The sequence below is a fragment of the Hordeum vulgare genome, chromosome 2H (genome assembly GCF_904849725.1).
Source record: "Hordeum vulgare subsp. vulgare chromosome 2H, MorexV3_pseudomolecules_assembly, whole genome shotgun sequence".
In the NCBI taxonomy this organism is placed as follows: Eukaryota; Viridiplantae; Streptophyta; class Magnoliopsida; order Poales; family Poaceae; genus Hordeum; species Hordeum vulgare.
In genome coordinates, this window is record NC_058519.1 from 522,468,842 (window position 1) to 522,613,020 (window position 144,179).

Consider the following 144,179-nt stretch of genomic DNA (forward strand, 5'->3'; position numbering starts at 1 on the left):
CTCCTCCTACACCACCCGCGCTGCCTGCATCTGCTCCGTATGAAGACGTCGGGCCTGTGCAGCTCCTCCCGAGCGGGTGGAGTTGAGGATCACCACTTGGTCGGGCCACACATAGTAGACCGGCGGCGCCTCCACTTCCGGCTCTTGCAGCGGTGCCTCCACGTCTGGCTCCTGCGGAGGCGCCTCCACCTATGGCTCTTGTGGTGGTGCCTCCACCTCTGGCTCCTCCTCCGGTGAATCCTCCACCTCCGGCTCCTCCTTCGGCGCCTCCTCCTCCGGCTCCCCGAAATCCTCTAGAGGTAGCCCCGCTTCCCTCCGGAATTGGGCCTGCCGAAGGAGGTAGAGACGTTCTTCGATCGTGTAGTATTGGCGGCGTGGTGGCATGGCTGATGGGCTAGGAGAAGGGATTGCTCGGACCAGCGGGAAAACGGAGCAGGCAAAGAGCTACGACTGGGGGAGGGGAGTGTCCGTCCGGCTTAAATAGCCATTGTAACCTAAACCCTAAACCGCCCCGTTTTCACACCCACCGCGGCATCAGGAGTGTACACACGTGGGAAATTGTGGTTGGTTTGATGAGTGGACTCCGATCAAATGTACACGCGTGGGAAACTGTGGTCAAATGTGAAAGAGACAACACGTTCACACATGATGCAAAAAATGATGCGAAAAAACGATGCCAAAAAAACGACACAAAAAATGATGCAAAAAAAACAACGCAAAAAACGGTGCAAAAAAATGATGCAAAAAACGACGCAAAAAAAGATGCGAAAAACGATGCAAAAAAATGACGCGGAGTCAGTGGTGGACGAGTAGCCTAGCACAACCAAGGGATCACCTCTCGCGGATCGCCCCACGATAAAAAGATGCGGAGCCGTCCTTGCGATCCAACGGCCGAGAGCCTGCACGCAGCCATCCCATCGAATTCCTTCTAGAAGACCACATCCGAGGGTTGTCGCTTGGCACCAGGGTGTGATCGGACGGCTGACGATGGGAGCTAGGGTTAGGCGAAACCCCACGGGGTTTAGAGGGGATTTGAGCTGGTCAACGGGGTTATGAAAGCTTTGACTGAGCATAACTAATTTAAGAAAAATCGAAAAAATATGAAACCTTCGTCGTTCGTTGTTTTATAAGACACACTAACGAGGAAAAATACTAAACTTGGTCTATGGTCATTTTCATGAAAAAACCCTAGCTGGCACGATCGAGGTCAAATGAGCACCATTAATTTAAAAAAAACAAAAAAATATGAAACCTATGCACAATGTTGTTTTATGTGACATGTTACCAACCAAAAATCATAAACTTGGTCTATGGTCATTTTCATGAGAAAACCTTGACACATATGAGCTATCACCTACAAGATTTCATATAGTTCAAGGAGATGAGGTAGGGTTACCTTCTGTTTTTGAAAAAATTTAAAAAAAATCAAAAATCTCACCAAAGCTTTATTTCAAAGTAAATAAGAAGGATCTGAACTTAATTTTACATTTTCATATTTTGAACGTGTTTATAATAGTTTTTATATTAAAGAATATTTTTCAAAAGAAAATGTAAAATATGAAGATTAATTCAAAAAATAGTGAGACTTCGATTACAAATGTAAAATATGAAAATGTAAAATATGAAGATTAATATAAAACATTTGGCTCATTTAGAGTAGGTCCAGAAAAACTTGATTACAAATGGGGCTGTTTACCCTAGCGTGGGAGCACATTTCTCAAATTGAAATTTCTTTGACATCCTCTAAATCACCTCAAATTTTGCACACATGATCTCCTGTACAAACATAGATAGTTACCCTAGATAGTTTGCCAAGGTTTTTTTTGCAGCATGTCTAATCAATGAAGCAACACTGAAACAACATGTGTGATCATTGCAACACCTAAACTCATAGCTCACAACATCTAAACAAAAGTCACCATACAGCACAAGCAAATTTAAGGACACAACATCTATGGTCATTTTCATGAGAAAACCTTCACACAAATTTAAGGACACAACATCTAGGGTTACCTTCTGTTTTTGAAAAAAATAAAAAAATAAAAAAAATCACCAAAGCTTTATTTCAAAGTGAATAAGAAGGATCTGAACTTAGTTTTACATTTTCATATTTTAAACGTGTTTTAATAGTTTTTATATTAAAGCATATTTTCAAAAGAAAATGTAAAAATATGAAGATTAATTCAAAAAATCTAAACAGAAGTAACCATACACCACAGGCAAATTTAAGGACAGAGAGATAGCATAATACATGGGTTCCTATAATACATTGGGTACCCTAATACATTACTACCATAGATTCAGTTCATCACATCATAAACAACCACATTCAGTTTATGAAAAGTAACGCAAAAGATAAAGATAAAACATGCTTCCACATTCAGTTCATCACATCATCACATCACACCGGAGTCAGTGCCTTCGCGAGGGCAGGATGCTGCCCCCTGCTCATGTAGTCCTCCCCGCGATTCGCTACATCCTCTACATGAGACACAAGGTCATCTAAGTGGCCATCCTTTGGCTTTGGCTTGTGGTGCAGTAGGGGCAGCGCCACTTCTTCATCTTGCGGTCGAAGAAGGAAGCAACTCCCTTGGCCTTGATCTTCTCCACCTCCTTCGCTTTGAAGGACTTAAAGTTGCCCTTGTACACATATTCTCCAGAATCATACTGCACACATGAATGAATTGCATTAATACATTATAGATTCATATACACCATGTGGAAGGAACTAAATGAACAATCTAAATTTCAAGTAGGCTTACCTTATATTCTTCGTCGTCACTATACCATGGATCGTACGGGTCGAACCCAGTAAAGGCCAGCTTCCTCTTTTTCCCCCATCCATCATCCTCCTGAATATACAATTACATCCATCACTAGTAAATACAGAAGCCAATTGAAAATTTAAAGATGTCCACATGACACATTGATCATAGGGCTAATATACTAGGGTTATTTGCGTTTTCCATTGTCATGCACAACCATTGAACAACAGAGCTAATATAACAACATATTGTGGACAAATTTATATACTAATGAATCAAATAACTTCTTAATCAATGGATTCCATTTGGGCATATGACATTCAAAACCCCAATATGCGTAGCATTCAAAAACAAATCTAATAGGGACCCAATCTAATAAGCATACATGTCTGTAGCATTAAAAACTCAATTTATGTAGCATTAAAAACAAATCTAATAAGCATACATATATGTAGCATTGAAGCATAGAGATCCCTATCTCTCATACAAATCTATCTAGCATTTTTGAAACAAAAAAACCCCCATCCCCCCATATACAAAACCCCGACCCATCCGTCAAACCAACTAATCTAACCATCTGTACTATCGTATGAATCACAATCTAACCAATGCAAATAACTCTACAAATACCTCCTGCTCCTCGCCAGGTTGCGCATCAGGGGTATCGGGATGGACTATGCCGCTCGACGCCGTCAGATTCTGCTCCGGCAGCACTGAGGCGGAGACCGCCACCTACTTCTCCACATCCGCAGTGGTTGCGAGTTTCCTCGCACCACCGTGGACGCCACCAACACCCTTCACTTCATCTGCGGTCACCACGCCCTGCAACTCCACTACATCTCTAGCCGCCGCGCCGACGTCGCCATGAGCTTCCGCCATCGGATAGATGGAGTTGATGAAGGTGAGGAAGAGGATGCGGTGGGAGACAGCGAGATGGCAGTTGGAGGAGAGCGAGATGATGTCGGTTGGGGAGAGGAAGACGATGCGGCAGGGAGGGGAAGGGGAAATGGCAGGGGCGATGCACTCAGAGGTGGTTCCCCCTCTTTTACGATGGGATGTTTCTGGCATGTCCCATCGACTACCCGCATCGACACGTGCTACCCCACGACCATGGTCAGTTGCACGCGCCCTACGCGGCCCCACTCGTCAGAGTTAACGGTCAAAGCACTGACCCGACGGCAACGTCCGTTGTAACCTGTTCTGAGGGTTTCAAGCAAGGGAGTGGGGAAAAGTGAGCAAAAGTTAAGAGCGTGGGGATGAAAGAGCAGAACTAACGAACGAGGGGCACAGAAATAAAAATCCCTAAAATAAATAGCAAGCTACAGACGGACGTCTTAGCGACACTGCAGAAGGGGCATAAAAATAATTAACAAGCCACAATCGGGCGTGTTAGCGGCACCACAGAAAGTTCATATAAATTAATAATAAGCCACAGTCAGGCGTCTTAGCGACACCACAGAAAGGGCATATAAATAAATAACAAGCCGCAGTCGGGCGTCTTAGCAACACCACAGAAAGGGCATATAAATAAATAACAAGCTGCAGTCGGGCGTCTTACCGACACCACAAAAAGGGCATATAAATAATAAGAAGTATTCGGGTGGTACAACCAACCTTCAGGATAATTCTTCAACCAAAAGATAATCATATCATATTCCACATTATCTTTAGATAGCCATAATTTAATCCACCACTTGAACTCCAAGGACCGACTCTAAGACCAATACTTGACTTGTCAAATGACCATCCTTAACCTTGGACATGACTATTCGAATAGTTTTAACTCTGCACAGGGTGTACTCTTTACCCATAGCTGACGGGTTCCGATAGATAGCAAGACTAATCCCGCATACGGTATTTTAGAAGCAGACACTCAGAACCAGCACACACCCATTTTACCCCTACGAAGCCCAGCTTAAACCAGACTACGGTGCCAGGGCAAATCCATATGACTGAGTGGCTCCAACCTCGACTAGCGTGGGATCAAATTTATACCACGCGCTAAAAGGGAGTGCCCTCCCTCTCTGTCCCAGACCGGAAACACCCATGCCTCCTGACCGGATGACTGGATTTAGTCCAGGGCCATGGATACCTTCATACCGCACCTCTACTTGGTGTGTACCTGGTAATAGGCCTACGACCGACTATACCGAATCCTTACTCGGGAAACTGTGGTAGCACGATAAAGAAAGTAAGACACTAAAAAGAATCGATCTAGGTTGATACTGGAGTCACCAATTTCGATACCATTATGCTTTGTCATGACCAGGCCATAACTTATCACGTTCCGCGTGACTCAGTTATCTACGACCTCTCATGACAATCACTTGCCATTGTCATGTTTTATCATAGTCTATAAGATAAGCAACATGTATGAATAATGCGAATGGATGAATATTAAATACTTGGTAGTGAGCAAACAATCACATCAAAAGTTCAAACATGCTTTCCTGGTTCCACGTAGTCGGGATCAAGCTCGGTGAAGTTAACGTCGGTGTTTCCTTTGTCGGAATCTACGTTATATAACATGTAACGTCGTAAGAGATGAGGCCTAGCTAATTTTTATAAAATAATTTTATATAAATCTTAAAATAAACTAGACCCTTAGAGGAAGCCTTTGGAAAAAGAATCAATGAAAAAGCTATTGTAGAATAAAAGTTATTTGCAAAACAAAATCAGGGATTAATATGTAATAAGACAGAGTTAATCTAGGGGCTAGCCTAAGAAAACTCAAAGCGCCCGAGTCTGAATATGCTAGCCTGCAGCGAAGGCAGTTTCTGGCAAACACGCTTTCACCGAAAATGTTTCAGAGGGAGAGAGAGACACTTACGAGGGGCTCCCCCTTGTCAGGTTTGAAAACCTCACCCGGCGCCAAAGGCTCGCGGTGGTCGCCGACGACGATAGAGAAGAGGAGGGGCCTGGCTGAGGGTGCCGATGCACTCACCATGGACACGCACGTCGGTGACAAGAAGCTTCGAACGAAGAGGGGGCTCCACGTCGATGGCAGCCTGGCTCCGGCGAACGGCGGCTTCGAACAACTCCGAAACTTCACCTAGGAGCTTCCTGCGATCCATTCGACGAGGGTTTAGGAGGAGGGGATCACTAGAGGGCTACTAAGATGATCCAGAGCTCATTTCACTACCTACCTAGCTCGAACGCAGTCGAGGTCACGGCTGATCGGAGCGGTCGGAGTCGGAGAAGAAGGCCTCTCCGAGGCCCTTCTCTAGTTTGGGCAGAGTTTCGGGGAAAGGTGTGATGGTGGAGGGGTGGATGAGGGTCGCTGGAGCAGGGGAGGGGGCCTATTTATAGGGTCCCAAGAGGTGGTGCCGCGGAACTCATCTGGGCGACAAATTCTAGCGATCTCGGAGCTTAGCTAGGAGAGTTAGTGGTCGGGTTAGCATCTACGGTGCATGGGGGTTCCATTTTTACCCTAAAACCTCGCGGTCATCGACGGATTCCTCGGGTCGACGATGGCGGAGCTTGCTGTGCACTGCGGCAACAGAGCTTGCGCTTTGTTCTGTCTAGTGCGTGGCGATGGCATCCGCGGCGAGCAGGGGCGACCAGGGACATGCTCAAGCTGTTGGAGCTTCCCGCGGTGCCTAACTACAAGTAGCTACACCAGGGAAGGCTGAGGTGGTCGTGGCAGCGCTGCTGTTGCCGCTGCCGAAGCTTGACTGGTTCGGCCAGCTCCAGCACCGACGCGCGCATGCAGCCAATGGACAACGCGGTGCATGGATTAGAACTGGGGCACAGGGAGGAAAGAATCTAGCCGAAGGTACTACAGAGATTGATGAGGCTGGAGCTCTGATTCGACTAGGCACCGAAGTCTGAATTAACTGAAGATGATTCAGAGTTGGTTGCTAGTGCACACCAAGTGCTCGAGCAAATGAAACAGGCACTTGCAGAAAAGGTTTTGAGCTGAATTTTTTTGGGTGGGCTCTCTTTGGGTGCAGAGGCAGTGTGAAAATTTTAGAATTTTTGGAAAAGGTTTAAGTCAGGTTTTTAATGAAAACGGAAATATGTGGTCAAACTTGAGTCAAACCAAATTTGAAATTTTCAAACTTGTCAACCCAAGGTTTTTGCTGAAAGAGGTTGAGGGTACTAAGGTCTACTAAGAGCAAGAGTTTGGGTCAAAAACTCCAAAGGAATCACTAGGTTCCTTTGTAAATTTACTAGGGTCAAATCTGATTACAGAAATTGCTTTTATTAAAATAAAATATGAAAGGTGGTCTAACCTTTCTAATTTTTTAGTAAACAAATAATAAGGAAGACCTAGATGATGTAGAATTGAAAAAGGGTCTAAAACAGGATGGAGGAAAAAGAAAGTCTCCGATAGAAATAATTGAACTCATAGGAATAATATTCAAGTTTTGTAAAGGAAAGAATATTCCCTCAAACCAATTCATTTTTAGAAAGGGCTAAGGAATATTCTTAAAACCAGGTAGGTTGAGAAAAGAAGCTCGAAAAGTTTTCTCAAAGAGGTTGTCAAAGAATTCCAAAACTTTTTATCAAACCCAAAATTTTAAAACTCCTATTTTTTTCAAGAAATCCAAATAAAAACTTGGGTGTTACATGATGTCCAAAGATGGATTAATTACCTTGTTCCTTGCTTACCTTTGAGAGAATGTGTGAGTCCTTGAGATAATGCATATGGTTGAGGTTGATTGCATATAGTTCTAAAATGAATAAGTGTGAATTTCATTGGCGGAGTCACTCCTCAAGAACTTTCTAGTTCTTCCTCTTGGGGATCCACATCAACTTCATGGGAATCCTTGGAGTTGTGGTACTACTGGATGAGGTAGAGCTAGTAGTGTCCTTGGGAATCCACTTGACCTTGACTTGGGGTTCTTCTGCAAATGGGTCAATGTCATCTTCAAGCTTTTCCTTGCCCTTGTGGTCTTGTGGTAGAAGGCCATCCTATGAGCTTGTTCCTTCGGGAGGAGTAGGATCATACTTGGCTAAGAGAATCATTAGTGGAATCAAGAGAGCTACTAGCAACAACATTATTGGATTTAGCTTTAGCGTTGTTGTTACTAGATGAAGAAACTTTCTTTCCTTTGTCACTAGTGTGTCTACGTTTAACTTGTGGAACAAAGTTAGACAAGAGTAATCGTTTGGCTAAATGAAAAGAACTATTCTTCCAAAGATCATCATTGATCACTTTTAGGAACTCATATTCTTGCTCCAAATTGAGCTTCTCGAAGCGTAGTGATGCCAACTATTCTTCCCCTTTGCAACGGCACCAGAAGAATGCTGCTAGCAATCTCACGCGATCGAAACTAGAAGAATGTTGTTGACGGCCCACAAGCGCATGGGATCGCAACAGTTTTCGACGGTAGAGTATTCAACCCAAATTTGTTGGTACGCCTATAGGAGGTGAGAGGATACTCTCAAGTATTAGCAGCTGAATATGCCAGATTCAACCACACCTGAAAGATTAGTATCTGCAAGCAAAGTAGTAACAGCAAAGTAGTATGATAACAACGGTGTCAGAAACGATCTGTTAACAGCAGACTATTCCTAACGATTGTATCAATGGCGCCAAGTTGCCTCGTTGACGGAAATTGTCAGTTCCCGTCAACGACCAGCGAACCAAAATTATAGCAGGTAGCAGCAGTGTAGCGAGCAATAGAAGCGGCAAGGAAAAGCAGTAGTGACAGCAGTAGCAAGTAGCAACAGTAGCAAGCGACAGTAGTAGCAACAGTAGCAGCAGAGCAAGACAAGTAACAGCAGTAGCAACAGTAGTAGCAGGAGCAGAGCAAAACAAGTGACAGCAGTAGCAACAGTAGTAGCAGCAGCAGAGCAAGACAAGTAACAGCAGTAGCAACAGTAGTAGCAGCAGTAGGACAAACTCGTTGGCAATGGGTCGGTGATTTGTTTGGATGATATTCATCATGCAACAACTATAACACGAAAAGATATGTGGCTAGCTCCCGTTCGTCAATGTGATGTAGGCATGCATTCCGTGTGTCGTCATACGTGCGTAGGGAAAAGAACTTGCATCACATCTGTTGTCCATCCCTCCCGTGACAGCAGGGTCCAAAAGGAAACTACGGGATATTAAGGTTCTCCTTTTAATAAAGAACCGGACCAACACATTAGCACTTGGTGAACACATGAACTCCTCAAACTATGGTCATCACCAGGAGTGGTTCCGGTTATTGTTACTCCAGAGTTGCCGGATCACAACACATAGTAGGTAACTACAACTTGCAAGATCGGATCTAAAACACACATATATTGGTGACAACATAATAATTTCAGATCTGAAATCATGGCACTCGGGCCCTAGTGACAAGCATTAAGCATGGCAAAGTAGTAGCAACATCAATCTCAGAACATAGTGGATACTAGGGATCAATCCCCATCAAAACTAACTAGATTACATGATCGATCTCATCCTACTCATTGACGCCCAGCGAGCCTACAAATAGATTACTCACGAAATACGATGAGCTTCATGGAATTGGAGAGGGAAGAAGGTTGATGATGACGATGGCGACGATTCCCCCTCTCCGGAGCCCAAGACGGACTCGAGATCTGCCCTCCAAATGAAGAACAGGTGGCGGCGGCGCCTCCGTATCGCAAACGCGGCAAAAACTTCTCTTTTTTATTTCTTCTGGGACGAAAGGGGACTTATAGACCTGAGGTTGGGGGCGGCAGAGCCGTGTGTGCCCCACAAGGCTGCCCACCTCCACCAGGGGGGTGGTGGCGGAGCCAGGTCTTGTGGCCCACTGGCCCACCCCCTCAGGTGGAACTTGGCGCAAATATTTTTTATATTTTCCAAAACTGCTCCCCGTAAATTTTCAGGAAGTTTGAAGAACTTTGATTTCTGCACAAAAATAACACCAAGGCAATTCTGCTGAAAACAGCGTTAGTCCAGGTTACTTCCATTCAAATCATGCAAATTAGAGTCCAAAATAAGGGCAAAAGAGTTTCGAAAAGTAGATATGATGGAGACGTATCAACTCCCCCAAGCTTAAAACCTTGCTTGTCCTCAAGCAACTCAGTAGACAAACTGAGAGAGAAATAAATACTTTGACAAACTCTGTTTGATCTTGTTGTTGCAACTATGTCTAACTCATAACCAGAATTTCAGCAAGATCACAAGTTAACCACATAAGCAAATGACACAAAGGTCTCACGGTAAACTAATATCAATGTCATAATAAGCTAACGAGCAAATAATAATAAGTTTAAAATACCAACACTTCAATCAAAACAAGCATGAAGCAATATGAATAGGTGGTATCTCGCTAGCTCTTTCTGAGACCGCAAAACATAAATGCAGGCCACTTTCAAAGATCAAGGGTTGACTAAATATTGTAATTCATAGCAACGAAGATCCATTCATAGTCATATTCAATATCAATCAAAAGCAAAGCATTAAAATGACATAGGTGCTCTCTAATTGGTGCTTGTATAAGAGGAGGATGACTCAACAGGAAAATAAATAGACAGGCCCTTCGCAGAGGGAAGCATTGATTTGCGAACGTGCCAGAGCTCAAGCTTTGAAAACAGAGATAATAATTTTGGGTGGCATGCTTTCATTGTCAATGAAATGACCAAGAGTTCTCAATATCTTCCATGCTACTCATGCTATAGGCGGTTCCCATACAGAAAAGTAAAGTTTTAACTCCCCCACCACCAATCAATCACACTCCACGGCCAACCGAATCCTCGGGTACCGTCCATACTAACATCGATCCGGGGGGAGTCTTTTTTTACAGTTATGTTTTTGATTTAAGCGTGGAACTGGGCATTCCAATTACCGGCCCCTTTCTCGTGAATGACTGTGAATAAACATATGTCGAGGATAACACTCCTAGAATGGAAGATATCAATAGCCTCCTGTCACCACATGAGCGGTTCGGGTATGCAAAACAGATTATTTCTTGAAGGTTTAGAGAATGGCACATGCAAATTTACTTGGAACGGCAGGTAGATACCGCAAATAGGTAGGTATGGTTGACTCTCATGGAAAAACTTTTGGGTTTATGGAAGTGGATGCACAAGCAGCATTCCGCTTAGTACAAGTGAAGGCTAGCAAAAGACTGGGAAGAGACCAACTAGAGAGCAACAACAGTCATCAAGATGCAATCAGTTTGACTAACATTGAATGCAAGCATGAACAGGATATAAATCACCATGAACACGAACATCATAGAGGCTATGTTGATTTTGTTTCAACTACATGCATGAACATGCGCCAAGTCAAGCCACTTGAAACATTCAAAGGAGAATACCATCCTATCATACTACATCATAGTCATCTCAAAATCTATGTTGGCATTCAAGACAAACCATTATAAGCTCTCAGCTAAATAAGCATGGCATCAGAAACTATGATCTCTAAATTTTCATTGCAAACATGGTTCTCTCACAAAAAAGCTAAATATGGGTTGACAAGCTAGTCATATTTACAAAAACAAAATAGATAGAGTTCATACCAGCTTTTCAGTCTCAGTCACTTCATCATATATCATCATTGTTGCCTTTCATTTGCACGATCGAACAATGTGAACGATAATAAGAGCATTGGACTAAGCTGAATCTGTAGGCAAACACAAAGGAGAAGACAAAGTAATATGGATCTTTTGAAAGCTAAACAGGTAAGCATGCAAGAACCACTAAGCATTGTAACCAATATCTTCTGCCTTGACACAAAGAAAAAGAAAATTATTTACATGGGAAAGCTCCCAACAAGCAAAAGAAGAAAGAAAAATCTTTTTGGGTTTTCTCAAAGGGACACAAAACAAGAAAACAAGAAAACGGAAATAAACTAGCATGGATAATACAGTGGCAAAGTGTAAACATCGGCTAACAAAGTGAAAGCATAAGCATGAATGTAAAGTCGGTGAGAACACGTACTCCCCCAAGCTTAGGCTTTTGGCCTAGCTTGGTCTACTCCCGTGGATGATCCTAGCGAAACCAAAAGGCATAATGGGTGTTATACGGGAGTGCTGCAGCCACTGCCTGAATAGCTGCCTCACGAAGTCGAGCAGCCGTCGCCTCCCTCTCATACTCCTCTACCACTCCTATGGTTATGTAGTATCTTCGTTTCACCTAAATGTCAAAGAAAGCAGGAGCAGGAAGGGTAATATGGAAAACACGCTGCCGGTTAAATATCAAGTGGTATAGGAGGGATCCATGATCTCTCTCAAGGAACTGGTAGCGTATTAGAGCGACACGATCAAGGTAGGCTGTACGGAGAGGAGGGTCTTCTTGACAGATGGATACTCCATGAAAATTTGCTAAGCGTGTAGCATAAACTCCACCAAAGAAATCCCCCTCACTGGCATTTTTATTCAGCCTCATTGCTATTATAGCTCCCATATTGAAGCTCCTGTCACCTGTTACTACGCTCCTAAGGATACTAAGGTCGGAAGCGCATAGGTTGAAACCTGCTTCGATCATGAACTCATCGGAAGGCCATTCACATGGTTGTACCGGTGCGTCCCTTAGTTGAAAAGGTTCGGGCTCCCGAAAAGAAAGACAAGGACCCTTCTTACTTGAGGAACCACCATGAAACTTCCTCCTGAACATAATTTCCTTTTGCTGAAAATGTTGAAGTTCAAGAGAAAAGTGAATAAAGACCCACCACACCTTGTAGCAACTACTCCTACTAGTGCCTAGAGACCGTATCACGCGCTAAAACTACTTGGGACCAGCTAAAATCAACATTTCTAGCTCAAGAACAGGGTCACCAAGGTAGCAAGAATACGCAAAGGATAAAGCACTAGAGCAAAAACTAATTGGACCAATGGAGGAGTCACTTACCAAGGACTAATTTCCCCAAAACGATTCGGAGAATGGTGCTTTGAGCAAGGAGATCGAAAATCACAGCCAAATGAGCAAGAACATGGGTTTGAGCTACGAAACAATTTTTTCTGGATGTGGAAGAAGAGGTTGAGAGCTGGAATGAGTGGAGGGGGTGCCTGTGGGCCCCACAAGCTTGCACCCCGCCACCAGGGGGGTAGGTGGCGGTGGCAGGGCTTGTGGCCCACTGGTCAGGCCCCCAGGCCAGCTCTCAGGCCCAGAAATTTTCAAAAATTCCAGAAAAAATCATACTAAATTTTCAGGACTATCGGAGAACTTTTATTTTCGAGGTATTTTTCTCCGGGATGCTAAAACAGAAAATAGGAAAAACTAAACTAATTCTATCATTTTTCTTCTAAGCAACAGAAAAGGAAAGCTCCAAACAGAGGTATGTGACTCTTTGATTCATCCGTTTCATGGTCATCGAAAGAAATCCGTCAATGGGGTTGATCAAATCCTTATGACAAAACCTTCTCGAATAGCAAGAGAGAACGGAGAATTTTTGAATAGCCACTAAGTCACCTCAATGGGGATATGTATCTCCCCAACAAGCAAATCATACTTCATCTTGACACGAGGAATAGGGCATTCAAAGGTCCCAATGAGAATCGATGAAGTCTTTTCGATAGCGTTCATGCAATGTACTTGATATCGTTTCTTCGAAAAGTGCACTGTGTGCTCATTACCGTTGACGTGGAAAGTGACATTGCCTTTGTTGCAATCTATAACAGCCCCTGCCGTGTTTAAAAAGGGTTTTCCGAGGATGACAGCCATGGCATCGTCCTCAGGAATATCCAAGATAACAAAGTCTATTAAGATAGTGGTGTTAGCAACCACAACAGGCACATCCTCGCAAATGCCGATAGGGAAAGCAGTTGATTTGTCGGCCATTTGCAGAGAAATTTCAGTGGGTATCAACTTATCCAATTCAAGTCTATGATAAAGAGAGAGTAGCATAACACTAACACCGGCTCCAAGGTCACATAAGGCAGTTCCTACGTAGTTTCCTTTAATAGAGCAAGGTATAGTGGGCACTCCGGGATCACCAAGTTTCTTAGGAGTTCCACCTTTAAAAGTGTAATTGGCAAGCATGGTGGAGATCTCAAGATCTGGTATCTTCCATTTATTAGTCACGATATCTTTCATGTACTTGGCATACAGAGACATCTGTACCATATTAGTTAACCGCATTTGCAGAAAGACGGGTCTTATCATCTCAACGAAGCGCTCAAAATCCTCATCATCCTTTTTCTTGGATGGCTTAGGAGGAAAGGGCATAGGTCTCTGAACCCATGGCTCCCTTTCTTTACCATGCTTCCTAGCAATGAAGTCATTCTTATCATATCTCTAAGGTTGTGGGTTATCAGGATTAACCGTAGGTTCAATCTCCAATTCCTCATCATTGCTAGGTTGAGCATTATTATGAACATCACTATCCATATTGTCACCAGGTTCATGTTCATCACCAGATTGTGTTTCTGCATCAGACGTAGAAATATCATTAGGTTCTTCAGGTGTGACAGTATTTGGTGAACTGGCATTTAGGTTTCTATCATCCTTCTTCTTCTCATCAGGATGACTCTGTGTATCAGCATTGATTCCTTGAGAATCTTTATCAATTCTCTTAGGATGACCTTCAGGATACAAAGGTTCCTGAGTCATTTTGCCTCCTCTAGTAATGAATCTGACAGAGTTGTCATTTAGTTCATTGAGCAGGTCATTCTGAGCTTTAAGTACTTGTTCTACCTGAGTAGTAATCATAGAGGCATGTTTACGCAGAAGCTTCGGATCATTGACATTTCTGTCTACACAAGCACTTAAATGGCTAAGCATACGAGTACTTTGTTCCAAATGTAAGCTAACATAATCATTGAAACTCTGTTGTTTGGCAACAAAGTTGTAAAATTCATCAAAGCATAGGCTAGCAGGTTTATCAAAAGGAATATCACTCTCATCAAACCTACGCAGAGAATTCACTTCTACTACCTGTATCGGGTTATCGAGACCATGGATCTCTTCGATAGGTGGTAGCTTTTTGACATCTTCAGATCTAATGCCTTTCTCTTGCATAGATTTCTTGGCTTCTTGCATATCTTCGGGACTGAGGAATAGAATACCTCTTTTCTTCGGAGTTGGCTTGGGAGGTGGTTCGGGAATAGTCCAAGCATTATCGTTGATCAAGATGTTATTCAGTAGGGTCTCAGCTTGTTCTACTGTTCGTTCCCTAAAAACACAACTGGCACAACTATCTAGGTGGTCTCTAGAGGCATCGGTAAGTCCGTTATAGAGGATATCAAGTATCTCATTCTTCTTAAGAGGGTGATCAGGCAAAGCATTATGTAGCTGGACGAGCCTCCCCCAAGCTTGTGGAAGACTCTCTTCTTGGAGTTGAGCAAAGTTGTATATTTCCTACAAGGCAGGTTGCTTCTTATGGGCAGGGAAATATTTCTCACAGAAGTAATAGACCATCTCCTGGGGACTACGCACACATCCAGGAGCAAGAGAGGTGAACCAGACTTTAGCGTCATCCTTTAGAGAGAAAGGAAACAACTTAAGGATATAGTAGTGGCGGATCTTCTCCTCATTAGTGAAAAGGTTGGCTATTTCGTGTAGTTTGGTAAGATGGGCTATGACCGTCTCAGACTCATAACCGTGAAAAGGATCAGATTCGACTAGAGAGATTATCTTAGGATCGACAGAGAATTCATAATCCTTATCTGTGATAAAGATAGGTAAAGTGGCAAACTTCGGGTCATATTTCATCCTAGCTTCCCGAGATAGTTCCTTCCACTTGAGAAGTAATTTCTCAGCGTCATAGGCATCCTTACACGCAAGAAAATCCTCAGCTATCTCTCCCTCCATAACATAACTCTCAGGTATATTAGGCAATTCATATCTAGGAGAGCTAGATCTAGCAGGAGCAAAAGCAGGTTCTATCTCAATAGTATCGGCAATATCAGAAGCATCACGAGCATTGGTAGTAACTCTAACAATATGAGCATCAAGGAACACTCCTAGTGGAACATCAGGCAAAGTAGCATCTCTAGCAGTAACAAGCATAGCATCATTAGGCAAAATAGCATCTCTAGCACCATCAGGCAAAGCAGTATCAGGCATAGCATCTCTAGCAGTATCAAGCATAGCATCAGGCATAGTATCAAGTGTAGTATCATCAGGCATAGTATCAAGCATAACATCTCTAGTAATAGTATCACAAGCATCATCAAGCACAGGCGACATATCAAGATTTCTAGCAGGAGGTGATGTCGCAAACTTACTCATAACTGAAGGTGAATCAAGTGCAGAGCTAGATGGTAGTTCCTTACCTCCCCTCGTAGTTGAGGGCAAGACTTTGGTCTTCGGATCCTTCAGATTCTTCATAGTGATCAGCAGATATAAATCCCAAGTGAATCAGAGAATATAGCCATACCTCCCTGGCAAGGGCGCCAGAAAAATGCTTGATGCCAACTGTTCTTCCCCTTTGCAACGGCACCACAAGAATGTTGCTAGCACTCTCCGGCAATCGAAACTAGAAGAATGTTGTTGACGGCCCACAAGCGCATGGGATCGCAACAGTTTTCGAGGGTAGAGTATTCAACCCAAACTTGTTGGTACGCCTATAGGAGATGAGAGGATACTCTCAAGTATTAGCAGCTGAATATGTCAAATTCAACCACACCTGAAAGATTAGTATCTGCATGCAAAGTAGTAACAACAAAGCAGTATGATAACAACGGTGTCAGAAACGATCTGTTGACAGCAGACTATTCCTAACGATTGTATCAATGGCGCTTGCCTCGTTGACGGAAATTGTCAGTTCCCGTCAACGACCAGCGAACCAAAATTGTAGCAGGTAGCAGCAGTGTAACGAGCAATATCAGCGGCAAGGAAAAGCAGTAGTGACAGCAGTAGCTAGTAGCAATAGTAGCAAGCGACAGTAGTAGCAACAGTAGCAGCAGAGCAAGACAAGTAATAGTAGTAGCAACAGTAGTAGCAGCAGTAGAGCAAAACAAGTGACAGCAGTAGCAACAGTAGTAGCAGCAGCAGAGCAAGACAACTAACAACAGTAGCAACAGTAGTAGAAGCAGTAGGACAAACTCGTAGGCAATGGGTCGGTGATTTGTTTGGATGATATTCATCATGCAACAGCTATAACACGGACATATATGTGGCTAGCTCCCGTTCGTCAATGTGATGTAGACATGCATTCCGTGTGTCGTCATACGTGCTTAGGGAAAAGAACTTGCATGACATCTATTGTCCATCCCTCCTGTGGCAGCGGGGTCCAAAAGGAAACTACGGGATATTAAGGTTCTCCTTTTAATAAAGAACCGTACCAACGCATTAGCACTTGGTGAACACATGAACTCCTCAAACTATGGTCATCACTGGTTGTCGGTTATTGTCACTCCGGGGTTGCCGGATCATAACTCAATAGGTAACTACAACTTGCAAGATCGGATCTAAAATACACATATATTGGTGACAACATAATAATTTCAGATCTGAAATCATGGCACTCGGGCCCTAGTGACAAGCATTAAGCATGGCAAAGTAGTAGCAACATCAATCTCAGAACATAGTGGATACTAGGGATCAATCCCCATCAAAACTAACTAGATTACATGATCGATCTCATCCTACTCATTGACGCCCAGCGAGCCTACGAATAGATTACTCACGAAATACGATGAGCTTCATGGAATTGGAGAGGGAAGAAGGTTGATGATGACGATGGCGATGATTTCCCCTCTCCGGAGCCCAAGACGGACTCCAGATCTGCCCTCCAGATGAAGAGCAGGTGGCGGCGGCGCCTCCGTATCGTAAACGCGGCAAAAACTTCTCTTTTTTATTTTTTCTGGGACGAAAGGGGACTTATAGACCGGAGGTTGGGGGCGGTAGAGCCGTGTGGTCCCCACAAGCCTGCCCACCGCCACCATGGGGGTGGTGGCGGAGCCAAGGCTTGTGGCCCACTGGCCCACCCCCTCAGGTAGAACTTGGCGCAGATATTTTTTATATTTTCCAAAACTGCTACCCGTAAATTTTCAGGACGTTTGGAGAACTTCGATTTCTGCACAAAAATAACACCAAGGCAATTCTGCTGAAAACAGCGTCAGTCCTGGTTAGTTCCGTTCAAATCATGCAAATTAGAGTCCAAAACAAGGGCAAAAGAGTTTGGAAAAGTAGATACGATGGAGACGTATCAACTTCCCCAAGCTTAAAACCTTGCTTGTCCTCAAGCAACTCAGTTGACAAACTGAGAGAGAAAGAAAAACATTGACAAACTCTGTTTGATCTTGTTGTTGCAACTATGTCTAACTCATAACCAGAATTTCAGCAAGATCATAAGTTAACCACATAAGCAAATGACACAAAGGTCTCACGCTAAACTAATATCATTGGCATAATCAGCTAACGAGCAAATAATAATAAGTTTCAAATACCAACACTTCAATCAAAACAAGCATGAAGCAATATGAATAGGTGGTATCTCGCTAGCTCTTTCTGAGGCCGCAAAAACATAAATGCAGGGCACTTTGAAAGATGAGGGGTTGACTAAACATTGTAATTCATAACAACGAAGATCCAGTCATAGTCATACTCAATATTAATCAAAAGCAAAGACTAAGAATGATAGAGGTGCTCTCTAATTGGTGCTTGTATAAGAGGAGGATGACTCAACAGGAAAATAAATAGACAGGCCCTTCGCAGAGGGAAGCATTGATTTGCAGAGGTGCTAGAGCTCAAGCTTTGAAAACAGAGATAATAATTTTGGGTGGCATGCTTTCATTGTCAACGCAATGACCAAGAGTTCTCAATATCTTCCATGCTACTCATGCTATAGGCGGTTCCCAAACAGAAAAGTAAAGTTTTAACTCCCCCACCACCAATCAATCACACTCCGCGGCTAGCCGAATCCTCGGGTACCGTCCATACTAATATCAATCCGTGGGGAGTCTTGTTTTACAGTTATGTTTTCGATTTAAGCGTGGAACTGGGCATTCCAATTACCGGCCCCTTTCTCGTGAATGACTGTGAATAAACACATGTCGAGGATAACACTCCTAGCATGGAAGATATCAATAGAAGTTATGGTAACTCATGTACACCCTACACATGCAGTTCTAAGAGTGTAGCAACAGAATGTAAAACATGCAAATGTAAAGTAAAGGAGTAAGGTAGGGATATCAAACGCATGAGGTTGACATGACAATTTTTTGCATGGTTCCGATAGGTGATGCTATCGTACGTCCTTGTTAGTGGAGACTTCAACCCACGGACGGTAACAGCTGCGAGAGTCCACAGAGAGCTCCACCCACAAGGGGTCCACGAAGAAGCGGCCTTGTCTATTCCACCATGGCTTCCACCCACGAAGGACTAGCTTTACTCACGGTAGATCTTCACAAAGTAGGCGATCTACTTGCCCTTACAAACATCTTTGTTCAACTCCATAACACAAAGTAGGAGGCTACCAACCAACACCTAACCAATCTATGAGGCACTACCCTCTAAAAGGTAATAGATGTAGTAGATCAATGAACTCATTGCTCTTGTGCTTCTAAAGATAGTCTCCTCAACACAAAATCCCTTTCTCACAGAATAGGCATGGGTAGGAGAGGTTGATTTGGTGGAAAGCAGTTTGGGAAGGCTAGAGATCAACTTTCAAATGGTTGGATTGGAATGTCTTGGTCTCAACACATGAGTAGGTGGTTCTCTCTCAGAAAATGAATCTGGCAATGAAATGTGTGTTCTGAGTGCTTCTCCCATGAGTGAGAGGTGCGTGAAGTGGTATATATAGGCAGCACACAAAATCCAAGTGTTTCACCTAAAGTGGCAAACTCTGTGACACTGAAGTCCTAAACTCGGTGGTACCGATTAGCACAAAAGGTGGTAACTTTTCAATCTCGGTGGGACTGAAAATATACACAACTCGGTGGCACTGAAAAGGTGGCTAACGGTGAGATGACCAAACTCGGTGGCACCGATACTCAAACTTGGAAATTCCGATTTTGTGTACCGAGGCAAAAGAAAGTTGGTCACCCTAAACTCGGTAGCACCGATATAGATTCGGTTGCATAGATTTGGTGGGAATGGCTAGGGTTTCTGTCTTAGGTCAAGCTCAATGGGTCCAAAATATTAAAGTTGGTGACACCGAATTTGAGTATGTGGAATTGGACAGAATGGTTATGTGGGAAAAATGACTGAGTATTTTGGTGTCTAATTTTGAGCACTTGAGTAACTAGTTCATTTTAGTACCTCACCCCTTTTAATAGTATTGGCTTTCCTATGGACTCAAAAGTGATTTATCAAAAATATAAAATGAAGAGTCTTCTAGCTTGAAGCTTGAGCCAATCTTATTCCTTTCTTGCATCAAGGGGCATCTCCACATAAGCCTTTAGTCAAATCTTGTTTTGAACTTTTGTGAAAAATACTTGGAAAAACGTATTAGTCCAATGATGCATATGTTGTCATCAATTATGAAAACCACCATAGGGAGGAATTGTGCTTTAAAATAATTTGAACATAAACCCACAATTCATTGGATCCCAACAAATAGACCATACAAAAAATTTACATCGCATAGATCAGAGCGAAGATGTGATGATCATTGTATCGAAGATCATGAGAGAGAGATATAGCCATCTAGATACTAACTACAGACCTCTAGGTCTATGGTGAACTACTCACACATCATCACGAGGGCACCAAGGTTGATGAAGATTCCCTCCGTGATCGATCCCCCTCCGGTAGGGTGCCCGAACGAAGCTCTAGATGGGATCACCATGGAGCAGAGACTTGCGGTGGCGTAAAACATGTTTCGTGGATGCGTTTAGGGTTTATGGAATATTTGTGAATTTATATGCCAGTGAACGAGGCAAGAGGGGCCACAGGGGAGCGACAAGGCATCAGGGCGCATCCACCCCCCTAGTCGCGCCTTGTTGCATTGTGCCCCCTTGTGTGGCTTGAGGTCTCCTCCCGAAGCTTCCAGGTCTTCTTTTGATCCACAAAAGACATAAAAAAGTTTCGTGGCAATTGGAATTTGTTTGGTACTGAAAACCTAAAAAAAACACACAGAAGACATCAACTAGCACTAGGCACTTGGTTAATAGGTTAGTGCTAAAAAATAATGTAAATTGGTGAATTGTGACTCAAAAAGTATCCTAGGATGATAATATAACAACATGGAACAATCTAAAATTATAGATATGTTGGTGACATATCAATAAGCAGTGTCAGCAAGGTATTCTCTACAAGTGCTGTAAGTAACACTGATAGATAGTTTTGTAGTTGGACAATAAGTGGCAAGTGACAAGTAACAATAGTATCTAGTGTGCAGCAAGATATCACAATCCTTCCTAAAACAAAGGATATGCCTGAAAGTACTCTTATGTGAAGCAAGTGCTCCCGAGGACATATGTGAATTTCTGTCTAGTCATGTTCATCATGTATGAGTTGATTCACATTTGTTACTTTTATAATTTGATATGTAGGTGGACCAGTGCTAAGGTGTTGTTCTTACTTGATCAAGCGACCCACTTATGATTACCTCCTCTCACAAGCATCCACAACTACGAACGAAGAATTAAGATAAATCTAACCATATCATGAAATGTGTGGATCCAAATCAGCCCCTCATGAAGCAACACATAAACTGGGCTTAAGCTTCTCTCACTCTCGCAACCCATCATCTACTTGTTACTCCACAATGCCTTCCCTTAGACCCATAACATGGTGAAGTGTTGTGTAGTCGACGTTCACACAACACCACTAACAGAAGCAACAACATACACATCGTCAATATATCGAATGAATACCAACTTTACATGATTACTTATACAAAGATTTCTCCCATGTCCCCAGGAACAATAATAAGTACTCACACCTCATCAACATGTTCTAGATCAGAGGTACAATAATGGTGATTAATGATATGAATATAATATCTTCCACCAAGTAAACCAACAAGCATCAACTACGAGATGTAATCAACACTACTAGTAACCCAGAGGAACCAATCTAAGGTTCTGAGACAAAGATTGAATACAAGAGATGAACTATGGTTTGAGATGAGATGGTGCTGCTAAACATGTTGATCAATATAGGTCCTACCATGAAGGAGCAAGCATTGGTGATGATGATGGCTTCTATGTCCCCCTCTCAGAGGGAAGTTTCCGTGATGGAATCTCTCTGCTGGAGAGCAAAAAGGCCTCTACCCCGGTTTTCGCCTCGAGATGGTGGCACTTTGTTCCAAAAGTATACATACGATTTTTTCTAGGGTAAAACACACCATGTAGGAGAAGAGGGGGGGGGTCGGGAGACCTGCTAGGGCCTCACAAGCTATGAGGGTGCGCCTAGTTTGGTGGGCACACCCTGTTGGCTTGTGGCTAGCAGGTGCCCCCCGGTATATTTTTGGCCCAATAATTCTTACATATTCCATAAAATTATCCAAAAGTTTCAGGTTATTTGGAGTCCAGTGATTTATTAGCCTTTTCTTGATTTTCAGGTCCAAAAGTCCAGTTTCCAGTAATTTCCCTCTTTGTGATGTACCTTGCATGTTCAGAGAGGAAAGACATAAGAATTGTACCACAATGAAGAATAATGGACAAGAATAAAGTAAATATGAAGAAGATTCATGATGCAAATTGGACGTTTCACATGTTTAGTGGAGGTTTAGACAGTTCTTCAATCAATATTGAGTCGTTGTTAGCCGAGCCAACAACCTCAAGTTATGTGAACTGGATACCCATAGTTCGTGTAGAAACTTGCATGTGAACATTGTGATGATCATTCCTCATACCAAACCCATTGCTACAAGGTCCCATAGTGGCTAGAAGATGCCTCAACACTTAGAAAATGAAGTTCTTGAGTTGCTGTAGAGGGATTGGATCAGAGAGCAATAGAGACATGAGAGTGTCACCCTATGCTGAGAGTCCAAATTGTATGCCTTGTGCACTAAGATCCACACAGATAACCATTGATTATGCATGCAAATTATGTCCAACAGAAGTGCGCTCTTGTTGCTGGAGATAACTCATGTCAATTGGAGAGTGCTCTTAGTTGTTATCATGAGAAACAATGATGGAGTCATTCCAAGCCCGAGTGGCACTGTTAGACAGGTTATCTTCGTGCACAATGCCATCTTGAAAAGTCAAACTATGAGCAGGTGGGTATAGGAGGTGTGGGTGGTTATGGCCATGCCATAACCCATATTTGGATGATTCTTGCCAGTAGCTTGACCAACAGGAGCACCAGTAGGAGGAGCATCATTCTGCACACGACAATTGTGCACTTGTTGTTGATATAGTTGTCCCGTCATGAGACCAGGGGAAAAAGAGGGTGGGGGTTGTCATGAGGGGGTGGGGTTTTTTTCGTCGGTTGGTGGAACTTCGAGGAGCACTGCATTCTAGTCGTTGCTCCTGAGAATGGTAACTTGAACAATCCAATAATCCCTTGCTCCTCCCAACTGTGAGACAAGAACGATCGTGGGTACTAAGCTCACATGAATTACACAAGCTCGGAGCAGAATAAAGCACATATCCTGTCTCAGGTTATACCAAGAAACCAGGGCCCCAAAACCCCCTAAATATTTGTAGATGTAGTGGTCCACCTAGTATTCATATGGAAACCCAAAATACATCAACCAGAATTCTGGCCCAAATGGGGTGGTCTATTGGTTCAAAGCTGCATGGTGCAGCACAAAGGTCGTGAGAAAATCCTCAACTTCGAGCTCTAATGGTGTGGCAATAGAAGTTTCCTGAATAAAAGAACCCACAAATCCAGAAACGTCAACTCCAAAAGGGTGATCGTTTGATTCCGTGGTAAAAAGTTGATCTTCATGAAGCAAACCTTCATTATGAGTGTGGATGGTCGCGCGGAAATGTAGAGGGACATAGTAGCTTGCCTCCGCAATGGCGAGGAAGTCGTGGTTCAGCGGGGGAACAAGTCGACCATGATGTCTACTACACAACTTGTGCTTGTAGACTCGTGTTGGGCCTCCAAGCACAAAGTTTTGTAGGAAAGTAGCCAATTTCCCTCAAGTGGATGACCTAAGGTTTATCAACCCATGGGAGGTGTAGGATGAAGATGGTCTCTCTCAAACAACCCTGAGCAAAATAATAAAAAGTCTCTTGTGTCCCCAACACACCAAACACAATGGTAAATTGTATAGGTGCACTAGTTTGGCAAAGAGATGGTGATATAAGTGTAGTAATGATAGTAGATATAGTTTTTTGTCGTCTGAAAAATATAAAAATAGCAAGGTAGCAAGTGTAAAACAGCGAGCAAAACATTGTATAAATGATTCGTAATGAGGCCTATGGTCCATACTTTCGCTAGTCCAATCTCTCAAAAATGCTAACATAGTTAGATCATATAAAAATCCCTCAACGTGCGACAAAGAATCACTCCAAAGTTCCTATCTAGCGGGAGAACATAAGAACAAATTGTTTGTAGGGTATGAAACCACCTCAAAGTTATTCTTTTCGATCAATATTTCCAAGAGTTCGTACTAAGATAACAAGTTATCCTATCTGATCGATCTATCAAGAGTTCATACTAAAATAACACCATAACAAATTCAGATTCATAATACTCAATCCGACACAAGGAACTTCAAGGATCACGCCGGGATTTTTATCAGAGAACATAGTATGAGAACGTGAAATCAAACCCTATGCCCGGATTACCCCATTGTCACCTCGGGAAACCGCAAGTTGATGCCACAACATATATCAAATGAATGACTTGAATACCCCCAATGTCACTATAGTATCAGCATGCAAGACATATATTATGTGCTCTCAAACCTGAATGTTCAGTCCAACATAACGAGATCTTAAAGTGAAAGATTCAATTCATCACAATAATAGCATGGGACAAACTCCTTATGATCCAACTATATCAAATAGGCCCGTGATATATCAAGATCATGACATCTCAAGAAGAGGAGAGAGAGAAAGAGATTAAACACGTAGCTACTGGTACAAACCCTCACCCCCGAGGATGTACTACTCCCTCCTCATCATGGCCTCCACCGGGATGATAAAGATGTCCACGAGAGATGATTTCCCCTCTCCGATAGGGTACTTGAGCGTCTCTAGATTGTTTTTTTGTGGCTACAGAGGCCTTCAGCGGCAGAATTTCTCATCTAGGGTTGTTTCTGGAAGTTTATATATTTATAGGATTTTGGAGCATTGGAATCACGCCAAGATGGTCCACGCGTGGCCCACTAGACAGCACCCCATGTAGGGGGCTGGCGTGCCGTGGTGTCTAGTGGGCACCAGGGACCCCCATCTAGTGGTTCTTTGATCCAATATTTCTCTTTTCCTACAAAAAAATCATCAAAAAGTTTTGTCCAATTCTGAGAACTTCTATTTCTGCACAAAAATCAACACCACGATAGTTCTGTTGAAACCAGCGTCAGTCCGGGTTAGTTCTAAATAAATCGTATTAAGTGGAGCAAAACCATATAAAAGTATTGTAAACATAGGCAAACATGGCATGAATACTTCATAAATTATCGATACATTGGAGACATATCAGCATCCCCAAGCTTAATTCCTATTCGTCCTCGAGTAGATAAATGATGAAAGAAATAATTGATGAAGTGTGAATGCTAGCGTAGTGCATAAGTTTGAGCTATGATAATTTCAACCACTTTTCCTAGCATCATAAAAGCAACTCTTTCTCATAAAACTCATCATGATAGAGTGGCAATTAAAAACTATCATATTCATCACATTGTTATCTTTATAGCATGGACATGTATACTTGTAGATGATTCAAAGCAATAGTCTATAATCTGACATGAAAACTTGATTACTCAAGCATATCAACAAGCAACCATGTATTTCAAAATAGCAACACTAAAGAAAGTTATCCCTAGCCCATCATGCTGCATGATTGATCCATTCATGCAACACACTCAGATATTAGCTACATCCAATGCTCAAGTATGATCATGGTGTTCCGTAGTTGGTTCTTTATAAGAGAAGATGGAGACTCAAATACAAATTCATAAAGTAAATAGATAGGCCCTTCACAAAGGGAACTAGGTATTTGTAGAGGCGCAAGAGCTCAATGCTGAAATTGAGAGATCAAATTATTTCGGGTGGCATGCTTTTCCTTTCAACATAAACGACTAAGAGTTTCCAATATTCTCCATGCTAAACAAATTATGGGTGGTTCCCAAACTGAAAATAAAGTTTATTCCTTTTTCCACCATTCTTTCACATTCCATGGCTAGCCGCATCCATGGGTACCGTCCATACCAATACTTTCCAAGGAATTTATTATTTGACAAACTAAAATAAATTTTTCTTTGCATTTTGGGACTGGGCATCCCTCTTACCGCCATACTCTCGTGCAATGACAAGTGAGTAAACCCTCATCATGAGAATAATCTATTTAAGATGGAAGATACTCGCCACCCCTCGCCTCTTCATGAGCGGTACGGGCACACAAAAACAGAAGTTTATTTTGAACAATAGAGTTGGGACATACAAATTAACTTGGAACAACACTGAAATACCACATATAGATAGGTATGGTGGACTCATTTGGCACAACTTTGGGTTTAGGATTTGGATGCACAAGCAATATTCCCGCTTAGTACAAGTGAGATCTAGCAAATAGATTGAGAAGCGCCCAACTAAGGAACGAAAACCATCATAAGCGAACATTAAACATAACTAATGCCGAATAATGCAACACAAGTAGGATGTAATTTCATAGCATAATTATTGACTTCATGTGCATGCTTAGGGAGTCACAAACCTTAACACAAATATTCTTACTAAAGCACAATTACTAGTCAACATAACTCACATATCACTATCTACATATCGCAAAAACTATTGCAAAAAATCAAGCTTAACATCCAATGATCTTCTTGAATTTTTTTATTATATCTCGCCTAGGTATCCATCACTTTGGGGCCAATTTCATTAAAATCAAATTGCCATCGCAAATAGCAAGCTCCCAAACAAATATAAGTGAAGAACGAGAGCACAAGTTTATTTAAAATTTTCAACTCTCAAAATAATATAAGTGAAGCAAGAGAGGATTTCTTCAAAGTTTTACTATGTCTCAATAGATATAAGTGAAGATCAATAAGTAGTCAAGCAATTAAGTAGCTATGTGAGGACTCTCTCTTAATAAAGATTTTAAGATTTGAAATTTTATTTAAAACCGCAAATAAAACAAAAGGCACTCCAAGAATAGCACATATCATGTGCACAAATAAAAACTTAGGCTAAACATAGGCTAATTGGTATTTGTTGATAAAGAAAGGTGGGATGCGTAGCTTACCCAAGCTCAGATGCTTGAGACTTCTTGAAAATTTACTTGGGGTGCCTTGGGCATCTCCAATCCTGAGCTTTTGTATCTCCTTATTTCCTCTCATATCATGGTTTCACCTAAGTCTCGAAAAGTTCATCCACACAAAACCTAAAAAGAACTCGTGAGATAGGTTAGTACACAGAAGAATAAATGAATACTTCATGTAATGACAAGACAAGTTGCATAATAATTTTAAATTATTAGGTATTGTATACTATCACTTTCACAATTTATATCTACCAATATAATCTATGGAAAAATTTATATCTACCAATATAATCTATGGAAACTATAGGATAAGTAGATAAGAAAACTATGACACCAATCCGTCCAAACAGAAGAGTCTGTAGCAATCTATGTAAAAAGTGTAGTTATGTATCTCCAAAAATTCTCAAAATTTATGAAGTGATAAATTTTTTGTATGACATTACTTTGTAAGAATGTCACAAACTTTCAACGTTCCTGTAAAATATGATAATTCAAATCCTATTGGAAAAGTTTCTGTTTTTGTACAACACACATCATACATGCAATTCAAGCATTCTAAAGGCAATTCATGGAAGTTTTTCTTGAAAAAAAAGATTATAAATGACATCTAACAGAGAGAAAAAAATGACGCTCCAAATAAAACACATATCATGCTGAATAAAAATATACCTCAAAGTAAGATATACTAATAATGTTGGAGACGAAAGAGGGGATGCCTTCCGGGGCATCCCCAAGCTTAGACGCTTGAGTCTTCCTTGGATATTACCTTGGGGGTGCCTTTGGCATCCCCAAGCTTAGGTTCTATATGGTACTTATTCTCCTCATATTTGCATCTCACCCAAAACTTGAAAACTTCAATCACACAAAACTTGACGGAACTTCGTGAGATGGGTAAGTATATAAATATAGATCATTCACTTAGGTACTGCCAAGAAAAAATAATAATTGTTATTACTTAATACCTACCGTATTGTATCATTAACATAATTTATATCACTGAATATAAGCTATGGAAACACTAAAACAAGCAAACTATGCACGCAAAACGAAATCTGTCAAAAACAGAACACTCTTCGATGATCTGCATTCAAACCGTACTTCCCTCATTCTAAAAATTCTAAAAAATAAGTAAAATTCAGGGAATGTTCATAAAAAAGATTTGTAAAAAATTCAGAATGTTTTGATACTCCAGTAAAATCAGACAAATTCTACACTGGACGTAAAAGTTTCTGTTTTTGCACATAATCAAACAAGTAAGTATCCACACTATCCCAAAGGCTTTACTTGCAACTTTATTGAAATAAAAGATATAAAAATGATTAATACGCTAGATTAATAATGTGAAAGCTCAGAAATAGAAAGGGTAAATATTGGGTTATCTCCCAACAAGCGCTTTTCTTTAATGCCTTTTAGCTAGGCATGATGATTTCAATGATGCTCGAACAGGAATAATAGTTGAAACATGCAAGAGAGCATCATGAATCATATGGCAAGAACAATTAAGTTTAAAGCACTTCCTTTTCATAGGGATTTTGCAAGAAAATAATTTATTGTAGCAATAATCAACTTGTATAGGAAGGCAAAACAAGCATTATTCAAAACTTTGAAAACATAGGGAGGAAACTTGATATTATTACAATTCCTACAAGCATATGTCCCGACCCCAAAATAATTTTAGTAGCATCATGAAGGAATTCAACAATATAACTATCACATACAGTATTCACCTCATGATCCACAAGCATAGAAATTTTATTACTACCGTGTCACATCATTGATCCCTAATAGAGTATAGCAAGTTTGTGCTCATGTCTTCTTCATTGCATCCAAGAAAATGAAATAAAATAAAAGCAAAGAAAAGAAAACAAAAGCAAACCCTAGAAATCTATATTCAAAAGCAATTCAAATTTGGTGGCAAATTAAAAATTCCAAAATGGCCATTAGAAAAGTTCATCATTTCTGATAAATGTTGAAAACAAAATATCAGGGGTGAAATATATTTTCAACGTGCTTTTGGCATTTTAAATTAAAATTAAAAGCTACTGAAATCAACTATATAATTGATTTCAAATAATCCAAAGTTTTCAAAATTGCTGAAACTTTTAAATATGTTGGGAAATATTTCCAAATAACACTTCAGCATCTTTCAAACTATTTTAGGAATAGTTTGGAGCCAAAAATAAAACAAAACGATATCAGAAATATTTTAACAGAAACAGAAAAGTGAAAAAAAATGAAAATACCTTACCTGTCGCTTACCTGGCCCAGGCCCAACTCCTCCCCTGCCGTCTACCTTCTGCCAGTCGGCAGCTGGAGGTGGCCGCCGCTCCCTCCGGCGCGACCATGCACATGCGTGCTGCGTGGCTGCCACTTCGCGCTGGCGAGGAAGGATAAGCCTCCTGCGACCTCCTCCCATGCTTTCCCCCTCCTCATTCGCCCCCTGTTCTCCCTTCTCTCGGTCGCCATTAGAGCCTGAGCTGAACTCGAGCTCGCCATCACTCCAGCCCCTCTCCCTCTCACCTGAGCTGTGCAATAGCTTCGCCTTGGTCTCCTGAAGCTCTCCAACCAGATGCTTGATGCCGAGAACCCCTGAGACGCCGTGACACCATCGTCTTCAACCTTGGATCCCCGGAGCTCACTGCCGTCGTTCTTCCTCCTCAGACCGTCCCCGAGCCCGATGTCGTCGCCTCTGCACTCCCTGTGAGCTCAGGGTGCTTTCCCCCTCATTTTCCCTTTCGATCCTGAGCTCTAGGCCCCGATTCCACTGGAGCCCGACGAGATCCGCCGTGGGACCTCGTCGCCGGTAGCTCTCCAGTGATCGGCTGTTCATTCTGAGGCCACCAGCAGCATCAGTGTGCCGCGTAGATGCCATAGGAGCTAAGCCTTGACCCTCCTAGCCTCTGGATCAATGATCCCGATGGTGCCCGAACTCCGGCAGCCGCTGAGCTCGTCGTCGGCGTCATCTCCGGTGGTTTTAGCCCCTGTTGTTTGCGAACCTGGATCTGTGATCGAGCGGCCGATCGTCTGGTGCCCTCCGGCATGCGTTTGGTCACCGAAATAGTAAACCCGAGGCCCTCCGCTGTTCTGGTGGTTGCCGGAGCCTCGCCGCCGGTGGGATTGACCCCATCGCCGGTTGGGTTAACTCCCATGAGTCTCTGGGAAGTGGGGCCAGCCCCCTGACTAATTAAGTTTAGTCAAAATAAGAAAATAATTATATTAAAAGTTAATAGTCACTCACATGTGGATCCAACTCTGTTAATTAGCTAATTAAGTGTAACTTAATCTAAAAACTAGCGAGAGTCACTCACGAGTGGCTCCCACCGGTCAGGTTTGACTTTCAATGGCCAGCTGTCCGGCTGATGTCATGCTGATGCAATAAATCTAATTCTGTTTTTACTATAATTCCAGAATATTTCCAAAACTTTGGAAATTCATAGAAATTTGAATATAACTCCAAATCAGACAAATAATATATGCAAATTGATCAGCAAAATTCAATGAACACAATGGTGCTACTTTCATGCATGAAAAACAAAGTTATGAAACAGTATCAGGTCAAATCAATTAAATGCTTAAGATAAATATGCCATTTCAAATAATATTTGAATTTGGATTTCAAACCAGATGCAAACTAAGGTTTCACCAACTACATTGAAACATATCACCTTCATTTCATGTCATGTTCATACATCCTGACTGTTGCATATGATTGTTAATACTTCTATGTTGTTATTCGGTAGGCCCCGCCCCTTCGCATACAATTGATTATTCGACTGATGGATATCACCCCTCTGCTGAGCAACAAAGCAAGCAACCATTTTGATCATCCCGGTAAATCCCATGTTCTTGCTCCTGCTCTTATTTATTGCATGAGGTCAAAATGCTTTCAATGCTTTTACCACGTTAATTGAACCCATTCCTTTGCATGACCTGTCTTTGTCACAATATTTAGCTAAACCTTGCAACCTAGCATACCTCGTAGATGCTTGATCCATGATGTGTCTTATCCTGCTATGCATGCTATGCTTAGAGTTGTGTATGGTCTGTCATCTGGGCGATGAACATGATCGTGAGAATGTGTTCTCTTAATAAAGGTTGTGTGTTGAACCTATTTTGGTAAAGGTACCTGTGAAAGGCTATGTAGGAGTACATGGCGGGTTGTTTCAGTGGAACCGTCCTTAGGAACTGAGTTCCGTGTATGTAATCCAAGACAAGATACTACCACATGCTGGGCCCTGAAATATGACCCGCTCGATTTAATAATTGCCTAGTACTCGGTCCAGGAGTTGCAAGTAGTTTCTGGTGATTATAGTCATGCTAGAGACCGTGCATAGTGCTGACCTTAGAGGTGGGCTATGATGTGGTAGGCAGTGGCACGGTGTACCAAGTGGCACCTGGATGGTGGGCTTGGGAACCCTGCGCACGTCGTTTGGGGCCGTGGTGGAAATCTCGGCTGGAAATCCATGCGGGTTACCCTCAGATAGGTGATAAACCTAGACTAGCTATTAGCGTGGTTAACGGTCGTGGCCGACTCCCTCGCCGGGCTTCCCTTTGAAGGTTGCCGAGGTGCATGACGTGCACATACGATAAGTGGCGAGAGCGTGTGTGAAGAAATACACCCCTGCAGGGTTATGATCTATTCGAATAGCCGCGTCCGCGGATATGGACTACTTGGAAACATATGTTGTTCATAGACAACTATAATGGCTACTCATAAAAATGTCAAGATAAGTGTGAGTGTCGTGGATGGCATTTCCGTAGGGAGACGAAATGATTCCACGATGGAGTATTATTGTGGTGTTAGTGGACTCGTGTGCGAGAAAACAAAGTTGTCAAAACTATTTGAAAATGTAGTTTGTCTAGCCAAGAGTCAAATGCTGATTTTCTGCATGAAGCCCCACAACTCCTTGTTGATACATTGCATGGGTAGATAGATTATTCTATAGTCTTGCTGAGTACTTTTGTACACACGTTTGCCTAATAAATTGTTGCAGAGGTTGTTAATGACCCTAATGGTCGGTTATATCTAGATGTTGACGACGACGAGTAGCTAGTGTCCGAGCTACTATCTGGCCCTAGGTTGGGTCTGTAGATAGTTAGGTCATGTGCCTTTTACCTTTCCATCTGTCTGTACTCGGATAGTTTTAATCTTCCACTCGCTTGTAAGACTTGTTTGAATGACTTGTGATGATGGGTCGTGAGACCCCTATCTTTGTAATATTATGTGTGAGGCTCTTTCGAGCCTTCTAAATAAAGTTTGTATGTTTATGGTTATGTTGTGATGCCATCGATGTATCTATGCATATCGGTATGCCATGCGTACGTGTGTTGTACTTTATATGCATGGGGTTCGAACACCTAGTTGTATGCCTTAGTAGCACTCCTTATGGGGAAATGCCCCTTTGTGATTCCACCAAGCCATCGTAGTTCACTACTGCTCCGGACACATTGGTTGACCGGCATGTGTCCTTCTTAGCTGTTGTGTCTGTCCCTTTTGGGAAATGTCACGCGGTGTAATGGAGTCCTTGTAGCTTGCTACGACTCGTCTACACTCGCTGATGACCGACACTTGCTTTGCTGGGTCATGTATGCCTGTCCCTGTACGGAACTGCCACTTGAGTTTATGACTAGACATGTTGATCCGGGTTCTTTGACATCGAAAAGCTAGCGACACAATTGCATACGCGAGTCAAAAGGCCCAAACGGTCCCGACTAAGGTAAGGCTGCAGCCGTGGGGATAACCGTGCATGAGACCACAAAGAGATGTGATGTGTTACAGGTTGGATTCCTATGGCTTAGAATCAGGGTCCCGACAGCGTTGGTATCAGAGCCTGACTGACTGTAGGATTACCACGCCAATCAGGATGAAGTTGATTCTAGAATTGCTTAGTTATATATAAGGGAATTGTTTGTGGAAGGGAACGTAAGATTCTTTCTTCTCTTCTCAGGTCATTCTATTCTGGTCATCCTCGTCTTTTCTGCGGGGATTAAGAACTAGGTTACTTATCTTTCTCTCAGGATCGTGTATTGCTGATCGGTAGATTATAGGACAACGAGTCGATAGTTACCCCGTGTTTCTTTTATTCCAAGGGAAATAAAGTAAGTTTTGATGACCATGGAATTGAACTTGATAGTTGAGTGGTTATGCTATTCTATCTTTTGTGGGTTGTCTCAAAATTGTTTTTGAGCATTTACATCTGTTATGCTGCCCAATTTTGTCTTCAGAGCTCTAATGCCTTTGCGTTACTCTCTATTTTCAGATGCCTGGTCATCCTTCTCGTCAGGTGATCCGTCTGACTAGGTGCATTGATGTGCCGGGTCACACGGTTATGCTAGTCAGGATGATGTCAGTAGCCGGTTACCGCTGGTACCCAGAGTATACAGTGGAGGAGCAATACCGGGATTTTAATCAGAGTCAGTATCTGTGCACTGCTAGGGTTTTCCCAGATTACCGTGGAGCCTAGGAGCCGATCCATTGGTCTTATGGATTGGGGGTTACTGTTGACATGGCAGTACAAGATGCTGCCTATTCAATGTTGACCATTATGAGGGCCAGACATGCACTGCTGCAGAATTCATGGTTCTGCTATGTTCCTGCCTCTCAGCCAGGAGAAGAAGGATACCTCAGTGGGGTCTACTTTGATTCCTCTATGGATGTTCCACTGCTGCAGTCGACCGCTGAGATGCTAGAGAATAGAGACATGGATGCTCGTGCGCTTCGTATGGAGCTCTATGCTACACGTGCCCGCCTGTGGATGGCTTTGACACAGCTGGCACTAGTAGTCCAGACAAGGTATGGAGATACGGAGATGCTGAACCCTGTTAGAACCTATCTTCCGGCTCATGTTGACTGGCCTGATATAGGAGGAGTCACCCCTCTTCGGGGACCTCTACTACCACCAGTCAGGGGACCAAGGCCACACCCATGTCCTTACGGTTCCCAGGGGTCTCAGGCTCGAGTATTTCCTGATCCACAGGTTGAGCTCCCAGGCCATGGAGGCAACCTTTATGAGATGTTCTATGCGGATGCCTGAACCTGTGAGTGGAAGAGTAGTATGGTAGTTGTTGTACTTCCATAGTCTTGTGTGTCTTGTGGAGTATGCTTATGTCGTGAGATGAGTTCCGGAGGCATAGATAAATAATGTATAGGAAGCCTGGAAGGCCTCTAATGGGTAGTATCATCTTTTCAGTAGTTTGCTCTTCGGTTAAGGTTGTACTGAACTATGTAATGGTGTGTATGAACCATGGTGTATATATAGCAGTTACTTGTTACCATGTTGTTCGGATGTTCATTTCCCCATTCCATGTGTTCAGTGCATTCTTAGTCCATAGTTAGTATTGATGTTGATATTGGTCTAAGCTGTGAGTTTGTTTGTCAGGATGGTGTTCACCAGGTTGAACCGTGCCCCTGCCCATGAGCAGGGAGAGGGTAGTCAAGCACCGCAGGAGGAACTGCCTCACCCGCCTTCTCTGGCAGAAGTTATGCTTGAGGTGGAAAGAAATAAAAGGGAGACCAACCGTCTGCTAGAGCATATTGAGAAAAATACGGCTTGTCAGCCGAGGAATGATGCAGTGTCCCTCAATGACTTGGTGAAGCTGAATCCTCCGAAGTTCCATCACTTCGTCGATCCCCTTGATGCTCGTGACTGGTTGTGCAGTATGACGCGCAAGATTCAATCTGCAAATGTTTCTGAGACCAACAACGTGACCTTTGCGGCGTACTTTCTGGAAGGACCCGCCAATCTAGGGTGGGAGAACTTTGAAGCTATGCATCCTGCCGGACCAGCAGCCACATGGGCAGACTTTAGTGCAGCCTTCCGTCTGCACCATATTCCAGAGGGTCTGATGGACCGTAAGCGACAGGAATTCCGTGCCTTCACCTAGGGAAAATTGACCGTGGATGCTTATAGCCGCGAGTTTGGTAACCTCGCTCGCTATGCAACTGAAGATGTGTCAACTGATGCCAAGAAGCAAGCAAGATTTTGCAAGGGTCTGAGCCCTGAAGTTCGTCGTGACCTGCGCCTCCACGAATGTACAAGCTTTCAAGCTCTTGTCAAAAAGGCGATCAGTGCCGAGACTGGTCATACCAATTATGAAGCCACGAAGAAGCACTCCCGTGACTCTGGCTCCTCATCTGGCTCCGCGTTCCCAAAACGCAGGCTATGGGTTCCAAATAGCTCTCTACCGCCAAGATATACCCTGAGGCCATCCTATGTGGCGTCTCAGGCGAATCAGACCAACCCTCCGGCAAAAACCTATGGTGGTCCAGCTAGCAATGCTGCACCACGCGCCAATCAGGTGATCTGTTGCAAGTGCGGAGAACCAAGGGACTACTCACGAGAGTGTCCTCAGAATATGGGTGCCAAGCAACCTGGAAAGTCTGTTGGGCAAGGCAAGTCAGGCAAAGCTTACTATGTGAAGCCAACTCCTGCACGTGGCCGCGTGAACTATGTTTCAGCAGAAGAAGCTTCAGAGGATCCCGACGTCATATTGGGTGCGCTCCTTGTCAATCATCACCCAGCATATGTTCTTTTTGACACTGGGTCATCTCATTCCTTCATTTCAGAAAGTTATGCACAGTTGCATAACATGTCCTTTTGTGATATGCCAATCCCATTGGTTGTCCAAACCCCTGGTAGTAAGTGGCGAACCTCCAAGATAACCTATGACAATGAAATTCTAGTAGACATGCTAGTTTTTCTAGCATCTTTGATAGCCCTTAAATCTTCGGATATCAATATCATCTTGGGTATGGACTAGATGTCAGCTCATTATGCCAAGATTGATACTCATTCTAGAAATGTTCAGCTTACCCATCCCTCGGGTGAGATAGTAAATGTCTCTACTCGAGTTGCCAAATGCCAACTCTATTCCCTCAATGCCAACCCTCTTCCAAAACTTGAAGACATTCCGGTAGTCCGTGACTTTCTCGATGTTTTTCCAGAAGAACTGCCAGGAATTCCACCTGACTGGGATGTAGAGTTTGTGATAGACCTTGTTCCCGGAACTGTTCCAATATCCAGAAGACCTTATAAGATGGCACCCCTGGAGCTAGCCAAACTTAAGAAGCAACTAGATGAGGCCTTGAATAAAGGTTTCATTTGTCCTAGATCTTCTCCTTGGGCTTTCCCCGTCCTTTTCGTCAAGAAGAAAGACGGGACGGATCAGATGGTTGTATATTATCGACCAGTTAACCTAGTCACCATAAAGAACAAGTATCCGCTCCCCAGGATCAACGATCTGTATGATCAGCTCGCTGGATCCTAAGTCTTCTCCAAAATGGATTTGAGGTTGGGTTACCATCAAATCAAGATAAAAAACGGGGACATTTCGAAAACGGCTTTTGTCACTCGTTATGGGCAATACGAGTACACCGTCATGTCCTTTGGTTTAACCAATGCCCGAGCCACCTTCTCTCGCTTGATGAATTCAATCTTCATGGAGTATTTGGATACATTCGTCGTAGTATACCTCGATGATATTCTCATCTACTCGAAGAACGAACAAGAACATGCCGAGCATCTAAGGCTGGTATTGATGAAACTTTGAGAGCACCGCCTTTATGCCAAGTTTTCAAAATGTGAATTTTGGTTACCAGAAGTGACCTATTTAGGCCACGTAATCTCTGGTAAGGGTATTGCTATCAATCCCAAGAGAGTTCAAGCCGTCCTTGATTGGACTCAACCTGAATCGGTTAAGCAAGTCAGGAGTTTTCTTGGTCTAGCGAGCTATTGTCGCTGCTTTGTCGAGAATTTCTCCAAGGTTGCAAAGCCTCTAACTGAACTCCTTAAGAAAGATAAAAAGTTCGAGTGGACACCACAGTGTGAGCATAGTTTTCTGGAACTGAATTAACGCCTGACTTCCGCACATGTGTTGCTACCACCAGATTTTTCGAAGGACTTTGTTATCTATTGCGATGCCTCGCGACAAGGATTAGGTTGCATCCTCATGCACGATCGTCATGTGATTGCATACGCATCTCGATAGTTCGTCCACATGAGGATAATTATCCCACACATGATCTTCAGCTTGCAGCTGTAGTCCATGCACCTAAAACCTGGCGACATTACCTTCTTGGTAATCGTTGCAAAATATTCACTGATCACCAAAGTGTGAAATATATCTTCATCCAGCCGGATTTGAATCTCAGGCAAAGACGGTGGGTTGAGTTGATCACAGATTACGACTTAGGGATAACTTACACCCCGGGGAAGGCCAATGTTATGGCTGATGCACTAAGTCGTAAGTCTTATTGTAACAACCTGATGCTACAACGAGGTCAACCACATCTCTATGAGGAATTTCGGAAGTTAAATCTTCACATTGTTCCTCGAGGATTCTGTTCTAACCTGGTGGCGAAGCCTACTCTTAGGGATCAAATCATAGCTAGCCAGAAGCGTGATAAGGGTATATCACGAATCAAGGAGAATATCTTTAGCGGAAATGCTAAGGAATTCTCCATGAATGATCAAGATGTTGTGTTCTTCCAGAATCTTATAGTGGTTCCTAAGAATCCACATCTAAGGCAGTTGATCCGTAAGGAGGCTCATGATTCTCCTCTCACCATTCATCCTGGTAGTACTAAGATGTATCAGGACCTACGCCAGAGATTTTGGTGGACTAGGATGAAGAGAGAAATTGCTGAGTTCGTTGCTAACTGTGACGTTTATCGTCGAGTTAAGGCAGAACATCAAAGGTCTGCTGGCACCCTTCAACCTTTAGCTATTCCTGAATGGAAATGGGATAAAGTCAGTATGGATTTCATTATTGGATTTCCCAAGATCATGAAAGGAAATAATGCTATCTTTGTGGTCACCGACCGTCTTTCCAAAGTAGCTCATTTTCTTCCAGTTCGTGAGAGTATAACAGCTAGCCAGCTAGCAGAGTTATATATCTCTCGAATAGTGTCTCTTCATGGTGTTCCTCTGGAGATTAACTCAGACCGTGGAAGTATTTTTACTTCTAGCTTCTGGGAAAGTTTTCAGAATGCCATGGGGACTCACTTATCTTTTAGCACTGTTTTCCATCCTCAATCAAGTGGTCAAGTGGAAAGAGTGAATCAAATCCTAGAAGATATGCTCCGAGCTTGTGTTATATCATTCGGTATGAATTGGGAGAAGTGCCTTCCATTCGCCGAATTTGCTTATAACAATAGTTATCAACCAAGCTTGGGCAAAGCCCCTTTTGAAGTTCTCTATGGATGAAGATGTCGAACACCTCTTAATTGGTCAGAAACCGGAGAGAGGCAACTCTTTGGTCCGGATATGATCCAGGATGCAGAAGAGCAAGTTCGCATTATTCGTGAAAAGTTGAAAACAGCCCAGTCTCGTCAAAAGAGCTAATATGATCGTCATCATAAGGTTGTGACCTTTGAAAGTTGACAAGAAGGCTTACCTTCGGGTTACACCTTTGAAGGGTACCCATCGTTTCGGTATCAAAGGCAAGTTGGCTCCTCGTTATATCGGTCCTTTTCGCATTCTTGCCAAACGAGGAGAAGTTACCTACCAACTGGAACTTCCTCCACATCTTTCCAAGGTTCATGATGTATTCCACGTCTCGCAACTCAGGCGGTGCTTTTCGGATCCTATCCGTGAAGTGGACCACGAAACGCTTGATCTCCAAGATAACCTTTCATGCCGAGAATACCCTGTTCGTATTCTTGATCAAGCTGAGCGTACCACTCAACGTCGAAACCTCAAGTTTCTTCAAGTTCAATGGTTAAATCATCATGAAAAAGAGGCAACATGGGAAAGAGAGGATCGTCTATGACTTGAGTATCCCGCGCTATTCCTGACGACTTCCAAATCTCGGGACGAGATTCTTTTGAGTGGGGGTGAGTTGTCACATCCCTGATCCCTAATAGAGTATAGAAAGTTTGTGCTCATGTCTTCTTCATTGCATCCAAGAAAATGAAATGAAATCAAAAGCAAAGCAAAAATAACAAAAGCAAACCCTAGCAACTCTATATTCAAAAGCAATTCAAATTTGGTGGCAAATTAAAAATTCCAAAATGGCCATTAGAAAAGTTCATCGTTTTTGCTAAATGTTGAAAACAAAATATCACGGGTGAAATAAATTTCCAAAGTGCTTTTGGCATTTTAAATTAAAGTTAAAAGCTATTGAAATCAACTATATAATTGATTTCAAATAATCCAAAGTTTTCAAAATTTCTGAAACTTTTATATATGTTCGGAAATATTCCAAATAACACTTCAGCATGTTTCAAACTATTTTAGGAATAGTTTGGAGGCAAAAATAAAACAAAACCGTATCAGAAATGTTTTAACAGAAACATAAAAGAGAAAAAAATGAAAATACCTTACCTGTCGCTTACCTGGCCCAGGCCCAGCTCCTCCCTTGTCTTCTACCTTCTGCCAGTTGGCAGCACGAGGTGGCCGCCGCTCCATCTGGCGCGGCCACGCACCTGCGTGCCTGCCTGGCTGCCGCTTCGCGCTGGCGAGGAAGGATAAGCCTCCCGCGACCTCCTCCCATGCTTTCCCCCTCCTCATTCTCCCCCTGTTCTCCCTTGTCTCGGTCGCCATTAGAGCCCGAGCTGAGCTCAAGCTCGCCGTCGCTCCAGCCCCTCTCCCTCTCACCTCAGCTGCGCAATAGCTTCGCCTTGGTCTCCTGAAGCGCTCCAACCAGATGCTCGACCCCGAGAACCCCTGAGACGCCGTGACGCCATCGTCTTCAACCTCGGATCCCCGGAGCTCGCTGCCGTCGTTCTTCCTACTCAGACCGTCCCCGAGCCCGCTCTCGTCACCTATGCACTCCCTGTGAGCTCAGGGTGCTTTCCCCCTCATTTTCCCCTTCGATCCCAAGCTCTAGGCCCCGATTCCACTAGAGGCTAACGAGATCCGCCATGGGACCTCGCCACCGGTAGCTCTCCAACGATCGGCTGGTCATTCTGAGGCCACCAGCAGCATCAGTGCGCCGCGTAGATGCCGTAGGAGCTAAGCCCTGACCCTCCTAGCCTCTGGATCAATGATCCCGATGGTGCCCGAACTCCGGTAGCCGCTGAGCTCGTCGTTGGCGTCATCTTCGGTGGTTTCAGCCCCTCTTCTTTGCAAAAATGGATCCGCGATCGAGCGGCCGATCATCTGGTGCCCTTCGCCATGCGTTTGGTCTCCGAAATAGAAAACCCGAGGCCCTCCGCCGTTCTGGTGGTCGTTGGAGCCTCACCGCCGGTGGATTTGTCCCCATCACCAGTGGGGTTGACTCCCTGAGTCTTTGGCAAGTGGGGCCAGCCCCCTGACTAATTAATTTTGGTCAAAATAAAAATAAAAATTATATTAAAAGTTAAATAGTCACTGACATGTGGGTCCAGCTCTGTTTAAACTTAATCTAAAAACTGGCCAAAGTCACTGACCAGTGGGTCCCACTGGTCAGGTTTGACTTTCAATAGCCAACTGACCTGCTGATGTCATGCTGATGCAATAAATCTAATTCTGGTTTTAATATAATTCCAGAATATTTGCAAAACTTTGGAAATTCATAGAAATTTGAATATAACTCCAAATCACACAAATAATATATGCAAATTGATCGAAAAATTCAATGAACACAATGGTGTTACTTTCATGCATGAAAAACAAAGTTATGAAACAACATGAGGTCAAATCAATTAAATGATTAAGATAATTATGACATTTCAAATAATATTTGAATTTGGATTTCAAACCAGATGCAAACTAAGGTTTCACCAACTACATTGAAACATATCACCTTCATTTCTTGTCATGTTCAAACATCCTCACTGTTGCATATGATTGTTAATACTTGTATCCTGTTATTCGGTAGGCCCCACCCCTTTGGATAAGACTGATTATCCGACTGACGGATATCACCCCTCTGCTGAGCAACAAGGCAAGCAACCATTTTCTTCATCCCGATAAATCCCATGTTCTCGCTCCTGCTCTTATTTATTGCATTACGTCAAAATGCCTTCAATGCTTTTACCACGTTAATTGAACCCATTCCTTTGCATGACCTGTCTTTGTCACCGTATTTAGCTAAACCTTGCAACCTAGCATACTTGGTAGATGATTGAGCCATGATGTGTCTATTGGAAATATGCCCTAGAGGCAATAATAATATGCTTATTATCATATTTCCTTGTTCATGATAATCGTCTATCGTTCATGCTATAATTGTATTAACAGGAAACAGTAATACATGTGTGAATAAATAGATCACAATGTGTCCCTAGCAAGCCTCTAGTTGGACGGACAAGACCCAATCCTAAGCCTAGCACTAGATCGTATTGTTCGTATGCTAATGCTTTTCTAATGTCAAGTATCTTTTCCTTCGACCGTGAGATTGTGCAACTCCCGGATACCGTAGGAGTGCTTTGGGTGTATCAAACGTCACAACATAACTCGGTGACTATAAAGGTGCACTACGGGTACCTCCGAAAGTGTCTGTTGGGTTGGTACGAATCGAGATCGGGATTTGTCACTCCGTGTGACGGAGAGGTATCTCTGGGCCCACTCGGTAGAACATCATCATGAGCTCAATGTGACTAAGGAGTTAGTCACACGATGACGTGCTACGGAACGAGTAAAGAGACTTACCGGTAACGAGATTGAACAAGGTATAGGTATACCGATGATCGAATCTCGGGCAAGTTCTATACCGACACACAAAGGGAATCGTATACGGGATTGATTGAATCCTTGACATCGTGGTTCATCCGATGAGATCATCGTGGAGCAAGTGCTAGCCACCATGGGTATCCAGACCCCGCTGATGGTTATTGGCCAGAGAGGTGTCTCGGTCATGTCTGCTTGTCTCCCGAACCCGTAGGGTCTACACACTTAAGGTTCGATGACGCTAGGGTTATAGGGAATTATTATACGAGGTTATCGAAAGTTGTTCGGAGTCCCGGATGAGATCCCGGACGTCACGAGGAGCTCCGGAGGTAAAGATTGATATATAGGATGGATGGTTTCGGATACCGGAAGTGTTTCGGGCATCACCGATAACGTACCGGGACCACCGGGACCACCGGAGGTGGCCCCGGCGGACCACCGAAGGGGGGCAACAACCCCGGGAGGTAAGGTGGACCAAGTGGGGGTGGGAACCAGCCCCTAGGTGGGCTGGTGCGCCTCCCCACTCAGCCCAATGCGCAGGGGAGAGAAAAGGGGGGGCAAACCCTAAGCCAGGTGGGCCTAAGGCCCACTAGTTGGTGCGCCACCCCTCCTCCCCCCTTTGGCCGCTGCACCTCCCATCTGGGGGGCTGCCGCACTCCCTAGGGTGGGAACCCTAGGGGTGGCACCCCCTCTCCCCTCCCCCTATATATAGTGGGCACTTTTGGCCATTGGAGATCAGACTTTTCCCTCTCCCTCGGCGCAGCCCTGCTCTTCTTTCTCCTCCTCTCTGCCGGTGCTTGGCGAAGCCCTGCCGGGAGACCTTGTCTCTCCATCGACACCACGCCGTCGTGCTGCTGGAGTTCTTCCCCAACCTCTCCCTCCTCCTTGCTGGATCAAGGTGCGCGAGACGTCACCGGGCTGCACGTGTGTTGAACGCGGAGGTGCCGTAGTTCGGCACTAGATCGGAATCGCTGCGAGTACGACTCCATCAACCGCGTTCTAGCAACACTTCCGCTTAGCGATCTTCAAAGGTATGAAGATGCTCTTACCCCTCTCTCGTTGCTGGTGTCTCCATAGGAAGATCTGAATATGCGTAGGAAAATTTTGAATTTATGCTACATTACCCCAACAGTGTCTTATCCTGCTATGCATGCTATGCTTAGAGTTGTGTATGGTCTGTCATCTGGGCGATGAACAGGATCGTGAGAATGTGTTCTGTTAATAAAGGTTGTGTGTTGAACCTGTTTTGGTAAAGGTACCGGTGAAAGGCTATGTAGGAGTACATGGCGGGTTGTTTCATTGGAACCGTCCTTAGGAACTTAGTTCCGTGTATGTAATCGAAGACAAGATACTACCACATGCTGGGCCCTGAAATATGACCCCGCTCGACTTATTAATTGCCTAGTACTCGGTCCAGGAGTTGCAAGTAGTTTCTGGTGTTTATAGTCATGCTAGAGGCCGTGCATAGTGCTGACCTTAGAGGTGGGCTATGATGCGGTAGACAGTGGCACGGTGTACCAAGTGGCACCCGGATGGTGGGCTTCGGAACCCTGCGCACATCGTTTGGGGCCGTGGTGGAAACCTCGGCCAAAAATCCGTGCGAGTTACCCTCAAATAGGCGATAAACCTGGACTAGGTATTAGCGTGGTTAACGGCTGTGGCCGACTCCCTCGCTGGGCTTCCGTTTTAAGGTTGCCGAGGTGCATGACGTGCACATAGCGAAAATTGGAGAGAGCATGTGTCGTGACAAAACCAACACTAAGTCCTTTCACTAGGACATCTGCCGTGACAAAACCACGACAGTTGGCGCCCACCGTGGGGCCTGCGCACGGTGGAGTTGAGTTCTCAAAGGGAGCCCTACCAGGGTCAGGGAGCTACGTAGCGGGGCTCATGACTCGGAGCCGCCGTGGAAAGTACTACATCAATAACTTGCTGTGGGGGCCCGAGGCCGATTCAATCGAATCCGGTTACAGAATCTCCTTCGGCAAGATCAACATCTTTGTCGGCATGGTTGGATCTCCTATGCCCGAGCCGTACATCTTCACCGACATCGTCGAGCCGGCCAGGTATGTCCCTCGTGTAGCGACGCCAAATCTACCCCGTCCGGTCTTTGTTGGTTTCACACATGGATCTGAGGAACCAGAATGATCGGCGACTCAGGAGACCACGCTGGTCAACACTGATGACGAATCATGCATGGGCGACTCAGATTCAATTCAGTCTCTACATGGGGGCTGCCTCGGAGGCCTGTCATTGGCAATGGACCCCGAGGTTCTCGACCGGACCAGCCGTCAGATCGCCGTTTACATGGCAGGGGCGACTCAGCCCCCGCAAAACCCGGCAGGCAACGACGGGACTGGCGAATCATCCAGAAGCCCAGCTGCGATTTTGGTGGATTTGGCGGTAGAGATAACAAGGCTCATGGCGACCCCTGTAACAGCAGAAAACCAGGACACAATAAATGCCGAGTTGACAAAGCTAAGAGATGGGGTGCCAAGGCTCCGCGAGACGTTGAAATAGAAGCCGCCACGATCGAGACCCGGCAAGCTCAAATCACCGCTGAGGCAGCCCGCTTGAACACCGAAAACTGGCAGCTCGAGAGGCATCAACGCGCGTCTGACACTGTCCATTAGCGGAGGCACCAGGGGCGTTTACCCCCTGATCTCAACCCTACCCGCCTATTCGACACTCCACACACTCCCGGGGTAGGAGACGCTCCGGGAGGAGGGCCAGGCCAGCCGTCAAACCCGCCGCTTCAGCCAGCGGTTGATCGCGTCCCTCGATTCAAGACACCTCGGGGTCACTTTTCCAACCTGGAGCACAACGTGCTCGTCGCGACTCGCCATTTAGAGTCCCTTCCGATTCATGGCAACACCCCGGCTGAAATAGAAGCAAGGAACGGCATTGAGATGTTGAAGACGGCGGTGGTTCAAAACGCCGAGTTCTCGCACAACCTCGATCGGCTGCACTCCACCCCCAGGCAAGCCGCACCAGGAGTCGGCCAGAGGACCAGCCCGCCATAACTAGCGGACCGCGACCCCTTCCCTAGGTTAACCCGCCTGACCATCGGGACCCACCGGGTCGGGATCACCCGGACATCCAAACCGGCCCAGCACCGGTTGTTGGAGGCGGCAGGCAGGTAGGGGTGCCATGCTTGGGCCCCGCCCTTTGCAATGAGCGAATGCTGAAGGATTTTAAGGGACCAAGAAAGGTGCCTAACTACACCCCAGACCTTGAGCCGGCGTCATGGGTTGAGAGTTACGAAATTGCCATGGACATGCTCGATGTAAATGAAGCAATCTGTGCCAGGTACTTCACAATGATGCTCGAGGGAACGACGCGTACTTGGTTGAAAAACCTGCCCCCAACTCCATCCAAACTTGGGCTGAATTGAAAGAGCATTTCATCAAAAACTTTCGGGGAACTTGCAAGCGCCCAATGACAATAGTCTATTTACAGCACTACCTTCACCGCCCTGATGAGTCGGCTCACCACTGGACGCGGCGGGTCGCGGAAATCATTCACTCGTCGGACGGCATCACGGTGGCTCAGGCTGTGCTGATCTTGGAGCAAAACTGCCACTATGAGCCCTTGGTACAGAAGTTGGGGCGACTCAAGCGAAAGGTCCAGGATATGGGGGAACTAATGGACACGCTCACTAGGTACGCCGAGGCGGACGATACTAAAGATCCAGGAGAAGATGGCAGCAAGGCCAACTCGCCGAGGAAAGGCGAGTCATCCAAAAATCATACCCAGCTTCATGGACGCGCCCACCATAATGGGGAAACGGCAAGAGAAGGCAGCAGGAAGGATCCACGGACTTCGTCGCCAACACCAATGCCAACAACGGCAACCAGCACCAGAAGAAGAGGGGTTACTGTGGCAAGAAGCCAGGCAATTATAATGAGATACTCAAGGGCCCCTGCCGCACCACGCCATGGCAGACGGACCAGCGACTCACTCCTGGGAGGACTGTTATGTGATGCGGGAATTTCGGGCGGAGGCGATCAAAAAGGGCCAAAACAGTGACCCGGACCAACGGCAAGAACAGTTCGGTGCACCTAATCAACGCCAGAACCCGTTCGGCGGCTTCCCCGAACCGGGGGCTCAGGGCGGCTCGCAGCCAAGCAGCAGCCAGTATGCAGTGCATAACCAACAGCAGTATAACCCGCCCGGGGTTTTTCAGCAGCCACCCCCACAGGGGGCTCCATAGGGGCAAGATGATCATGGCGGTTTCCGCAACAATCCTAAACAATTAAGCAACGGGCAATACCACGTCTTCACCACCAATGCCTGCAAGCGTGATAAAAAGGTGAATCACCGAGCGTACAGTGTATCTGAGCCGGCACTCCCTAGGTACCTCCACTGGTCCGAGGAGATTATATCATGGAGTAGGGAGGATCACCCGCCTAGAGTTGATAACCCCGGTAACTTAGCGTTGGTCGTAGCTCCTCAAGTCGCGGGATATACCTTATCAAAGGTACTGATGGATGGTGGTAGCAGCATCAACATACTATACTTCGACTCTTTTCTAAGGATGAACCTGCTGGAGAAAGACTTAATGCCGTCAACCACGGTATTCCATGGAATTGTCCCAGGTAAATCGGCATACCCCATAGGCCGGGTTAAACTCACACTTGCGTTTGGAATAGCATCCAATTACAGGAGTGAGTCGCTTATTTTTGAGGTGGTCAAGTTAAAGAGCCCTTATCATGCGTTGATTGGACGACCGGCTTACGCCCGTTTCATGGCTCGCCCCTGCTATTTCTACCTTAAACTCAAGATGCCCGATCCTAAGGGACCCATCACGGTCGATGGCGAGAGGAGGATAGCAAGAGAGTGTGAGGAAGGGGATGCGGCTTACGCAGAAGTCGCTTGCACTGCGGAAGAGCTCAAATATCACCAGGCCAATGTTGATCCAGTAGATATGTCACCTCTAAAGAAACCAACAACAGACATTGAGCCGCCCCTCAAGTTCAAACCAACAGATGACACTAAGATTGTGGATTTCGTCCCTGGCGACTCAACCAAGCAGTTTACTATCGGGGCGGGTCTGGACCCCAAATAGGAAAGCGCGCTCATCGAATTCATCCGTGAGAATCGAGACATCTTTGCGTGGAAACCTTCTGACATGCCTGGTGTACCGAGTGAATTCGCTGAGCACCATCTTAATGTTAACCCAAAAGCAAAGCCGATTCAGCAATATCTTCGCAGGTTCAATGAGGAACGACGCAAGGCAAAAGAAGTCGCCCGTATTTTGGCTGCCGGATTCATCGTAGAGGTCTTCCACCCCAAGTGGTTGGCTAACCCGGTCCTGGTGCTCAAGAAGAATGGCACCTTCCGCATGTGCATTGATTACACAGATCTTAACAGAGCCTGTCCAAAGGACCCTTTCGCCCTTCCCCGCATTGATCAAATCATTCATTCAGTGGAGGGCTGCGAGCGTTTGTGTTTCCTGGACGCTTATTCCGGATCACCAAACCAAGATGGCTGTGGAAGATCAGGAGAAGACATCTTTTATAACCCCCTTCGGGGCCTTTTGTTATGTGTCCATGCTGTTTGGGCTCAAAAGCGCTCGGGCGACTTACCAACGCTGCATCCAAAATTGTCTCCGTGGCCAAATCGGACGCAACGTCCATGCTTACGTTGATGACATTGTGGTTAAAACTCATAGGAAGGAGACGCTCTTGGAAGATTTAAGGGAAACTTTTGACAACCTGCGGGTATACCAGATGAAGCTTAATCCCACCAAGTGTGTCTTTGGCGTTCCCGCAGGAAAGCTATTGGGTTTCCTGGTGTCCGAGCGCGGCATTGCGGCCAACCCGGACAAAATCGAGGCGATTACTTCGCTTGGGAAACTAGCGAATATCAATCAAGTTCAACGGATGGCGGGTCGTATCGCGGCTTTAAGTCGCTTCATAAGCCGCCTGGGAGAGAAAGCTATTCCCCTCTATTAGTTGCTTAAGAAATCTGACCGTTTTGTTTGGACAGACGAGGCCAATGAAGCTTTTGAAGCCTTTAAGCAGCAGCTGGTCAACCCGCCAGTTTTGGCCGCCCCGACTGAAGAAGAGCCTATGCTTCTGTACATTGCGGCAAACTCCAAGGCGGTGAGCGTGGCAGTGGACGTCGAAAGGAAGGAAGAAGGGAAGGAATATCTGGTGCAACGCCCGGTGTATTTCATTAGTGAGGTGCTAACTCTCTCCAAACAACGATACCCGCACTAGCAGAAGCTGGTCTATGGGGTCTTTATGGCGATTCGAAAGCTCAAACACTATTTCCAAGAGCATCCCATCACGGTGGTTAGCTCCGCTCCTCTCGGGGACATCATCCAAAATCGAGAAGCACCAGGGCGAATCGCCAAATGGGCGATCGAACTTGGGTCACACCACGTGCGATACACCCCTCGCACGGCGATCAAGTCTCAGGCCTTGGTTGACTTCGTCAACGATTGGACCGAATTACAGATTCCGGAAGACAGGCCCGACCTCATGTACTGGACTATTTACTTTGACTGGTCTAGGAAATTAGAAGGCTCGGGGGCTGGCATGGTGTTGATTTCGCCCCAGGGACAAATTCGGTTATGTTCTCCGACTCATGTTTCCATGCACCAACAACGCTGCGGAGTACGAAGCCTTGCTTCATGGTCTGCGACTCGCCAAGGAGATGAACCTCACGCGTGTCAGATGTCTCGGCGATTCTGGTCTGGTGGCTCGGCAAGTTTCAGGTACTTGGGACTCTCGGGACCCCCTGATGGCGGCTTATAGAAGGGCTGTGTCCGATGTGGCGGGTCATTTCCATGGTTATCAAGTCGACCATATCGACCGACGCCTTAATGAAGCAGCTGACGCCTTTCACGTCTCGGATCACAATGTAAGTCGGTTCCTCCCAATATCTTTTTGGATATTTTGCATAATCCTTCCGTAAGTTTGCCCTCAGAAGAGGAGTTGGCAATACCAGACCCGGAGTCCCAGTTTGTGGCGGCTCTCCGTGTTAAGCCGGATTGGGTTCTTTCGTATTTGGTATATCTTGCACGAGGCGAGTTACCTTCGGATGAGGTGTTGGCTCGCCAAATTGTCCGTCGGAGCAAATCCATGGTCATCATCAATGGCGAATTGTTTAAGCGAAGCACTTATGGGGTATTCCAACGATGCGTTTCTTCCGAAGAAGGATGCGTGATTCTAAACGACATCCATGCCAGAGATTGTGGGCATCATGTTGGGTCACGCTCCCTGGTCTCAAAGGCGTTCCGCCACAGATTCTTTTGGTTGACGACTCATGGATATGCAGAAGAGATAGTTCGTCGATGTGATGGTTGCCAACGTTACGGACGACAGGCTCATGTGCCGGCTCAAGAACTAAGGATGATACCAATTACTTGGCCTTTCGCGGTCTAGGGGCTAGACATGGTTGGCCCCTTTAAGATGTCGTCCAACAAATAAACTCATTTGCTGGTGGCGGTTCATAAATTTACCAAGTGGGTCGAAGCAGAACTTGTTGGTGCTTGTGATGCGGAAACAACAGTCAAGTTCTTGAAAAAACTGATTTTCCGGTTCGGATATCCACACAGCATTATTACTGATAACGGTACTAATCTATCACAAGGAGCGATGCAGGAGTTTTGCCACCGGGAGCACATCCGTCTTGATGTCTCTGCAGTTGCTCATCCACAATCTAATGGGAAGGCGGAACGGGTGAATCAGGAAGTATTGAGAGGAATCAAACCCCGACTTATGGTTCCCCTGGAACGCACCCCAGGGTGTTGGGTTGAGGAGTTGCCTTCAGTACCGTGGAGCATCCGGACCACCCCAAGCCGTTCTATGGGTTTTACTCCCTTTTTCCTGGTATACGGAGCAGAAGCTGTTCTTCCCACTGACATTAGGCATGATTCGCCTAGAGTTGCTGCTTATGTGGAATAGGAAAACGAGTTGGTGCGTCAAGATTCTTTGGATGCCTTAGAGGAAGCACCTGACTTGGCTGCCGCCTGATCGGCTATTTATCAGCAGGACTTGCGGCGTTACCACAGCCGCCGGGTCAGGAGCCAAACCTTTCAGGAGGGCGATTTAGTGCTTCAATTGATCCAAGATCGCACTGGCATGCATAAATTATCACCACCATAGGAAGGACCGTTCGTCGTCAGCAAAAGCCTTCGCAACAGGTCATACTATCTGGTGGATCTTCGGCCTGATTGGCCAACCACGGAGGCTGAGTCAACTCATCCCTGGAACATAGCCCACTTGCGGCCTTATTACACTTGAGCTATTGGCTCTGTTTTTTCTTCTCTTGAAAAAGTGTAAGTTTTTCATTTTTATGAAGCAATAAAATTGATGCCCACGAACTCGGGGGCTTTCTTGCTATTTCATCTTATTGAAGGTATGGATCTTTTTTGTTCCTTAATAAGTCGCCCAAGCATGGACGCTATCCATACCAGAGAGCATAAGTCGCCATGCTGCACTTATTACAACACTGGGTATCGATAAGCCAAAGAGGATCAAGTTGCTACAAGCGCGTGATTCAAACATAGGCGCCTTATATGATTCTGTGGATTAGGCCGGCTTACTTGGGGGCTATTTGTTCCCAAGTCGTTTTGTGGTAAGAGCGTATATGCTTCTACAATCATATGACCAGTCTTTCCCCTAATCGTAGGTCACTTGGGGGCTTCCTCTCACTAAGATCAGCCTTACTACCCGTTTGGCCTGCGAAAAGTTATCGCATTACAAATGGTTATACTGGACTGTGTGTTGGCCGAATCGCCATATGGACCCATGAACTCTTGGCGAGTTACTCCGCTTTATGGACCCTGATCTCGCCTCTTTTAAAACATGTCTGGTACCGGCTAGCGCCCCACGTAGAAAATAGAGCTTGACTCGTGCCTGATCAGCCGGTCTAAATACTTGAGCTTTTTATACAAAAAGTCTCCCTCGGGTAGCACTTGAGTTTATATAACTCGTCCTATCCTGTCGCGACTTGAATGAGCCGACGAAATTCCTACTTTTCACCTTCCTGGCACTGCCACAAGGTTTTTCAAATTTTTCCGACTCACCCTAACATCCTGAGTCGGTTATTATTTATTATCATCCATTACTCGCCGAGGTGGTTTGATGTATGTTTTTGAGCCTAACAGGTTGATGATCAAAATCACTATTGCCATGGCGGGTCAAGCATCATAAGACACCCTCAGGGCGACACAAGGGTTTTAAAGAAATCACGGAACAAGGTTGTTTTCTACGAATGACTTATTACATGGCTCTGATGGCCAAATCCATGAAGAACTACTCCGCTGATGTCCCCGGGTCAGCTTGCTTCGAGCTCTGACCGGCTTCAATTTGCAAGTCGCCCAATACCCAATTACACTTGGACAAGGCAGCAAATTCATCTTCATCATTCAGAAATGATGAGAGATCCACCTCCAAATCAAAAGGGTTCTTTGGTCGACGCAGAGTCAAGCTGGTTGTCACAAAGGTTGGCGGGTTTACTTTCTTATTCTTGTCATCCTAAGCAGGTTGATACTTTGATAAATCCAAGCTTGCTGGAAGCTGAGTCGCCGCCAAGCGGGATTCTTTGACAACGTGATGGTAATCCTCTTGAGAAAATTCGGACCCGTCGTCCTTGAGCTGGGGAAAGCCTGCTGCTACTTCTTCGGGTTTTAACTCTGGAGCGTACGCTAAGCACCGACTCAACGTAGTCAGTACCCCTTTTCGGCCAGCTGACCGGGTTAGCTCACCTATGTGAGGCGGAAGGGTAGATAAGCAGCCAAGCATCTTTTTGATTGATGTTATGGGTTCCTTCGCACCCATCACTGCCTTCACGGTGAGCATGCTTCCGGTATACAGTTGCTCTGTTAATGTGTAAATCGCCTTCAGCATCAGGACACAATCATTCTGAAGGTTGGCGGCTCCCGGACCTATATAAGGGATAATGATGGTCAGTAACTTCTTCATACTAAGTTATTTTTTACAAAGTACAAGTAAGGGGTTTGCTTCTTACCAAAGATAGCCTGTGCCATGTTGGAGATATGTTGCTTTAAGCCGGCTAGCTCTTGTTGCATGGCTTCCAATTTTGCTTCAGCTTTTCCCGCTCGCTTTACCGCGGCGTCTTGATCAGCTTGAGCCTTCTTGTGGGCGGCCTTCAGCTTCTCCATCTCATATAAGATTACTTGATATTTTTCTTCCGATTTTGCCCGCGCATCTTGCTGGTCGGCTAAACTTTTCTTTAAGTCGCCAAATGCCGACTCAGCTTGGGTAAGAGATTCCTGTCAAAATATATTATCAAGGGGCAAGTCTCAGAATTATTGCAAGCAACATCTCTCACACTTGGGGCCTAATGTATAATTTTTTAGACAAAATTATACAATATCAAGACCCGACTCATCTTTCAACAGATGACCCGGCCCTTGGGGGTTACAGGTCGAAAGATTTTTTCATATCAAGACCTGGATCATCTTTCAACAGATGACCCGGCCCTTGGGGGTTACAGGTCGAAAGGTTTTTTCATATCAAGACCCGGCTCATCTTTCAACAGATGACCCGACCCTTGGGGCTTACAGGTCGAAAGATTTTTTCTAATATCAAGACCCGTCTCATCTTTTAACAGATGACCCGGCCCTTGGGGGTTAATGAGGATGGTATGCATTAAAGTGTACCTCATGTCTATTCTTCATCATAAGGTGAAGACTCTTCTCCATTTCATAACTCGCCTCCAGGCGACTTGCAAAGCCAGAACAGAGTTCTTTAAATTCAAGATTTTCGTATTGAGATAGCTTGGCCTTGGAAATTTCATGTTCAATAGAAGGCCGGGTTGATGTTGATACGTGCTTCGACAAGACTGCTGGAGCCAGCTTAGAGAAGCCAGTACCAGTGATGATTACAGCATCTGAATCCTCTGCCGTTTTCAATGGACTCGGCGGATTGGGCGTTTCCGTGCCTTCCTTGGGAGAATTCGGGAGATCCACTTGGTCATCAGATTTATCCTTTGCCGGATTATCCTCAGTCGGCGCTGGTCTTTCAATAGGCTCTGGAGCTGTGATGGAAGTTGACCCGCCAGTTTTCCTTTTCTTCGCTTGTTCCCTAAAAAGAGAAGGAGGTGCACTTAAAAACAGACATCATATCATTAGGATAGTGTAAGTATTATAATAATTTAACCTGGAACGCGGATCATCGGCGGAAGGGCTGACATCACTGAGTTGCCTGACGAAGGGGGACAATTCTGCAAAAGTAATACCTCAAGATATGAGCAAGTTATAAGTATGATCCAAAAGGAAACGAAAGGGGACGCTATTAAAAGGATACCTCATTCTGCCTCTTCTTGGTAGGAGTTTTCATTGGTAACCCGGACACCAAGTCTCCAGAATAACTCAAAATTTTCCGATTGGAAGCATATTGCGTTTTATTCAAAAGGAAATCAGGATCCAAACAAGCATTTGGGTGAGACATGGGAACCTTCCCACAAATCCGCCTGGCCGGCTTAGGCCGAGGAGAAGATGAGTCGGAGGAAACAGAAATTACCTCTACGGAGTCTTCTTGGCTTTCGTTGTCCTCATTCTACACAAGAGATACGGAGCTGTAAACACAAAACTATAGCAATGAATGGCAAGACAAAGAAGATAGAATTTTTACCTCTGAAAGTACATCGCCGACTTGGGATTCGTCCGCATTAGACGGTTCAGTAACGGCGGCTTTGCCTTTGCCCTTGGATTTCTTCTTTGGGGCGGCCTGGCTTGCTTCAGGGCCATCTTTTTCGGCCTCTTGGACTAGAATTTGTCACCTTTCTGAAGTGGCATTTTTATTATGAGAATCATAATTCAAGTAAGTCGGAAGGAATAAAGTAAATGCGGGTTAAGTTATTTACCTTAGGTGCCTGGTTGATCTTGCAGAATGGCTTAAGACCTATTTGGCCGCACTTGGCCAAGGGCTCGCCGGTCAGTTTCTTGATGATGGACACAATGTCATTTTCTGTCAGTGTTGTACGGAAGTAGCACTGGGGATGTTCCAAGGTGCCACCAAACTCACACATTAAGCCGGCTCGGCGACTTAAGGGGAGGATGCGCCATTCAACCCAGTAGCGGATCAAATCAATCCCAGTAAGATCGTTGTTTGTCAGAGATTGTAACTCGGATAGCACTGGATAAAATCTGACTATTCTTCTTTAGTAAGCTTGTGTGGAAGTTTAAAGTTTGTAGGAAGGCGTTCCTCCCTATAGCCAAGGAGCTTGTTTTCACCCTCAGGAAAAGTTTCTTGGCAATAAAACCAAGACTCGCCCCAGCCTTTGGGATGGCTTGGCATGGCGAGTGATGGGAATGGGCTGTCCCTACGGCGTTGAACGTTGACGCCTCCAAGTTCAAAGCTAGGGCCATTGGAAAATTCGGTCTGGCGATTCAAATGAAAGAAATACCAGAACAAAGGAACTGAAGGTTCCATCCGCAAGTAGGCTTCGCAGAACACTTGGAACTGACATAAGTTGCTAATCGAGTTAGGCCCTAAGTCTTGGAGGCGGACGTTCATGAAAGTCATGGCATCTCTGAGGAATTTTGACCCTGGCGGCTTAAACCCCCGTTCGAGGTGCTCGGCAAAGACAACTATTTCCCCTTCCTTCGGGTTGGGGATTTCTTCTCCAAACCCGAAACGCCATCCGATAACCTCCTTCGGGTCGAGGTTTCCCGTTTTCACACAGTCGTTGAGAAAAGCTTCATCAACTTTGGTCGGGAGCCAATCGGCTTTGAAAACGGTACCCATGGCTACAAAGGAAAAGATTATGGGTAAATTAACTCGCCGAGCGCTTGCTGAATGGTTAAAAGATCAATTAACTCGTCGAACATTTGTCAGGTGACTAAGGGAGTCTGCTGACTCGCCAATAAGGCGTCGGGTCAGAATACAAGGGCAATTTAGGAATTTCCTACTGCTTAAGAGAGACGACTCAGGGCTTCAGAGATGTTCGTTTAAATGGTGAATTATGGATCTACAAACAGGTTTTATACAACACGCAGTAACACATAGATCTACGGACCAGGCGAAAGTGAATGAAAAAAGGACTGGATAAGGTAAAACAGCCTATGGCTAGGGTAAGGACAGCAAAGCTGATTTGACAGAAGCCTTTTTAGATCCTCAAACAGGAGCTAATCAACTGAGGATATGGTCGATGCTATTGTACCTACTATTATCATCGCGAACTAATCAACGATTATGGGGGCATTCGAGCTGTTCTAAGAAACCGGCAAGCAATGAACCTCGAGGAGCTAAGATCTACCTCTTTTGGCGGAGGACTGTCCTGATGATGGCGACCGGAGGCGACCGAGGAAGATCCGCGGTGAGTGTTGCTCGCTTAGCCGGCCTGGGGATGCGTCGGACGCGGTGGCCGGAGACGGAGATCCTCGGGCGGCGATGGAGTTCTTGGTGCAGTCGCGAGGAAGAAGGGGTCGACGAAATGGGTAGGTGGGAATGTTCCCTGCCCCCTTCCCCCAGCCTATTTATTGGGTCGGGTGCTGGAATCAAGGTGCCTCGCGCGGGAACTGACGACGGGATAAGGATTCGATATAATGGCGCCCAAAATTTTCGGGATATCTGTGCCAAAGGATCCGTTGGGGATTGCGTCATCATTTCTTCCGAGATTAAAGGGATAAGATGATGTCAACAAGAAGTGGTTCGGCGACTTGGGTATCTCCACGAGAGGGTGGCGGATAAAGCGTATGATGCGTAAAATGAGCGGAGTGAGCCGCCCCTCGCTAGGTGAGAATTGACATGAACAGGTTTAGGTTGATCTGGGGCCTAATGTTGGGGATATTATCTGTTGTGTGACCCGCCCTAGTTGGGTCGGGTCACCAAGCAGGCGACTCATCCTTTGGCGATTCAAGCTTTGGCCCGTGTGCCCAGGAGCTAGACGGTGGTTCAGGATCCTTGTGGAGAATCAATCATTGGGAAGACCTTTAAGTCTTGGAAAGCACGGCGACTTAGAGATAGAAAGAATCATGACTTGCATGATGGTAAGGACTCTTGTAAACCCTAAGGGCTTGACCTGTATATAAAGGCGAGTCCGGGGGAAGGAGAGGGCAGGTTAGAAATCATCGAGTGCTAGGTCAGGTGAGCTACGCCCTCCTTGTAATCGAAACACCATCAATACAACACAAAGCAGGACGTAGGCTTTTACCTCCTCTCGAGGGGCCGAACCTGGGTAAATCTGTGTCTCTCTCCCGTTCAACCCCTTTGAGTCGCCACCAAGGTGCGGTGGCTCCAACACTAAGTCCTTTCAGGAGGACATCTGCCGTGACAAAACCACGACAACGATGGAGTATTGTTGTGGTGTTAGTGGACTCGTGTGCGAGAAAACAAAGTTGTCAAAACTATTTGAAAATGTAGTTTGTCTAGCCAAGAGTCAAATGCTGGCTTTCTGCACGAAACCCCACAACTCCTTGTTGATACATTGCATGAGTAGATAGATTATTCTAAAGTCTTGCTGAGTACTTTTGTACTCACGTTTTCCTAATAAATTGTTGTAGAGGTTGTTAATGACCCTAACGGTGGGTTCTATCTAGACGTTGACGATGACGAGTAGCTGGTGTCCCAGCTACGATCTTGCCCTAGGTTGGGTCTGTAGATAGTCATGTCATGTGCCTTTTACCTTTCCATCTGTCTTATACTCAGACAGTTTTAATCTTCCACTGGCTTGTAAGACTTTTTTGAATGACTTGTGATGATGGGTCGTGAGATCCCTATCTGTGTAATATTATGTGTGAGGCTCTTCCGAGCCTTCTAAATAAAGTTTGTATGTTTATGGTTATGTTGTGATTCCATCGATGTATCTATGCATATCGGTATGCCATGCGTACGTGTGTTGTACTTGATATGCATGAGGTTCGAACACATAGTCGTATGCCTTAGTAGCACTCCATACGGGGAAATGCCCCTTTGTGATTCAACCGAGCCATGGTAGTTCGCTACTGCTCCGGACACATTGGTTGATCGGCATGTGTCCTTCTTAGCTGATGTGTCTGTCCCTTTGGTGAAATGTCATGCGGTGTAATGGAGTCCTTGTAGCTTGCTACGACTCGTCTACACTCGCTGATGACCGACACCTGCTTTGCTGGGTCATGTATGCTTGTCTCTGTATGAAACTGCCACTTGAGTTTATGACTAGACATGTCGATCCGGGTTCTTTGACATCGGAATGCTAGCGACACAATTGCATACGCGAGTCAAAAGGCGCAAACGGTCCCGGCTAAGGTAAGGTTGCAGCCGTGGGGATAACCATGCGTGAGACCGCAAAGAGATGTGATGTGTTATAGGCTGGATTCCTATGGCTTAGGATCGGGGTCGCGACATACCGACATAAGGAAAATTCTTCTCATTCATAGTAGTGGAAGTAAACTCAACAAAATAGCTATCATGAGACAATTGATTGGCATAATGCAAATAAAAATAAAAATCATCATGACATGTTTCATGGTTATTATTACTCTTTATAGAATAAATTTCGTCACCATAGACAACAACTTTGTTGTCATGATCAATTAGAACCTGTTCCGAAATAGCGGAATCATCACTAAATAAAGTCATGACCTCTCCAATTCCACTTCTATCATTATGAAAATATCCAACACCCTTGAAAATAGTGGGATCATTAGTACCTAGAGTTATCACTCTTCCAAACGGACTTTCATAAATATAATCATCATATATAGAAGGCATGCTTCATCATAATAAATTTGCTCATCAAAACTTGGGGGACTAATAGTATCATCTTCATCAAACATAGCATCCCCAAGCTTGCGGCTTTGCTTATCATTAGCATCATGGATATTCAAAGAATTCATACTAACAATATTATTATCATGTTCATCATTCAACAAATTCACATTAAACATTTTCATACATTATTCCTCTAGAAATTGACCACAATTTTACTTTCCATCATTTTCAAGAAAGATATGATAAAGATGAACAATATGAGACCACCTCAACTTCATTTTTGAAATTTTATATTTATAAACCAAACTAGTGATAAAACAAGAAACTAATAGATTCAGTTGCAAGATCTAAAGATATACCTTCAAGCACTCACCTCCCCGGCAACGGCGCCAAAAAAGTGCTCGATGTCTACTACACAACTTGTTCTTGTAGACTCACGTTGGGCCTACAAGCGCAATGTTTTGTAGGACATTAGCAACTTTCCCTCAAGTCGATGGCCTAAGGTTTATGAATCCATGGGAGGTGTACGATGAAGATGGTCTCTCTCAAACAACCCTGCAACCAAATAATAAAAAGTCTCTTGTGTCCCCAACACACCAAATACAATGTTAAATTGTATAGGTGCACTAGTTTGGTGAAGAGATGGTAATAAAAGTATAGTAATGATAATAGATATAGTTTTCTAAATCTGAAAAATATAAAAATAGCAAGGTAGAAAGTGCAAAACAATGAGCAAAATGTTGTATAAATGCTTGGTAATGAGGCCCAGGGTCCGTACTTTCGCTAGTGCAATCTCTCAACAATGCTAACATAGTTAGATCATATAACAATCCCTCAACATGCGATGAAGAATCACTCAAAGTTCCTATCTAGCGGGGAAGATAAGAAGAAATTGTTTGTAGGGTACGAAACACCTCAAAGTTATTCTTTCTGATCAATCTTTCCAAGAGTTTGTACTAAGATAACACGTTATCCTTTCCGATTGATCTATCAAGAGTTCTTACTAAAATAACACCATAAAAAATTCAGATTCCTAACACTCAATCCGACACAAGGAACCTCAAGGAGCACACTAGGATTTCTATCGGAGAACATAGTATGAAACCGTGCAATCAACACCTATGCCTAGATTACCCCATTGTCAACTCGGGAATCCGCGAGTTGATGTCACACCATATATCATGTGAATCACTTGAATTACCCAATGTCACCACGGGTATCCGCATGCAAGAAATATATTATGTGCTCTCAAACTTGAATGTTCAATCCAACATAATGAGATCTTAAAGAGAAAGATTCAATTCATCACAATAATAGCATGGGACAAACACCATATGATCCAACTATATTAACAAGGCCCATGATATATCAAGAGCATGACATCTCAAGAACTCGAAAGAGAAAGAGAGAGAGGTTAAACACATAGCTACTGGTACAAACCCTCAGCCCCGAGGGCGTACTACTCTGTCCTTGTCACGGCCTCCGCTAAGACAATGAAGATTGCCAGCGGAGATGATTTCCCCTCTCCGACGGGGTATTGGAACGTCTCTCGATTGGGTTTTCATAGCTACAGAGGCGTGCGGCGGTGGAACTTATCATTAAGGGTTATTTCTGGAGGTTTCTATATTTATAGGATTTTTGGGTGTTGGAATCACACCAAGATGGGCCACGAGTGTCCCACTAGACACCACGCCACGCGAGGGGGGGGGGCTAGCGCACCCTGGTGTCTAGTGGGCACCAGGGGCCCCTCTCTGGTGGTTCTTTGCTCCAATATTTCTCTTTTCCTCCAAGAAAATTGTCAAAATGTTTTGTTCGATTACGAGAAATTTTATTTCTCCACAAAAAACAACATCATTGTAGTTCTGCTGAAAATAGTGCCAGTCCGGGTTAGCTCTAAATAAATCACATCATGTGCAGTAAAACCATATAAAAGTATTGTAAACATAGGCAAACATGGCATGAATACTTCATAAATTATCGATACGTTGGAGACGTATCAGACCACAATGCCGCTATGCACCAGGCAGTCCGCCGGACTAGGTTCTATGGTGAAGCCCGGCGGGAGGAATGACACCAGATTTAATGTGTAGTTGGCCATGGTGGAGAGGTAGAGTGAAGGTGTGGACTGTGTTGGTGAATGCGATGTTGATGTGACAGAGTAGGAGGGTCGAGTTTGGGAAATCTAGGCAGAAGCCATAACACGAGGGGTGTGGGCAGGTGAGATAATTTTCTTTGGCACCAAAATCCAGCGCTTACCTTTGGCTTTCCTCCGACAGGATCATTCCAAGTGTCCAAAGTGACCCCAACCCATGCATCGAACGGAGGAGAATGACTATCGCCTGATTTGGGGTAATATGGTAGGTGCAGAAGATTTGGAATTGTCAATATGCTTCCCAGGCACAGGTCCTAGCAGTCTAAGGCTAGTTTGAAATTTAGTTTGCTTGGGGTAGTTAATCACCTTGTGATCGGGTGATGAGCAATTAAGCATATAATCCTCGCTTGGCAAGCATATTTTTGATGGACCCATTGGACGCATCTTGAACATAGAATTTCCAATTAGTGACTAAATCTAGTGTTTCCTCTTATGAGTAATGGGCCTAGGCCAAATCATCCATATGATGGGATCCAATACAAGGAGGCCAATGTGTATGCGAAGGTGCATATTTGTATGCGGAAAAGAGGAAACATTGTGGTGACAAGGGATAATGAGTCTTAATTGTGCACTTAAAAGTACCCAAAGTTATTAATTGGACCGGTAATTGCTCCTATAATTTAGCCTTGTCCAAAAACATTCCATCAGGGAGATATGATCATTATTGGCCTTAGTAAAAGGCATGTCTGACTAGGTAATGCAAGATTTATGATGTTGAGAAAAGGACCCAAATTTGATTATAATATCTACAACTTGATCATGTAAAGGTTTATCACAATTGTCCACAAATGTGGAGGTTGACGCTTCAAAGTTGTTGAGATTGCAAAAATCCATTTGATTAATGGGAGCAAGCTCAAATTTTCTTAGCACATTATCCGAGGAGCACTATTGCAGGATTGTCCAAAGAAGACACATCAATCACAGACCCTTGGACGAAATGTGTGCGATGCATGGATTTCATACGATATAGTTCAAGGTCCATCACCAATAGCGTGAACTGTGTGCGATGGCAGACCCATCAAAGACAATCTAGAAAATAATTATGTGTGCGATACATGGCATACAATTGTTCCACATGAATTGCTTGCGATGAGCTAGAATTACACAAATGCTTAACCAGACAAAGGTGTGTGTGATGTATAGCATACAGTTCATCCGGATGAACTATTTGCGATGAGGAAAAACAACCTAACCAATTCAGTGTCTAAAGTTGTGTGTGATTCCATGCAAAAATGTCGCTCAGACGAACTATTTGCGATGACAAAAGTGACACAAACGATTCATAGTAACAAATTGTATGTGATACTCGGCAAACAAGTCAGTAATCGGTATTGTGTGAGAAGACAGATAAAAAGACAGACAATTCCTAATATAAGTTGTGTGTGTTGTGGGCAAACACTTGCTCGCACCCATTTGTGTGTGTTTGTTGAAACCATCACCGACGTGTTCCTTTCTTTAATCGTAAGCGATGTGATTTTCTTTGTTTGCATACCATCTATGCTCTATTTACATAGAAACAACATGATCACATAATCTAAACAAAGATCCAGTTATATTACTGACAACAAGTAACATTTGCACACCTCAATTAATAAGTACATGCATAATAAACTAGTAGTAACGATCTTCAAATCATCTATACTTCTTGTGACGATGGGTGTCGGTCGTGCAAGAAGGAGGCTCTTCCTTTGTCAATGATCCACCTCCACATCTTGAAGCTTACGTACGTATCCTTGGCCGCATACTGGACATGATCTTCATCTAGTCTTCAGACCGTGGTGCGATGCGAAGAAACCTTCTTCTTCTTAGACACATCCTTCCTGCCTCTATAGTATGGATCGATGATGGCCGTGGCAAGGTCAACAAGGAAGTCCTTATGCTACTCATTGCTGCCCAAGATCTTGTCCTGGCATTGGATGTTCACAAGATTCTGGGAGGTCAAGCCCATCGTCTTGAGCACCTTTTCATAGTTGGTGGTGTCCACCATACCAAATATGTAGTCGGGTCTGTTGACAAAAATGGAGAAACGCTCGCAAGGCCTTGTGGCCAAGTAGTAGTGGTCGACGAGGATGCAATGGCCCACTGATGACCCACAAGTGTCGGGGATCTATCGTAGTCCTTTCGATAAGTAAGAGTGTCGAACCCAACAAGGAGCAGAAGGAACTGACAAGTGGTTTCCAGCAAGGTATTCTCTGCAGGCACTGAAATTATCGGTAACAGATAGTTGTGTGATAAGATAATTCGTAGCGAGTAGCAAGTAACAATAGTAACAAAGGTGCAGCAAGATGGCTCAATCCCTTTTTTAGCAAGGGACAATCCTGGATGAACTCTTATATGAGGTGAAGCGCTCCCGAGGACACATAGGAATTTCTGTCAAGCTAGTTTTCATCATGTTCATATGATTCGCGTTCGCTACTTTGATATTTTGATATGTGGGTGGACCGGTGCTTGGGTGCTGCCCTTACTAGGACAAACAACCCACTTATGATTAACCCCTCTCGCAAGCATCCACAATTACGAAAGAAGAATTAAGACAAAGTCTAACCATAGCATTAAACGAGTGGATCCCAATCAGCCCCTTACGAAGCAATGCATAAACTAGGGTTTAAGGTTCTGTCACTCTAACAACCCATCATCTACTTATTACTTCCCAATGCCATCCTATAGGCCCGAATAATGGTGAAGTGTCCTGTAGTCGACGTTCACATAATACCTCTAGAGGAAAGACAACATGCATCGCATCAAAATATCGAAAAAATGCCAAATTTACATGACTACTTATAGCAAGACTTATCCCATGTCCTCAGGAACAAAAGTGACTGCTCACAAAGCATAATTATGTTCATGACCAGAGATATATTGAATAGCATTAAGGATCTGAACATATGATCTTCCACCGAGTAATCCAACTAGCATCAACTACAAAGAGTAATTAACACTACTAGCAACCTTAAGTGTTGGAAATATGACCTAGAGGCAATAATAAAATGGTTATTATCATATTTCCTTGTTCATGATAATCGTCTATTGTTCATGCTATAATTGTATTAACAGGCAACAATACTACATGTGTGAATAAATAGATAACAATGTGTCCCTAGAAAGCCTCTAGTTGGCTAGCTCGTTAATCAATAGATGATCATGGTTTCCTGATCATGGGCATTTGATGTCACCGATAACGGGATCACATCATTGGGAGAATGATGTGATGGACAAGACCCAATCCTAAGCATAGCACTAGATCGTATTGTTCGTATGCTAACGCTTTTCTAATGTCAAGTGTCTTTTGCTTCGACCGTGAGATTGTGCAACTCCCGGTCACGGTAGGAGTGCTTTGGATGTATCAAACGTCACAACGTAACTGGGTGACTATAAAGGTGCACAATGGGTACCTCCGAAAGTGTCTGTTGGGTTGGTACAAATCGAGATCGGGATTTGTCACTCCGTATGACGGAGAGGTATCTCTGGGCCCACTCGGTAGAACATCATCATGAGCTCAATGTGACTAAGGAGGTAGTCACAGGATGACGTGCTACTGAACGAGTAAAGAGACTTACCGGTAACGAGATTGAACAAGGTATAGGTATACTGACGATCGAATCTCGGGCAAGTTCTATACCGACAGACAAAGGGAATTGTATACGGGATTGATTGAATCCTTGACATCGTGGTTCATATGATGAGATCATCATGGAGCAAATGGGAGCCACCATGGGTATCCAGACCCCGCTGATGGTGATTGGCTGGAGAGGTGTCTCGGTCATGTCTGCCTATTTCCCGAACCCGTAGGGTCTATACACTTGAGGTTCGATGATGCTAGGGTTATAGGGAATTGTTATACGAGGTTACCGAAAGTTGTTGAGAGTCCCGGATGAGATCCCGGACGTCACGAGGAGCTCCGTAATGGTCTGGAAGTAAAGATTGATATATAGGATGGATGGTTTTGGACGCTGGAAATGTTTCGGGCATCACTGGTAGCGTACCGGGACCACTGGGACCAGCGGAAATGGTCCCGGGGGTCCATCGGGAGGGGCCACCAGCCCCAAGAGGTAGGATGGGCCAAAAGGTGGAGGGCAACCAGCCCAAAGTGGGCTGGTGCACCTCCCACAAAGGGGCCCAAGGCGCAGGAGGTGGAGAGGGGGGAAACCCTAGGCGTTGGTGGGCCTAAGGCCCACCTAGGGGTACGCCACCCCCTCCCTGTGCCCTGGCCGCCGCACCTCCCATCTCGGGGGGCTGCCGCACCACCTAGGGTGGGAACCATAGGGGTGGCACCCCCTCTCCTCCTCCTATATATACCTAGGGGTTTGGGGCTGTTTTGCACACGGTTTCTTCTCTCACTCGGCGCAGCCCTGCTCCTCTCCTTGCTCCTCCTCCCACGGTGCTTGGCGAAGCCCTGCCGGGAGACCTCGTCTCTGCATCGACACCATGGCGTCGTGCTGCCGGAGAACTTCCTCAACCTCTCCCTCCTCCTTGCTGGATCATGGTGCGGGAGATGTCACCGGACTGCACGTGTGTTGAACGCGGAGGTGCCGTGGTTCGGCACTAGATCAGAATCACACCGCGATCTGTATCGCCGCGAGTACGACTCCATCAACCGCGTTCTAGCAACACTTCCTCTTAGCAATCTTAAAAGGTATGAAGATGCATTGACCCCTCTCTCGTTGCTGGTCTCTCCAAAGGAAGATCTGAAAATGGCGTAGGAAATTTTTTGAATTTATGCTACGTTACCCTTCAGTGGCATCTGAGCCAGGTTTTCTATGCGTAGATTCTATGCACGAGTAGAACACAAAAGGTTGTAGGCGATGATATGTCAATTGCTTGCTGCTACTAGTCTTATTCTTTTCCATCGGTATTGTGGGATGATGCAGCCCGGACCGACCTTACACGTACGCTTACGTGAGACTGGTTCCACCGACAGACATGCACACCGTGCATAAAGGTGGCTAGCGGGTGTCTGTCTCTCCCACTCTAGTCGGATTGGATTTGATGAAAAGGGTCCTTATGAAGGGTAAATATCTTTGGCATATCATCGTTGTGGCTGTCACGTAGGTAAGAAGGTGTTCTTGCTAGGAACCCAAATCAGCCACGTAAAACTTGCAACAGCAATTAGAGGACGTCTAACTTGTTTTTGCACGGTTTGACATGTGATGTGATATGGCCAAAGTTGTGATGTTGCATGTGTGATGTATGACATGATCATGTTATTGTAATAGGATTCACGACTTGCACGTCAATGAGTATGACAACCAGTAGGAGCCATAGGAGTTGTCTTAATTTATTGTATGAGATGCAACGCCATGTGTTTACTACTTTTACTTCATTGCTAACGGTTAGCTATAGTAGTAGTGATACTAGTAGTTGGCGTGACGACTTCACGGAGACACGATTATGGAGATCATGGTGTCACGCCGGTGACAATGATGATCATGCGATGCCTGAAGGTGGAGATCGAAAGAGCAAAGATGATAATGGCCATATCATGTCACTATATGATTGCATGTGATGTTTATCATGTTTTTCATCTTATTGATTAGAATGGCGGTAGCATAATAAGATGATCCCTCTTAAAAATTTCGAGAAGTATTCCCCTAAGTGTGCACCGTTGCGAAGGATCATTGTCTCGAAGCACCACGTGATGATCGGGTGTGATATATTCTAACGTTCTCATACAACGGGTGTAAGCCAGATTTACACACGCGAAACACTTAGGTTGACTCGACGAGCTTAGCATGTACAGACATGACCTGGAATACAAGAGACTGAAACGTCGAACATGAGTTGTATGGTTGAATACGATCAGCATGAAGTTGCTCACCATGACGACTAGTCCGTCTCACGTGATGATCGGACACGGGTTAGTCAACATGGATCATGTATCACTTAGATGACTAGAGGGATGTTGATTTAAGTGGGAGTTCATGCTTAATTTGATTAAATGAACTTAATTGTCATAAACTTAGTCTAAAAGTTGTCTTTGTAAATATTGTAGATGGCCAACGTCAACCTCAATTTCAACGCATTCCTAGATAAAAACAAGCTGAAAGATGATGGTAGCAACTATGCAGACTGGGTTCGCAACTTGAAGGTCATCCTTGAAGCAGCTAAAAAGGCTTATGTCCTTGATGCGCCGCTAGGTGATCCTCCTGCTCCCGCAGCAGCCCAGGACATTCTGAACGTCTGGCAAACGCGGAGTGATGACTACTCGCTAGTTAGGTGAGGCATGTTATACGGTTTGTAAACGGGGCTCCAAAGGCGTTTTGAGCAACACGGTGCATATGAGATGTTCCAAGAGCTGAAACTAGTTTTTCAAGCTCATGCCCGTGTCGAGAGATATGAAGTCTCCGACAAGTTCTTTAGTTGTAAGATGGAGGAGAACAGTTCTGTCAGTGAGCACATACTCAAACTGTCTGAGTTACACGGTCGTCTGACTTCACTTGGAGTCGAACTTCCGGATGATGCTATAATTGACAGAATCCTCCAGTCTCTCCCACCAGGCTACAAAGGTTTTGTGCTGAACTACAACATGCAAGGGATTGAGAAGACCATTCCTGAGTTGTACTCGTTGCTCAAGTCTGCAGAAGTAGAAATCAAGAAAGAGCATCAAGTGTTGATGGTCAACAAGACCACCAGTTTCAAGAAGGGCAAGGGTAAGAAGAACTTCAAGAAAGATGGCAAAGCCGTTTCCGTGCCCGGTAAGCTAGATGTCGGGAAGAAGACAAATAATGGACCCAAGCCTAAGACTGAGTGCTTCTATTGCAAGGGAAAAGGCCACTGGAAGCGGAACTGCCCCAAGTACTTAGCGGACAAGAAGGCCAGCAACGTTAAAGGTATATATGATATACATGTTATTGATGTGTACCTTACCAGCACTCATAGTAGATCCTGGGTTTTTGATACCAGTGCTGTTGCTCACATTTGCAACTCAAAGCAGGAACTGCGGAATAAGCGGAGACTGGCCAAGGACGAGGTGACGATGCGCGTCGGGAATGGCTCCAAGGTGATGTGATCGCCGTCAGCATGCTACCTCTACATCTACCGTCAGGATTAATTTTAAACGTTAATAATTGTTATGTAGTACCAGCTTTGAGCATGAATATAGTATCAGGGTCTTGCTTAATGCGAGACGGCTACTCATTTAAGTCAGAGAATAATGGTTGTTCTATTTATATGAGTGATATGTTTTATGTTCATGCTCCGCTGGTGAATGGTTTATTCTTGATGAATCTCGATTGTGATGTTACACATATTCATAGTTTTAGTACCAAAAGATGTAAAGTTGATAATGATAGTCCCACATAATTGTGGCACTGCCGCCTTGGTCATATCGGTGTTAAGCGCATGAAGAAGCTCCATACTAATGGACTATTAGAGTCTCTTGACTTTGAATCATTTCACACATGCGAACCGTGCCTCATGGGCAAGATGACTAAGACTCCATTCTCAGGAATAATGGAGAGCGCGACCGACTTATTGGAAATAATACATACTGATGTGTGTGGTCCAATGAACGTTGAAGCTCGCGATGGCTACCGTTATGTTCTCACTCTCACCGATGATTTGAGTAGGTATGGGTATATCTACTTGATGAAGCACAAATATGAGAAGTTTGAAAAGTTCAAGGAATTTTAGAGTGAGGTTGAGAATCAACGTGACAGAAAAATTAAGTGTCTACGATCTTATCGTGGAGGAGAATATTTGAGTCACGAGATTGGCACACACCTAAGGAAGTGTGGAATCGTTTCACAACTGACGCGGCCTAGCACACCGCAGCACAACGGAGTGTCTGAACGTCATAATCGCACTTTCTTAGATATGGTACGATCTATGATGTCTCTTACCGACTTACCGCTATCATTTTGGGGATACGCATTAGAAACTGCAGCATTCACTTTAAATAGGGCACGTCTAAATCCGTTGAGACGACACCGTATAAACTATGGTTTGGCAAGAAACCTAAGCTGTCGTTTCTTAAAGTTTGGGGCTGCGATGCATATGTGACGAAAGTTCAACCAGAGAAGCTCGAACCCAAAGCGGAGAAATGCGTATTCATAGGATACCCTAAGGAAAATATTGGGTATACCTTCTATCTTAGATCCGAAGGTAAAACCTTTGTTGCCAAGAACGTATCCTTTCTAGAGAAAGAGTTTCTCTCGAAAGAAGTAAGTGGGAGGAAAGTAGAACTTGATGAGGTAATTACACCCCCTCTCGAACCGGAGAGTAGTGCAGCGCAGGAAATTGTTCATGTGGCGCCTACGCCAAATGAAGAGGAAGTTAATCATGATGATCATGAAGCTTCAGATCAAGTTGCTACTGAACCATGAAGGTCCACAAGGGTACGTTCCGCACCAGAGTGGTACGGCAACCCTCTGATGGAAATCATGTTGTTAGACAACGGTGAACCTTCAAACTGTGAAGAAGCAATGGCGGGCCCGGATTCCAACAAATGGCTTGAGGCAAATCCGAGATAGGATCCATGTATGAGAACAAAGTATGGACTTTGGTGGACTTGCCCGATGATCGGCGAGCCATAGAAAAATAAATGGATCTTCAAGAAGAAGACCGATGCAAACGTTAATGTGACCATTTGTAAAGCTCGACTTGTCGCAAAGGGTTTTCGACAAATTCAAGGAGTTGACTACGAAGAGCCTTTCTCTCCCGTAGCGAAGCTGAAGTCAGTCCGAATCATGTTAGTAATTGCCGCCTTTTATGATTATGAAATTTGGCAAATGGACGTCAAAACAGCGTTCCTTAACGGGAATCTTAAGGAAGAGTTGTATATGATGCAACTAGAAGGTTTTGTCGACCCTAAGGGTGCTAACAAAGTGTGCAAGCACCAACGCTCCATCTATGGACTGGTGCAAGCATCTCGGAGTTGGAACATTCACTTTGATGAGGTGATTAAAGCGTTTGGGTTCATACAGGTTTATGAAGAAGCCTGTCTATACAAGAAAGTGAGTGGGAGCTCTGTAGCTTTCCTCATACTGTGTGTGGATGACATATTATTGATGGGGAATAATATAGAGATGTTGGAGAGCATAAAGGCCTATTTGAACAAGAGTTTTTCAATGAAGGACCTTGGAGAAGTTGCATACATATTAGGCATCAAGATCTATAGAGATAGATCGATACGCCTCATAGGTCTTTTGCAATGTACATACCTTGACAAGATATTGAAGAAGTTCAATATGGAAAACTCAAAGAAGGGGTTCTTGCTAGTTTTGCAGGGTATGAGATTGAGTAAGACTCAGTCACCGACCGCAGTAGCATATAGAGAGAAGATGAGTACTGTCCCCTACGCTTCAGCCGTAGTCTCTCTAATGTATGCCATGTTGTGTACCAGACCTGATATAAACCTTGCCATAAGTTTGGTAGGGAGGTACCAAAGTGATCCCGGTATGGAACACTGGACAGCGATCAAGAATATCCTTAAATACCTGAAGAGGACTAAGGAGATGTTTCTCGTTTATGGAGGTGAGACGAAGAGCTCGTCGTAAAGGGTTACGTCGATGCTAGCTTCGACACAGATTCGGATGATTCTAAGTCAAAGACCGGATACGTGTATGTTTTGAATGGTGGGGCAGTGAGCTGGTGCAGCAGCAAGCAAGAAGTCGTGGCAGCATCTACATGTGAAGCGGAGTACATAGCTGCTTCAGAAGTGGCTCATGAAGGAATTTGTATGAAGGAGCTCATCACCGACCTTGGCGTGGTTCCAAGCGAGTCGCGTCCAATGACACTCTTCTGTGATAACACTGGGGCCATTTCCATAGCCAAGGAGACCAGGTTGCACCAAAAGACCAAGCACATCAAACGCCGCTACAACTCCATCTAGGACCATGTCCAGAGTGGAGTAATAGATATTTGTAAAGTACACACGGATCTGAATGTTGCAGACCCGTTGACTAAACCTCTTCCTCGAGCAAAACATGATCAACACCATAATGCTATGGGTGTTCCATACATCACAATGTAACTAGATTATTGACTCTAGTGCAAGTGGGAGACTATTGGAAATATGCCCTAGAGGCAATAATGAAATGGTCATTATCATATTCCCTTGTTCATGATAATCGTCTATTGTTCATGCTATAATTGTATTAACAGGAAACAGTAATACATGTGCGAATAAATAGATAACAATGTGTCCCTAGCAAGCCTCTAGTTGGCTAGCTCGTTAATTAATAGATTATTATGGTTTCCTGATCATGGGCATTAGATGTCACCGATAACGGGATTACATCATTGGGAGAATGATGTGATGGACAAGACCCAATCCTAAGCATAGCACTAGATCGTATTGTTCGTATGCTAAAGTTTTTCTAATGTCAAGTGTCTTTTCCTTCGACCGTCAGATTGTGTAACTCCTGGACACCGTAGGAGTGCTTTGGGTGTATCAAACGTCACAACATAACTGGGTGACTGTAAAGGTGCACTACGGGTACCTCCGAAAGTGTATGTTGGGTTGGTACGAATCGAGATCGGTATTTGTCACTCCGTATGACGGAGAGGTATCTCTGGGCCCACTCGGTAGAACATCATCATGAGCTCAATGTGACTAAGTAGTTAGTCATAGGATGAGGTGCTACGGAACGAGTAAAAAGACTTACTGGTAACGAGATTGAACAAGGTATAGGTATACCGACGATCGAATCTCGGGCAAGTTCTATACCGACAGACAAAGGGAATTGTATACGGGATTGATTTAATCCTTGACATCGTGGTTCATCCGATGAGATCATCATGCAGCAAGTGGGAGCCACCATGGGTATCCAGACCCCGCTGATGATTATTGGCCGGAGAGGTGTCTCGGTCATGTCTGCATGTTTCCCGAACCCGTAGGGTCTACACACTTAAGGTTCGATGACGCTAGGGTTATAGGGAATTGTTATACCAGGTTACTGAAAGTTGTTTGGAGTCCAGGATGAGATCTCGGATGTCACGAGGAGCTCCGGAATGGTCCGTAGGTAAAGATTGATATATAGGTGGATGGTTTTGGACGCCGGAAATGTTTTGGGCGTCACCGGTAGCATACCAGGACCACCGGGAGCACCGGAAATGGTCCCGGGGGTCCACCGGGAGGGGCCACCAGCCCCAAGAGGTAGCATGGGCCAAAAGGTGGGATGGTGCGCCTCCCACAAAGGGGCCCAAGGCGCAGGAGGTGGAGAGGGGGGAAACCCTAGACGCTGGTGGGCCTAAGGCCCACCTAGGGGTGCGCCACCCCCTCCCCCTGCCCTGGCCGCCGCACCTCCCACCTGGGGGTCAGCCGGACCACCTAGGGTGGGAACCCTAGGGGTGGCACCCCCTCCCCTCCTCCTATATATACCTAGGGGTTTGGGGTTGTTTTGCACACGGTTCTTCTCTCCCTCGGTGCAGCCCTGCTCCTCTCTTTCCTCCTCCTCCCATGGTGCTTGACGAAGCCCTGTCGGGAGACCTCGTCTCTCCATCGACACCACGCCGTCGTGCTGTCGGAGATCTTCCCCAACCTCTCCCTCCTCCTTGCTGGATCAAGGTGTGGGAGAGGTCACCGAGCTGCACGTGTGTTGAACGCGGAGGTGCCGTGGTTCGGCACTAGATCGGAATCACACCGCAATCTGAATCGCCACGAATACGACTGCATCAACCGCGTTCTAGCAACGCTTCCGCTTAGAAATCTTCAAAGGTATGAAGATGCACTCACCCCTCTATCGTTGCTGGTCTCTACATAGCAGATTTGAATATGGCGTAGGAAATTTTTTGAATTTATGCTACGTTACCCTACAACAAGTACCAATTGGAGTCGTGAGACGGAGATTGGTTAGAAGAGATGAACTAGGGTTTGGAGATGAGATGGTGCTGATGAAGATGTTGATGGTGATGAGTCCCCTCCTATGAGAGGAGAGTTGGTGATGACGATGGCGATGACTTCCCCCTCCGGGAGGGAAGTTTCCCCGTCACGACGGCCCTGCCGGAGCTCTAGATTGGTTCTGCTCAAGCTCCGCCTCGTGGCGGCGGCGAATCCTCCCAAAAGCCTCCTCTTGATTTTTTCTAGAACTAAACCCTCCTTATAGCAGAAGATGGGAGCCGGATGGGCAACAGGGGGCCCACAAGCCACCTAGCTGCGGCCAGGGGGGTAGGCCGCGCCTGGCAGGCTTGTGGCCTCCTCGTGACTCCCCTCCGGTACTTCTTCCCCCCAGTATTTTTTATAAAATTCAAAATAATTCCACGTTGATTTTCACGTCTTTTGGAGTTGCGCAGAATAGAGATCTCAAACTTGCTCCTTTTCCATACCAGAATTCCAGCTGCCGGCATTCTCCCTCTTCATGTAAACCTTATAAAATAAGAGAGAAAAGGCATAAGTATTGTACCGTGAAGTGTAATAACAGCCCATAAAGCGATAAATATCAACATAAAAGCATGATGCAAAATGGACGTATAAACTCTCCCAAGCTTAGACCTCGCTTGTCCTCAAGCGGAAGTCGAGATCAATAAATATGCCCACATGTTTGAGATAGAGGTGTCGATAAAACAAAATACGGACATGCAAGCATCATGATCATAATTATAACAACAATAACGTCATATAATCTCTTATGCTAAAGTGACAATTCCTTCACAAATTAGAGTATGGATCAAGAACCCTATTGAGAATTAACAACCAATAGCCTTTCGTCATTGAAGCAATTGCAATTTATCATAACATCGGAAAGAGTCAAATAAGAGCTTGTGAAGCAAATCCACATACTCAATCATCCTTTGGTCTTCTACAATTGTTACAACTCACGTGGTACCCATGAGATCAAAGTTTCAGTCGGACACAGAGAAAGATAGGGGCTTATAGTTTCGCCTCCCAACTACTTACCTCAAGGGTAATGTGAACAATAATAATTCATGAATACTCACTTCCAAGTTGACATATGAATATAGATCTTTCCCTAGCACATGACGTTAGGCAAGATAATGGCGACATAAGGAATTGGTGTTGATCACCATGACTCTTTTAAGGATAAAAAGTCAAGGTACAAGATAGGCCCTTCGCAGAGGGAAGCAGAGGTTGTCATGCGCTTTTGAGTTTTGGATGTGTGTCCTCTTAGTGCGAAGGAACGTCACTTTATATTTCCTCCTGTGATAAAGAACTTTATTATGCAGTCTGTCGCTTTTATGTCTTCCTCATCACAGGTTCGTACAAATCTTATTTTCCACACAGTAATAGATCATATATATTTAGGGAACAACTTTTATTGCTTGCACCGATGACAACTTACTTGAGGGATCTTCTTCAATCCATAGGTAAGTATGATGGGCTCTTATGGCAAAACTGGGTTGAAGGTTTATGGATGCACAAGTAGTATCTCTACTTAGTGTGGAAGTTTTGGCTGAGATGAGGTGGAAGAAATCGTCATATGCTAAGGGATATCTAGTCATATAACATTGTTCGGAACCAAGCAAACATAATTCATTATGTTGTCTTCCTTGTCCAACATTTACTTCTAAGCATGTAATTGTTTAATGAGTGTTCACAATCATAGATGGTGTCAAATATGATATATTTATATGTGAACCTCTCTTTCTTTATTTCTTCCTATTAATTGCAACAATGACCAAGGTCTAGGTTTGTCCACCCACAACAAGTTTCAATCAACATTCTTTTTATATGTGAAGCCACCACTTCCCATAAGATCGTTACATGATCTTTCATGCTTTTGTTCTTTTATTATTCTTTTCTTTAGATCATGGCATGAAGCAAGGCCCTTAACTAAAACACTCTTTATTATATGACTCACGAACACGAATACATTGGGGGTAGCACAAAGCAAGACTCAAGCCTAGAACATACTGAGAACTTTATTCTACTAGAGGAAGATCAAACCAAAAAGGATCGAACTAAGAAAAAGGTAATGACAAAAGATGTGATGGTGATATGATACCGGGGCAACTCCCCCAAGCTTGGCACAATACAAGAGGAGTGCCCATACCCGTGCTTAATTGTCTTGCTTCGAAGGTGACGGTGGTGGAGTTGTTGCAATCTGGTGTTGATCCTCCGTCTTCCAAGGCATAGGTGCTCCATCATGGAAAGATGATCGAGTCTCCGGAATCCTCAAATCTGCAGCCAACTGTATTGATTTAAATCTATACTCATACTCACAGTTTTGGTTCTGCACGTCGTAGATCTGGGCTTGGATGTGATCAATTCTGTCATAGAGCCTGGAAAGGTGATTCCCGATGTCATTGTCATCGATCTTGTGCTTGTTGGTGAACTCCAAGATCATCATGTGGTTGGCGTTGAGTTCGTGTTCCACCATCCCTTGGCACTTGAAAACTTGCTGCTCCATTGCTTCGAGCCTCGCCTCCATGCTTCCGGTCTTCTTGGGCCCCTCATCATCATGGATGTGCAGCACCCCCTCATGCATCTCGATAGATTGAGGATTTTGCAGCACTCCTGCGAGGTGGGGATTAATGACTTTCTCGAAGAACTTGTCCTACGGATCTTTTGGGGATGCCATAGCGATCTAGATCTGTCTACACAGCAGCTCGAAACGAAAACAGAGGATATTTGCGTGATACGAGGGTCAAACCTTTCGGGAGAACATATAATGATTTTTTTTCCCGACCAGAAGTAGTACTCCGCAAGAAAACGGCGTCCGGGAGGCACACGAGGTGCTCAAAAGCCCCCCAGGCGTGGCCAGGGGGGCAGGTCACGCCTGGCAGGCTTGTCGCCTCCTCGTGCGCTTTCCGGACTACTTTAAAATTTTCAATTTTTCTAAAAATTCCAAAACGGAGAAAAATTCCTACTGGAAAAGTTTTAGAGTCGCTTTACTTACCGAATCACATACCTCTTCATTTTTGGAGTCTGAAAAAGACTGATAAATATCCCTTATGTACTCCTCCGGAGTTATGGTATTAATAATAGTGCTTTCAACATTTATGGGAGTACCTGAGATATAATGCTTGATTCTTTGCCCATTTACAACTCTCGAAAAATTCCCTTCCGTGTTGTTGATCTGCACCGGAACGATATACTTCCTCAACAATGTAAGGACCTTCCCATTTAGAGAGCAGCTTGCCTGCAAAAAATCTTAAACGAGAATTGTATAGCAAGACATAATCACATACATTGAACTCAGGCTTTTGTAGCCTTTTATCATGCCACCTATTAACTTTTTCTTGAAACAACTTGGCATTTTCATATGCCTGAGTTCTTCATTCATCAAGTGAGCTAATATCAAATAACCTCTTCTCACCAGCAAGTTTGAAATCAAAGTTGAGCTCTTTGATTGCCCAATAAGCCTTATGCTCTAGCTCAAGAGGTAAATGACAAGCTTTACCGTAAACCATTTTGTACGGACACATGCCCATGGGATTCTTATAAGCAGTTCTATAAGCCCACAGTGCATCATCAAGCTTCTTAGACCAATTGTTTTGAGACCTATTAATAGTCTTTTGCAGAATTTGTTTAATTTCTCTATTACTTAGCTCTACTTGACCACTAGACTGAGGATGATAAGGAGATGCAATTCTATGGTTGACATCATACTTAGCAAGCGTTTTACGGAAAGCACCATGAATAAAATGTGAACCACCATCGGTCATTAAATATCTAGGGACTCCAAATCTAGGGAAAATAACTTCTTTAAGCATCCTAATAGAGGTGTTGTGATCAGCACTACTAGTTGGGATAGCTTCTACCCACTTAGTAACGTAATCAACAACAACTAGAATATGAGTATACCCGTTAGACATTGGAAAAGGTCCCATATAATCAAAACCCCAAACATAAAATGGTTCAATGACAAGTGAATAATTCATAGGCATTTCCTGACGTTTACTGATATTACCTATTCTTTGACATTCATCACAAGACAAGACAAACTTACTGGCATCCTTGAAGAGAGTAGGCCAATAAAATCCGGATTGCAATACCTTGTGTGCAGTTCAATCTCCCACATGGTGTCCTCCATAAGCCTCGGAGTGACACTTCTGTAGGATCTTTCCATGTTCATGCTCAGGTACACAACGTCTAATAACACCATCTACTCCTTCTTTATAAAGGTGAGGATCATCCCAAAAGTAAAGTCTCAAATCAAAGAAGAATTTCTTCTTTTGTTGCTATGTGAAACTAGGTGGTATATATTTGGCAACAATATAATTTGCATATCATCATACCAAGGTGTGCTACGTGAAGCATTGATGACATTCAATTGTTCATTAGGAAAGCTGTCATCAATAGGTTGTGGGTCATCAAGAACATTCTCCAACATAGACAAGTTATCTGCTGCGGGGTTCTCCACACCCTTCCTATCAACAACATGCAAATCAAATTCTTGTAGCAGGAGAACCCATCTAATAAGTCTAGGTTTAGCACCTTTCTTTTCCATGAGATACTTAATATAGCAGCATGATCAGTGTGAATAGTAACCTTGAATCAACAATATAAGATCTGAACTTTTCACATGCCAACACGACTGCTAAAAATTCCTTTTCAGTAGTAGCATAGTTTCTTTGGGCACTGTCTAGAGTTTTACTACCATAATGAATAGCATTCAATTTCTTATCAACTCTTTGTCCTAGAACAGCACCAACAACATAATCACTGGCATCAGACATAATTTCAAAAGGTAGGTTCCAATCAGGTTGTTGAACAATAGGTGCAGTTACCAAGGCCTTCTTAAGTATTTCAAATGGTTCCTCACAATCATCGTCAAAAACAAATGGAATATCCTTTTGCAAGAGATTGGTAAGAGGCCTAGAAATCTTAGAGAAGTCTTTAATGAACCTTCTATAGAAACAAGCATGACCAAGGAAACTTATTATACCTTTGATGTCTGTAGGGCATGGCATTTTCTCGATCGCATCAACTTTAGCCTTATCGACTTCAATACCTCTTTCAGAAATTTTATGTCCTAAGACGATGCCTTCATTAACCATAAAGTGGCACTTATCCCAATTCAAGATAAGGTTGGTATCTTTACATCCCAGCAAAACTCGATCAAGGTTGCTAAGGCAGTCATCAAAAGAAGACCCGCAAACGGAGAAGTCATCCATGAAAACCTCAACAATCTTTTCACAGAAGTTAGAGAATATAGCCATCATACATCTTTGAAAGGTAGCAGGTGCATTACATAAGCCAAAAGGCATACATCTATAAGCAAAGGTACCGAAAGGGCAGGTAAAAGTGGTTTTCTCCTGATCAGATTGTGCAACTGGTATTTGGGAGAAACCAGAATAACCATCTAGAAAGCAGAAGTGTGTGTTTAGACAATCTTTCTAGCATTTGGTCAATAAAAGTAAAAGGGTAATGATCTTTCCTAGTGGCTTTATTCAATTTCCTAAAATCAATTACCATCCTATAGCCAGTAACAATCCTCTGTGGGATCAATTCATCTTTATCATTAGGGACGACGGTAATACCTCCCTTCTTAGGGACGCAATGCACCGGACTTACCCAATCGCTATGAGCAACAGGATAGATAATACATGCTTCGAGGAGCTTTAGTATTTCTTTTCTTACTACTTCTTTCATCTTAGGATCTAATCTCCGTTGATGATCGGCAACTCGTTTGGAATCAGGATCGGTTTTAATTTTATGCTGGCATAGAGTGGGACTAATGCCCTTAAGATCATCAAGAGTATATCCAATAGCAGCACGATGCTTCCTCAGAGTTTTCAATAACTTCTTTCTTCAAGATAAGCATACTTAAGAGTATCAGGTAACTGTTTAATCTCAAACATAGGATCACCCTTTGGTGGGGGTGGATCTCCAAGTAGTTCAATAGGCAAATTATTCTTAAGGATAGGATGTTGTTCAAAGATAACTCTATCTATCTCATTCCTTTCATCCATATGCATATCATTTTCATGCTCAAGCAAGTATTTCTCTAAATGATCAGTAGGAGGCATAGCAATAGAAGCTAGGGCAAAAATTTCATCCTTACTGGACAATTCTTTTTCATGAGGTTGTCTACCAAACTTGGAGAAATTGAATTCATGTGACACACCTTCAAACCCAACAGTGACAGTTTGCTTCTCACAGTCAATGTGAGCATTGACAATATTGAGGAAAGGTCTGACAAATATGATGGGACAAAAGCTATCTTGTGTGGTAGCAAGAACGAGAAAAACAGCAGGATACTTGGTTTTACCACACAAGACTTCAACATCTCTAACAATCCCCAAAGGGCAGATAGTATCTCTATTGGCAAGCTGAATAGTAACATCAATAGATTCCATCTCGACAGGTGCAATCTCGTCTTTAATTTCATCATATAAAGATTGAGGTATTGCACTAACACTAGCGCCCACGTCAGATAAACCATGATAACAATGATCTCCTATCTTAATAGAAACAACAGACGTGCCAAGAACAGACCTATGTTTGTCTCTAGAATGAGGTTTAGCAATTCTAGTAGCATCTTCACATAAGTGAATATCATACCCATCAACATTGTCGGACTGGAGATCTTTGATAGTAGCAATGCTAGGTTCAACCTTAATTTTCTCAAGGGATGTAGGTGTTCTAATGTAGCCCCTACGTATCACATTTGAAGCTTTAGCATGATCCTTTATTCTAACAGGAAAGGTGGTTTCTCAATGTAAGCACTAGGAACAATAGGATCATTATAAGCAATGACTTTCTCTTCCACTGGATTGGGTTTAACTACATTGACTTCTATGGGAGGATGATATTTAAGCCACTTCTCTTTAGGGATATTAATATGAGCAGCAAATGATTCACAGAATGAGGCTACTATCTCAGAGTCAAGACCATGTTTAGCGCTAAAATCACAAAAAGTATTTGTTTCAACGAAGGATTTAACGCAACCGAACTTAAGATTCATACTTGACTCCTTACCTTCATCAAACTCCCAATCTTTAGAGTTTCATTTAATTCTTTCCAATAAATTCCATTTGAAGTCAATATCTCTCTTCATAAAAGAACCGGTACAAGAAGTGTCAAGCATCGTGCGATTATCATGAGAAAGCCGAGCATAAAAGTTCTGAATAATAATTTCTCTCGAGAGCTCATGGTTGGAGCATGAATATAACATAGACTTCAGCCTCCCCCAAGTTTGAGCAATACTTTCTCTATCACAAGGTCAAAAATTATAAATATAATCCCGATCACGATGTACCAGATGCATAGGATAAAACTTTTGATGAAATTCCAATTTCAATCAGTCGTAGTTCCATGATCCAGTATCATCACATAGCCTATACCATGTCAATGCTTTATCCCTCAAAGATAATGGAAATACCTTCTTCTTGACCTCATCCTCGGGCAAACCTACAAGCTTAAATAAACCACAAACTTTATCTACATAAATTAGATGCAAGTCGGGATGTGATGTTCCATCTCCTTAAAAGGATTAGCCAATAGTTTCTCTAGCATACCCGAAGGAACTTCATAATAAATATTTTCAGTAGGTCCAGTAGGTTGAGGAGCAACTCCTCATGCTTCCGTTCGAGGTGAAGATACCCCGAACAAGCTCCTGAAAGGATTAGTTTCCATAGTGACAAGTGTCAATAAAATTCAGCAGACTATATAAATGTTTCCTTACCAAATTCCACTTACCAAAGGCGCTTCACTCCCCGGAAACGGCGCCAGAAAAGAGTATTGATGACCCACAGGTGTAGGGGATCTACCGTAGTCCTTTTGATAAGTAAGAGTGTCGAACCCAACGAGGAGCAGAAGGAACTGACAAGTGGTTTCCAGCAAGGTATTCTCTGCAGGCACTGAAATTATCGGTAACAGATAGTTGTGTGATAAGATAATTCATAGCGAGTAGCAAGTAACAATAGTAACAAAGGTGCAGCAAGATGGCCCAATCCCTTTTGTAGCACGAGACAAGCCTGGACGAACTCTTATATGAGGTGAAGCGCTCCCGAGGACACATAGGAATTTCTTTCAAGCTACTTTTCATCATGTTCATATGATTTGTGTTCGCTACTTTGATATTTTGATATGTGGGTGGAACGGTGCTTGGGTGCCACCCTTACTTGGACAAACATACCACTTATGATTAACCCCTCCCGCAAGAATCTGCAACTACGAAAGAAGAATTAAGACAATGTCTAACCATAGCATTAAACTAGTGGATCCAAATCAGCCCCTTATGAAGCAACGCACAAACTAGGGTTTAAGCTTCTGTCACTCTAGCAACCCAGCATCTACTTATTACTTCCCAATGCCTTCCTCTAGTCCCAAATAATGGTAAAGTTTCATGTAGTCGATGTTCACATAACACCACTAGAGGAAAGACAACATACATCGCATCAAAATATGGAACGAATACCAAATTCACATGACTACTTATAGCAAGACTTATCCCATGTCCTCAGGAACAAAAGTGACTACTCACAAAGCATAATTATGTTCATGACTAGAGAGGTATTGAATAGCATTAAGGATCTGAATATATGATCTTCCACCGAGTAATCCAACTAGCATCAACTACAAAGAGTAATTAACACTGCTAGCAACCTTACAAGTACCAATCGGTGTCGTGAGACGGAGATTGGTTATAAGATGAGATGGTGCTGATGAAGATGTTGATGGTGATGAGTCCCCTCCGATGAGAGGAGTGTTGGTGATGACGATGGCAACGATTTCCCCCTCCGGGAGGGAAGTTTCCCCGGCAGGACGGCCCTGCCGGAGCTCTAGATTGGTTCTACTCAAGTTCGGCCTCGTGGTGGCGGCGAATCCTCCCAAAAGACTCCTCTTGATTTTTTCTGGAACAAAACCCTCCTTATAGCAGAAGATGGGAGCCGGAGGGCAACAGGGGCCCCACAAGCCACCGAGCCGCAACCAGGGGGTAGGCCGTGCCTCGCAGGCTTGTGGCCTCCTCGTGGCTCCCCTCCAGTACTTCTTCAGCCCAGTATTTTTTATAAAATCCAAAATAATTCCTCGTTGACTTTCACGGCTTTTGGAGTTTCGCAAAATAGGCATCTCAAACTTGCTCCTTTTCCAGACCAGAATTCCAGCTGCCGGCATTCTCCCTCTTCATGTAAACCTTATAAAATAAGAGAGAAAAGGAATAAGTATTGTACTGTGAAGCGTAATAACAGCCCATAAAGCGATAAATATCAACATAAAAGCATGATGCAAAATGGACGTATCACCCACTCACATCTGGGTGACGAAAACTTTCTAATCATGCACGACACGACCGTCAGTGTACTCGTGGTCGAAGCCAACCACTTTATACTTATCATCGACAAGTAACTGCTCTGTGGTGTGGATGGAGTTCTCCACCCGGACCAGCCATTGGTGCACACCACCGAGAGGTCCTTGAACCTTACGTTGGTGTCTAGATAGGTACAAATGGTGAACTATCACTAGTCGTCGGCTGCCGCCATTGGAGCCGAGCAGGATATCCTCTTTGTGTTTTGAGCCATGGGTGTGCTTGTTGCATTGTCGGGAAATGTTGAAGAGAGACAAGAGGTTAAAATGGGCGTTGGAGTAAATGGGGGCTGGACGGGATGTAATTGGCACGTCTCGTCACTGAGTTCCCGGTGGAGGATTGTTGTGCGAGCTTGACCAATGCGCGAACACGTAATTCGTTTGGCCATGCGGCAGGTCAAAGTGCCGCCAACGTATCGTTGCTGATCTCGTTCCCATGCAAACGCACAAGTTCTCGCACGCAATCACGCAAAACTTCCCCGCCCGACTCTATTGGGCACGCGTTGGCTGGAAGAAGATCTCATTATTGTGGCCATTAAATGGCAAACGATTGGCAAAAACAAAGTGTCTGCAATGACTTAAAGCAGTGCACACGTTCAACACTAAAGAGCGGGTTGGGTGTGACAATGTGAATGATCGCTGTCGGTTCCATAATATAGTTCATTTGTGATGAGATCGAGAGCGGAGCACAAGCGAGAATGGTAATTAAATCAAGTCGGTTACATGTTAAGGTGTAGATATCAATCGTCCATTGCATATTTAAGTCGAAATGGTACTGCCAAAATATGACTCTCATATAATGTGAGCTCACTAATTGTATCACAAATGGCAGAAATATGACAAGCCTTAGATTCTACGATTACAAGGTTCAAAATGATATTGGAAATGAAATCCAACTTATGCAGAACCTTTGTCATGCAGCTATAGACGCCCGCGCTGATCAGTTGAAACTGAACATATGAAAGTTCCAAACTGAACATATGAAAGGTCCCTCGGTAGGAGTTCAAAGTAATTTTAGACAGATGGAGATCAAGGCAATCAATGGGAAGTCTAAGATAAGTATAAATATTCCATCAACCAGACCGATTGTAGCTCAAGACTGCAATTACATTGCTCTACGTACTACTAGTTCATAAAACGAAGTCTCACCAACATCTAGATCCACACATAATAAAAACACTCAAGCATACATATAAGACGCATAAACTAGATAGCTAGGGTAGTGCGGGACATGTATATATAAAACTCATTCCTCATCATACCAACCAACAACGTAAACTTTCTCCACGTACTCCGCGTATGCGGCGTGCGGCACTCTGTGAGAATACATCTGCCTGAAGGAGCCAATGGCTCATCGTCTAGAATGCGCCAGAACACTTGGAAATGCAGGGTTAAGCCTTTGGGCACAGAATAGGCATCTCCGAAGCCCCCATTCCCGAACCTGATACGATGATTATTCTTTCCCACATAGATCTCCCTGAGCTTTTGTTTCTTGTACCTCCTCTAGTAATATTTATCATTGTCAATATTGTTAGATAACACATATACATATAGTAAAAAAATCATAACATTGTTGAATCAAATGCATAAACTGACATTAAAAAAACTTAGTGCCACAAAATTATTAACTAATGACTATAAATGCACAAACTTATTATTGTCAAACAAACTAGGAGTAGTAACTTTCATGTACTACTCCCTATATCACTAAAATAGTGATCTAAATCCTCATATGCATTATTTATTTACATAGGGGGTACATGTATAATCATCTTTGTAGGCCATTCATATCGATTCTAAAATAAGTCTACAAATTATTAGCAACATGATCATTTGTACAGATCAACCATTAAATCACTATAAACTTAGACAGATTATTAACATGCCTAATAGGTTCTCTGTCATCGCCGGAGTTGTCGCGTTAGAGTCGTCGGAGCCATCATCGCTAGAGTGTTCATCAAAGAGGTCATAGTAGTCTCTGTGCAGCACCGCCTCCTGCTGGGAGGCACGACGTGGCTTGCGACGTCGTCACCGCACTTCTGTTCGTCCGAGACATCATTAAGGGGAGGGAGACCTCGTCAACCAACATAAATAGATGCTTAGCTGCTTGGGTGACTCCGACTTAAAACCCCGCGTCACCACTCCCTCTGATGGTATGCTTGGTCGCCATCTAATACACTTCTCGGAGCGTTTACAACTAGGAACGACGGAGAGGATGAATGCGGTGTACTGAGAGAGTATGGAGTGTGCCCGTCTGTTATAACCAACGGCACAAGCACAATTAATATGGAGTGGTTGGGAGCTATGATGACCCACAAGTATAGGGAATCAATCGTAGTCCTTTCGATAAGTAAGAGTGTCAAACCCAATGAGGAACAGAAGGCTCTCATAAACGGATTTCAGCAAGGTAATAGCTGCAATCACTTAAAGTAGTAGTAACAAGTGATTGTGTAGCGAGGTGAAATGTAGCAAGCAAAAAGTAACAAGTAACAAGTAGTAGCAACGGTGCAGAAAGTGGCCCAATCCCTTTTGCAGCAAGCAACAAGCCTGAACAAAGTCTGATAGGAGGGGAAACGCTCCCGAGGAGACACGGGGATTTCTGTCATGCTAGTTTCATCATGTTCATATGATTCACGTTCGTTACTTTGATAGTTTGATATGTGGGTGGACCGGCACTTGGGTACTGCCCTTACTTGGACAAGCATCCCACTTATGATTAACCTCTCTCGCAAGCATCCGCAACTACAAAAGAAGAATTAAGACAAAGTCTAACCATAGCATTAAACTAGTGGATCCAAATCAGCCCCTCACGAAGCAACGCAGAGACTCGGGTTTAAGCTTCTGTCACTCCAGCAACCCATCATCTACTTACTACTTCCCAATGCCTTCCTCTAGGACCAAATATGGTGAAGTCTTATGTAGTCGACGTTCACATAACACAACTATAGGAAAAGACAACATACAACATATCAAAATACCGAACGAATATCAAATTCACATGACTATTATTAACATGACTTATCCCATGTCCTCAGGAACAAAAGTAATTACTCACAAAACATAATCATAATCATGATCAGAGGTGTAATGAATAGCATCAAGGATCTGAACATAAACTCTTCCACCAACTAATCCAACTAGCATCAACTACAAAGAGTAATCAACACTACTAGCAACCTTACAAGTACCAATAGGAGTCGTGAGACGGAGATTGATTACAAGAGATGAACTAGGGATTGGAGAGGAGATGGTGTTGATGAAGATGCCTCCCCTCCGACGAGAGGAGTGTTGGTGATGACGATGGCGACGATTTCCCCCTCCGGGAGGGAAGTTTCACCGGCAGGATCGTCCTGCCGGAGCTCTAGATTGGATCTGCTCAAGTTCCGCCTCGTGGCGGCGGCGAAACCACGAAAAAGCTCCCGTCTGATTTTTTCTGGACCAAGACGCTTCATATAGCAAAAGATGGGGGCTAGTGGGCTGTCAAGGAGCCCACAAGCCCCCACTCCGCCACAAGGGGTGGCGGTGTCAGGGCTTGTGGCACCCTGGCAGCCCCCCTCTAGTAGTTCTTTCGCCTAGTATTTTTTATATAATCCCAAAAAAATCCACGTAACTTTTCAGGGAATTCGGAGATGTTCAGAATAGTGGACTAGGATTTGCTCCTTTTCCAGTCCAGAATTCTAGCTGCCTGAATTCTCCCTCTTCAAATAAACCTTGCAAAATAAGAGAGAAAATGCATAAATATGGTACCACAAGTAATATAACAGCCCAAAAAGCAATAAATATCAATGTGAAAGCATCATGCAAAATGGACGTATCAACTCCCCCAAGCTTAGACCTCGCTTGTCCTCAAGCGAAAACCAAGTTCCATAAACATGTCCACATGTTAGGGACGAAGGTGTCGATAAAACATAATACGGACATGAGGGCATCATGATCACACATAGGACAGCAATACATCATAAAGATTCTTATGGGAAAGTAACAATTTCTTCACAAAGCAAAGCATGAAGTAAAAACCTTACCGAGAAGTAACCAACAATAAACCATAGCCATTGAAGCAATTGCAATTTATCACAACATCAAAAAGAGTCAAATAAGAGCTTGTAAGGCAAACCCACATACTCAATCATCTCTTTTCTTTTCCACAATTGTTACAACTCACGTGGTACTCATGGTGTCAAAGTTTCAGCTGGACACAGAGGATGATAGGGACTTATAGTTTTGCCTCCCAACCATTTACCTCAAAGGTAAAGTCAACAACAATAAAGCATAAGTACTCAACTCCAAGTTGATATATGAATGTAGATCTTTCCCAAGCATGTGACGGTAGCCAAGACAAAGGAAAAAATAGGGAATTGGTGATGATCACCATGACTCTTACAAGGGCAAAAAGTAAAGGTACAATATGGGCCCTTTGCAGATGGAAGGAGAGGTTGTCATGCGCTTTTGACGTTTGAATGCGTGTCCTCTTAGTGTGGAGGAACGTCACTTTATATTGCATCTTGTGATAAATAACTTTATTATGCAGTCTGTCGCTTTTATGTCTTCCTCATCACAGGTTTGTACAAAGCTTATTTTCCACACACTAATAGATCATACATATTAAAGAGCAATTTTTATTGCTTGCACCGATGACAACTTACTTGAAGGATCTTATTCAATCCATAGGTAGGTATGGTGGACTCTCATGGCAAAACTAGTTGGAGGTTTATGGATGCACAAGTAGTATCTCTACTTGGTGCGGGAGTTTTGGCTAATATGAGGTGGAAGCAATCTTCACATGCTAAGGGATCTCTAATCATATAACATTGTTTGGAACCAAGCAAACACAATTCATTATGTTGTCTTCCTTGTCCAGAATCTACTCCTAGGCATGCAATAGTTTGGTGAGTGTTCACAATTGTAAAAAGTGTCTAAGATGATATATTTATATGTGAACCTCTCTTTCCTTATTACTTCTTATTAATTGCAACAATGACTGAGGTCTATGTTGATTTATTCTCAACAAGTTGCAATCATCATACGTGTCATACATGAAGTTATCGCTTTCCATAAGATCAACTCGTGATCTTTCATGCTATCGTTCTTTTCATACTTTTCATCATGGCACAAAGCAAAGCCCTTGACTAAGAAGCTCTTTATTATATAGCTCATAAGCTCGAATACATCGGGGGAGAGACAAAAGCAAAAGACTCAAACTAAAAACTAAAGACTTATTCCTCTAAGAGAAGAAATAAAAAGTGAAAAGGAAAGAACTAAAACAAAGGTAAAAGCAAAAGATATAAAGGTGATACGATACCAGGGCAACTCCCCCAAGCTTGGCAGAAGCCAAGGGGATTGCCCATATCAATGCTTAGTTGCCTTCCTTCGGTGGTGAGGGTGGTGTTGTTGGAGCAGTCTTGAGCTTGTCTAATTTCCACTTTGAGCAAAAAGTTCTGCTCCCTTAGATCATCATTTTCTTCCTCAAGTTTCAACACTCTATGGCAAAGTTCCTGCTTACTCTCGTGCAAGAAACGAGAAGGGATAAAAAAGGTCTTAGGCTTCTTCCTATGCTCTGGGAGGCTTGACTTCTTGAACACCACATGGGTGTTTGCAGGTTGAGGTAGAGGAACCTCCTCTTCATCGGAACTCGTTTGCTCCTTCCCTTTGGGCTCATAGTCCTCTTCCTCATCAGTGGTCCAGCCATATGGTTTCAAATCCCCATACACCTTGGGGTTAGCAAGGTAGTCAGCCACATAGCTCTCCCCCTCTGAATCTTGAGAAGGCATCTTGACCTAGATCTGCGGCAGAACAAGCTCGAAACGAAAACAGAGGAAAACTGCGCGATACGGAGATCAAAACCTTCGGGCGACTATATATTGATTTTTTCTGGGCCACAAGGAGTCCTCCGCAAGAAAATGGAGTCCGGGAGGCACACGAGGTGCCCACAAGCTTGCCCTCCGCCACCAGGGGGGTAGGGGACGGTGGCAGGGCTTGTGGCCGCCTCGTTCGCTCTCCGGACTGCTTTTTATTTTTCTAATTTTCCAAAAATTCCAAAATGGAGGAAATTTCCTATTGGAAAAGCATCGGAGTCCAGTTTCTTACTGAAACAGATACATCTTCGTTTTCAAGGTCCGAAACAGGCTGATAAACATCCCTTATGTACTCCTCTGGAGTTATGACATTGATGATATTGGTCTCAACATTTATTGGAGTACCAGAGATGTAATGCTTGATTCTTTGCCCATTTACCACTCTAGGAAAATTTCCTTCCGTGTTATTGATTTTGATGGCACCGGAACGATATACTTCCTCGATAACATAGGGACCTTCCCATTTAGAGAGAAGCTTGCCTACAAAGAATCTCAAACGAGAATGGTATAGCAAGACATAATCACCTACATTGAACTCCCGTTTCTGTATTCGTTTGTCGTGCCATCTCTTAACCTTTTCCTTGAACAACATGGCATTCTCATATGCCTGGGCTCTCCATTCATCTAACGAGATGATATCAAACAACCGCTTCTCACCGGCAAGTTTGAAATCAAAGTTGAGCTCTTTGATTGCCCAATAAGCTTTGTGTTCCAGCTCAAGAGGTAAATGACAGGCTTTACCGTAAACCATTTTATACGGTGACATGCCCATGGGATTCTTATAAGCAGTCCTATAAGCCCATAGTGCATCGTCAAATTTGCTAGACCACTTCTTTCGAGATCTATTGACGGTCTTTTGTAAGATCAACTTGATCTCCCTATTACTCAACTCCACTTGACCGCTAGACTGAGGATGACAAGGAGATGCAACTCTATGGTTGACATCATACTTAGCAAGCATCTTGCGGAAAACACCATGAATGAAGTGTGAACCGCCATCAGTCATCAAGTATCTAGGGACTCCAAATCTTGGGAATATGACTTCTTTAAGCATCTTAATAGAGGTGTGGTGATCAGCATTTTTAGTGGGGATAGCTTCTACCCACTTAGTAACGTAATCCATAGCACTAAGATGTGAGTATACCCATTGGAACTCGGGAAGGGTCCCATATAATCAAAGCCCCAAACATCAAATGGTTCAATGACAAGTGAATAGTTCATAGACATTTCCTGACGCTTACTGATGTTCCCTATTCTTTTGCATTCGTCACAAGACAAGACAAACTGACGGGCATCCTTGAAGAGAGTGGGCCAATAGAAACCTGATTGCAATACCTTATCGGCAGTTCTATCTCCAGCGTGGTGTCCTTCGTAGGCTTCGGAATAACACTTCTGCAAGATCTGTCCCTGTTCATGTTCATGAACACAACGTCTAATAACACCATCTACTCCTTCCTTATAAAGGTGAGGATCATCCCAAAAGTAATGTCTCAAATCAAAGAAGAATTTCTTCTTTTTCTGATAGGTGAAACTGGGTGGTATGTATTTGGCTACGATATAGTTTGCATAATCTGCATACCACGGTGCACTATGTGAAGTGCGAATGACATTTAGTTGCTCATCAGGAAAGCTATCATCAATATGTACTGGGTCATCTAGGACATTCTCTAGCCTAGACAAGTTATCTGCTACAGGGTTATCAGCACCCTTTCGGTCAACGACCTGCAAATCAAATTCCTGTAGCAGGAGAACCCATCTGATCAGCCTAGGCTTAGCGTCCTTCTTCTCCATGAGGTACTTAATAGCAGCATGATCAGAGTGAATAGTGACTTTGGAGTCAACTATGTAAGATCTAAACTTTTCACATGCAAACACGACTGCTAAAAATTCCTTCTCCGTAGTGGCATAGTTTCTTTGGGCAGTGTCTAGAGTTTTACTAGCGTAGTGAATGACATTCAACTTCTTGTCAACTCTTTGTCCTAGAATAGCACCAACAGCATAATAACTAGCGTCGCACATGATTTCAAAGGGCAAGTTCCAGTCAGGTGGTTGAACAATAGGTGCGATTATCAAAGCCTTCTTAAGTATTTGAAGGCTTCCTCACAATCCTCATCAAAAACAAAAGGAACATCCTTCTGCAAGAGGTTGGTAAGAGGCCTAGAAATCTTAGAGAAGTCTTTAATGAACCTTCTATAGAAACCAGCATGACCTAGGAAACTTCGTATACCTCTGATATCTGTGGGGCAAGGCATTTTCTCAATTGCATCAACCTTAGCCTTATCAACTTCAATGCCTCTTTCAGAGATTTTGTGTCCTAAGACGATACCTTCATTAACCATAAAGTGGCACTTCTCCCAATTCAAGACGAGGTTGGTTTCTTCGCATCTCTGTAAGACTCAATCATGGTTGCTGAGGCAGTCATCAAAGGAAGACCCGTAAACGGAGAAGTCATCCATGAAAACCTCGACGATCTTTTCACAAAAGTCAGAGAATATAGCCATCATACATCTTTGAAAGGTGACAGGTGCATTACATAAGCCAAAAGGCATACGTCTATAGGCAAAGGTACCGCAAGGGCAAGTGAAAGTGGTTTTCTCTTGATCAGATTGTGCAATAGGTATTTGCGAGAAACCTGAATAATCGTCTAGAAAGCAGAAGTGTGTGTGCTTTGATAGCCTTTCTAGCATTTGGTCGGTAAACAACAAAGGATAATGATCTTTCCTGGTTGCCTTGTTCAGTTTTCGGAAGTCTATCACCATCCTATAGCCGGTAATAATCCTTTGTGGGACTAGTTCATCCTTATCATTAGGAACGACGGTGATACCTCCCTTCTTAGGTACGCAATGTACTGGACTTACCCAATCACTATGAGCAACAGGATAAATGATTCCTGCTTCCAAAAGCTTTAATATTTCTTTTCTAATGACCTCTTTCATCTTAGGATTTAATCACCTTTGATGATCAGCAACTGGTTTAAAGTAAGGATCGGTTTTAATCTTGTGCTGACATAGAGTAGGACTAATACCCTTAAGATAATCAAGAGTATATCCAATAACAGCGCGGTGCTTCCTCAGAGTCCTTAGTAACTTCTTCTCTTCGTGCTCTGAGAGGAGAGCACTAATAATGACAGGATATATCTCCTTCTCATCAAGATAGGCATACTTAAGAGTATCAGGCAACTGTTTAAGCTCGAACACAGGATCACCCTTTGGTGGGGAAGGATCCCCAAGCAGTTCAACAGGCAGATTATTCTTGAGAATAGGATATTGTTCTAAGACGATTTTATCTATATCATCTCTCTCCTCCATATGCATATCATTTTCATGCTCAAGAAGATATTGCTCTAAAGGATCCGTAGGAGGTATGGAAATAGAGGCAAGAGCAATAATTTCATCTCTACCAGACGACTCTCTTTCATGGGGTTGTCTTCCAAACTTGGAGAAGTTAAATTCATGAGACACACCCTCGAAACTTACTGTGACAGTCTGCTTAATGCAATCAATGCGAGCATTGACAGTGTTGAGAAAGGGTCTACCGAATATGATGGGACAAAAGATATCTTCTGCAGTACCAAGGACGAGGAAATCAGTAGGGTACTTCATCTTACCACACATGACTTCTACGTCTCTCACAATTCCCAGAGGGCAGATAGTGTCTCTATTAGCTAGCGTAATAGTGACATCCATGGGTTCTAACTCAGCAGGTGCAATCTCATCTTTGATTTCATCATATAGAGAACGGGGTATTGCACTAACACTAGCTCCCATATCACATAAACCATGGTAACAGTGATCTCCTATCTTAACAGAAACAATGGGCAGGCCAACTACAGGTCCGTGTTTGTCTTTCGTGTGAGGTTTAGCAATTCTAGCGGAGTCCTCACAGAATTTGATAACATGCACATCTATGTCTTCGGCTAAGAGATCTTCGATAATAGCAACACTAGGTTCAACTCTAATCTCTTCAGGGGGTGCAAGTGGTCTAATGTAACCCCTACGTATCATAGTTGGAGCTTTAAAATAATCCTTTATCCTAGCAGGCTATGGTGGTTTCTCAGTGTAAGCACAAGGAACAACAGGATCACTAAAAGCAATGACTTTCTCCTCAACTAGATTGGTTTTGGCTATGTTGCTTTCTACAGGAAGATGATATTTAAACCACTTCTCTTCGGGAAGATCAACATGAGCAGCAAAAGATTCACATAGAGAAGCTACTATGTCAAAGTCAAGTCCATACTTAGCGCTAAAATATCTAGAAGTGTTTGTCTCAACAAAAGATTTAACGCAATCAAACTGGAAATTCATACCTGACTCCTTGCCTTCCTCCAGCTCCCAATCTTCAGAGTTGCGTTTGATTCTCTCCAATAAATTCCACTTGTGATCAATATCCTTCTTCATAGAAGAACCAGTACAAGAAGTGTCAAGCATGGTACGATCTTCATGAGAAAGCCGAGCATAAAAGTTTTGAGTGATGATTTCTCTCGAGAGCTCATGATTGGGGCATGAATATAGCATTGATTTAAGCCTCCCCCAAGCTTGAGCTATGCTTTACCAGTCACAAGGCCAAAAGTTATAAATAAAGTTCCGATCACGATGTACTAAATGCATAGGATAGAACTTTTGATGAAACTCCAATTTCAGCCGATTGTAGCCCCATGATCCAGTATCATCACATAACCTATACCATGTCAACGCCTTATCCTTCAAAGATAAAGGAAAGACTTTCTTCTTTACCTCATCCTCGGGAAAACCTGCAAGCTTAAATAAACCACAAACTTCATATACATAGATCAGATGCAAGTCTGGATGTGAAGATCCATCTCCTGTGAAAGGATTAGCCAGCAGTTTCTCAAGCATACCCGAAGGAATTTCATAAAAGATATTTTCAGTAGGTACCTCAGGTTGAGGAACAACTCCTCGTGCTTCCGTTCGTGGTGAATATACCCCGAACAAACTCCTCAAAGGAACAGTTTCCATAGTCACAAGTGACAATAAATTTCAGCACAGTAAATAAATGTTTCCTTAAATTTCCACTTACCAAAGGCGCTTCACTCCCCGGAAACGGTGCCAGAAAAGAGTCTTGATGACCCACAAGTATAGGGGATCAATCGTAGTCCTTTCGATAAGTAAGAGTGTCGAACCCAACGAGGAGCAGAAGGCTCTAATAAATGGATTTCAGCAAGGTAATAACTACAAGCACTAAAAGTAGCAGTAACAAGTGATTGTGTAGCGAGGTGAAATGTAGCAAGCAAAAAGTAACAAGTAACAAGTAGTAGCAACGGTGCAGCAAGTGGCCCAATCCCTTTTGCAGCAAGGGACAAGCCCGAACAAAGTCTTATAGGAGGAAAAACGCTCCCGAGGACACACGGGGATTTCTATCATGCTAGTTTCATCATGTTCATATCATTCGCGTTCGTTACTTTGATAGTTTGATATGTAGGTGGACCAGCGCTTGGGTACTGCCCTTACTTGGACAAGCATCCCACTTATGATTAACCTCTCTCGCAAGCATCCGCAACTATAAAATAAGAATGAAGACAAAGTCTAACCATAGCATTAAACTAGTGGATCCAAATCAGCCCCTCACGAAGCAACGCATAGACTGGGGGTTTAAGCTTCTGTCACTCCAGCAACCCATCATCTACTTACTACTTCCCAATGCCTTCCTCTAGGCCCAAATATGGTGAAGTGTTATGTAGTCGACGTTCACATAACACCACTAGAGGAAAAGACAACATAGAGCATATCAAAATACCGAACGAATATCAAATTCACATGACTATTACTAACATGACTTATCCCATGTCCTCAGGAACAAAAGTAACTACTCACAAAACATAATCATAATCATGATCAGAGGTGTAATGAATAGCATCAAGGATCTGAACATAAACTCTTCCACCAAGTAATCCAACTAGCATCAACTACAAAGAGTAATCAACACTACTAGCAACCTTACAAGTACCAATCGGAGTCGTGAGATGGAGATTGATTACAAGAGATGAACTAGGGATTGGAGAGGAGATGGTGCTGATGAAGGTGTTGATGAAGATGCCTCCCCTCCGATGAGAGGAGTGTTGGTGATGACGATGGCGATGATTTCCCCCTCCAGGAGGGAAGTTTCCCCGGCAGGATCGTCCTGCCGGAGCTCTGGATTGGATCTGCTCAAGTTCCGCCTCATGGCGGCGGCGAAACCACGAAAAAGCTCCCGCCTGATTTTTTCTGGACCAAGACGCTTCATATAGAAAAAGAGGGGGGCTAGTGGGCCGTCAGGGAGCCCACAAGCCCCCACTCCGCCACCAGGGGGTGGTGGTGTCAGGGCTTGTGGCGCCCTGGCAGCCCCCCTCTGGTAGTTCTTTCGCCCAGTATTTTTTATATAATCCCAAAAAAATCCACGTAACTTTTCAGGGCATTTGGAGATGTGCAAAATAGTGTAATAGGATTTGCTCCTTTTCCAGTCCAGAATTCCAGCTGCGTGAATTCTCCCTATTCAAATAAACCTTGCAAAATAAGAGAGAAAAGGCATAAATATGGTACCACAGGTAATATAACAACCCAAAAAGCAATAAATATCAACATGAAAGCATGATGCAAAATGGACGTATCAAGCTACACGGGAGGCGGTTAAACATCTCGCCTCCTAGTGAGCCTGTCGAGCGGTCTTCTCGCATGCGGATATATACTATGGAACTTTATTCTTGTAGATGTTGTTGGGGCTCCAAGTGCAAAGTTTTGTAGGACATCAACAAATTTCCCTCAAATGGATGACCTAAGGTTTATCAATCCGTGGGAGGTGTAGGATGAAGATGGTCTCTCTCAAGCAACCGTGCAATAAAATACAAGAAATCTCTTGTGTCCTCAAAACACCCAATACAATGCCAAATTGTATACATGCACTAATTCGGCGAAGAGATGGTGATACAAGTATAGTATGGATAGTAGAAATATATTTTTATAATCATAATAGTTAAAAAATAGCAAGGTAACAAGTAGTAAACAATGAGAAAAACATTATATTAATGCTTAGAAACAAGGCCTGGGGTTCATACTTTCACTAGTGCAATCTCTCAACAATGCTAACATAGTAAAATCATGTGGTCATCCCTCAACATGCAACAAAGGATCACTCCAAAGTTCCTATTAGCAAAGAACATAATAAGAAATTGTTGTAGGTAGCAAACCACCTCAAAGTTAGTCTTCCTGATCTTTTGGGCTATTCTTTTAGGTGTCACAAACAACCCTAGAGTTCCTACTAGAATAACACATATGATACATTTCAATCAGCCCTAATGTCACATAGATACTCCAATGTCACCACAAGTATCCATGCGTAATTTTTCCACATCCATGAAACAATTTTAGATTCATCATATTAAATCCAACATAAAGAGCTTCAAGGAGGACCCCAAGATTTCTATAAGAGAAGGTAGGACAAGAACGTGTATCAACCCCTATGCATAGATTACCCAATTGTCACCACAGAAATCTGCAAGTTGAGTACCAATACATACATCAGGTGTTCTCAAATCCAATATTCAATCCAACATAATGAGATCTCAAAAGGAAAGATTCAATTCATCACAACAAGATAGCAAGGGACAAACACCATATGACCCAACTATATTAACAAAGCATGTGATAGCACAAGATCGTGACATCTCAGGAACACGAGAGAGAGAGAGAGAGAGAGAGAGAGAGAGATCAAACACATAGCTACTGGGACATACCCTCACCCAGGAGGGTGAACTACTCCCTCCTCGTCATGGCCTCCACCAAGATGATGAAGATGGCCATTGGAGATGATTTCCCCCTCCGATAGGGTACTCGAAGGCTCTAGATGGGTTTTGCTTTTATAAAAAGAGTTTGCTGAAGCGGAGAGTAAGTTATCTCTAATTTCTTAGGGTTTCTATATTTATAGGATTTTCAGCGTTACAATCACGTCAGCAGGAGCCACATAGGCCCCACCACACATCTGGTCGCGCCCAAGGGGTGGGCGCACCCTGTTGGCTTGTGGCCCACATGTGGCCCCTCCGGTGGTTCCTCGCTCCGGTATTTCTTAATTTATCCAGAAAAACATAAAAAAATCAGGCGATTTTGAGAACTTTTATTTTCTGCGCAAAAAGAACACAATAGTAATTCTGCTGAGAACATCGTTAGTGCGGGTTAGATCTAAATAAATCATATAAAGTGCATCAAAACTATATAAAATTATTGTAAACATAGGAAAATATGGCATGAATACTTCAAAAATTATCGATACGTTGGAGACGTATCAGCATCCCCAAGCTTAATTCCTACTCATCCTCGAGTAGGTAAATGATAATAGAAATAATTTATGAAGTGTAAATGCTTGCATAGTGAATAGTTTTGATCATTCAGAATTTCAGTTACTTTTCTAGCATCACGAGGAGCAACTTTTTCTCATAAAAACCACATGTCATGGTTCAAACAATGCATTCTCTTGAAACTTAACAACATATTTTTGTAGTCATTAAACAATTTCGATGCATCATCACGTCTAATTAAGAGCTCCACATACTCAACTATCATATAATCTTCTATGATTGCTAAGATTCAAAGCATATTTTTGGAACAAACATCATCCATCAAACACAAATAAAGATAGGGGCTTAATGTTTCGCCTCCCAATGTAATTATCATTAAGATAATTTTCAACAATCATGAATCGTGATCAAATATTTTTCATATATGTGTTTGGATCTTTCCCCACCACATGGTGCTTGCCTACTAATAGATTGAGGTTGGAATAATAAGTTGACTCAACATTAAAAGTAATTAGAATGTCCCTCCGCACAGGGAAGCAAAAATTTGCAGAGGTGCGAAAGATCATTGTTCAAAACAGAGATGAATATGTAAGTTTTAGTGGTGTGCCTTTCCTGTCAACCTTACAACAAGGGATTTCTATATCTTCCATGCTAATCACATTATTGGCGGTTCCCAAACATAATTGAAATTTTACACCCCCTCAACCATTCAACCACTTTCCATGGCTAGCCATATCCATAGGTGCCCCCAAACAACCAAATTTCTCCGAGAGTTCTTGTTTTTTTGTATTATGCAGGAATGGCATCCTTTTTACTAGCCTCTCTCGTGCAATCACAAGTGAATAAACACTCATCATGAGAATAACCTGCTTAGCATGGAAGACATTGACCGCCCCGATCGCTCCATGAGTGGCACGGGCACACAAAACGGGTGTTTATTTGAAGGTTTTAGAGGTGGCTAATACGTCTCCGTCGTATCTATAATTTTTTATTGTTTCATGCCAATATAATACAACTTCCACATACTTTTGGCAATAATTTATATGATTTGTTGTACTAACCTATTGATCTGGTGCCAAGTGCCAGTTCTTGTTTTTTATGTGTTTTTTTGTGTCGCAGAAATTCCATATCAAACGAAGTCCAAACGCGATAAAAAAATTACAAAGATTTTTTTTTGGAATATTTGTGAATTTTGAGAAGTGCAAGCAACGCAAATGGAGGCCCACAAAGAGCACAAGACACCAGGGCATGCTCAGGGGCCCAAGTGCGGCCTGGTAGGTGGTTCTCACCTCATATGTCGGTTGGAGCTCTCCTTCAGGCGCAAGGAAGCTAATTTTTTGATAAAAATCCGCTCAAAATTTCAGCATGATCGGAGTTATGGATCTCCGGGAATATAAGAAACGGTTTTCAGCTAGAAAACATAGACCAGAAAATGCAAAACAAAAGAAAACACAGAGGGCGATCCAATCTCGGAGGGACTCCCGCCCCTCCACCGCCATGGAGGATATGGACCAGAGGGAGAACTCTCCTCCCATCTAGGGGGGAGGCCAAGGAATAATAAGAAGGAGGGGGCTCTCTCCCCCTCTCTCCTGGTGGCGCCGGAGTGCCACCGGGGCAAGGAGCATGACGGCAATCTACATGTACAATCTTGCCACCGTCAACACCAACTCCCCCCCTCTTTGTAGCGGTGTAACACCTCTCTTCCCCGCTGTAATCTATACTAAAACATGGCGCTAAATTCCATATATTATTCCACAATGATATTTGGCTATCCTATGATGTTTGAGTAGATCCCTTTTGTCTTATGGGTTAATTTTGGTTTGTTGTTATTCATATGAGTGTATGTTGATATGGTGTTGTCCTATGGTGCCCTCCATTTCGCACATGCGGAGGGACCTCCGCTGTAGGGTGTTGCAATATGTCCATAGTTTGCTTGTGGTGGGTTGCTTGAGTGATAGAAGCATAAACCCGAGTAGGTGGGTTATGGCGTATGGGAGTAAAGAGCACTTCATACTTAATGCTATGATTGGGTTTCACGACCTTAATGATCTTTAGTAGTTGCGGATGCTTGCTAGGGGTCCAGTCATAAGTGCATATGATCCAAGTAGAGAAAGTATGTTAGCTCATTCCTCTCCCTTATTGCATATAACAAGTATCTATCCTATCATATTCAATTGCCTAAGGACAATCTTTCCATTGGGTTACAAAAATCTTGCTACGACACTACTAAGTTTATTACTTGCAAAGTACTTCTAGTTTACTTCCTGCAAAGTAGTTTCATACTAATTCTAGATAAGCAAGCATTAGCGTTCGTAGAGTTGTATCGGTGGTCGATAGAACTTGAGAGAATATTTATTCTACCCTTAGCTCCTCGTTCGGTTCGACCCTCTTACTTATCAAAAAGGCTACAAACGATCCCCTACACTTGTGGGTTATGAGTGGCACATGCAAATTTACTTGGAATGGCAGTGAAATACCATATATAGGTAGGTATGGTTGACTCTCATGGAAGAAACTAGGTTCAAGGATTTGCATGCACAAGTAGTATCTCTACTTAGTACAAAGTATTGCCTACCAAAAGGTTCTAAGCAAGCACCACATTATGAAGGATCCATAACAACATAACTTCTATGCAAATATACCCAAACATAACCATTATGTTGTCTTCCTTTTCCAACTTCAACAATTTTATCAAGGTTGAAAATAATTAATGGGTATTCAAAATCATAAAAGACGTCCAATATAATATATTTCTATGTGAAATTTCTATTTCTTATACTAATCATTCATGAATTTCTTGCATGACCAATAGGGTTTTTGTGAGAAAATAATTTATGGGAGCAAGAATCAACTAGCATAGGAAGGCAAAACAAGCACATCTTCAAGATTTTCAACACATAGGGAGTAAACTTAATATTATTGCAATTCCTACAAGCTTATGTTCCTCCCGCATAATAATTTTAGTAGCATCATGAATGAATTTAATGATATAACCAGCATATAAGGCATTCTTTTCATGATACATAAGCATAGAATGTTCATTACTACCCACACAAGCAAACATCTTACCAATCATAGTAGTGGTGGGAGCAAACTCAACAAAATAACTATCACGTGATAATTGATTGATATAATCCATATGAAAATTAAAATCATGGTGATATGTTTTATGATTATCATTATTCTTCATAGCATACATTTCATCACAATAATCATCAAAGATAGCAACTTTCTTGACATAGTTAATTGAAACCTCTTCCAAAATTGTGGATTCATCACTAAATAAAGTCACGACCTCTCCAAATCCACTTTCATCATTATGAAAAGATTCAACACCCTAAAAAATAGTGGGATTATTAGTACCTAGAGTTGACACTCTTACAAACCCAATTTCATCAATATAATGATCATAATAGGAGGCATGCCATCATCATAATAAATTTTCTCATCAAAACTTGGGGGACTAAAAATATCATCTTCATCAAACATAACATCCCCAAGCTTGTGGCTTTGCATATCATTAGCATCATGGATATTTAGAGAAAATTTATACCAAAAATATTGCTATCATGCTCATCATTCAAAGATTTATCATTAAGCATTTTTATAAATTCTTCCTCTAACAATTGAGCACAATTTTTTGAATCACCATTTTCACGAAAGACATTAAAAAGGCTAAGAAATTGAGGCAACATAAATTCCAGTTTTTGCATTTTTGTATATAAACCAAACTAGTGATAAACACAAAACTAATAGATTCAATTGCAAGATCTAAAGATATACTTTCAAGCACTCACACCTCCGGCAATGGCGGCAGAAACGAGCTTGATGTCTACTACGCAACTTTTTCTGGTAGACGTTGTTGGGCCTTCAAGTGCAGAGTTTTATAGGACAACAATAAATTTCCCTTAAGTGCATATCCTAAGGTTTATAAATCCGTGGGAGGTTTACGATGAAGATGTTGGGGAACGTTCCATGGGAAACAAAAAAAATTCTACGCACACGAAGACCTATCATAGTGATGTTCATCTACGAGAGGGAGATCGGATCCACATACCCTTGTAGATCGCTAAGAGCGAAGCGTTAAGAAACGTGCTTCATGTAGTGGTACAGCTTCGTGATTCAAATCACCGTCGTCCCACGATCCGTCCCGATCTAGCACCGAACGGACGACACCTCCGCGTTCAGCACACGCACAGCTCGATGACGATCTCAGCCTTCTTGATCCCGCAAGATAGAAGGGGAAGTAGATGAGTTCTCCGGCAGCATGGCAGCGTGCCGGTGATGGTGATGATCTATTCCTGCAGGGCTCCGCCCGAGCTCCATAGAAATCCGATCTAGAGGAAGAACTACGAGGTATAGGTTTGAGTTGCACGTGGCAAAGTTTTTTCTCAAAATCCCGAAACCTCTAGTATATATAGGAGAAGGGGAGAGGCAGACATGGCGCGCCAAGGAAGGCCTCCTTGGGTCGGCCGAAGTGGGGAAGGGAGGAGTCCTCCTCCAATCCCACTTGGATTAGGACTCCTTCCTTATTTTCCCACTTCTTTTGGATTTTCCACTTTTTCCTCATGGGATTTCTTTGGATGACTTTGTCGGCCCATTATACCTTATTGCGCATCCAATAAACCCACGTGGACCCCTTGGGGGCATGGTGGGCCCACCCAGTGGGCACCCGGAACCCATTCGTCACTCCCGGTACACTGCCGGCAATGCCCGAAAACCTTCCGGAATCCAAATACCAACTTCCTATATATGAATCTTCGTTTCCGGACCATTCCGGAAACCCTCGTGACCTCCGAGATCTCATCTGGGACTACGAACAAAACTTCGGTCACCAACACATATAACTCAACTATACCAAAACGTCACCTAACCTTAAGTGTGCAGATCCTGCGGGTTCGAGTACTATGCAGACATGACCTGAGACACTTCTCTGGTCAATAACCAACAGCGGGACCTGGATGTCCATATTGGCTCCTGCATATTCTACGAAGATCTCTATAGGTTGAACCTCTATGTCAAGGATACATATAATCCCGTATACTACTCCCTTTGTCCTTCGGTATGTTACTTGCCCGAGATTCGATCGTCGGTATCTCCATACCTAGTTCAATCTCGTTATCGGCAAGTCTCTTTACTCATTCCGTAATACAAGATCCTGTGACTAACTCCTTAGTCACATTGCTTGCAAGACTTGTTGTGATGTTGTATTACCGAGTGGGCCCCGAGATACCTCTCTGTCACACGGAGTGAGAAAACCCAGTCTTGATCCATGCCAACCCAACACACACCTTTGGAGATACCTGTAGAGCACCTTTATAGTCACCTAGTTACGTTGCAACATTTCATACACACAAGGTATTCCTCCGGTGTCCGGGAGTTGCATGATCTCATGGTCATAGGAACAGATACTTTGACATGCACAAAACAGTAGCAATAAACTGACACGATCATACGCTACGTTTATAGTTTGGGTCTTGTACATCACATGATTCTCCTAATGATGCGATCCCGTTATCAAGTGACAACACTTGTCTATGGTTAGGAAACCTTAACCACCTTTGATCAACGAGCTAGTCAACTAGAGGCTTACTGGGGACAGTGTTTTGTCTATGTATCCACACATGTATTTGTGTTTCCAATCAATACAATTATAGCATGGATAATAAACGATTATCATGAACAAAGAAATATAATAACAACTAATTTATTATTGCCTCTAGGGCATATTTCCAACATAAGATGGTCTTTCTCAAGGAACCCTACAATCAAATATAAGAAATCTCTAGTGTCCCCAACACACCCAATACAATGGCAAATTGTATAGGTGCACTAGTTTGGCGAAGAGATGGTGATACAAATGTAGTATGGATAGTAGAAATATATTTTTATAATCTGAGTAAATAAAAATAGCAAGGTAAGAAGTAGACTCATATGGTCATCCCTCAACATGCAACAAAGAATCACTCCAAAGTCCCTATAAGCGAGAACATAATAAGAAGTTGTTGTAGGCATTGAACCACCTCAAAGTTATTCTTTTCAATCAATATTTTGGGATATTCCTATAGGTGTCACAAACAACTCTAGAGTTCGTACTAGAATAACACCCATGATACATATAAATCAACCCAGATGTCACCTAGATACTCAAATGTCACCACAAGTATCCATGGGTTAATTGTTTGATATGCATTATACAATTTCAGATTCATCATATTCAATCCAACATAAAGAACTTCAAGGAGCACCCCAAGATTTCTATCAGAGAAGGTAGGAGAGGAACGTGCATCAACCCCTATGAATAGATTACCCCAATGTCACGACGAGAATCCGCAAGTTGAGTACCAAGACATACATCAAGTGTTCTCAAATCCAACATAATGAGATCTCAAAGGGAATGATTCAATTCATCATAACAAGGGAGCAAGGGACAAACACCATATGATCCAACCATATTAACAAAGCCCGTGATACATCAAGATCGTGACCTCTCAAGAACACGAGAGAGAGAGAGAGAGATGAAACACATAGCTACTGGTACATACCCTCAACCCCGAGGGTGAACTACTCCCTCCTCGTCATGGCCTCCGTCGGGATGATGAAGATGGCCACCGGAGATTATTTCCCCCTCCGGTAGGGTACTGGAAAGGCTCGAGATGGTTTTTGATTTGATACTGGGAGTTGCGGTTGCGGAGCGGAAGTTCTCTCCTAATTTGTGAGGGTTTCTCTATTTATAGGATATTTTAGCGTTGGAATCACGTCAGCCGGAGCCACGTGGGTCCCACCACACATTAGGGCGCGCCCACGGGGGTGAGTACGCCCTATTGGCTTGTGGCCCATAGGTGCCCCCCTTCATGTGGTTCTTTTCTCCGGTATTTCTTACTTTATCTAGAAAAAATCATTAAAAAATCGGGCATTTCCGAGAACTTTTATTTTGTGGACAAAAACAACACCACGGTAAGTCTGTTGAAAACAAGATCAGTCCGGGTTAGTTCAAAATAAATCATATAAAGTGCATCAAAACCATATGAAAGTATTGTAAACATATGCACATATGGCATGAATAATTCATAAATTATTGATATGTTGGATAAATATCTCATGCCTCCTGTTATTTCACACCACCCCTTGCATGTCAACCGGTGAGCCTCCACATAGGACTACTTGCATGAGTCCCGCCAATCCACACACTTGTTCACATGTCTCCCTGTGAGCCAGCGCAACACCCTGCTTGCACGTGTCCCATAAATTTACACACCCACTCGCATGCCTCCCGGTGAGCCTCATAAGCGGACTTCTTGCATGTGTCCCATCAAATCACGTATGTTGGCATGACACGCAGAGCTCGTGCTGGTACGTAATAAATTGTTGGGCTAATGCACATGGCATGAATATTTTAATTTTTGCGATGGTAACGTGACAACTGTGTGTCCAACCTTTAATGAGGTCCTGTTTGTAAGAAAAGTATATCAAAAACTTGTCTCGAATCTGGCCAAAAAATATCACAACATATCATGGAACAAAATGCCAAGTTTTATGAGTTTGAGGTGAGTTTTGTATTTACTTGAATTTAAAAATGAATATTTTCAATGTGTGCGTACGAGCTGTCTAAAAACCAAGATTTTCAATGTTTTCCGCGACGCCAAGATGTTTGAGATTTCTTACCATTTATTGCATGGGGACTAAACATGAACCCAATTATGGCACATATGATTTCCCCAATGAATTCATACAAACTAAATTGGTGTATAATTTTTTGAATTGTGTATGAGCCTTTTCTAATTTTAACATAGACTCATATGTCTCTCGTGTTTACTACATAAAAAATGTTTGATGCGCCACGGAGTGATGAGTTGGGTGGCGATCGAGGGGGGGAAGGTCATTCCGGCACACTTCATGACATGAGCCTTTGTGTGTGTGATTGCCCATTTTGTGAGGTAGTTGCCACACTAAAGCATCAAGGTTGTGCATTGAATATTTAAGACAATACACAACACTAACATCATACATATGTTTGGGACACATGCACGTGGTGGTGGTCATCCCTCGGACAATCCCTCATGTGTTATTAGTGACGCTCCGATCTATGGGCCCATGTGGTCTATCACTTCGAACCGCGACGAGAGGGGGTTTGACCAAGGAGGGTTTATTTTGGTCGGTGTTGCGGTAGGTTGACTCCTCGCCGATTCCTTTGGTTTCCCTCCAAACTTAAATGGTGATGTAGCACAACGACGACAAGTATTTCCCTCAGTTAAGAAATCAAGGTATTATTCCAGTAGCAATATCCACAAGACTATGTAAGCAGCACCTACACACAAATAGCAAATCCTCGCAACCCAATGCGTAGAGGGGTTGTCAATCCCTTGTGGGTAAAGTAAGGATAGATTGACAGATGCAAATAAGAGCGATAGCAAATAGAACGCAACAAGGTATTTTGGGTTTTTTATAATATAGGTCTAAAAACAAAAGAGCAAATAAAGTAGAAAAGCAAATAGAAAATTAGAGATTGCAAATAGATGATGTGAAGTAGACTCAGTGCTATAGGTTTCACTAGTGGCTTCTTAGAGGTGGCTAGACAAATTACTATTGGGCAATTGCTAGAAAAGCAAATAAGCATGGCAATATTCAAGGCAATGATCATGTATATCGGCATCATGTCCAAGATAAGTAGACTGACTTTTGCGTGCATCTATTTCTATTACCCCACATATCAACCTCTATCCAGCATGCATCTAGTGTATTGAGTTCATGAGGAAATGGAGTAATGCCTTAAGAATGACGACATGATGTAGACAAGATCAATTCATCTAGGAATAGATCCCATCGTTTTATCCTTGATAGAAATGATACGTGTGTGTCATGTCTCTTTGTGTCACTGAGATTGAGCACCGCAAGATCGAACCCATCACAAAGCACCTCTTCCCATTGAAAGATAAAACATCAAGTTGGCCACACAAAAACCAAATATCAGAGAAGAAATACGAGGCTATAATAATCAAGCATGAATATGTTTTCATAGATCTGATCATAAACTCACAACTCATTGGATCCCAACAAACACACCGCAATAGAAAGAGTTACATCATATGGATCTCCAAGAGACCATTATATTGAGAACAAAACGAGAGAGAAAGCCATCTAGCTACTGCCTATGGACCCGTTGGTTTGATATGAACTGCTCACGCATCATGGGAGGAGAACCAATGAAGATGGTGAACCCCTCCACGATCGTGTTCTTCACTTGAGTAGGCTCTAGATTGGTTTTTGTGGATCTGGAACTTGCGGCGGCTGAAACGATTTTTCATCGACTCCTCTAGGGTTTTCCAAATATAGGGGTATTTATAGAGCTCAGAGGCGGTGGAGAAGCCTCCCGAGGGCCCCACTAGACACCAGGTCACGCCAGGGGCCTCTAGCGCGTCGTGGTTTCTAGTGCCCCCCTGGGACTTGGCTGCTTCTCAATCTTGGCCCCCAAGTTTCCTTCTGGTCAAAAAAATCTTGGTAAAGTTTTGGGACAATTGGACCTCATCACATATGGATTTTCTGCGAAGGAAAAAACAACAACTCGCACTAGGCACCATGTCAATAGGTTAGTCCCATATTTTATATAAAATTATTGTAAAATGATTATAAAACATCCAAGAGTGATATCATAACAACATAGAGCAATACAAAATTATAAGCACGTTGTAGACATATCAGCATCCCCAATCTTAATTCGTACTCGTCCTCAAGTAGGTGAATGATAAAAAACAGAATTTTTGATTGTGAAATGTTGTCTCTCATGTTCATCATATTATTTTTCTCTCAGCAAGGACATATGGACTTATAGATGATGCAAATCAATATGCGATAATTTGACATGAAGATTTCAATACTCAAGCATATCAACAAGCAACTAAGTCTTTCAAAATATCAACTCTAAAGGACGTTATCCCTAGCCCATCATGCTCAATCATTGATCCATTCATGCAACACACTCAAATATTAACTACATCCAATGCTCAACTGTGAGAATGGTGTTCCTTAGTGTCGGGACCCCGATCCTAAGCCATAGGAATCCAGCCTGTAACACACAACGTCATTTTGCGGTCTCACGCACCGTTAACCACAGCTGCCACCTTACCGTGGCAGGGACTGTTTGCATATTTTGACTCATGTATGCAATGTATCGCCATCATTCCAATGTCAAAGAACCCGGGTTGACATAACTAGTTATAAACCCAAGTGGTACATCCGTATAGAGACACGCATACATAACCCACCAAAGCAGGTGTCGATCATCAGCCTGTGTAGACGAGTCGTAGCAAGCTACAAGGACTCCATTACACTACGAGACATTTCCCCAAAGGGACACACACAACAACTAAGAAGGATACATGCCGGTCAACCAATGTGTCCGGAGCCGTAGCAAGCTACCAAGGCTCGGTGGAATCACAGAGGGGCCTATCTCTGTAAAGAGTACTACTAAAGGCGCACAACTAGGTGTCAAGCCCCATACATATCACATCACATCACACGTACGCATGACATACTCAATATGCATAGATACAATAATGGAATCACAACATAACCATACAACATCGCAACATTTATTTAGAAGGCTCGGAAGAGCCGTGCATAATATGTTCATACAGGTAGGGGTCACATGACCCGACACTCAAGTCATACAAACAAAGTCATACAAGCCATGTGGAAGCATTTAAGCTGTCTAAGTACAGACAGATGAAAGGGAAAAGGCATAAAGTCTGACTATCTACAGATCCCTTCCAAAAGGGCCAGGTCATAGCTGGGATACCATCTAATCGTCATCATCGACGTCTAGGTAGAACCCACCAGATGGTTCGTGGGTGTCTTCTGCAACATTTATTAAGCAAACATGAGTACGAAAGTACTCAGCAAAACTTTAAATCAGATATATCTACTCATGCACAAGTATCAACAAAGGGGGATGTGTGGTTTCATGCAGCAAGCCAACTTTGACTCTTGGCTAATCTACACTACGACTTCAATTATTTTTGAATGCATTTTGATAAATCGAACATGAGTCCACTACCACCACAACAATACGCTATCATGGATTCTTTCTCGTTTCCCTACGAGAATGCCATCCATAATACTCACACTTATCTTGATACTTTTATGAGTAGCCATTAAAGTTATCTATGAACAACATATGTCTCCAAGTAGTCCATATCCGTGGACGCGGCTATTCGAATAGATCATAACCCTGCAGGGGTGTACTTCTTCACACACGCTCTCGCCACTTATCGCCACTAGTCTAGGTTTATCGCCTATTTGAGACCGAACCCGCATGAAAGTTCGGTCGAAGTTTCCGCTACGGCCCCAAACGATGTGCGCAGGGTTCCCAAGCCCACCATCCGGGTGGTACTTGGTAAACCGTGTCACTACCTACCGCGTCACAGCCCACCTCGAAGGTTAGCACCATGCACGGCCTCCAGCATAACTACAAACACCAGAAACTACTTGCAACTCCTGGACCGAGTACTAGGCGATTAATAAGTTGAGAGGGTCCAATGGTTTCGGGACCAATGTATGGTAGCAGCTAGTCTTGGATTACATACACGGAACTCAGTTCCTAAGAATGGTTCCAATGAGACAACCAGCCATGTACTCCTACACAGCCTCTCATCGGTACCTTTACAAAATCAGGTTCAACACTTAACCTTTGTCACGAGAACACATTTATCCATTCCAGTCCATCACCAAGATGAAACAGGCCTGACACAACTCTAAGCATAGCAAGCATAGCAGGTAAGCATATCATGGCTCAAGCATCTACCAGGTATGCTAGGTTACAAGGTTTAGCTATTTACCGTGACAAGGACGTGTCATGCAAAGGAAAAGGGTTCAACTATCGAGGCAAAAGCATTTATCACGATGTGTCCTAATGCAATAAATGAGAGCAGGAGCGACAACATGGGATTTTATCGGAATGCTCAAAAGGGGTGCTTGCCTTCTGGATCAGCGGAAGGATACACTCCTTCAATCGGATACTCGTGAGTATCCTGTGGAGCAGAGCCTACCGAAACAAACAATCACAATCAATACACGGCAAGTGCAACAATATTATACATGATCATGGCATGACATGGATATAATGGATGAGCTCATGCATCTTTAAATAAGTTGATTGAAGCTGGTTTGAATCAAAGATTCAAATGCCACTTCAAATAAGGTATTTTCATATACCCTTTTAATTGATTTGACCTCATTCTTAGATATAACTTCTTCTATCATGCATGAAAATAGCACCATTGGATTCATTTGATTTTTTTGATAAATTTTCATTGGATTAATTTCTATGATTTTTAGAAGTTTTGAACTATTTCTTGAATTTTATTAATTACAGAAATCCAATTATTGCGCCAGCATGACATCAGCATTGCATCAGCTCGTCAATCTGGCCGTTGCTGGTCAAACTTAAAAATTGGGGCCCACTGGTGAGTGTCTCAAACAATAATTTGAATTAAAATTAAGTTGAAAGGTTAATTAGCAGGACTGGGCCCACTTGTGAGTGTTTGTTTAAAGTTAATTAAATTAATTTAAATGTTTAATTAGTTAGTTAATTAAGCTGGGGCTGACCCCAAATGTCATAGACCCAGGGGGGTCAAAACGACTGGCGGTGAGGTCAAACTCTCCGGCGGTGAGCCTCCGGCGACACTAGGGATGACGGAGGGCTTCAGAAACCCTCCTTCGGCGACCAAATGGACGGCGGAGGGCACCGTTCGAACGGTCGTTCACCCATGCATCCATTTTAGCAAGTCTCGGGGGATGAAGAGGCCGGAGTCGACGCCCGCGACGAGCTCGGCGGCTGCCGGAGCTCGGGCCTCGTCGGGCTCATCGATATAGGGCGCAAAACGGTGAGGGCTTGGCTCCTACGGCATGTACTACTGGAAATATGCCCTAGAGGCAATGATAAATAGTTATTATTATATTTCATGTTACAAAGATAATCGTTTATTATCCATGCTATAATTGTATTGTATGAAAACATAGATACATGTGTGGATACATAGACAAAACAATGTCCCTAGCAAGCCTCTAGTTGGCTAGCCAGTTGATCAATGATAGTCAAGGTTTTCTGACTATATGCAAGTGTTGTCGCTTAATAACTGGATCACATCATTGGGAGAATCATGTGATGGTCTAGACCCAAACTATGAAAGTAGCATATTGATCGTGTCATTTTATTGCTATTGTTTTCTGCCTGTCAAGTATTTATTCCTATGACCATGAGATCATATAACCACTGGCACCGGAGGAATACCTTGTGTGTACCAAATGTCGCAACGTAACTGGGTGACTATAAAGGTGCTCTACTGGTATCTCCGAAGGTGTCTGTTGAGTTAGTATGGATCAAAACTGGAATTTGTCACTCCGTGTGACGGAGAGGTATCTCATGGCCCACTCGGTAATACAACATCACACACAAGCCTTGCAAGCAATGTGACTAAGTGTAAGTCACATGATCTTGTATTACGGAACGAGTAAAGAGACTTGCCGGTAACGAGATTGAGATAGGAATGCGGATACCGACGATCGAATCTCGAGCAAGTAACATACCGAAGGACAAAGGGAATGACATACGGGATTATATGAATCCTTGACACTGAGGTTCAACCGATAAGATCTTCGGAGAATATGTAGGATCCAATATGGGCATTGATACGTCCATTTTGCATCATTCTTTTATATTGATATTTATCACATTATGGGATGTTATTACACATTATGGTACAATACTTATGCCTTTTCTCTCTTATTTTATAAGGTTTACATGAAGAGGGAGAATGCCGGCAGTTGGAATTCTGGGCTGGAAAAGAAGCAAGTTTGAGATACCTATTCTGCACATATCCAAAAGCCATGAAAATCAGCGAGTATATAACAAATACTGGTCGGAAGAAGTACTGGAGGGGAGCCACCAGGAGGTCACGAGCCTGCCAGGCGAGCCCCACCCCCTGAGCGTGCCTGGGGGACTCGTGGGCCCCCTGTTACCCCTCCGGCTCCCATCTTCTCCTATATAGAGGGTTTTTTCCCAGAAAAAATCAAGGGAAAGCTTTCGGGAAGAATCGCCGCCGCCACGAGGTGGAACTTGAGCAGAACCAATCTAGAGCTCTGGCAGGGCCGTCCTGCCGGGGAAACTTCCCTCCTGGAGGGGGAAATCGTCGCCATCATCATCACCAACACTCCTCTAACCGGAGGGGATTCATCTCCAGCAACATCTTCATCAGCACCATCTCATCTCCAAACCCTAGTTCATCTCTTGTACCCAATCTCCGTCTCGCGACTCTGATTAGTACTTGTAAGGTTGCTAGTAGTGTTAATTACTCCTTGTAGTTGATGCTAGTTGGTTTACTCGGTGGAAGATCATGTGTTCAGATCCTTAATGCTATTCAATACCTTTCTGATCATGAACATAATTATGCTTTGTGAGTAGTTACGTTTGTTCCTGAGGACATGGGATAATTCTTGCTATAAGTAGTCAAGTGAATTTGGTATTCGTTCGATATTTTGATGCGTTGTATGTTGCCTTTCCTCTAGTGGTGTTATGTGAACGTCGACTACATGACACTTCACCATTATTTGGGCCTAAAGGAAAGCATTGGGAAGTAATAGGTAGATGATGGGTTGCTAGAGTGACAAAAGCTTAAACCCTAGTTTATGTGTTGCTTCGCAAGGGGCTGATTTGGATCCACCAGTTTAATGTTATGGTTAGACCTTGTCTTCATTCTTCTTTCGTAGTTGTGGATGCTTGCGATAGGGGTTAATCATAAGTGGGATGTTTGTCAAAGTAAGGACAGCACCCAAGCACCGGTCCACCCACATATCAAACTATCAAAGTAGCGAACGTGAATCATATGAACATGATGAAAACTAGCTTGACAGAAATTCCCATCTGTCCTTGGGAGCGCTTTACCTTATAAAAGAGTTCGTCCAGGCTTGTCCCTTGCTACAAAAGGGATTGGGCCATCTTGCTGCACCTTTCTTACTATTGTTACTTGCTACCCGTTATGAATTATCTTATCACACAACTATCTGTTACCAATAATTTCAGTGCCTCCACAGAATACCTTGTTGAAAACCACTTGTCATTTCCTTCTGCTCCTCGTTAGGTTCAACACTCTTACTTATCGAAATGACTACGATAGATCCCCGACACTTGTGCGTCATCAAGAATCTTTTCTGGCGCCATTGCCGGGGAGTGAAGCGCCTTTGGTGAGTGGAATTTGGTAAGGAAACATTTATATAGTGTGCTGAAATTTATTGTCACTTGTCACTATGGAAACTAATCCTTTGAGGAGCTTGTTCGGGGTATCTTCACCTCGAACGGAAGCACAAAGAGTTGCTCCTCAACCTACTGCACCTACTGAAAATATTTATTACGAAATTCCTTCGGGTATGCTAGAGAAACTGTTGGCTAATCCTTTTACTAGAGATGGAACATCACATCCCGACTTGCATCTAATCTATGTAGATGAAGTTTGTGGTTTACTTAAGCTTGCAGGCTTGCCCGAGGATGAGGTAAAGAAGAAGGTCTTTCCCTTATGTTTGAGGGATAAAGCATTGACATGGTATAGGCTATGTGATGATACTGGATCATGGAACTACAACCGATTGAAATTGGAATTTCATCAAAACTTTTATCCTATGCATTTGGTACATCGTGATCGGAATTATATCTATAATTTTTGGCCTCGTGATAGAAAAAGTATCGCTCAAGATTGGGGGAGGCTTAAGTCAATGTTATATTCATGCCCCAACCATGAGCTCTCGAGAGAAATTATTATTCAGAACTTCTATGCTCGGCTTTCTCATGATAATCGCACCATGCTTAACACTTCTTGTACCGATTCTTTTATGAAGAGAGATATTGACTTCAAATGGGATTTATTGGAAAGAATTAAACACAACTCTGAAGATTGGGATTTTGATGAAGGTAAGGAGTCAGGTATGAATCTTAAGTTCGATTGTGTTAAATTCTTTGTTAAAACAAATACTTTTCGTGATTTTAGCGTTAAACATGGACTTGACTCTGAGATAGTAGCTTCATTATGTGAATCATTTGTTGTTCATATTAATCTCCCTAGGGAGAAGTGGTTTAAATGTCATCCTCCCATAGAAGTTAATGTAGTTAAACCCAATCCAGTTGAAGAGAAAGTTATTGCTTATAATGATTCTATTGTTCCTAGTGCTTACATTGAGAAACCACCTTTCCCTGTTAAAATAAAGGATCATGCTAAAGCTTCAACTGTGATACATAAGGGCAACATTAGAACACCTACACCCCCTGAGCAAATTAAAGTTGAACCTAGCATTGCTATTATTAAAAATCTCTTGGCCGATAATGTTGATGGGCATGTTATTCAATTCTGTGAAGATGTTGCTAGAATTGCTAAACCTCATGCTAGAGACAAACATAAACCTGTTGTTGACATGCCTGTTGTTTCTGTTATGATAGGAGATCATTGTTATCATGGTTTATGTGACATGGGTGCTAGTGTTAGTGCAATACCTCGATCTTTATAGAATGAAATTAAAGATGAGATTGCACCTGTCGAGATGGAATCTATTGATGTTACTATTAAACTTGCTAATAGAGATATTATCTGCCCTGTGGGAATTGTTAGAGATGTTGAAGTCTTGTGTGGTAAAACTAAGTATCCTATTGATTTTCTCGTTCTTGCTACCACACAAGATAGCTTTTGTCCCATCATATTTGGTAGACCTTTCCTCAATACTATTAATGCTCAGATTGATTGTGAGAAACAAACTATTACTGTTGGCTTTGAAGGTGTGTCGCATGAATTTAATTTTTCTAAGTTTGGTAGACAACCTCATGAAAAAGAATTGTCTGGTAAGGATGAAATTATTGCTCTTGCTTCTATTGATGTGCCTCCTACTGACCCTTTGGACCAATACATGCTTGAACATGAAAATGATATGCATATGGATGAAAGGAATGAGATAGATAGAGTTATCTTTGAACAACGTCCTATCCTTAAGAATAATTTGCCTGTTGAATTACTTGGAGATCCACCTCCACCAAAGGGTGATCCTGTGTTTGAGCTTAAACAATTACCTGATACTCCTAAGTATGCTTATCTTGATGAAAAAGAGATATATGTTGTTATTATTAGTGCTAACCTTTCAGAGCATGCAGAAAAGAAATTATTGAAAACTCTAAGGAAGCACCGTGCTGCTATTGGATATACTCTTGATGATCTTAAGGGCATTAGTCCCACTCTATGCCAGCATAAAATTAAAACTGATCCTGATTCCAAACCAGTTGTCGATCATCAATGAAGATTAAATCCTAAGATGAAAGAGGTGGTAAGAAAAGAAATACTAAAGCTCCTGGAAGCAGGTATTATCTATCATGTTGCTCATAGTGATTGGGTAAGTCTGGTGCATTGTGTCCCTAAGAAGGGAGGTATTACCATTGTCCCTAATAATAAAGATGAATTGATCCCACAAAGAATTGTTACTCGCTATAGGATGGTAATTGATTTTAGGAAATTAAATAAAGCTACTAAGGAAGATCATTACCCTTTGACTTGTATTGATCAAATGCTAGAAAGATTGTCTAAACATACACACTTTTGCTTTCTAGATGGTTATTCTGGTTTCTCCCAAATACCTGTTGCACAATCTGATCAGGAGAAAACCACTTTTACTTGCCCTTTCGGTACCTTTGCTTATAGACGTATGCCTTTTGGTTTATGTAATGCACCTGGTACCTTTCAATGATGTATGGTGGCTATATTCTGTCACTTTTGTGAAAAGATTGTTGATGTTTTCATGGATGATTTCTCCGTTTACGGATCTTCTTTTGATGATTGCTTGAGCAACCTTGATCGAGTTTTGCAGAGATGTAAAGATACTAACCTTGTCTTGAATTGGGAGAACTGCCACTTTATGGTTAATGAAGGCATCGTCTTAGGACATAAAATTTCTGAAAGAGGTATTGAAGTCGATAAGGCTAAAGTTGATGTGATCGAGAAAATGACATGCCCTACAGACATTAAAGGTATAAGAAGTTTCCTTGGTCATGTTGTTTCTATAGAAGGTTCATTAAAGACTTCTCTAAGATTTCTAGGGCTCTCACCAATCTCTTGCAAAAAGGTATTCCATTTGTTTTTATGATGATTGTGAAGCTGCATTTGAAATACTTACGAAGGCCTTGATAACTGCACCTATTGTTCAACCACCTGATTGGAACCTACCTTTTGAAATTATGTGCGATGCTAGTGATTATGTTGTTGGTGTTGTTCTAGGACAAAGAGTTGATAAGAAATTAAATGTTATTCATTATGCTAGTAAAACTCTAGACAGTGCCCAAAGAAACTATGCTACTACTGAAAAAGAACTTTTAGCAGTTGTGTTTGCATGTGATAAGTTCAGATCTTATATTGTTGATTCCAAAGTTATTGTTCACACCGATCATGCTGCTATTAAATATCTCATGGAAAAGAAAGATGCTAAACCTAGACTTATTGGATGGGTTCTCTTGCTTCAAGAATTTATTTCCATATTGTTGATAGGAAGGGTGCTGAGAACCCCGTAGTAGATAACTTGTCTAGGTTAGAGAATGTTCTTGATGACCCACAACCTATTGATGATAGCTTTCCTGATGAACAATTGAATGTCATCAATGCTTCACGTAGTACACCATGGTAAGCTGATTATGCTAATTATATTGTTGCTAAATATATACCACCTAGTTTCACATACCAACAAAAGAAAACGTTCTTTTATGATTTGAGACATTACTTTTGGGATGATCCTCACCTTTATAAAGAAGGAGTAGATGGTGTTATTAGACGTTGTGTACCTGAGCATGAATAGGGACTGACCCTACAGAAGTGCCACTCCGAGGCTTACGGAGGACACCATCCGGGAGATAGAACTGCACACAAGGTATTGAATCCGGTTTTTATTGGCCTACTCTCTTCAAGGATGCTCGTAAGTTTGTCTTGTCTTGTGATGAATGTCAAAGAATAGGTAATATCAGTAAACGTCAAGAAATGCCTATGAATTATTCACTTGTTATTGAACCATTTGATGTTTTGGGTTTTGATTATATGGGACCTTTTCCAAAGTCCAACGGGTATACACATATTCTAGTTGTTGTTGATTACGTTACTAAGTGGGTAGAAGCTATCCCAACTAGTAGTGCTGATCATAACACCTCTATTAGGATGCTTAAATAAGTTATTTTTCCTAGATTTGGAGTCCCTAATATTTAATGACTGATGGTGGTTCACATTTTATTCATGGTGCTTTCCGTAAAATGCTTGCTAAGTATGATGTCAACCATAGAATTGCATCTCCTTATCATCCTCAGTCTAGTGGTCAAGTAGAGTAAAGTAATAGAGAAATTAAAGTAATTCTGCAAAAGACTGTTAATAGGTCTAGAAAGAATTGGTCTAAGAAACTTGATGATGCACTGTGGGCTTATAGAACTGCTTATAAGAATCGCATGGGCATGTCTCCGTACAAAATGGTTTACGGTAAAGCATGTCATTTACCTCTTGAGCTAGAGCATAAGGCTTATTGGGCAATCAAAGAGCTCAACTTTGATTTCAAACTTGCTGGTGACAAGAGGTTATTTGATATTAGCTCACTTGATGAATGGAGAACTCAGGCATATGAAAATGCCAAGTTGTTTAAAGAAAAGGTTAAGAGGTGGCATGACAAAAGGATGCAAAAACGTGAGTTCAATGTAGGTGATTATGTCTTGCTATACAATTCTCGTTTAAGATTTTTTGCAAGCAAGCTTCTCTCTAAATGGGAAGGTACTTACATTTTTGAGGAAGTATATCGTTCCGGTGCCATAAAAATCAACAACGCGGAAGGTAATTTTCTGAGAATTGTAAATGGGCAAAGAATCAAGCATTATATCTCACGTACTCCCATAAATGTTGAAAGCAATATCATTAATACCATAACTCCGGAGGAGTACATAAGAGATATTTACCAGCTTGTTTCAGACTCCAAAAACGAAGAGGTATGTGATACGGTAAGTAAACCGACTCCAAAACTTTTCTAATGGCAATTTTTCTCATTTTGGTATATTTAGAAAAAAAAAGAAAAATTTAAAGTAGTCCGGAAAGCGCACGAGGAGGTGACAAGCGTGCCAGGCGCGCCTGGGGGCTCGTGAGCACCTCGTGTGTCTCTCGGACTCCGTTTTCTTGTGGAATACTCCTTATGGTTGGTAAAAATTCATTATATAATCTCCAGAAAGGTCTGACCCTCGTATCACGCAAATATCCTCTGTTTTCCTTTCGAGCATGTTTCTGTCGCAGATTTAAATCAAGATGTCTTCTCAAGATTCACAGGGGGAGAGCTATGTGGCCGATTACCTTGCTAACCCCAAGGTCTATGGGGACTTGGATCCTTATGGTTGGACCACTGATGAGGAAGAATATTATGATCCCAAGGGGAAGGAAGGAACAAGTTCCGATGAAGAGGAGGCTTCTCTACCCCAACCTGGAGACATGCATGTGGAGTTTAAGAAGTCGAGCCTCCCTGACTCAAGGAAGAAGCCTAAGATTTTGTTTACCCCTTCTCGTCTTTTGTAGGAGAGTAAGCAAGAATTATGCCAAAGGGTGTTGAGGCTTGAAGAGGAAATTAACGATCTGAAGGAGCAGAATTGTGTGCTCAAGAGGAAACTAAACAAGTTTAAGAACTCTGCAACAACTCCACCACCATCACCTTCGAAGGAAGAAAATTAAAAATGGGTATGGGCACTCCCCTTGACTTGTGCCAAGCTTGGGGTGGTGGCCCCGGTATCGTATCACCGTCACATCTTTTGCCTTTACCTTTATCTTAGTTCGATCCTTTTTGGTAAGATCTTTATCTAGTAGAATAAAGTTCTTGGAATGGCCTAGGCTTGAGTTTTTCTTTGTGTTACCCCCAATGTAATCGAGTTCGTGAGTTATATAATAAGGAGTGTTTTAGTTAAGGGTCTTGCTTCATGCCATGATCTAAAGAAAAGAATAATAAAAGAACAAAAGCATGAAAGATCATGTAATGATCTTATGGGAAGTGATGGCTTCACATATAAAAAGAATGTTGATTGAAACTTTTTGTGGGTGGACAAATGTAGACCTTGGTCATTGTTGCAATTAATAGGAAGTAATAAAGAAAGAGAGGTTCACATATAAATATATCATCTTTGACACCGTCTATGATTGTGAACACTCATTAAACTATTACATGCTAAGAAGTAGATGTTGGACAAGGAAGACAACATAATGAATTATGTTTGCTTGGTTCCGAACAATGTTATATGACTAGAGATCCCTTAGCATGTGACACTTGCTTCCACCTCATATCAGCCAAAACTTCCGCACTAAGTAGAGATACTACTTGTGCATCCATAAACCCTCAACCCAGTTTTGCCATGAGAGTCCACCATACCTACCTATGGATTGAATAAGATCCCTCAAGTAAGTTGTCATCGGTGCAAGCAATAAAAATTAGCTCCCTAAATATGTATAATCTATTAGTGTGTGGAAAATGAGCTTTATACAAACCTGTGATGTGGAAGACATAAAAGCGACACACTGCATAATAAAGTTCTTTATCACAGGAGGCAATATAAAGTGACGTTCCTTCACACTAAGAGATCACACATCCAAACCTCAAAAGCGCATGACAACCTCTACTTCCCTCTGCGAAGGGCCTATCTTGTAACTTTACTTTTTATCTTTAAAAGAGTCATGGTGATCGACACCAATTCCTTATTTCGCCATTATCTTGGCTAGCGTCATGTGCTAGGGAAAGATCTATATTCATATATCAACTTGGAAGTAAGTAATCATGAATTATTATTGTTGACATTACCCTTGAGGTAAATAGTTGGGAGGCGAAACTATAAGCCCCTACCTTTCTCTGTGTCCAACTCAAACTTTGATCTCGTGAGTACCGCATGAGTTTTAGCAATTGTAGAAGACTAAAAGATGATTGAGTATGTGGATTTGCTCTACAAGCTCTTATTTGACTCTTTCCGATGTTATGATAAATTGCAACTGCCTCAATGACTAAAGACTATTGGTTGTTAATTCTCAATAAGGTTCTTGATCCATACTTTATGTTGTGAAGGAATTTTCACTTTAGCATGAGAGATTATTTGACGATATTGCTGTTCTAAATATGATCATGATGCCTGCATGCCCGTATTCTATTTTATCGACACCTCTTTCTCTAAACATGTGTGCATATTTATTGATCTCGACATCCGCTTGAGGACAAGCGAGGTCTAAGCTTGGGGGAGTTGATACGTCCATTTTGCATCATGCTTTTATATTGATATTTATCGCATTATGGGCTGTTATTACACATTATGGTACAATACTTATGCCTTTTCTCTCTTATTTTATAAGGTTTACATGAAGAGGGAGAATGCCGGCAGCTGGAATTCTGGGCTGGAAAAGAAGAAAGTTTGAGATACCTATTCTGCACATCTGCAAAAGCCATGAAAATCAGCGATGAATTATTTCAGAATATATAAAAAATATTAGGCGGAAGAAGTACTGGAGGGGAGCCACCAGGAGGTCACGAGCCTGCCAGGCGTGCCCCACCCCCCTGGGCGCGCCTGGGGGGCTCGTGGGCCCCCATTTACCCCTCCGGCTCCCATCTTCTGCTATATAGAGGGTTTCGTCCGAGAAAAAAATCAAGGGAGAGCTTTCGGGAGGAATCGTTGCCGCCACGAGGCGGAACTTGAGCAGAACCAATCTAGAGCTCCGGCAGGGCCGTCCTGCCGGGGAAACTTCCCTCTCGGAGGGGTAAATCGTCGCCATCTCATCACCAACACTCCTCTAACCGGAGGGGACTCATCTCCAGCAACATCTTCATCAGCACCATCTCATCTCCAAACCCTAGTTCATCTCTTGTACCCAATCTCCGTCTCGCGACTCTGATTGGTACTTGTAAGGTTGCTAGTAGTGTTAATTACTCCTTGTAGTTGATGCTAGTTGGTTTACTCGGTGGAAGATCATGTGTTCAGATCCTTAATGCTATTCAATACCTTTCTGATCATGAACATAATTATGCTTTGTGAGTAGTTACGTTTGTTCCTGAGGACATGGGATAAGTCTTGCTATAAGTAGTCATGTGAATTTGGTATTCGTTCGATATTTTGATGCGTTTTTTTGTTGTCTTTCCTCTAGTGGTGTTATGTGAACGTAGACTACATGACACTTCACCATTATTTGGGCCTAGAGGAAAGCATTGGGGAGTAATAGGTAGATGATGGGTTTCTAGAGTGACAGAAGCTTAAACCCTAGTTTATGCGTTGCTTCGCAAGGGCCAGATTTGGATCCACCAATTTAATGCTATGGTTAGACCTTGTCTTAATTCTTCTTTCATAGTTGTGAATGCTTGCGAGAGGGGTTAATCATAAGTGGGATGTTTGTCCAAGTAAGGACAGCACCCAAGCACTGGTCCACCCACATATCAAACTATCAAAGTAGCGAACGTGAATCATATGAACATGATGAAAACTAGCTTGAGAGAAATTCCCATGTGTCCTCGGGAGCGCTTTACCTTATATAAGAGTTCGTCCAGGCTTGTCCCTTGCTACAAAAGGGATTGGGCCATCTTGCTGCACCTTTGTTTTCTGTTGATACTTGCTACCCGTTATGAATTATCTTATCACACAACTATCTGTTACTGATAATTTTAGTGCCTGCAGAGAATACCTTGCTGAAAACCACTTGTCATTTCCTTCTGCTCCTTGTTGGGTTCGACACTCTTACTTATCGAAAGGACTAAGATAGATCCCCTACACTTGTGGATCATCAGGCATCCAGGTCCCGCTATTGGATATTGACCGAGGAGTGCCTCGGGTCATGTCTACATAGCTCTCGAACCCGCACGGTCTGCACACTGGCACCAGAGGAATACCTTGTGTGTATCAAACATCGCAACGTAACTGGGTGACTATAAAGGTGCTCTACATGTATCTCCGAAGGTGTCCGTTGAGTTAGTATGCATCAAGACTCGGATTTGTCACTCCGTGTGACGGAGAAGTATCTTGGGGCCCACTCGGTAATACAACATCACACACAAGCCTTGCAAGCAATGTGACTAAGTGTAAGTCACTGGATCTTGTATTACGAAACGAGTAAAGAGACTTGCCGATAGAGAGATTGAAATAGGTATGCGGATACCGACGATCGAATCTCGGGCAAGTAACATACCGAAGGACAAAGGGAATGACATACGGGATTATATGAATCCTCGACACTAAGGTTCAACCGATAAGAGCTTCGGAGAATATGTAGGATCCAATATGGGCATCCAGGTGCTGCTATTGAATATTAACTGAGGAGTGCCTCGGGTCATGTCTACATAGTCCTCGAACACGCAGGGTCTGCACACTTAAGGTTCGATGATGTTTAAGTATAGTTGAGTTATATGTGTGGTTACCGAATGTTGTTCGGAGTCCTGAATGAGATCACGGACGTCACGAGGGTTTCTGGAATGGTCCGGAAACGAAGATTGATATATAGGATGGTTTCGTTTGGTCATCGGAAAGTTTCGGGCTATTCCAGCAGTGTACCGGGAGTGACAAATGGGTTCCGGGTGTTCACCTGGAGGAGCCCACCCACCTGGAGTGAGCCCAAGGCCCTAAGGTGGCACAACAATCCCCTAGTGGGCTGGTGGAGTCAGCCCAAGAGGGCTATGGCGCCACATAAGAAAATACCAAAACAAAAGAAAAGAAAAGAGGAAAGAGGGAGGTCGGAGGTGGGAAGGAAGAGGAAGACTCCTCCTTCCCAAACCGAATTGGAGGAGTCCTCCTCCTCCTGGCGGCCGGCGCACCTTGAGTCCTTGTGCCTCAAGGCTAGCCCTCCTCCTTCCTCCTATATATAGTGGTGGTTTAGAGCTTTTTGAGACACAACTTTGCCACGTGCAACTCTAGCCTATTCCACATAGATTTACCTCTAGATCGGATTTCTGCGGAGCTCGGGCGGAGCCCTGCAGGAGTAGATCATCACCACCACAGGAGCACCGTCACGCTGCCGGATAACTCATCTACTTCTCCGTCTTGCTTGCTGGATCAAGAAGGCTGAGATCATCGTCGAGTTGTACGTGTGCTGAACGCGGAGGAGCCGTCCGTTCGGCGCTAGATCGGAACGGATCGTGGGACGGATCGCGGGACGGTTTGTGGGACGGTTCGAGGGGCGTGAAGACGTTCCACTACATCAACCACGTTTGTTAACGCTTCCAGCTGTGCGGTCTATAAGGGTACGTAGATCTAATCTCCACTCGTAGATGGACATCACCATGATAGGTCTTCGTGTGCGTAGGATTTTTTTTTTGTTTCCCATGCAACGTTCCCCAAAGTGGCATCATGAGCTAGGTTCATGCATAGATGTTATCTCAAGTAGAACACAAAAGGTTTTGTGGACGGTGATGTTCGATTTGCTGCCCTCCTTAGTCTTTTCTCGATTCGGCGCTATTGTTGGATTGAAGCGGCCCGGACCGACATAACTCATGCGCTTACGAGAGACTGGTTTTATCGATTGACATGCAACCTCCTTGGATAGAGATGACTGGCGGGTGCATGTTTCTTCAACTTTAGTTGAATTGGTTTTGACTGAGGCGATCCTTGGAGAGGTTAAATAGCAATTTGCACATCTCCGTTGTGGTTTTTGCGTAAGTAAGATGCGTTCATACTAGATACCCATAGCAGCCACGTAAAACATGCAACAACAAATTAGAGGACGTCTAACTTGTTTTTCTAGGGTATGCTTGTGATATGATATGGCCAATGACATGATGTGATATATTGGATGTATGAGATGATCATGTTGTAATAGTTAATATCGACTTGCACGTCGATGCTACGGCAACCGATAGGAGCCATAGGGTTGTCTTTAAACTAACATTTGTGTTTGCACATGCGTTTACTATATTGCTAGGTTATAGCTTTAGTAGTAATAGCATAGATAGCACGACAAACTCGATGCCGAAATGTTGATGGAGATCATGATGATGGAGATCATGGTGTGGCGCCGGTGACAAGAAGATCATGTCGGTGCTTAAGTGATGGAGATCAAGAAGCACAAGATGATGGCCATATCATGTCACTTATGAATTGCATGTGATGTTAATATTTTTATGCACCTTATTTTGCTTAGAATGACAATAGCATTATAAGGTGATCTCTCACTAAACTTTCAAGACTAAATTGTGTTCTCCCTGATTGTGCACCGTTGCGACAGTTCGTCGTTTCGAGAGACCATGTGATAATCGGGTGTGATAGACTCAACGTTCACATACAACGGGTGCAAAACAGTTGCACACGTGGAACACTCGGGTTAAACTTGACGAGGCTAGCATGTGCACACATGGCCTCAGAACACATGAGACCGAAAGGTCGAGCATGAATCGTATAGTTGATATGATTAGCATAGAGATGCTTACCACTGAAACTATTCTCAACTCACGTGATGATCGGACTTGAGTTAGTGAATTTGGATCATGTACCACTCAAATGACTAGAGAGATGTACTTTTTCAGTGGGAGTTTATTATTAATTTGATTAAACTATAATTATCTTAAACATAGTCTAAGTCCACTTTGCAATATTTGTGTTGTAGATCAATGGCTCATGCAACAGTCACCCTGAATTTTAATACGTTCCTAGAGAAAGCTAAGTTGAACGATGATGGAAGCAACTTTGTAGACTGGCTCGTAAACTTAAGTTGCTCCTGCAAGCTGGGAAGAAGGATTGTGTCCTTAATGCTGCGCTAGGAGATGAACCACCCGCTACGGCTGACCAAGATGTTAAGAACGCTTGGTTAAAACATAAAGAGAACTACTCAGAAGTTCAATGTGCAGTCATGTATGGCTTAGAGCCGGGACTTCTACGTCGCTTTGAGCGTCATGGATCATATGAGATGTTCCAGTAGTTGAAGTTTATATTTCAGAAGAACGCTTGGATCGAGAGGTATGAGACCTCCGATAAATTCTATGCTTGCAAGATGGAGGAGAATTCATTTGTCAGTGAACATGTGCTCAAAATGTCTGGGTACTCAAAGCGTCTATCTGAGCTAGGGATTGAACTCCCACAAGAAGCTATCACTGACAAAATTGTTCAATCACCGCCACCAAGCTACAAGAGCTTTGTGTTGAACTATAACATGCAAGGGATGAACAAGTCACCCGGCGAGTTATTCGTGATGCTGAAAGTCGCAGAGTCAGAACTCCGGAAAGAGAATCAAGTGTTGATGGTCAATAAGACCACTAGTTTCAAGAGAAATGGAAAAGGCAAGAAGGGTAACTCCAAGAAGAGCGGCAAGCCTGTTGCCAATCCGACAAAGAAACCCAAGGCTGGGCCTAAGCCTGAAACAGACTGTTATTATTACAAGGGACTGGGTCACTCGAAGCGCAACTGCACCAAGTATTTTGCTGATAATAAGGCGGCCAAGGAAAAATCAGGTATATTTGATATACATGTTATTGATGTGTACTTCACCAACTCTCATAGTAGTGCATGGGTATTCGATACCGGTTCTGTTGCTCATATTTGCAACTCGAAGCAGGAACTGCGGAATAAATGAAGGCTGGCGAAAGATGAAGTGACGGTGCGCGTGGGAAATGGTTCCAAGGTTGATGCAATCACCGTCGGCACAGTTTCACTTCAGTTACCATCATGATTAGTTATGAACTTAAATAATTGTTATTTAGTGCCTGCATTAAGCATGAACATTATATCTGGATCTTGTTTATTGCGAGACGGTTACTCGTTTAAGTCAGAGAATAATGGTTGTTCTATTTCTATGAGTAACATCGTTTATGGTCATGCACCGAATGTGAGAGGATTGTTCATATTGAATCTTGATAGCGATACGCATATACATAACATTGAGACCAAAAGAGTTAGAGTTAACAATGATAGCTCCATATTTTTGTGGCACTGCCGCTTAGGTCATATTGGTGTAAAGCGCATGAAGAAACTCCATTCTGATGGACTTTTGGAGTCACTTGACTTTGAATCACTTGACACGTGCGAGCCATGCCTCATGGGCAAGATGACTAAGACTTCGTTCTCCGGAACAATGGAGTGTGCAAGTGACTTGTTGGAAATCATACATGCCAATGTGTGCGGTCCGATGAGTGTGGAGGTGCGCGGCGGATATCGTTATTTTCTCACCTTCACTCATGATTTGAGTAGGTATGGATATATCTATTTGATGAAACACAAGTCTGAAATGTTTGAGAAGTTCAAGCAATTTCAGCGTGAAGTTGAAAATCATCATAACAAGAAGATCAAGTTCCTACGGTCTAATCATGGGCGTGAATATCTGAGTTTCGAGTTTGGTGCTCACTTAAGACAATGTGGAATTGTTTCACAGTTGACACCGCCTGGAACACCACAGCGTAATGGTGTGTCCGAACATCATAATCATACTTTGTTAGAAATGGTGTGATCTATGATGTCTCTTACCGATTTGCCATTATCGTTTTGGGGTTATGCATTAGAGACAGGTGCATTCACTTTAAATAGGGTACCATAAAAATCTGTTGAGACAGCACCATACGAACTGTGGTATGGCAAAAGACCGAAGTTGTCGTTTCTTAAAGTTTGGGGATGTCATGCTTATGTCAAAAAGCTTCAGCCTGAAAAGCTGGAACCCAAAGCGAAAAAGTGCGTCTTCATAGGTTACCCAAAGGAGACAGTTGGGTACACCTTCTATCTCAAATCCGAGGGCAAAGTGTTTGTTGCTAAAAATGGAGCTTTTCTTGAGAAGGAGTTTCTCTCGAAAGAATTGAGTGGGAGGAAGATAGAACTTGATGAGGTTGTTGAACCTCTAGTCCCTCTAGATGGTGGCGCAGGGCAAGGGGAAACCCCTATCGTTGCGACGCCGGTTGAGGGGGAAGTTGATGATGATGATCATGACACTTCGGATCAAGTTCCTATCGGACCTCGCAGGTCGACAAGATCACGTACTACTCCTGAGTGGTACGGTAATCCTGTCTTATCAATCATGTTGTTAGACAACAATGAACCTGCAAATTATGAAGAAGCAATGGTGGGTCCGGATTCCAACAAATGGCTGGAGGCCATGAAGTCCGAGATAGGATCTATGTACGAAAACAAAGTGTGGACTTTGGAAGTACTACCTGAAGGCCGCAAGGCTATTCAGAACAAATGGATCTTTAAGAAGAAGACGGACGCAGACGGTAATGTGACCGTTTATAAATCTCGACTTGTGGCAAAGGGTTTTTCACAAGTTCAAGGAGTTGACTACGATGAGACGTTCTCACCAGTAGCGATGCTTAAGTCCGTCCTAATCATGTTAGCAATAACTCAATTTTTCGATTATGAAATCTGGCAGATGGATGTCAAAACGGCGTTCCTTAACGGTTTTATTAAGAAAGAGTTGTATATGATGCAACCCGAAGGTTTTGTCGATCCAAAGAATGCTAACAAAGTATGCAAGCTCCAGCGATCCATTTATGGACTGGTGCAAGCATCTCGGCGTTGGAATAAGCGCTTTGATGAGGTGATCAAAGCATTTGGGTTTATACAAGTGGTTGGAGAATCTTGTATTTACAAGAAAGTGAGTGGGAGCTTTGTGGCGTTTCTAATATTATATGTCGATGAAATATTGCTGATTGGAAACAACGTGGAGTTTTTGCAGAGCGTAAAGGCTTACTTGAATAAAAGTTTCTCTATGAAGGACCTAGGAGAAGCTGCTTACATTCTAGGCATTAAGATCTATCGGGATAGATCGAGACGCCCGATAGGACTTTCACAAAGCACATACCTTGATAAAGTTTTGAAGAAGTTCAAAATGGATTAGTCCAATAAAGGGTTCTTGCGAGTGTTACAAGGTATAAAATTGAGTAAGACTCGGTGCCCAAGAATTGCGGAAGATGGAGATCAAATGAGTTCCATCCCCTATGCTTCAGCCATAAGTTCTATCATGTATGCAATGTCGTGCACTAGACTAGATGTCAGCTCGGCCATAAGTATGGCAGGCAGCTTTCAGAGTAATCCAGGAGTGGATCACTGGACGGCGGTCAAGAATATTCTGAAGTACCTGAAAAGGACTAAGGAAATCTTTCTTGTTTATGGAGGTGACGAAGAGCTCGTCGTAAAGGGTTACGTCGACGCAAGCTTTGACACCAATCCGGATGACTCTAAGTTGCAAACCGGATATGAATTTATTCTTAATGGGGGTGCGGTAAGCTGGTGCAGTTCCAAGCAAAGCATCGTAGCAGATTCTACATGTGAAGCAGAGTACATGGCTGCCTCGGAGGCAGCAAAGGAGGGTGTCTGGATGAAGAAATTCATGACAGATCTTGGAGTTGTGTCGAGCGCACTAAATCCAATAACTCTGTTCTGTGACAACACTGCTGCCATTGCCTTAGCAAAGGAACCAAGGTTTCACAAGAAGACCAGAAACATCAAACGACGCTTCAATATCATCCGCGACTACGTCGAAGGAGAGGACGTGAATATTTGCAAAGTGCACACAGATCTGAATGTAGCATACCCGCTAACTAAACCTCTTCAATGGGGAAAACATGATCAACACCAGAACTATATGGGTGTTAGATTTATTACAATGTAAATCGCATGGTGATGTCAGGACTAGATTATTGACTCTAGTGCAAGTGGGAGACTATTGGAAATATGCCCTAGAGGCAATGATAAATAGTTATTATTATATTTCCTGTTACAAAGATAATCGTTTATTATCCGTGCTATAATTGTATTGAATGAAAACATAGATACATGTGTGGATACATAGACAAAACAATGTCCCTAGCAAGCCTCTAGTTGGCTAGCCAGTTGATCAATGATAGTCAAGGTTTCCTGACTATATGCAAGTGTTGTCGCTTGATAACTGGATCACATCAGTGGGAGAATCATGTGATGGACTAGACCCAAACTATGAACGAAGCATATTGATCGTATCATTTTATTGCTATTGTTTTCTGCGTGTCAAGTATTTATTCCTATGACCATGAGATCATATAACTCACTGGCACCAGAGGAATACCTTGTGTGTATCAAACATCGCAACGTAACTGGGTGACTATAAAGGTGCTCTACATGTATCTCCGAAGGTGTCCGTTGAGTTAGTATGGATCAAGACTCGGATTTGTCACTCCGTGTGACGGAGAAGTATCTTGGGGCCCACTCGGTAATACAACATCACACACAAGCCTTGCAAGCAATGTGACTAAGTGTAAGTCACTGGATCTTGTATTACGAAACGAGTAAAGAGACTTGCCGATAGCGAGATTAAAATAGGTATGCGGATACCGACGATCGAATCTCGGGCAAGTAACATACCGAAGGACAAAGGGAATGACATACGGGATTATATGAATCCTCGACACTAAGGTTCAACTGATAAGAGCTTCAGAGAATATGTAGGATCCAATATGGGCATCCAGGTGCTGCTATTGAATATTAACCGAGGAGTGCCTCGGGTCATGTCTACATAGTTCTCGAACATGCAGGGTCTGCACACTTAAGGTTCGATGATGTTTTAGTATAGTTGAGTTATATGTGTGGTTACCGAATGTTGTTCGGAGTCCCGGATGAGACCACGGACGTCACAAGGGTTTCCTGAATGGTCCGCTAACGAAGATTGATAAATAGGATGGTTTCATTTGGTAACCGGAAAGTTTCACGCAATTCCGGCAGTGTACCGGGAGTGACAAATGGGTTCCGGGTGTTCACCGGGAGGGGCCCACCCACCCGGGAGTGATCCCAAGGCCCTAAGGTGGCGCACCAAGTCCCTAGTGGGCTGGTGGAGTCTGGCCAAGAGGGCTATGGCGCCACATAAGAAAATACCAAGAGAAAAGAAAAGAAAAAAAGGAAAGAGGGAGGTGGGAAGGAAGAGGAGGACTCCTCCTTCCCAAACCGAATTGGAGGAGGAGTAATCCTCCTCCTGGCGGCCGGCGCACCTTGATGCCTTGTGCCTCAAGGCTAGCCCCTCCCCCTTTCTCCTATATATAGTGGTGGTTTAGGGCTTTTTGAGACAAAACTTTGCCACGTGCAACTCTAGCCTATTCCACATAGTTTTACCTCTAGATCGGATTTCTGCGGAGCTCGGGCGGAGCCCTGCAGGAGTAGATCATCACCACCACCGGAGCACCATCACGCTGCTGGAGAACTCATCTACTTCTCTATCTTGCTTGCTGGATCAAGAAGGCAGAGATCATCGTCGAGTTGTACGTGTCCTGAACGCGGAGGCGCTAGATCGGAACGGATCGTGGGACGGATCTCGGGACAGTTCGTGGGATGGTTCGAGGGATGTGAAGACGTTCCACTACATCAACTACGTTTCTTAACTCTTCCCACTGTGTGATCTACAAGGTTACGTAGATCTAATCTCCACTCGTAGATGGACATCACCATGATAGGTCTTCGTGTGCATAGGAATTTGTTTTTGTTTCCCATGCAACATTCCCCTACATGTACACGACATGCTTAAGCTGTTGGTGGCCTTAGAAAGACGAGCCGATTACCGGAGCCTCACGCGCGATGAGCTTCTGCGGTGGATCTCGTCTAGCTCCGGTGGAATCGGGGGCTACCGCTCGGGAACGAAGAGGAAAAATGAGGGGAATGGGTTCCTGAGCTCACGAGGGGTGCAAAGGCGTTGATAGCGTGCTCGAGGACGGCCTGGAGACGACGAATCAACGACGGCGAGCTCGATGGCCGAAGGTTGAAGACTATAGCGTTCAGGCATTGCAGAGGCTCCCGGTGTCGCTTGACTTGCTGGAGAGGACGAGGTCGTCGAGGTGAAGCTATTGCATGGCTCAGGGGCGAGGATGAACGGCCGGAGCGGGCTGTCGATGGTGAGCTTGCAGGGCGGCCATGGCGATAGAGAGGAAGATCGAGTGAGAGCGAGTGAGGAGGGGAGGAGAAGATGGGGACGTCATCTGGGGGTCTATCCTTGTTGCCAACGCGATGGAGGGAGCAAGCAAGCACGCAACTGTGTGCTGCAGCCGTACAGAGCAGCGACCACCACCTCCTCTGCCTACTCGAACAGGTGGAAGACGATGGGAAGGAGGGGATGGGTTGGGCCTCGCGACAGGTAAGCTTTTCCCTTCCTTTTCCTTTCTATTCTTTTGTGTTTTTAATTCTAACATTTGTTTTATTTTTGTTTGTCTCCAAACCTAGATCAAAAATATTGAATAAATTTGTGGGGGTTTATTTAATTATATCCAAGGCCCACAAAAAGATTCAGCATTTTTAATAACTAAATAATATTAGATATTTGTTTTGGCATTTTCCAGTGACTTTTGTGGGTTAATTTAAATTCCAAAAATGTTTGAAAAATAATATTCATCCCTGTAACATTGTTGCAAACATTTAAAAGAAAATATGAACATTTTTAAGGCCATTTTGTGTTCATTGAATAATCACATCATTTGAATTGGTTTAGTTAGGGTGAGGTGCTAGATTTTAATAAATCCCCATTTCATTTTTAATGCAAAAAACAAAATATGATGCACACTCTAGCTAGGCACCAAATAATGGAAATCAGGGATGTGACACTTAGTTGGCACTTTTTAAGAGAAGATGGAGACTCGGATTCAAAAATAAAAATTGCATAAAGTAAATAGATAGGCCCTTCGCACATGGAAGCATGGATTTGTAGAGGTGCCATAGCTCAAAGTGAAAAACTTACAGTTAATTTTTTTAGGGTGGCATGCGTTTCCTTTCAACTAGAACAACTAAGAGTTTCCAATGTCCTCCATGCTAAACAAATTTTATAGGCGGTTCCCAAACTAAAAATAAAGTTTATTCCTTTTCCACCATTCTTTCACATTCCACGCCGTATCCATGGGTGTCGTCCATACCAACACTTCACAAGGAATTTATTATTTGACAACATAAAATATATCTTTTATTTTTGGACTGGGCATCCCTATTACTGCCATACTCTCGTGTAATGACAAGTGAATAAACACTCATCTTGAGAATAACCTATTTAACATGGAAGATAACGACCACCCCTCGCTGCTTCATGAGAAGTACGGGCACACAAAAGAGAATTTTATTTTGAATATTAGAGTTGGCACTTGCAAATTTACTTGGAATGGCGTTGAAATACTGGATATAGGTAGGTATGGTGGACTCATTTGGCACAACTTTGGGTTTAGGATTTAGATGCACAAGCAGTATTCCCGGTTAGTACAAATGAAGGCTAGAAAATAGATTGAGAAGCGCCCAACCAAGGAACAAAAATCATCATAGGTGAACATTAAACAGAACTAACACCGAATAATGCAACTCAAGTAGGATGTATTTCATAGCATAATTATTGGCTTCATGTTCATGCATAGGGAATCAGAAACCTTAACACCAATATTCTTAGTAGAGCATAATTACTCATCAACATAACTCACATATTATTATCTTCATATCGCAAAACTATTGCAAAGAATCAAGTTTAATATCCAATGATCTTCATGAAAGTTTTTGTTACATCTTTCCTGGACATTCATCACTTTGGAACTAATTTTCATTAAAAGCAATTTGCCAATTCAAATAACAAGCTCTCAAACAAGTATAACTGAAGCACGAGAGCACAAGTTTCTTCAAAATTTTCAACTCTAGAAATTATATAACTGAAGAAATAGAGGATTTCTTCAAAATTTCAGAAACTCTCAAAATAACCTAAGTGGAGAATAGAAAATTTCTTCAAAATAACAACACCACTGTGCTCACAAAGATATAAGTGAAGTACTTGAGTAATTACATGGTTAATTTTTTTAAGTGAAGCGTAAAGAACGATTCTAACAAATCATAGCATAATTTAGCTCTCTCAAATGGGTGTGTCCGACAAGGTTTATTATGACAAACTAACCAGAAAATAAATCAAAGCCACAAAGTGTACAAGACGCTCCAAGCAAAACTCATGTTATGTGGTGAATAAAAATATAGCTCCAAGTAAAATTATCGCTGGTTTGTAAAAGAAAGAGAGGATGCCTTCTGGGGCATTCCCAAGCTTACCTGCTTGGTACTCCTTAGATATTACCTTGGGGTGCCATGGGAATCCCCAAGGTTAGGATTTTATCACTCCTTATTCCATCATCCATCCTGATCCCACTCAAAACTTGAAAACTTCCATCACACAAAACTCAACAAAATTTCGTGAGTTCCATTAGTGTAAGAAAACCAAACTTTACTATACGTACTATTTAAAACCCATTCCAATTTTGTTTTTACATTATACATACTGTATTCTAACTTTACCATTGCTTATGTGCCCAAATATAATCATTTAAATAAGCACATAGCGCAAAGATAACAGAATCTATTAAAAATAGAATAGTATGTAGAAATTCGAAATTCACTCATACTTCTGTAACTACAAAAACTATGAAAAAATTAGGAAAACATATTGAATTTGTATATCAATATTGTGTAAAAATTTCAGACACTTTTGACCTTTCTGAGATTTTTAGGATTGTTTCCATTGGATGCAAAAGTTTATGTTTTACAGCAGGATTAAAGCAACTAATACCCCACATGATCCTAAAGGCTTTGCTTGGTACAAACACTAAATAAAACACATAAAGCACAATTATAATAGTGGTATAATTGTTCAAACACTAAATAACAGAAAATAAAAATGAAAATAAATTTTATTCATTGGGTTGCTTCCCAAGAAGCGCTATCGTTTTACGCCCCTAGTTGGCATATATGATAGATTTTAAGTGATGTCATGATTACCGATTGATTCATAGTTTTCCCTCATGATTGATTCATATAGTAATTTAATTTTAGTTCTAGGGAAGTGTTCCATCCCTTTTCTTAATATAAACTGAAATTTTATATTCCCTTCTTTCATATCAATCACGACCCCTATAGTACACAAGAACGATCTACCAAGAATTATTGGACAAGACGATTGCACTCAAGATCAAGAACAATAAAATCTATGGGCACATAATTCCTATTTGCAAGAATAAGAACATTATTAATTCTTCCCATAGGTTTTTAGTAGTAGAATCCACCAAGTGCAAATTCAGAGAACATTCTTCAATATTGGTAAGACCAAGCACATCACAAAGAGATTTCGGAATTGTGGAAACACGAGCACCCAAATCACATAAAGCATTGAAATCTCTAGCTCTAACTTTTCTTTTTGAGCTTTTAACACCACATCTAAAATATGTTTGGTAAAGGCTTTATTTTGTCCATAGGCATTGGGTGAATTTATCATAGATTGCAACATAGAATACAATCAATCAAGGATCTGTTGGAAATATGCCCTAGCGGCAATAATAAAATGGTTATTATCATATTTCCTTGTTCATGATAATCGTCTATTGTTCATGCTATAATTGTATTAACAGGAAACAGTAATACATGTGTGAATAAATAGATCACAATGTGTCCCTAGCAAGCCTCTAGTTGGCTAGCTCGTTGATCAATAGATGATCATGGTTTCCTAATCATGGGCATTAGATGTCATTGATAACGGGATCACATCATTTGGGGAATGATGTGATGGACAAGACCCAATCCTAAGCATAGCACTAGATCGTATTGTTCGTATGCTAAAGCTTTTCTATTGTCAAGTGTCTTTTCCTTCGACCGTGAGATTGTGCAACTCCGGGATACCGTAGGAGTGCTTTGGGTGTATCAAACGTCACAACGTAACTGGGTGACTATAAAGGTGCATTACGGGTACCTCTGAAAGTGTCTGTTGGGTTGGTACGAATCAAGATCGGGATTTGTCACTCCGTGTGACGGAGAGGTATCTCTCGGCCCACTCGGTAGAACATCATCATGAGCTCAATGTGACTAAGGAGTTAGTCACACGATGACGTGCTACGGAACGAGTAAAGAGACTTACCGGTAACGAGATTGAACAAGGTATAGGTATACCGACGATCGAATCTCGGGCAAGTTCTATACCGATAGACAAAGGGAATTGTATACGGGATTGATTGAATCCTTGACATCGTGGTTCATCCAATGAGATCATCGTGGAAGGAGTGGGATCCATTATGGGTATCCAGATCCCGCTGATGGTTATTGGCCGGAGAACGTCTCGGTCATGTCTGCATGCTTCCCGAACCCCTAGGGTCTACACACTTAAGGTTCGATGAACCAAGGGTTATAGAGAAATGTTATACGAGGTTACTGAAAGTTGTTCGGAGTGCCGGATGAGATCCCGGACGTCACGAGGAGCTCCGGAATGGTCCGGAGGTAAAGATTGATATATAGGATGGATGGTTTTGGACACCAGAAATGTTTCGGCGTCACCGGTAGCGTACCGGGACCACCGGGACCACCAGAAATGGTCCCAGGGGTCCACCGAGAGGGGCCAAAAGGTTGTGGTAAACCAGCCCAAATTGGGCTGGTGCGCCTCCCACAAAGGGGCCCATGGTGCAGGAGGAGGAGAGGGGGGAAACCGTAGGCGCTGGTGGGCCTAAGGCCCAGCTAGGGGTGTGCCACCCCCTCCCCTTGCCCTAGCCGCCACACCTCTCATATGGGGGGGCTGCCACACCACCTAGGGGGAAACCCTAGGGGTGGCACCCCCCTCCCCTCCTCCTATATATATGGAGGGGTTTGGGGCTGTTTGAGGACACCGTTTCTTCTTCTCTCGGCGCAGCCCTGCTCCCCTCCTTCCTCCTCCTCCCTCGGTGCTTGACGAAGCCCTACCGGGAGACCTCGTCTCTCCATCAACACCACGCCGTCGTGCTGCCGGAGATCTTCCCCAACCTCTCCCTCCTCCTTTCTGGATCAAGGTGCGGGAGACGTCACCGGGCTGCACGTGTGTTGAACGCGGAGGTGCCGTGGTTCGGCACTAGATCGGAATCACACCGCGATCTGAATCGCCGCGAGTACGACTCCATCAACCGCGTTCTAGCAACGCTTCCGCTTAGTGATCTTCAAGGGTATGAAGATGCACTCACCCCTCTCTCATTTCTGGTATCTCCATAGGAAGATTTGAATATGCGTAGGAAAAAATTTCAATTTATGCTACGTTACCCAACAGTGGCATCCGAGCCAGGTTTTCTATGCGTAGATTCTATGCACGAGTAGAACACAAAAGGTTGTGGGCGATGATTTGTCCATTGCTTGCCGCTACTAGTCTTATTCTTTTCCAACGGCATTGTGGGATGAAGCATCCTGGACCGACCTTACACGTACGCTTACGTGAGACTGGTTCCACCGATAGACATGCACACCGTGCATAAAGGTGGCTAGCAGGTGTCTGTATCTCTTACTCTAGTCGGATTGGATTTGATGAAAAGGGTCCTTATGAAGGGTAAATAGCTTTGGCATATCATCGTTGTGGCTGTCACGTAGGTAAGAAGGCGTTCTTGCTAGAAACCCAAATCAACCACGTAAAACTTGCAACAACAATTAGAGGACGTCTAACTTGTTTTGGCAGGGTTTGACATGTGATGTGATATGGCCAAAGTTGTGATGTTGCATGTATGATGTATGATATGATCATATTACTATAATAGGTTTCACGACTTGCATGTCCATGAGTATGACAACCGGCAGGAGCCATAGGAGTTGTCTTAATTTATTGTATGAGATGCAACGCCATGTGCTTACTACTTTTACTTCATTGCTAGCGGTTAGCTATAGTAGTAGTGATAGTAGTAGTTGGCATGACGACTTCACGGAGACACGATGATGGAGATCATGATGATGGAGATCATGGTGTTACGCCGGTGACAATGATGATCATGTGATGCCTGAAGATGGAGATCGAAAGAGCAAAGATGATAATGGCCATATCATGTCACTATATGATTGCATTGTGATGTTTATCATGTTTTTCATCTAATTTCTTAGAATGACGGTATCATAACAAGATAACCCCTCTTAAAATTTCGAGAACGTATTCCCCTAAGTGTGCACCGTTGCGAAGGATCGTTGTCTCGAAGCACCACATGATGATCGGGTGTGATAGATTCTAACGTTCGCATACAACGGGTGTAAGCCAGATTTACACACGCGAAAGACCTAGGTTGACTCGACGAGCTTAGCATGTACAGACATGACCTCGAATACAAGAGACCAAAAGGTCAAACATGAGTCGTATGGTTGAATACGATCAACATGAAGTTGCTCACCATGGTGACTAGTCTGTCTCACGTGATGACCGGACACGGGTTAGTCAACATGGATCCTGTATCACTTAGATGACTAGAGGGATGCCGATTTAAGTGGGAGTTCATACTTAATTTGATTAAATGAACTTAATTGTCATGAACTTAGTCTAAAAGTTGTTTTTATAAATATTGTAGATGGCCAACGTTAACCTCAATTTCAACGCATTCCTAGAGAAAAACAAGCTGAAAGATGATGGTAGCAACTATGCGGACTGGGTTCGCAACTCGAAGCTCATCCTTGAAGCAGCTAAAAAGGCTTATCTCCTTGATGCGCCGCTAGGTTACCCTCCCGCTCCCGCAGCAGCCCAGGACATTCTGAACGTCTGGCAAACGCGGAGTGATGACTACTCTCTAGTTAGGTGTGGCATGTTATACATTTTGGAAACGGGGCTCCAAAGGCGTTTTGAGCAACACGGTGCATATGAGATGTTCCAAGAGCTGAAATTGGTTTTTCAAGCTCATGCCCGTGTCGAGAGATATGAAGTCTCCGACAAGTTCTTTAGCTGTAAGATGGAGGAGAACAGTTCTGTTAGTGAGCACATACTCAAAATGTCTGGGTTACACAGTCGTCTGACTTCACTTGGAGTCGAACTTCCGGATGATGCTATAATTGACAGAACCCTCCAGTCTCTCCCACCAAGCTACAAAGGTTTTGTGCTCAACTACAACATGCAAGGGATGGATAAGACCATTCCCGAGTTGTACTCGATGCTCAAGTGTGCAGAAGTAGAAATCAAGAAAGAGCATCAAGTATTGATGGTCAACAAGACCACCAGTTTCAAGAAGGGCAAGGGTAAGAAGAACTTCAAGAAAGACGGCAAGGCCGTTGCCGCGCCAGGTAAGCTAGATGCCGGGAAAAAGAAAAAGAATGGACCCAAGCCTGAGACTGAGTGCTTCTATTGCAAGGGAAAAGGTCACTGGAAGCGGAACTGCCCCAAGTACTTAGCGGACAAGAAGGCCGGCAACGTTAAAGGTATATGTGATATACATGTTATTGATGTGTACCTTACGAGCGCTCGTAGTAGCTCCTGGGTATTTGATACCGATGTTGTTGCTCACATTTGCAAGTCAAAGGAGGAACTGCGGAATAAGCGGAGACTGGCCAAGGACGAGGTGACGATGCGCGTCGGGAATGGCTCCAAGGTCGATGTGATCGCCGTCGGCACGCTACCTCTACATCTACCATCGGGATTAGTTTTAAACCTTAATAATTGTTATTTAGTACCAACTTTGAGCATGAATATTGTATCAGGGTCTTGCTTAATGCGAGACGGCTACTCATTTAAGTCAGAGAATAATGGTTGTTCTATTTATATGAGTGATATGTTTTATGGTCATGCTCCGCTGGTGAATGGTTTATTCTTGATGAATCTCGATCGTGATGTCACACATATTCATAGTGTTAGTACCAAAATATGTAAAGTTGATAATGATAGTCCCACATACTTGTGGCACTGCCGCCTTGGTCATATCGGTGTTAAGCGCATGAAGAAGCTCCATACTGATGGACTATTAGACTCTCTTGACTTTGAATCATTTGACACATGCGAACCGTGCCTCATGGGTAAGATGACTAAGACTCCATTCTCAGGAATAATGGAGAGAGCGACCGACTTATTGGAAATAATACATAGTGATGTGTGTGGTCCAATGAACGTTGAAGCTCGCGGTGGCTATCATTATGTTCTCACTCTCACCGATGATTTGAGTAGGTATGGGTATATCTACTTGATGAAGCACAAATCTGAGACATTTGAAAAGTTCAAGAAATTTCAGAGTGAGGTTGAGAATCAACATGACAGAAAAATTAAGTGTCTACGATCTGATCGTGGAGGAGAATATTTGAGTCAAGAGTTTGGCACACACCTAAGGAAGTGTGGAATCGTTTCACAACTAACGCCGCCTCGCACACCGCAACGCAAGGAGTGTCTGAACATCGTAATCGCACTTTATTAGATATGGTACGATCCATGATGTCTCTTACCAACTTGCCGCTATCATTTTGGGGATACGCATTAGAAACTGCAGCATTCACTTTAAATAGGGCACCGTCTAAATCCGTTGAGACGACACCGTATGAACTATGATTTGGCGAGAAACCTAAGTTGTCATTTCTTAAAGTTTGGGGCTGCGATGCTTATGTGAAGAAACTTCGACCAGAGAAGCTCGAACCCAAAGCGGAGAAATGTGTATTCATAGGATACCCTAAAGAAACTATTGGGTATACCTTCTATCTTAGATCCGAAGGTAAAACCTTTGCTGCCAAGAACGGATCCTTTCTAGAGAAAGAGTTTCTCTCGAAAGAAGTAAGTGGGAGGAAAGTAGAACTTGATGAGGTAATTACACCCCCTCTCGAACAGGAAAGTAGCGCAACACGGGAAATTGTTCCTGTGGCGCCTACATGAACTGAATAGGAAGTTCATGATAATGATCATGAAGCTTTGGATTAAGTTACTACTGAACCGCGAATGTCCACAAGGGCACGCTCCGCACCAGAGTGGTACGGCAACCCTGTGATGGAAATCATGTTTGTTAGACAACGGTGAACCTTCGAACTATGAAGAAGCAATGGAGTGTCCGGATTCCAACAAATGGCTTGAGGCTATGAAATCCGAGATAGGATCTATGTATGAGAACAAAGTATGGACTTTGGTGGACTTGCCCGATGACCGGCGAGCCATAGAAAATAAATGGATCTTCAAGAAGAAGACTGATGCAAACGGTAATGTGACCGTTTACAAAGCTCGACTTGTCGCAAAGGGTTTTCGACAAATTCAAGGAGTTGACTAGGAAGAGACTTTCTCTCCCGTAGCGAAGCTGAAATCAGTCCGAATCATGTTAGCAATTGCCGCCTTTTATGATTATGAAATTTCGCAAATGGACGTCAAAACAACGTTCCTTAACGGGAACCTTAAGGAAGAGTTGTATATGATGCAACCAGAAGGTTTTGTTGACCCTAAGGGAGCTAACAAAGTGTGCAAGCTCCAACACTCCATCTATGGGCTAGTTCAAGGATCTCGGAGTTGGAACATTCGCTTTAATGAGGTGATTAAAGCGTTTGGGTTCATACAGGTTTATGGAGAAGCCTGTCTGTACAAGAAAGTGAGTGGGAGCTCTGTAGCTTTCCTCATAATGTATGTGGATGACATATTATTGATGGAATAATATAGAGATGTTGGAGAGCATAAAGTCCTATTTGAACAAGTGTTTTTCAATGAAGGGCCTTGGAGAAGCTGCATACATATTAGGCATCAAGATCTATAGAGATAGATTAAGACGTCTCATAGGTCTTTCGCAAAGTACATACCTTGACAAGATATTGAAGAAGTTCAATACGGAAAAATCAAAGAAGGGGTTCTTGCCAGTTTTGCAAGGAATGAGATTGAGTAACACTCAGTCGCTGACCACGGCAGCAGATAGAGAGAAGATGAGTATTGTCCCCTACGCTTCAGCCGTAGGCTCTCTAATGTATGCCATGCTGTGTACCAGACCTGATATGAACCTTGCCATAAGTTTGGTAGGGAGGTACCAAAGTGATCCCGGTATGGAACACTAGACAGCGGTCAAGAATATCCTTAAGTACCTGAAGAGGACTAAGGAGATGTTTCTCGTTTATGGAGGTGACGAAGAGCTCATCGTAAAGGGTTACGTTGATGCTAGCTTCGACACAGATCCGGATGACTCTAAGTCACATACCGGATACGTGTATGTTTTGGATGGTGGGGCAATAGGCTGGTGCAGCAGCAAGCAAGAAGTCGTGGCAGCATATACATGTGAAGCGGAGGACATAGCTGCTTAAGAAGCGGCTCATGAAGGAATTTGGATGAAGGAGCGCATCGCTGACCTTGGAGTGGTTCCAAGCGCGTCGGGTCCAATGACACTCTTCTGTGATAACACTGGGGCCATTGCCATAGCCAAGGAGCCCAGGTTTCACCGGAAGACGAAGCACATCAAACGCCGCTACAACTCCATTCAGGACCATGTCCAGAGTGGAGTAATAGAGATTTGTAACGTACACACGGATCTGAATGTTGCAGACTCGTTCACTAAACCTCTTCCTCGAGCAAAACATGATCAACACCATAATGCTATGGGTGTTCGATACATCACAATGTAACTAGATTATTGAGTCTAGTGCAAGTGGGAGACTGTTGGAAATATGCCCTAGAGGCAATAATAAAATGGTTATTATCATATTTCCTTGCTCATGATAATCGTCTATTGTTCATGCTATAATTGTATTAACAGGAAACAATAATACATGTGTGAATAAATAGATCACAATGTGTCCCTAGCAAGCCTCTAGTTGGCTAGCTCGTTGATCAATAGATGATCATGGTTTCCTGATCATGGGCATTAGATGTCATTGATAATGGGATCACATCATTTGGGGAATGATGTGATGGACAAGACCCAATCCTAAGCATAGCACTATATCGTATTGTTCGTATGCTAAAGCTTTTCTAATGTCAAGTGTCTTTTCCTTCGACCGTGAGATTGTGCAACTCCAGGATACCGTAGGAGTGCTTTGGGTGTGTCAAACGTCACAACGTAACTGGGTGACTATAAAGGTGCATTACGGGTACCTCTGAAAGTGTCTGTTGGGTTGGTACGAATCAAGATCGGGATTTGTCACTCCGTGTGACGAAGAGGTATCTCTGGGCCCACTCGGTAGAACATCATCATGAGCTCAATGTGACTAAGGAGTTAATCACACGATGACGTGCTACGGAACGAGTAAAGAGACTTACCGGTAACGAGATTGAACAAGGTATAGGTATACCGACGATCGAATCTCGGGCAAGTTCTATACCGATAGACAAAGGGAATTGTATACGGGATTGATTGAATCCTTGACATCGTGGTTCATCCGATGAGATCATCGTGGAATGTGTGGGAGCCACCATGGGTATCCAGATCCCGCTGATGGTTATTGGCCGGAGAACGTCTCGGTCATGTCTACATGCTTCCCAAACCCGTAGGGTCTTCACACTTAAGGTTCGATGACGCTAGGGTTATAGGGAAATGTTATACGAGGTTATTGAAACTTGTTCAGAGTCCCGGATGAGATCCCGGACGCCACGAAGAGCTCTGGAATGGTCTGAAGGTAAAGATTGATATATAGGATGGATGGTTTAGGACACCGAAAATGTTTCGGGCATCACCGGTAGCGTACCGAGACCACCGAAAATGGTCCCGGGGGTCCACCGAGAGGGGCTACCTGCCCCAAGAGGTAGCATGGGCCAAAAGGTGGTGGGAAACCAGCCCAAAGTGGGCTGGTGCGCCTCCCACAAAGGGTCCATGGCGCAGGAGGAGGAGAGGGGGGAAACCCTAGGCACTGGTGGGCCTAAGGCCCACCTAGGGGTGCGCCACCCCCTCCCCTTGGCCTAGCCGCCACACCTCCCATGTGGGGGGGCTGCCGCACCACCTAGGGGGAAATCCTAGGGGTGGCACCCTCCTCCCCTCCTCCTATATATATGGAGGGGTTTGGGGCTGTTTGAGGACACCGTTTCTTCTTCTCTCGGCGCAGCCCTACTCCCCTCCTTCCTCCTCCTCCCACGGTACTTGGCGAAGCCCTGCCAGGAGACCTCGTCTCTCCATCGACACCAGGTCATTGTGTTGCCGGAGATCTTCCCCAACCTCTCCCTCCTCCTTGAAGGATCAAGGTGTGGGAGACGTCACCGGGCTGCACGTGTGTTGAATGCGGAGGTGCCGTGGTTCGTCACTAGATCGGAATCACACCGCGATCTGAATCGCCGCGAGTACGACTCCATCAACCGCGTTCTAGCAACGCTTCCGCTTAGCGATCTTCAAAGGTATGAAGATGCACTCACCCATCTCTCGTTGCTGGTCTCTCCATAGGAAGATCTAAATATGCATAGGAAATTTTTTGAATTTGTGCTACGTTACCCAATAGGATCATCTATCAAAATTAAAGTTTTTTCAATCCAAAATAGTGGGTGCATCGCTAGCTAAATTTTTCACCTCTTCAATCCCACTTTAATCATTTTTTTTCAATAACATTTTCACCCTCCGAATCATGGGAACACCCTCTAGCTATAGTTGAAACTTCTTCAGTTCCATCATCACTAATTTTAACATTACTAAAGAGGGAATAAATAGAGAAACACCAATCATTTTAATCTCTTCATTATTTTCATGAAAGGAATCAGGAAACATTCTTTATAAAAATTGTCTTTTAGATCTAAGCATAGAGATTCTTTTCTTACTTTCATCTATGGAAACATATAAAGCTTTAATTGATTCATTAATATCAACCTTAGGAAAACAATTATTCTTGAGATTTTCTACATCATGCAAAGTTCTATCAATATTTCTAGACATATCATCAATCTTATTGAACTTTTCTTCCATCATAGTATTGAAAGCTTTTAGCGCATTGATAAATTCCTTAATATTACTCTCAGGATCAGAGGGTATCCTAGCATTATTATTATGAGAATTACCATAGGAATTGCCATAATTATTTGAAGAACTTCCATGATACGTCCTAGGATTAAAATTGTTTCTACAAGCATTATTATTGAAGTTGTTTCGCGAGACAAAATTAACATCCACGACACAATTTTTTGCTCAATCAAAGTAGACAAAGTCACATCATTAGGATCAATAGGAGCATGCTTACTAGCAACCAATTTCATAAGAGCGTCAACTTTATCACTCAAAACATAAATTTCTTTAATAGAATTAACTTTTTACTAGTAGGAGCTCTTTTAGTATGCCATTGTGACTAATTAGCCATGACATTATGAAGCAATTTAGTAGCATCACCCAAATTAATTTCCATAAAAGTACCACCCGCGGCCGAATCTATAAGATTTCTAGAAACAAAATTCAATCCCGCATAAAAATATTGTATGATCATCCACAGATTGAAACCATGAGTTGGGCAATTTCTTATCATCAATTTCATCCTTTCCCAAGATTGGGCAACATGCTCGTGATCAAGTTGTTTAAAATTCATAATCTGATTTCTAAGAGAAATAATTTTCACGGGAGGAAAATACTTTGTGATAAAATCATCTTTGCACTTGTTCCAATAATTGATACTATTTCGTGGCAAAGATGAAAACCAAATTTTACCATGATCATGCAAAGAGAACAAAAAAATCAGCTTGACAATATCATTGTCTACATCTTTCTTCTTTTGCATATCACAGAATTTTACGAAAGTGTTTAGATGGGATGCGGCATCCTCATTAGGATTACCAGAAAATTGTTCTTTCATAGAAAGATTCAACCAAGCGGCATTAATATCATAAGACTCCGCACTAGTGGCGGGAGGAGCAATAGGAGTGCTAGAAAATCATTGTTATTGGTATTGGAAATATCACATTAGTTAGTGTTTTCCTCATTCATCGTGACCACGCAAGCAAGAACAAAAGCAACAAGAGATCCGACAAGGAAAACGACAAAGGAAAGATGTCAAATAAAAGGAATTTTTTTGTGAAGTGGGGGAGAGGAAACGAGAGGACAATGGCAAATAATGTAATTGCAAGGAGATAAGATTTGTATGTAGGAACCTGATAGATCTTGACTTGATCTTCCTCGGCAACGGTGCCAGAAATCTTGACTCCTCGCTGATTGCGTTGGTTTCCCACCGAGCTTAAAGGGTGATGTAGCACAGCGATGGCAAGTATTTCCCTCAATTAAGAAACCAACCTATCAATCCAGTAGGAGGATCCACAAGACTATGTAAGCAGCACCTGCACACAAATTGCAAATCCTCGTAACCCAACGCATAGAGGGGTTTTCAATCCCTCGTGGGTAAAATAAGGATAGGTTGATGAAATAAGAGTGACAGCAAACGGAATGCAACAAGGTATTTTTGGTTTTTTTTGATAATATAGATCTTGAAAACAAAAGAGCAAATAGCAAAGTAGAGATTGCAAATAGATGATGTGAAGTAGACCCGGGGCCGTAGGTTTAACTAGTGTCTTCTCTCAAGAAAATAGCAAGCGGTGGGTAGAAAAATTACTATTGGGCAATTGATAGAAAAGCAAATAATCATGGTGATATTAAAGGCAATGATCATGTATATCGGCATCACGTCCAAGATAAGTAGACCGACTTTTGCCTGCATGTACTTCTATTACTCCACACATCGACCGCTATCCAGCATGCATCTAGTGTATTGGGTTCATGGAGAAACGGAGTAATGCCTTAAGAACGATGAAATTATGTGGACAAGATCTATTCATGTAGGAATAGACCCCATCGTTTTATCCTTGATAGCAACGATACGTGCGTGTCATGTCTGTTTCTGTCACTGAGATTGAGCACCGCAAGATCGAACCCATCACAAAGCCCCTCTACCCATTGCAAGATAAAAGATCAAGTTGGCCAGACAAAAACCAAATATCAAAGAAGAAATGCAAGGCTATAATAATAAAGCATGAATATGTTTTCGTAGATCTCATCATAAACTCACAAATCATCGAATCCCAACAAATACTCCACAAAAGAAAGACTTACATCATATGGATCTCCAAGAGACCATTGTATTGAGAAACAAAATGTGAGAGAAAGCCATCTAGCTACTGCCTACGGACCGGTAGGTCTGAAATGAACTACTCAAACATCATGGGAGGAGCACCAATGAAGATGGTGAACCCCTCCATGACCGTGTTCTTCTCTAGAATAGGCTCTAGATTGGTTTTCGTGGATCTGGAACTTGCGGCGGCTGCAACAATTTTTCATCGACTCCTCTAGGATTTTCTGAATGTTGGGGTATTTATAGAGCTCAAAGGCGGTGGAGAAGCTTCTCGAGGGCCCCACTAGACACCATGGGCCTCTAGCTCACCGTGGTGTCTAGTGGGCCCCCATAGGCCTTGGGTGCTGCTCAATCTTAGCCCCCAAGTTTCCTTCAGTTCCAAAAAAATCTTCATAAAATTTCATGGCAATTGGACCCAATCTGATATGGATTTTCTATAAAGGAAAAAAACAACAACTCGCACAATGTCAATAGGTTAGTCCCAAAAATGATACAAAATTGTTATAAAATGATTATAAAACATCCAAGAATGATAACATAACAACATAGAACAATAAAAAGTTATAGATATGTTGGAGACATTTCATAGATCATGGTGAGATTCCACGCCAAAGTTTGACGCGTATGCGTACTCATGAATCCCTCGTGTCGCTCTTAAGGGGGTGGGAGGAGACATGCATGTTGCACATAGTTATCTTTAGTGTGGAGACTTTCCAATCTGTGAAGCAGATCATCATCGCATCAAAGTCGTGCATTGAGAATTTTGACACCAAAAACATAGGAATACAAATGCTTGGGTCAGATATAAATAGTGGTGGTCCTAAGTGGCTCGCTCGTGTTCATGGTCATCGGTGACGTGTCCATCTAGGGGGTCCATGTGGTCAATCACTTGTGACCTATATATTGTGGTTTTGACCAAGGTGGATCCTTTTCGATATGCCTTACGGTATGCCAAGACAAATATTTAAGCTCATGCATACCCATGAACCCATGAACCCATCCCACCATCTTGAAGGGGGGCATATATATATATATACTATGCACATTGTGTGATCCTTGGTATATGTGAACTTATAGTTTCCAGGCAGGTGACATTAAAGTTGTCCATTGGGTGCAAATTAAACAATCACTTAATTACATATATACATATATATGTATGTTCCTCATGTAGTTGTTTTTTTTCAAAGGCCCCCTCACGTGGTTATCGGCATCACACCCATCCACATGCTCACGTGGGGCGTCAGTTTGACCGGAGGTAGTAGAAATGTTAATTTGACCAAGGTGGATTCTTCTTGTTGGTATGTTAATTAATGTACGTAGTTGAAATGCATTGAGATTCCTGACCAAAATCCGAATGCAGGGGTACACACTGAATCGCCTCGAAGTGTTGGTGGCTGCATAATATGGGTCGCGAACCTCCGTACGGGGGACATTCTCGTTTGTGAGACACACGTGGCAAAAGTTGTGCATTTGGTATTTGAAAACATCACACAACGCTTTCATACATATATGTGTGTGTTTGGGGCCACATGAATGCATTGATGTTGTCTCTCCCTCGTGTGGTTATCGACGACATGCCAATTTGTGGACCAAAGTGGATATAGTATTCTCGGCATTTGTTACGATATCTTACTTCATGGTGAGATTCCATACCAAAGTTTGAGCGTGCGTGCATGCACACACACACACACACATATATATATATATAGTGGGTCTATTCTAACACCACCCCTTAAGAATTTATTTTTACACCAAAACTGCTTATTTTAACACCACTTATGCACTGCTAATGTACCCGAAGAAACTGCACGAAAAACGAAAACTGCACTCTGCCCAACCCATCCCACCTTCTCTCTCCTCCCCACAACCCATTGCCCACATCCCTCGAG